This window comes from Parasteatoda tepidariorum, chromosome 9, assembly GCF_982258835.1.
Source record: "Parasteatoda tepidariorum strain Cologne lab strain chromosome 9, Ptep-v5.0, whole genome shotgun sequence".
NCBI lineage: Eukaryota > Metazoa > Arthropoda > Arachnida > Araneae > Theridiidae > Parasteatoda > Parasteatoda tepidariorum.
The window spans coordinates 43,881,197-43,995,107 of NC_141763.1; the positions used below are offsets into that span (position 1 = coordinate 43,881,197).

At 28.7% G+C, this 113,911-nt stretch overlaps 3 protein-coding genes across 4 annotated transcripts; 1 reads left to right on the forward strand and 2 right to left on the reverse strand.

The window, feature by feature from the left end:
• Positions 1-12,124: 12,124 nt before the first annotated feature.
• On the reverse strand, positions 12,125-17,281 carry LOC147804021 (uncharacterized). Its single transcript, XM_087151382.1, has 2 exons — positions 17,043-17,281; positions 12,125-15,500 (listed from the first exon to the last, which is right to left on the reverse strand). Exons 1-2 carry the CDS (start codon positions 17,279-17,281, stop codon positions 12,125-12,127), a joined length of 3,615 nt encoding a protein of 1,204 aa, XP_087007508.1.
• Positions 17,282-65,072: 47,791 nt separating this feature from the next.
• On the reverse strand, positions 65,073-94,946 carry LOC107439566 (mitogen-activated protein kinase kinase kinase 11). Of its 2 annotated transcripts, XM_043056989.3 has the most exons (10): positions 93,889-94,946; positions 88,781-88,961; positions 87,349-87,497; positions 84,838-85,013; positions 82,252-82,495; positions 78,281-78,409; positions 75,203-75,391; positions 71,946-72,206; positions 69,692-69,973; positions 65,073-66,682 (listed from the first exon to the last, which is right to left on the reverse strand). In XM_043056989.3, exons 1-10 carry the CDS (start codon positions 94,574-94,576, stop codon positions 65,769-65,771), a joined length of 3,213 nt encoding a protein of 1,070 aa, XP_042912923.2. In that variant the 5' UTR covers positions 94,577-94,946; the 3' UTR covers positions 65,073-65,768. The 2 variants fall into 2 exon arrangements, with proteins under 2 accessions (XP_042912923.2, XP_042913371.2); XM_043057437.3 differs by lacking the exon at positions 78,281-78,409.
• Positions 94,947-95,202: 256 nt separating this feature from the next.
• On the forward strand, positions 95,203-107,114 carry mRpL49 (mitochondrial ribosomal protein L49). The gene is made up of 4 exons (XM_087151694.1): positions 95,203-95,324; positions 102,325-102,511; positions 105,522-105,649; positions 106,963-107,114. The coding sequence occupies exons 1-4, from the start codon at positions 95,238-95,240 to the stop codon at positions 107,107-107,109; spliced, it is 549 nt and encodes a 182-aa protein (XP_087007820.1). The 5' UTR covers positions 95,203-95,237; the 3' UTR covers positions 107,110-107,114.
• The last annotated feature ends 6,797 nt before the right edge of the window (positions 107,115-113,911 follow it).

The window sequence follows — 113,911 nt, forward strand, 5'->3', positions numbered from 1 at the left end:
CATCACAATATTTCCTCCATTTTCCTCAACGCATGAAGAGTTTCCAGCATCCTGCAATCCCCAATTTGTGACCCTGGGCTATTAGAATACGATACTCTCATCTCATTCACGCATAGATGGCAGCACCATAAAGCTGCTGAACTATATCTATTGTCCGGCAAAATTTCTTTTTATTACGGTTTTGAAACCATGCTAGTTGTAAATGGTTGAAAAACCACAAAGGGGGGAAAATTTCCGTACCGTAAACTTGGTTAATTAAAGGAACGGTCGGTAATTTTAATATGGTGATTTTGGAATGAAAATTCTAACAGTGTATGTGATCATCCGATTATTAGATCAAAAGTTATTCATCGTGTTTCCCTTTTTTTTGCGCACTGTACATCCTGTGAAATCTTTAATTTATAAGCAATTACTTTCCATTTACTTACTATATTAGGTTTTAGTTTAAAAACATTTCAATGCTTCTTGGGATTTACATATGGAACAAATAATTTTTATAGTTTCTCTATTTACACAATTTTAAATTTTAGTATTTGAATCTATGAGCAAGATTTTTTCTTTAGTCTGTTTTGATAAAATGACTCTCTTTTCTGTGCTACTCATTCAATATCGTTGAAACTAAAATATAGCTCTAAATTACTGTGTCACACCCATATACAAGCATAATTTAAACAAAAGCATATAATTTGCTTCTTTACATAAACTATCCACTTTTAACCTTTCATTTTTACCAACTTATAGCTCAGTTTGTTTTAACTTTTCGTAGCCAACGCGAGACATTTCATCAATTTTATGACAATACAACTCATAAGTGTTTTTTATAATAAAGACTTTTGGATAAATATTCTACTTCTATATTTTAATCCCCATGATTCGTTCATCAAAATCACAACAACTCTATAAATCTATCCCTCCTAAAAGATATGTTTCCAAGTTTTCAACGTTCTGTTTGAGAGGCTATAAATTCCATAATCGTGACGCTAAAAGTAAGTTGAACATCTGCATTGTAGAAAAGGGTATGCACTTCCCCTCTAGAGGTGAACGTCTTCAAGGTTCACACCTGGTGCTTTTCTTGGACAAGAAGTCTGTCTATAAGATGTGGTCCATTATGGATCTTATGCAACTAACCCCCGCGTAATTACATAACGATGCGGGAAGTGTTTATATCGCCTCTGTATTAATACGGGATGAATCTGTTTAACTTTAACCGTTATTTCCTTATTTAATAAACTCAGTGGGCGAGGAAGAGGTTCTTGGATTCGTTTTCAAAGACTTATCGTTTGGAATTGAGTTTATTATGAATTTTATGCAGTTAAAGACTTTTTTTCAATTATGACTTAAGTTATCGTTATCGTTTATCTGGAAGACGATTTGCTCTTGAACTACTGTATTTAAATTATGAGAATCTTTTATCATTTTTTTAATACACAGCATGTTGCTATGACTATTAATTTTACAGTTTTATTTTAATGTAAACTGTTCTAAATAAGTATTAAAATAGAGAAAAAAATGAACAGTGTGCAATAAAGAAATCGACAACCACAATTTTTTATTTGTTCCTGTTTTTATCTTATCACAGTGATTGAATCATTTTTACTAATGAACTTCACTTAAAATATATCTTTTTTTTTTCAATATTATTTTGAATTAAAATAATTTAAGACATATCTTTTCTCTAAAAAAGTTATCAAAATGCAACAAAATCTGTCTCTTACTTTTAATAAAAACGCAAAAAAAAAAAATCTAGAAAGAATACAAAGATAATGATATTAGATTTAAATTGCTCATACACTGGTTATCATAAATTAAGGAAAATTCACAAAAATCGCGATAACTCAAGAAATTACACATGGAATTTTATGAAACTTACCCACAATATACAACACATAGTAAGGTATTAAACAACATAAAAAGAAATTATCAGACATTAATAGTAGTATAGAAATTAGCACATGTATAAAATAAACAAATTGGAAGTATCGGTTTGCAATAGAAAAAGTACCTTTAATATGGAATATGATTGCCTCTAGAAGCAATACAGCACAAACAGCGATGTGTGATGCTTTCAATTATGCGGTCTATCAGTTCAATAGGAAGTGAGAGCCATTGCTCTTGTAAAGCAGTTGCAAGCGTGGCAAGGGTCTGAGGGGGCGGATTGATGGCAGATACACGCCTCCCTAGAGCATCCCAAACGTGCTCGATAGGATTCAAGTCCGGGGATCGAGCTGGCCACTCCATGCGAGTAATTGTTTCCTGTTGAAGATAATCATCAACAATGCGAGCTCTGTGTGGTCTTGCATTATCGTCCTGTAACAGGAAGCAATCACCAATTGCCCCGGCATATGGGCGCACATAAGCATCAAGGATGTTGTCTCGATAAACCTGAGCATTCACGGTTCCCCTTGGAAAGACATGGAGGTATGTGCGCCCTCCTAAGGATATGCCTCCCCAAACACAGACACTGCCTCTTCCGTATGCATCTCTTTCACGGATGTTTGATGGATGATAACGGGTCCCAGGTTCTCTCCATATCAAATAACGTCTACTGTCACTTTCTAGACTAAACCTGGACTCATCCGTAAAGAGAACAGGCCTCCATTGATCTGACGTCCAGTGGACATGTTGTCGGGCCCACTGCAAACGGTCTCTCCTATGGCGTGATGTGAGCGGCACGCAAATGGCTGGTCGTCTCGCATACAGACCACCTTCTGCGCACAGTTGACGTTGACACCAACCTTCCGGTGGCTGCAGCAAGAGAGGATCTAAGATGTGTCGGAGTAGCGGTTCTATTCCTGCGTGCACTTAATGTCAAATATCGGTCATCGGCACTGGTCGTAACAGTTGGCCGTCCTTGACTGAACCTCCTAGATGCCGAATCTGTGGTTTGAAATTGCCTCCAAAGTCTATGAACCACAGATGGACTCACATTTAGCCATCTGGCCACTTCTGATTGACTCTGCCCTGCCTCTAGTCTCCCGATGGCTCTCCATCGTAGTTCTTCAGGCAAATGATGCCTAGAGGTCATTATTACGAATTGGCTATCTCAGATTTTCAATGTCGCAATCACAGTAAAATTTGTGTGCTTTCTCTCAAACTTGGACTTTTATGCTCCAGGCAGATGACGTAAGCCGAGTGCAGCGCCACTAATTTGCATATTGCAATTTTACTCAGCTACTCTTAGTGGACAACATATGCAAATTTTGCACGGTTTGGCTTACTTTTGAAAGAGTTATCGCTATTTTTGTGATTTTTCCTTAATTTATGATAACCAGTGTAGTTAGTATTGACTAAACTTATTTTATATTAATACGGTTTTTTTACATAAAAATGAAATAAAATACATTAAACAAGATATATTTTTCGAATCTAAACGCATATATATAGCATTACATATCAGCATATATATAGCTGTATTCACAGTAGTTATATAATATAATAATATATAGTTAAGTTAACTGCAATGTGCACATTTAACTGATAAAACATAGAAGTTTTAATTTCAAACGTACAATTTTTATAAAATTACTCAATACTTAAATTTTGAGTAAAATCAAGTATTGAGTAGTTTTATAAACAAATTTACAGAGTCCCAAATCATGACAAATGGGAAAAGGACCGATATTGATGTTCGTCTTATCGTCTATTAGCAACTAACTTCTGTGGTTGTAGTGCCGTAAAATTATCGCTGGATATAAAGACTTTATATTTTATATATCATTTTAAAAGCCTTAATAAATATCTAAAATATTTTTAATAAAAAAATTTGCATTAATATCGAGTTAAAATTTAAATATATATATATATATATATATATATCGCATTTTAAATGGAAACATAAATAGTCAAAGCCTGACAAAGGCAGGGGCATAAGGGGCAGTTGTCCCGGGCCCCACGTCAGAGGGCCCCCAAATTGAATTAAAAGTTTATTTTATGTTTCCTTCTTTAATGAACTTTTTTTAAAACAAAATATCAGTACAGTGTAAAATCCGTCAGTTTTATGTTAGCTTTTTCATTAATCTGTCGTATGAATGAAATCTTTATTTCGTTAATCCGTGGTTTTCTAGGGCGAAATTCAGCTGAAATTTTGCAACTATGATGGGCAAATTTAGCGACTCAAAAACCTGTATTTTTATATATCGTAAAATGCGATATTTTACGAAGATACAGGCTTGTGATTGGCTTAATTGAGCCATCGTAATTGCGTAAATTTATCTGAATTCCACCCTTTAGTCAGCAAGGATAGGAATTTTTCGCAGCTAGATGACAAAGTTAACAATCAGAAATCTGCATTCGGCTGGTGGACATAGAATTATTAGAAAATCAATAAAATGGACAAAACGATATTTCTACTGACCATTGGAGGGGGAGGGACTTAATAGCTATTTTAGGTTCTAGTCAATTTTCTTGTTATAAATGTATAATGAGGGGAAAAATTTAAATACCTCCATATAGTTCAGAGGGCAGGGGTGCAAAGAAGTTTTTTCCCCGGGCCCCAATTAGGGTAAGTCGGGCCCTGTAAATAGTTCTCATTGACTGTTCACTTGGTGTATGAAATATTATGATTCGAACCTTATATATTAAGTTCAAGTTAAAATATTAATCGTCCCCGGGATAGCCTGGTTGGTAGATCGCTGGGCCCATGTCCAAGAGGTTGTGAATTCGATCCTCACAGGGCCAAACACTCCCCGTGTAGTAAATTCTGTTTACTGCTCGTTAAGTCTGTCGGGTCACAAAGTCCCCCATGCTCCCATAACAAATCAATACCTCTAGGCATACTGAATTGGAGTTTGATCGCTATCTGGTTCGGGTCAAAACTACTATCTATGAATGAATAAATGGATGTATGAATAGCTCCGCCCTATAAACGGGCTGTGATGTGTGTGCGTGCGGCTGAAGTCGTATTATTGGCCATAGATGGAGCCACTGAAAAACAAGAAACTCGTCCTACGTCTTAAATGCGCTTGGTTTCACCAGGCAGGCTTGCTAGTATTGGCAAGTGGCATTAGAAGGAACTTAAAATAAGAATTTAAAAAATTTTATAGCCGATTTTAAAAGTAAGAATAAATTTTAAAAAATGTAAACTAATTTTGTTTTGAAATTGTAAGTAAATTTTTTGTAATATCTCATTTGAAAGATTAAAAAAAAAATCCTTATTTTTTTAAACTTGCTTTATTTTGATTGAACAATAAAATAAAAATTAGAAAATGCAAAACCTGTACTGTAACGCCAATTAATTAACAAGAAATTTTAAAATCGGCCGAAAATCTTAATTTAAATTGAAATTATGACATTTAAGTTTACTGTTGCCAAGTATATTTTATTCACCAAAACATTTTCTGTGAATGAACATGTGCTGCGAATGAAGAGCACAATTTATAGCTACTTGATTTATATTTTGTTATATGTGTGATTCACGTTAAACTTATAATATTTTCAAACAATTTCATTGGATACATTTTCTTTGATTTCAGATAGTAAACCAAATTATTACGAGTCTATAATTATTACTAAACATTCTAGTATACGCAACAAAAGACTTAAAACTTAAAAAAAGCCTAAATTCCGAATAATAAGGTCTTAAAGTAAAAGTAAAAATTTATGAAAACAAATCTGTAAAAGTTGTTATTGTAGACTTATAAATCTATGTTATTCCAAGGAAAAACCAATGTTTAGTTGAAAAAAGAGGTTTATTTGTCACCAATTGCTTTTAACAGATTATAGTGATTTGCCAATTCACCAATACGCTTAGCCAATTATATCGATTTACTTTTTCACCGATTATACCGTAAAAAATAAAAAAAATTAAGAGTTAAGAAATAATATAATTTTTAAACGAGTTACCTAGATATTTTCAAAAGTATAATTAAGTAAATAAAAATAAAAATAAATTTCTGATTTTTTCCAAAATTCATTTATTGCAAAGAACTTGGGGAAAGACTGCTATCAATGACTCAAGAAAGACTAAAATCTTTGGCAATAATTTCAATCGAAAGTAAAACCGCCAAATCAGTCGATTTCGAAGTTTCGATAAAATCGTTTGCGTCAGCTAAACCGCGACAAAATACATTTTGCTGATTATACTTATCATAACAGATTATGCTGATTAAAATTATTAACTGTCATAAATATTTATTTAAGAATAATCAAGGTAATATTCTCATTAATTAAACTAAACTCTTACTTTTTTTTTTACCTTGATTGCGTTAATTGCTATCTTTTTCATATTTTCTTAAATCAACATTAAGGGTTGATATATATTTTATAATTTTCCTGTAGAAATATTGCTAATTAAAATATTAAAAAAAAATTCTGTAGATTTATAGCTACACAAGCAATAAAATTCAAGGAAAAAAGTTATTTTTTAAATTTACATTCCTTTTCAAAATTGAATTAAGGGCGCATTTTCAGTCTCGCCCGGGGCATTTCCTTCTAGGAGGTATTGCCCGGGGCGCGAGAATGTCTTTTGCCTGCACTGGATGAACACTGTACATCATAATTATATGGTCCAATTATAGCAATGATCCTCCAATTATTGAAACTCTTATCTTTGGAAACCTTATATGTTTTTGAATGATTGATTAGTTAACAAAAATTTTAGTTAAAGTGTTGAATACGGGACCCCTCTGATATTTTGCGATTTGAAAGCATGCCTATGTAAATACATATAAAAATAAACCAAAAACCAATCATATAACGGTAAATAAAAATTGTGGTAACCCGATGCTGACGTCATTTAAAGCAGAGACAGCAATAAAAGAATATCGGTAACCAGAAACTGAGTTTCAGCAAATTTTATATTACATCGAAATGCGCCAAAGTTTTTATTATAGTAGTGTATTTGCTTTGTATTTAGCTATATTTAAGTAATAATTTTGAACTTTTTTTTTAAATGTTTATTTAATTGGAAAAAATAAACTTATTTTCGTAATTATTACGAATAAAGTCAGCATCGGGTTATCACAATTTCTATTTACCGTTATGTGGTTGGCTCTTGGTTCATTTTCATATGTATATACATAGGTATGTTTTCAAATCACCAAATATCAGAGGGGCCTCCTATTCTACACTTTTACCACCTCATATTTCTCTATAAGCGTAAGGAGTTGCCAAAAACTTTGTAAACGCCAAAAAGATTAAATTTTAGTGTCATATCATGTTTAAATGTATTAAAGTAATATTTCTGAATTTCTATTTTTAAGTACCTTTGGTTATTTCATGGTTATCAAATAATTCCAAATAATACTTAAAGCACATGGCAATTTTACTACATCATTATAAATGAAAAATATTATCAGGATTTTTTCGATCTTGGAATCAGTACAGCTTAATTAATTGTCTCTTCTTGGATATTTCCTATTTCAATTCCACTAGCACTTGTATCACTGAGAACAGCCAAATGGAACGAAGCTATTATTTAAAAACCGCAATGGCACTGTTTCCGTAATTAGATGCCAAGCGTCCAATGTGCTCCGGCAAACATAAGCGCACAGCGAATTCCAACTGTCTGGTAGTGATGGTTTTGTTGTTGCTTGAACGAGTCAGTCTCTGGAGCTCTGTTTCAATTCTGTCCAAAAAGTGAGCCAGAATGTCGTCGATTTCTTTCAATACCATGAGATTAAGCTGGGATTCAGGAATTAAAGTTTTCTTAACTTGTCTTACATACCTCTGAAATGAGACATATGGAAATTTACGCCATTTCGAATTCTTGCGTTTTATCTTCTGAATGTTTTCATGTTGCTCAGAAGTACTTGCATTTGGTTGAATAAAATTAGTTGTTTGATCCATTTTGTATGGTAAAAAAAGTTGCTTAGATTACTTTAATGGTCACTAATGATTTAATAATATAGTTTTAATCTTTATTTAACGAAATTGATTAAATGATTTTAGTTCAAGTAAACCATATCACGTGAATCGTTTATCTTTGTTCAATGATTCAAATATGATAGAATATATTTATTTCAAGCATGATGTCGTTAGCCCATTATGTTTTTGGTATTTTATATAAATTACTAGTTATAACTACAGATAGGGCCCAAGGGAGCTGACAGGAATATCACAGAATGGAATAAATCTATCAATTGTCATTTGCAAAATTCCTATTGGACGATTCATATTTACATCCCAACATAAACGTATTCCAATTGGTTGCGATCTGTAACTAATGGATTACTTGTGGAGAAGTAAGAGAAGTGGCATTAGCTTAGAATTCTCAAATTAACAACTGGTTTGTTTTCAGGAAAGTAAGATTTGTGTTGATAATACATTATTTAGAGTTCAAAATCGTTATTTGACTAACGCTTCAATTCCAGCGTTCTCTTTATTGATATATTTTCATTTCTTTAGCAGATGGGGTAAGAAAAGGATTGTATGCATGGTAGGGAATGTTCATCGAGGTAGGTTAAACAAACAAAATCCACTTTTGATTTCAGAATAAGGAATTTTTTTTACCCGAACGTGGCAGCAAATTTCACACATCGGATAGACCGGATAATAACACCAGTATAAAAATGACTCATTACCTTAATGAAAGCAATATATAAAATACCGAACAGAGATAAAACTGAGAAAGACCCATAAATTCCTGCCGGGTTACAATCCTGGCTAATCTGCTTATAATTTTATAATAACCACGTCTTTTGGTAAATGTGACATAATTTCACATGAAACACGTTATCTATTAATCCTTACACTGATGTTTTTAATCTTAAGGGACATTATACCCAGTATTCCTTACATTGATTGAAGGAACTTTTTTTAAAGTTAAGAAACTTTGTCCGATAGTTGAGGCAGAAATGCGATCGAAAGTATGGTCCCCTTAATGTTAACAGACTTTTTGCGCATTTATGGAACTACTTAATAAAATTTTAAAAAAAAACTACTCACAATTTTAAATTTTGTGATAATTATAGATTAGCTTTATTAATATAAATTGATATTAATATACTAATTGATAAATTTATAGCTAATATAAATTGATAATTGTATATTAGGTTCATTTTTGCTTTATTTCACATTATATACAAATTTTTACTCCATTTTGAACTATGTAATTTTAAATTGCAAATAGTTCTTTGCCTATAATTTATAAATAAACAAAAAGCGTAAATAAAAAAATAAATAGATTTGAAGAAAAAAAATGGCAAACAGTACTTGAAAAAGCAATAATAAAAGTCGTATTTTAACTTTTTTTTAAAATTTGATTATTTAACCAATTTCTTTCATATTTTGTCATTTAAAATACCACATTTTAAAATAATTTAAAATTTTGTATACCTTACAATTCAGAAAGTTCAGATCATTAGATTAAAAGTTATGAAGCTATTCTATTTATTATTTTACACATTGCAGCAGATAAGAGGAAAAAAAACATGAACATTTCAATAACTTTATATCTACTGATCCAATTTTCATGTACTAAGATGCAATATTATTACGGAGATCTGAACTTGAGTATGCTTATTAATTGAATCGATCGATATTTTAAGGTACAAAAACGAACATTCTTTGAATAAATATACCCTTTTTTTCGACAAAGTTTTATTCTTGATCTTCAAAATATCGGAGGAGGAGCTTCAATCTGGAAAATATGATGCCAATTAGTCAGAAGAGAGAAAAAAAATTTATGGCACTTTTACTTCTTGCGTGTTCCGACATTCTTTGAAAATTTTTTAGCGAATCAATAACTTTTTGCACAGAATTATATAACTTATTTTTAAAAAGAAAATTTTGCGCAAAAAATAATTTTTAATAATGTAATTGCACTCAATTTTTTATTGGCCGAAAAAATACGAATACAAAACAAATATAAAAAATTTTATATCATGTCATATTAAATGACCAAATCCAAAATTTAAGCAATCAGAATAACGTGTTCAGCTTTTAAGATTAAAAAAAGTTTTTTTTTAAATATTTCCGTTTTTTTTATTTATTTATTACTATTCTTTTAAGTTTACTATTCACTATATATGCTATAAAGTAAATGGATAGTCTTCCGTTAGACGTTACATTTTTACAAATTATTTTGCGCATTAACCCAGGTAATTCTGAGCTAAGAATTTTTACCGTTGTAAACAAAACATTTTGTAATTTTAAATTTCTACATCAAGATCAATCTTTTAGAGTTGCGGAACGATTGAATAACTAAGCAACCAAAATTTTAATGGTAGGAAATGTATTTAAACGACATTTTCTTACAATTTAGACGACACATTGCATTTAAATGAAATTTGAAATACTATTCAATTTAGCATGGTCAAATCAGATTCAATACGCAATCTTTAATTATTATAAAAGTGATTCTATTTACAGCAGCTATTATATTTTAAGATTTTAGAGTTGATAAACGGGTGTAATATAAAATGTGTGCATAGAATTTTAACTTTAGAAACCAAGGTCAACTATAATTAAATGCGCGACTAAACACCGAGAGACACCTGAAACCATTGATAATCTGATCATATTTTATCTTTAAAATTGCCACCCAAGTTGAGATTGATTTTCCTATATTAATTTTAAAAATATCATTTAAGCATTTACTTTAAAATTATCAAATTCCAACACGTTAGATGAAAATATGTCTTATGTAACGTTCACTGGTTTTAAGCATGGAAATTAATCACTTTTTAATTCGTGTAAAAATATATTAAATATGCAGACGATTCCTAATTACTCCATCCGTTCGTTTCGAACAATAAATCCCCGAAAATCGAACCACACACGGTGATGGCAAATATTTCTGAAATGACAGCTTTTAGCCAACTAAAAATTATATGTCTATCAACTTACAGCTTAGTAAATTAGACATGGTACGACTCAATTAGTAGCTGAAATAATAATTCTTCCGAACGCTGTAACAACTTAATCACATGACTAATGTCGTTTTATTGTTTCGCTCGATTCCTGAACATTCATAATGCCGAACTTATAACTCTATTTGCCCTTTATCTAGTGATAGAATCATTCATTACAAGTATTCGACCTTGAAATGGTTTTCATGCTTTATTAGTACCATTTTCGAAACCTTAATGAGCTTTTAGAACTTAATATAGATATCGTTTGCGAATCAGTAACTCTCGTAGTTTTGTCACGTATTGAGAAAACAATTTCTTTTTACAATTTTTTAAAATATTTTAAGTAGACAACTGTTTCTGTGGCATCATTTAATTATCTCTATGTTTGAAGTAGGAATCATTAATTATTTAAATGAGGCTCTTGAGTAAATTATGAACAAGTTAATAAACGATATCAGGGCTTTAATTTATTGCATTCTTTTTTTCGGAGCCTAATTTAATATTAATTAAGTATTTATTAAAGATGCAACTGACATCTACATAATAACTCCTTTTAGCTTCATATTATACAGTAAGTCCAATTCCATTCTGTTAACCTTTTTGCAATAGTTTTAACATTTAATCTTTTGCCTAGCACTATGCTTGATGAAGATTTCTTACTTCTTTTTTGCGAATTTAACACAGATGAATATTAATAAAGAAAAGCACATAAGAGCACAAAGTTTAAGTTAAAAACAAACACGAAATTTTGAGACAGGAATGGAACGTGGAATTTTTAATGAACATAAGGGAGAAAAAATGTGACACAGTAAAAAAGAGCACAATAAAATGTTTGAGCTCAAGAAACCATAATGTTCTAAAATATTTTAACTCAAATCACATTAATAATACAACTTCTTACAAATGATAATGCTAGTATCAATTTTTAAGCAAAAACTGAAGAAAACTATTTCTATATTAATTAAGGTAAGTGCTACTTACCCCGTTCTCCAGGACTGCCACATTTTGGAGGGTAATAAATATCAATTGCTCAGTCATAAAAGACTCTAACATGTTTATAGACAATCACTTTAATAACGAAATATAACAAACAAAAAAGGATTAACAATTAAACATCTAATTATCGTACGGAGCTAAACATGCTTGTTCACAGATTGAGATCAAAACATCAACTGGTGGCGCTGTGGGCGCACCAAAACAACATGCGCAGAAGTGGGAATTCTCGACAATCTCCCACCTTTGGATTCGAAGAAATATTTTCGAATCCAAACAGAATTCTTAGTCTATATGGTCCATCTGAAAAAACTAAACAAATAAAATTATTAGCAAAATGGTTACACTTCCAGCGGAAAAAGTCTTTGTATAGGTCTTAATAGTTTCCCAGATTGGGTCTTAAGTTCCACTAAACGGATTCTCCCATCCTTTCCTGGATAAGTCCTTTCAACTTTGGCCAATGGCCAGAGTATTCTTTTATGGTTGGAATCTCCGATTAGCACAAGATCTCCTTCTTTGATAGACGACTCCCTTTTAATTTTAGAATTATCTTTAAGCAAACCTAGATATTCAATTCTGAATCGGTTTCGCAGGTCTTGTCGCAATTTTAACCGATAAGAATATCTTTTGTTCAATTTTTTTGAATCAATTAGGTCAAGTTCAGGAACACCAATTTCTTTAATTTCCTGTAGAAACATGGATGGCGTGAGCGCTGACAGATCTTCGGGATCTTCTGAAAGATACGTTATAGGACGGGAATTAATTAAACTTTCCGCGTCGCATAATACTGTAGCTAACTCTTCTTCATTCAAACAAGCTCGTCCTAGAACCTTTCTCAGGATGCCTTTCAAAACTCCTATTAATCTTTCGAAGAAGCCTCCCCACCAAGGGGCAGAGGGAGGATTAAATTTCCATGAAATTCGTTTCCTTGAAGCAAAGTCTTCAATTTCGTTCCAATTAATGTTCTTCAAAAGATTTGCCGTTCCCACAAGATTTGTCCCATTGTCAGAGTATACAGTGGACGGGTGTCCTCTGCGAGCAATAAATCGGCGAAGGGCCAAGATGAAACAATCTGTTGACAGGGACGATACTACTTCGAGGTGTACCGCTCGGTAGATGGCACAAGTGAAGAGTACCACCCAGCATTTTCTATCTCCTTTTAAAAGCAGAGGCCCGCATAGGTCGACACCTATAATTTCAAAAATAGCTGCGTCTCTGACTCGATCTTCTGGAAGTGGAATGCTTACGGCTTCCAATGGTTTAACCGAGAATCTTTTGCACTTGACGCAATTTCTTACGACGCTTCGAATTGTCTTTCTGGTTTTAATAATCCAAAACGACTCTCTGAGGTGAGACATCAAAGTTTGAACACCGGCATGTTTCAGTTCAATATGTTTGTCCATTATTAATTTTTCCACCAAATCATGCTTGCTAGGCAATAATATAGGGAATCTAAAAGTTTCTAAGTCTTTTCTCGATGTTATTCTTGTCTCAACTCGTAAGAGACCATCGCTGTCTTTCACAGTTCGAAAATTTATCTTTCCATTAAAAGATTCTCTTTGAATTTCTTTCAAAACGAACTTCTCAGATGCTTCGATCTCTTCTACCTCCAATTTCCCCTTCTTTCTATCACTATGATTTCTTAGAGTATTTTTATAAAATCGGATGACGTAAGCCATGATTCTCACAATTTTATTGTAGGAAGACACATTTTGGAAGATTTCAAAGGTATTAGTTGTTAAATTTGTGGCTGAGGATATAGTTCGTTTTCTTTCTGAAAGAACTACTTCAATATCCGGAGAAAGTTCACTAGCTGGCCAATTCTCGAATGGCAGTTTTAACCATTGGGGGCCCTCCCACCAATGGGATTTCAATAAATCTTTAGAATTACATCCCCGCGAGGGCAAATCTGCGGGATTATACTTTCCTTGAATATGTCGCCAAGCCTCCGGATCCGTAAGTTTTCGAATTTCATTGACTCTGTTAGCAACAAAAGTGGCCCAGTTATCTTGCTTTTTAATCCAGTATAAAGCGTTCATTGAGTCAGTGTAGAAAAAGGTTTGCACATTCTTCATATTCAAATCATCTCTTACAGTGTAAGCGAGCCTGGCTCCAATGGTACACGCGAGAATTTCTAATCTAGGAATTGTTATCGATTTTAGGGGTGCTACCTTGGATTTAGCCTGTAAGAGTTGACAGTTAACTATTCCCCCTTTAACATTTCTAATAAAAATTGAAGCCGCGTAAGCCGATTTGCTCGCGTCTACGAAGACATGCAGAGTAGAATTTTCATCTAGATCAGGTGTTTTTCTAGGGATTTCTATTTCTTTCAGATATTTTAATTCATTAGCCCACTTTAGAAATTTATTCCTCAGATTATCCGGAAGTCCTGTATCCCAATTAATTTTCTCCTTCCAACATTCCTGCAAGATTAATTTAGGAACTAGTGTGACAGGACTTGTAAACCCAATAGGGTCAAAAATTCGGCTTAACATACATAATACATTTCGTTTACTCGGAATGGGTTGATTTTCCTCATTTATCTCACAAGATAAAGTATCCCTGTATAAATTCCATTTAAGGCCCAATACTGAAACGATTTCTTTATAGTTATCTCCAGACAAGTTCAAAATTGAGGTTTCCTCATCACTATCTGGCCGATTATGTTTCCAATCCCTTAGGTCAAATTGTGCTGAAGCCATTAATTCTTTAGACACCGTAATGAAAGAATTTAACTCGTCAATAGTGTTCACACTTGCAACACAATTGTCCACATACATGGAATCTTTAAGTTTTAAAGCTATGTCTCTCTTGGTTTCATCTACATTCTCTAAATGATAATTTATAGTCGCGGCGAGTAAAAATGGACTTGCATTTACGCCGAAAACTACACGACAATGTGAATAAACAATTAGTTTCCCTGGATCACCTCCCTCCCACCATAAGAACCGCAAATATTTCTTATCTGAGGGAGCAACGTTTATTTGTTGGAAAGCTCGACGAATGTCCGATATTACCCCAAATTTCCCCTGACGAAATCTGTTAATGAGTTTGGGGATCAGTTCTAAATTATTCGGCCCTTTCTCAACGCAATCGTTCAGCGACACAGAATTTCTTTCCTTAGCAGACGCATCAAAAACCGGTCGGATTTTAGTTGTGGAGTTCTCTTTAAATACTGGTCTATGCGGTAAATAATGACCTTTATCTTTTGTCAGTTCCTCTGAATCAACGGGTTCAATAATTTTTTCGGCTACCCAATCTCTGAAGACGTTTTCATATTCATGTAAACAGTTTCGTTTTTGTAACGCCTTTACGCAAGACTTTAACCGTTTTTCGGCAAGGTTTCGATTGTCCGGTAATTCAGGATGAACCTCTAACCAGGGGAGAGACACTTCATATCTACCTTCTTCATCCCTTCTTAACGACCGAACAAAATGATCTTTCGCGGCTTCCTCAATTTCTGATCTCGTTTGAGAAATATTCGGTTCCGTAATTCCCAGAGAATCAAGTGACCATAAGTCACAAATATTTAAGTCAGTAACATGAAGTGATAAAAGCACTTCATTCGTTATAGGACTTTCTCCAGTTCTTCCCATTAAGGTCCAACCGAAATGCGTATTCATCGCGACAACGCCATTCGTTATATTTTTAATTTCTCCAGTAAATAAATCTCCAGCATAATCCGCACCTATTAATCCGTGAATTTCATTAGCATTCCTATCAAATAAACATAAAGTTTCATTCACGGTTACGTCACTAGGATAAATTCCGTGCCCTTTTAATTCCTTCATAATTTCCCTATTGTCCAATTTTGGAATCGGGGTACAAATTGTCTTTTGTTCCAGTACATTTAATGTATAAGTAAAACTATTGTCCACATTACAAAAATTAATCGTGTAATTTTTATGTGATTCTTTTTTCTTTAACCCCCCGAACAATCCATGCACAACTGTTTCCTGCCCAAGACTCTTTAATTTTAACTTACGCGCTGCAAATTCCGATATATAACTACAAGAAGATCCAGTATCAATAATCACCCTAATCAAATGTTTTTGTTTACCTCCCGAAACACTTACAATGAGAGTTTGCAACATTATTTTTTCTCTACTAGAAGAGTTACTTAAAGCACAGGCAGTATCAGGTTTCATTTGGGAAAGATCAGAATTATTCCCCTTCCCCCCTGTTTCTATCGAATTTATTTTTCTTTTCCCCATACACATTATACTGACGTGTCTGCCGGAACATATCTCACATTTAACGATAGCCTTACAAGAAGAGGAAAGGTGTCTTTTTTTTATTTTATCATTTAAGCATCGGAAACAAGAGCCAGACCGCTTACAAATGTCTATTTTTTCTTCCAAACTCAAATTATTATTCGTGCAATAAGCCGAGTAATGTTTATGAGATTTACAAAATAGACAAGTCTCTTTCTCATTCTTCCGATCTTCAAAACACTCATTAATTAATGCAGAAGCCGATGGCTGGCGCCTACACTCCTTCTCAGTAATGTGAGGATTCATTCTAACATGTGTTTTGATTTCCGAAACAGAAGTACTCAAATTTAAGAAAGTCATTTCTCTGGCTTTTAATTGAGATGATAAAAAATCGATTAGCTCATCAATTTCAGAAACAAGAGGATTTTTTGTTCTTTTGTTGAATTCTAGTAGTAGATCACGGGGCAACAATTTGGTTAAAATGGGAACTAGAATGTTCGAATAGCTATCTTTTTTAACAGATAAACTTTCTAAACTTCTAATGTTCTTTTGTATGTGATTAAAAATGTTCCTGAAGTTTTTTACGTCATTAGAGTTTTTTAATGGGCATGTATGGAGTAGGTTTTCAATGTGTACATTAATCAAAATATTTGTATCGCCAAATTGTTGCTTTAATAAATCAATAGCGTGATCATAATGTTCCGCGGTTAATTCTAAACCATCAATCACATTAAACGCAGGACCTCCTAAAAATGATCTCAAATAAATGAATTTATCAAGTTTACTGAGGTTCTTATTCTCATTAATTGACGAATTGAAACAATTCCAAAAATTTAACCATTCAGAAATTTCTCCGTAGTACTTAGGAATAGTTAATTTAGGTAACTTTATGCGTTCCCTTTCAATGGTTTGAATGTCACTCTGATTGGGACTATTTAGAGAAATATTAGCTTCTTGAAAGGAATTCTTTAAATCAAGTTCTTTGTTTAAATTCTTAATAAATCTTAATGTTCTAAATTTTGTTTTGGTTATTTTTTCTTTGTACTCTTCTATACAGTTAAATTCCTCTTCCATATCCTCGATTTTGATTAAGCCCTCAATCTGAGAATCAATAGTTTTTAATTCCTCGCTTTTTTCACCAAAAAGTTCGAGTGATTCTTCGAGATCTTCCACACTTATGTCCGGTTTTAGAATGTCAGTTTCGATTTTTGTAATTATCTTTGTCACCGAAGCTCTTACAAAGCCGCGTTTCCGTTTCAATTTATTCAATTCTTCTTCAGACATTCTGTAAGTGTGAGTCAATTTATAGTTATTCTTAATTGCTAATCTCAATTTCTTTAAATTGGTGTTTAATGTCTTATTTCAAACATGCAAGATTTCGTTATCAGGTAAAAGTCAATAAATGTCAATAATAGTTTATTACCGTTTAATGGCAGTCCCTGTTCGGGCGCCAAATTTCAATTTTTAAGCAAAAACTGAAGAAAACTATTTCTATATTAATTAAGGTAAGTGCTACTTACCCCGTTCTCCAGGACTGCCACATTTTGGAGGGTAATAAATATCAATTGCTCAGTCATAAAAGACTCTAACATGTTTATAGACAATCACTTTAATAACGAAATATAACAAACAAAAAAGGATTAACAATTAAACATCTAATTATCGTACGGAGCTAAACATGCTTGTTCACAGATTGAGATCAAAACATCAACTGGTGGCGCTGTGGGCGCACCAAAACAACATGCGCAGAAGTGGGAATTCTCGACAGCTAGTATGAATTACTGAATTTTATTTTAAAGAAATCTAATCAAATTGTATAATGTTAAAATATTGGTGTAGAGCTTTGATAAAACTGTTTGAGAGGAAAAAAAAAAGTTGGATAATTATTTATTATCAATATAGAAATCCATATCTTTTAAGTAATTCCGTAAAGCATTTTAATTAACAACTAATCTGCCAAGCAAAGCCGCAAAAAATAAAAAAAGAACATTTTAATAACATTTGGTCCGAAGATGGAAGATAAGTAATGAGATGGGGAAAGAAAGAAAAATTTGGAAGATAGAGAACTACGATGGAATCTTCATTGAGGGGTAGACCTCAGATAATCTTTTTTCTTGCGGATTAATATTTTTGATCCTCAAAACACGAAGTTTTGCTGTAATTTTTGAAATATGGCCCTGATAATTTAGTCGAGAATGTAGTCAAAAGTTAAAACTCCTTAACGTAAATTTGCTTTTTGTGTCTATGCACGCTACGCTTCGGGTCCATGCACGCTACAAGAGATTTTCTCTTCACAAGTATAAAATACATTTATCCAAATTAACTTACAAGCAAAACTATATCATTTAATATACAGGGTTATTCATAATTCCCTCTGTTTACTACAACCTTATATTTACTACAACTGGCTTCAGTGGTACATGTTACTGCCATCTACCGGCAACTGCTTAAATTAAAACTTGAATTCTTTCGGAATAATTTCATATGTTCTTTTTTGCCATATTCATCTTCGTGTTTTTATTATAACGCTTCGAAATCTCGGAGGGAATTATGAATAACCCTGTATAATTAAATTTATTTTATATTATATTATTATTATTTATTATAAATAAATTTTTACTAATTAATTTGATATTGATTGAACAATTTTTGAATGGCAAGCTATACAATTTATTTTATTGAGAAATTTAAACAACGTGATTTAAATTGACGAAATTCAAAAAAGCACATTCAAACAACAACATTCAATCAACCACAGATCGTAACTTGAACCAAAGAATGATCAATCTCCAGTTCAGTATCCCTTGAGGTATTGATTTGCTCTGGGAACTTAAAGAATTTTGTGGCTCTGCAGATTTAACGTGTACTATAGTCACCATTTACAACACGGAAAGTCTTAATCCGGTAGAAATCGAACTCATGACCTCTTGGACATGGTTCCAACACTCTACCAACCAGGATATCCCGACCCTTCGATAATTGTTTTTATTTTTTATGAAACGTAAATTTCACAGTAACGGAGTTCCTTCGTTATTATTAACAATCATTGCGTATTGTTGTAAATTTAAGGTGCATCAGGAAAGACACCAGGCAATGTCGGGTAAATTGCCTTTAACTGAGCAGTTACACTTAATTTTTATTTTATAAAAGCATCAGGGCCGGAAATACTTGACAAGAGTATACAGGAAAATGGAAATTAAGCTTGAAAAAAAGATTAGTATAGAAAATCCCTGGCAATGGTCTGCACATTTCTTCTAGGTAATTAATCCGGTTATTATTGATAACAATTGCGTCTTTTGGTAAATGTGATGCAAAATACATATTATTATATTGCATGAAAAATCGAACATGAATAATCCGAACATAATTTATAAAAAAAACACTTTTTACCAACTATTAGAAAGTAAAGGGATATTTCTATGAAAAATATTATGCTGCATTACATTTGGCGAATAAATTATAATTAACGATAATCCACAACAAGTCCTTTCCCCCCTTCACCTCAAATGGGACAATTTTCGTTTTTCGTCTCAATTTGAAACGTGTGAATTGAGAATTCACCCATTTTTTGAATCTTAAAGGTTAAGATCGAATTTTAAATTCAGTCTCACAATACAATTAAAAAACTTCTATTTATTATGAAAATTAAAGGTCTAACAGCACATCAATAAAATTTTCAATAATATTCCAATATGCGATTACCCGTTATATTCTACACTGATGTTTTTAAGGTTAAATGTCCCTGCTCTGTATGCATTTGCCCGGTATACCTTACACTGATGCCTTTTAAGGGAAAATTTTACTGCCCAGCATACCTTACACTTTTTTTTAATAGTTACTGCAGACAAAGCAACTACATTGGAAAAAAAATTAGTAATCTCACAACACATTAATACATTTTTCAACTGCTTTATTTATTTTTTATCATACTTTAAAACAATACATTTCCTTGAACTTGATATATTTAATAAATCAGAATTTTAAAAAAAAATTATAAAAGAGAAAAGTTGCAGCTACATTTAAAAAATTAGAAAGCAAATTAACACTAGGTTTATGGACGTTTCTTATATACCTATCTCTACGAACACGCGTCAAATTGACGCATGAACGAATACATATAACAGCATATACAGAGATGCCAACTTGCTCCGGACAACAAATATATATTTTAAAGTGGTAGTTTATCAATTGTGATTCTTGGTTTAATAAATTCAATTTAGCAGATTTTTATCCACCACTATTTCTAAACAATTCGGAAGCTTATATAATTCACCACTTTATATTTTCATAAATTATTTAGTAGTTACTTACAGCTTTTATTAATTATTTTGGCGTGTCCGGGACAGTTGGCATCTCTGTACTTAGAAAGCAATGTAATTATATACTATAAGAAAAAAAATGAAAATATGAGACATATATTTATGAAATATTCTAGTATTTTATGTTTCAATACTCGAACTAAGCAACTGAAACCTTCAAAATCTGACACTCTGACATCAACTGACATTCTGCGTTTGTTCTTTTTATTTATTATTGCTTATCGGCAACAGTTGTTTATCGCTTGTTTCATTTGAGATAACGGATCGAAGTATTGTCGGTACATTCCTATTTATTATTGATGTGATGCTTGCATGTTTACTCAACATTTTGTCTAAATTACAATGGCGTCAAATTAACGCATATCCGTAGAGATAGGTATACTACAAAGAGAATTTCAATATTTCAACGCTTTTGAAAAAAATAGACTTCAATATATATTTACCTCGATCAATGGATAAAAGTCATTACAAGAGATAAAAATAAAAATGCAAACAGGTTTTGTAATTTTCCTTATAAAATTCGAAATGCGTCAAAATGACGCGTCCCGTTACCCCAGTGTTAATAATTTTTTTTTCAATTTCATCATTTATTCAATCATAGAGCTGTAAATTATCTATTCATACATTTGAGGTGATAGAATTTTAAAAAAAGCATTTAATTATATTACAACCTAACACTTCAAACATTAAACTTATGTCCCCAACTATTAAAAGTTATTACTTTAACCAGTACACAACAGCTTACATTTTTAGACACATCATCTTTCATCATTATTTTTTAACCAGATCTACGACAATGTTTTCACATAATAGTTGAACTAAGTTTTCTAAGGGGTATTTTAATACAACTTTTTTTTTCTCATTTGTCAAAAGCTGTGATAAATTACCCAATGACTTTCACTTTTTGAATAATGTCAATTATATACAATTATATATTCTCCATTCACCGCCAGCAGCTCCAGAAAAACACACAACTGAAATACCTTAAGTAAAGAAACAACCTTAATTTACACAGACAGCGCATTCGAAGGTGAAAATTCAAACACCAGAACCGATAATTTGCCGACCTTGAAAAAAAAAAATTTCTTTTTTACTTTTTCACATAACATAATTTTTCTATTTCTCTTGATTAACTTTTTTCCTTTTTTTTTTTAGTTCAAATATATATTTAATGGACGGTAAAAGGAAATGACACTATAGCTGTCGGACCGACACGGTTATTCAACACCTCTCCAAGGCAGACGCCGCCTGTCGGAGGTAAAAAATAATTGCTTGATGAGATAGCACTATTATCATCATCAGCAATGATTTATATTTTGATCGATAATGATCTAATTATTTCTAAATTCTTCGATATAAGTTCATAGGCATGCTGAGAAAGTGAAATTGTTGTCCCTTTTTCAAGCAAGTGTTATATTCTTAAATTATAAGTTGGAGAATTTAAATTATTGAGATGGGATTTTAAAGGCTTGCATTAACATTGGCACTATTAATCAATGTTGAAAAAGTGTGAAATTTAACAGCAACTCAAGGTATACGACAGTTTAAATTATAGGATGGTGTACAAAAGGAATAATTTTTAACAGCTTTCGAATCACTTTCAGAATATAAAAAGGGCTCTAATTTCGGTTAAAAATTAAGAACTATGCGTGCCTAATACCATTTGTATGTGTGTTACTATACTACAATACGGCGCAAAATCGCACCATAATTGCTTTTTTTAAATTTGGTTATAAGATACCATTATTCAACTTAAGCTAAACAAGTAATATTTATAAAAAAAAAATTTAAGTCGATTCCTACTTCGGTCAACAAAGAAAATTTTTATTTTAGTTGCTTTTTATTAAATAATTAGTGGGCTGCGCCCCCTGCTCGCTAACGCTCGCCAACCCCCGAAAATTGCTACCCAATCTTATGTAGTTTGCTTCGCAAATCAAGCTCGCTTCGCTCACTACTAACTTAGGTACATTGCAAATACACAAAATTCTAATAATTCAAAACAATCATTCAAATCCATATAACTACTTATCTTTTTAAAAAAAATTACATCTTATTAGTAAATACTAAGTCACTAAAATAAATTTGAATTCAAATAAATGACATGTAATTCGTTAAACCTATTAGAAATGTGCTATAGTATAAAATCTTAAAGCGTAACAGCACGACTGAGACTCATTTTTCAATGAATAACTCATAACAATAATAAAACAAATGAATTCGTGATGTAAATCAAAAATCGTCAAATAAATTCGTAATATATAAATTCATGAAAAAAAGAGCTTTCGACAAAACACTAAAATAGAGATCTATCGACAAAGACTACTCACTTCTGCCTAGCTTAATAGTATGAGATTGCCGCAGCTGATAGTGTGATAGCTGACATTTGGTGAAAATGCTCCCTCTAGTTATTTCAGTTTCCGTTTTTAAAAGCGCTATATGTTGAGCCACCTCAGCTAGAAATGGCATGTGACATTTTGTAGCCGCTTCGAATCCCGGGCAAGGCATGGATGTTTCTTTCCCTCCTGTGTTCTATGTCCTTTCTCCTTTGTGTGTGAATGTGACCCGCCCTATAAACGGGTTGTGGTAGTGTGACGTGGGCGACGCTGTTCCACCGCCGTGGCTTCGCCACAGGTGCCCACTGGGTAACGAAAAGAGAATTAGCAGTTCCGGCACTTTCTGTGGCCAATGGACAATAGCTCCAAGTGCCCGCCATTAAAAAAAAAAAAAAAAAAAAAATTTGTAGCCGCAATCATTGGTCGATTTTCTAGCGTTGCCATTCGGGAATTTGTAATGAGGCTTTTTTTTGTCGCCGTGTAAGAGAAATATCTATATAGATTACAATTAATATAAATATGTATATACAAGAGTCACACATGACAGAATCACAATATGAAGTAGCAAAATAGAAAGCGAATTTCCTTGCGATTAAAACTAAAATTAATTAATTAAATTTAATTAATGAACTAATATTTGAAAAAACTGTATTAACACCAAGTGTCATCCACTAAAAGCTTAAAAAAATGTATTTCAACTTAAGTGGATGAATAAAAAGTATTTTATTACCGATTGAAAATTTGAAACATGATATAGGGAGAGTGAGAACTAATAGTAGGAAGAATTGAAAAAAAAAAAGTTCAATTTAATTCTTTATTAAGATTGTAGCAAATTTGCATGGTTCTATGGTTCAAAGTAAATAAGTTAGGGTTTAATATTTAACTGATTCTCTGAGAGTGCAGAATATCCATTAATTTCTGATAGTTAAATTAATTAGTAACACAGTTTTATTATGTTGTTGTTGCTGGCCCACACGGTTAGTGGAGCTAAACCAAGTCCATGACTCCAGAGACTCTGAGCAAGTCTGGAACAAAAAGTGGATCTGAAAAGAGGTCCACTTTAGAGATATTTAGGCATTGAAGTATATGTTCAGGAGTAGCTTGTTGGTCGTTACACTTAGTGCAAACAGGGAAAACTCTTGAACCATTTCTGAACAACATAGTTCTTAGGTGACCGCTTCGAAATCTTGATATAACCGTCTGATCCCGCCTGCTGCACTGAAGGGTCAGGCTGCCACCTGGGCGGTTGCACTGATACCAATGAGGAACAGGAGGGGCCACAGGATCACGAAGACTGTTAAAACGGGAGTGGAGCTCCGAGAAAGTCAGAGACGCCGAAGAATGCAAGGGCAGATCAGTTCCGCTCTTAGCCAAGGAGTCTGCAATCTCATTACCCTCAACATCGACATGAGATGGGATCCATTGCAGGTGTATATTATGGGAGAAATAAAGGGTCTTCAGCTTGTTTAAAGTTGAAACTCCATCACTGTCACCCACCCCATGTCAATCCGAAAGGTGCTGGATTGCACTCCTACTATCGCTCAAAATCCAGATGTCATTTGATCCAGGAAAAGTAAGCACAGCGCCCAATCCAGCATCTATAGCGATCAGCTCGCTGCGAAAGACAGAGCAGTAATCAGGATTTCTCAACTTGATATGGTAAGAGCTGTGATTGGATCTGACGAAGACACCACTGCCAGAACAAGAATCGGCATTCCTACTGCCATCTGTATAAATAAGAGTTGCCTCACTCGGAATGCTGTTGATCAATTCAAGAGCAATTTGTCTCAGATACTCAGGAACGTCAGAAGATTTGCTGACATGTACAGTTTTATTATAACTTAAATAGATGAAACGAAATACGATATCAGAAGTTAAACTCGTCAAAATAAAGATTAACAATACTCAGAATTATTCCCACAGAAAATGATGTTATTTCTCCCAAACAACTAAAGATAGTTCAAATTTGCCGTAAAATAGCAATTTTCTCCATTAAATGCATAGAGTGACCCGGGATAATTCACGATCAATCTGTTTCTGGGGTAAATAATGATCACCTAAGTTTTATTTTTTAAAAAACTATTTTTTTTAAATTTGAGACATGGACAAGAAAGCTTGTACACTTTACTAAAGTATAACTACATTTACTTAATAATAGTTTTTTGTTAAATCTAACAAAATAAGCATCTTTTAAAATATTTTCTGCATTTTCCATTTCAAAGATGGGTTTCAAAATGTGCACATTTCTGCAAAGATCCCCCTCCTTCTCTTGATAATAAATATTTTGAGTTGCTTTCTTTTTCTTTGATATAAAAATAGTGTAAGCTTTTGTTTAATTGTTTCACATCTACTGTAAACATTATAATTGATTATAAGAAACTATATCAAATGTTGCCCCCTACACATGGGGTAATTATTGATCACTGGGGTAATTCCTGATCATTTTCATTTCTTCTTACAGTATAAAAAATAGCTAATAAATAGTTGTCTTTTCTTATATAACAGTTCTTATTTATTAAGTGGAACAACTATAAAATATATTTTAACTGTAATCACAAAATTTGTTTTTAACTGTATACAAGACAAGACAAATGTGTTCTGATATGCACCATTTCTAGCTTGTCTTACCTTTCTTCTATCTTAATTTTATGTGTGTGCATTGTTAGAATAATTTTTAAATTGATAAATTAACGTAATATAAATATGGTGAGAAGTTATAAGCCTAAAAAGGATACTAAACTTCTAGAAAGCGAAAATAGCACATTTTTTTTAATGATTGAAAAGGAAAATTTCAGTGTGAGAGCTGCTGCCAGAGCTGAAGTGTTAATCTTTATTCCGGCTTTTAAATAAAACGTTTTAATAGTTGCTTAAAAATGTCTTTTTGGTTTATTTGTTTGATCTTAATGTCTTATTTGTTAATTACCATTGTATAATTATTTTCAAACAACCCATTTACTATAAAAACTGGTGATCAGTATGTACCCCAGAAAGGATCAGGAATTACCCCAGAAATGATCAAGAGAAGGAGTAATTCCTGATCACTAAAAATTTAAAATCTTTTAAATTCTAATTAGATTTTCAAACAAAAGAAGGTAGCATAGGACTCGTCTCATATAGCATCAAATTGCCAGTAAATATTAAAATTCTATCTTGAATAGTTTTTTCACAAAATAGATGTTTGCATTTTTTGATCAGGAATTACCCCAGGTCACCCTAACTTAATATTTTTTTTTTCATTTCAATTACTTCATTTTATTAACATGGATTTTCCGATGAAGTTTATAAGCATACCAGAAAAGTAGAAACTTGTGTGCCACTTTCCAGTGACTACTACATTTTTAAATTATAAGTTGAAGAATTCAAATTACTGAATTGATAATTCAAAAATTTGCATTAACATTAATGCTATAGATCACGAAGTGTAAAAATAACTTAATATGGCAGTTTAAATAGTGGTTCCGAAATGGTGTAGGGCTCCCTAGAATTCTATGGAAATTCCACAGAAGTTCCGTGAGTTAAAACTTTTTTTAACCTTTAATGCTTTCTTTTTCTTTTTTTGTGTGTGAGCCGTGATGGCTCAGAGGATAGAGCATTCGCCCAATGAAGTGAACCGGGTTCGAATCCCAGTTATGACAGTCGATACGAATTCCACATCCGACTTGCACCGACCTCAGTGCTGACGTGAAATATCCTCAGTGGTAGACGCATCGTGGTTTAGAGCAGGGGTTGCCAAACTTTTTTGATCATCGACCTCTACATAATTTTTCGAAAATTCCATCGACCCCCATAAAAGTAATTTTCTGTTAATTAAAATAAAACTCTATTAGATACTGTGTTTGTACATTTATTTTATGATTTTGAACATTTATTAAAGTAATAGTACATAGTGTAACAATAGTTTTATGAAAAATATATTAATGTTGAAATATAAATACCTTAATATTTATGAAATAATAAGTAATTATAGGTAAGTAGAAATAATAAGTAAAGTAACTACGGATTTATTGCTTCTTAATCAATGACATGGGTGTGCCTGGTGTTTTTGTTTTTTTTGCAAGGTTCGTTATATTAGGTTCAAAATGGGTCAATTTTAATCTTAAATCCCCTCGAAACTCCACATTTAATTTATTTCTGTTCTTAGTTAAGATTGAATTTACGTGACTGAAACCGGCTTCAACCATATATGAACTTGGAAATGCTATCATAAATGGCTGAGCTATTTCGTAAAGTCTTCATTTTTTGCATTATATTTATATTTGTCCAAAATTTGCTTATTGTTAAATTTTTAAAAAGCGTCTTTGCTTCAAATCCCCATAATAATTCAGCAAGCTCATCTGGCAGGTTGATGTCCACGTTTTCAATTTGAGCAGAAAATGGCACAATAATCCAATCAGGGATGTCAATGTTTTCCAAATCAACAAAACACAATTTAAAATCGTCGCTCAATTTTTGAAGATTACCTGTATATATTTCCTAGTCTTCTTCTTTTATTTCTAATTGTCACATATCTGAAAAATACTGATAATCCTTCGACCAATCGACCCTTCCGGTTCGGATCGACCCCCATTCGACCCCCTGGCTCAGATCGACCCCTGCTTATGTTAAATAGACCCCTGGGGGTCTATATAGACCACTTTGGCGACCTCTGGTTTAGAGTCTCCTTGCCGTCAGGCTAACCGTGAGAGGTTCTCGTGCTCTTCCTCTCCATGTAACGCAAATGCGGGTCAAAAAAGTCCTCCACGAAGGCAATTTTCTCCCAATACTTGATCAAGGAGTTCTCTAGTCTTCTGGATTGGGTACAAAATTACAAGGCTACGTAGTTGAACATTAGTAGTCGTAAACCCAAATATTGGGTCGGCTGTTCAACGACGATTATAAAATAAAATGTTTCCTTCGTAACCTTGTATCCAACCAATAATTCATTATTTATTTCATATTATAGTTATTTTTATGAAATTATTTATGTAAAATTGCAATAGGAAATTTTAAATACTATATTTTTTTTCCAATAACAATGCATTGAATAAATTGCTAAACGATATACATTTACAAATTTCTGAATCAGTATTTCTCATCGAATTTTGAAATTCAGAATAAAATAACCAAATAAAAGAATAGAGAATTATCTTTATCTGATAACCATTCACACAATTTCTAGTAACTGTTTCTCAAAAATTATGACTCAGCTTATTTTCTTCAGTTTCAACTTGAACAGCAAAAACTATTAGACTTAACTTGCAGTAAAACTGAAAAACATGGTCTCTACACGCTTGCGAATTCATTACATAATTTAAAACTTAACTTTAGAACTTATTGATGAAATAAATTTCATTCACATTAAATCAGTTAATCAATTAATTTGAAGTTTATTTTCGTTTGAATATTTACTCCTGCTAATTAACAATTTTTAAAAATCGGGGTTCCTTCAAAAGAAGCTCAATCGCTTAGGGTTCCGTTGCCAAAAAAAAATTGGGAACCTCTGGTTTAAATTACAGCATCATAGAAAAAGGTATATTTTTTACAACTTCTGTTACTTACTGAACATAAAAAAAGAATTCAATTATAAGCAGTTAAAGAGTTTGGACCTAGTTGAACCATAATATCTTTTAAGTTGCTGCAACCTTAATATGGTTCCAAGATGAACTATATTAGCAAGCATATTTATCCGTCTTAAAACTTGATTACACGATTTCATAATTTAGCTTGAAAGGAAATAATATTCAGTTAGTTATGTTTACTTAAACAGCCTCAAATTTGCATTGTATTAGGGTTTGAAGTACCAATATTTAGCTTTAACGCTATAACTATTTTTTCTGATAGTGTACTAAACCAATTTATGCCTTACAGTCCTTTTTCAGAGACATTTCTAACAAGAGCTGTCCTATGGAATCGCCACATCATAAACCTACAAAAGTTGATTTTAAAAGGAGTTTTTTGCAATGTTTAGAAGAAAAGGTTTAATTGATTAAATCATTCACCCATTAGTTTGCTTACATTCAAGTAATATTTGAATTAAGAAATTAAAAGCTTCTTTTTTCAATAATTTTTTCAGGTTTATATAATTTTTCTACATTTTAAGAGAAAAATATGCATGAGAAATTTTTAGAAGGATAAAATTCCCAGCTGCTGTCATTACGTAAGCATAATTCTAATTTATTTGAATTAAAATTGAATATGTTTATTAATCGAAGGTTTCATACAGTGTATTATGAAACATATTTTTAGAACTTTATTTTAAAAAAGAAAGGAAATTCAAAAAAAGAGTACCAGCTTTCGTACCAAGTTAGACAAAATACATAAGTATCCAATGAACGACTGTAGCGTACTCGAATTGCAGAACAATCCGAAGAGAGCTACGAAAGCAGTTCTGGGGATTGGTGGGCGCAGCGATCAGGGAATAGAGTCTTATGTTCCCCCCCCCCTTCATAAAAACATACAAAACAGTGATAATGTATATTTAATATTTCTACTAATAAAAGGTCAAAAAAATTAATAACCTTCAAATATTTGAGCTTACGAATAAAAAAAAAGTAATGACAATAAAATGTATCAAACCTTTCAGTTTAGTTCAAAGACACTGTGATATTACCTATGCAAAAATATATGGAGAAAAAAATCTGGATAAAAGAAATAAAAGAAAAATCCCCTCATTAGAACAACTTGCAACAAAATTACAGACGATTTTGTTGATTCGTTCTGTCGTCGTTTTTTTCAACATGTGCATGCATATAGAAGCCTCCCAAAATTAAGGAGATGAATTTATTTATTTTTTTTGACTTGTTCACCTGTTCAAATGTAATATTTTTTCGTTTGTCGAATGCTTAGTTGAACGTAATTATCCCTTCGATATACCTTTTCTTTATTAGTCCTTTCTATCGATTTTTGTTTTACCTAAAATCACTTTCATTAAGAAAAAGATTCAAGGTCAAAAGAGAGAGAAAAAATGTCGGTGTCTCCCAACTTGATTGCATTTGTGAAACTCGGGGTTTGGGCGCCTTTGAAGATAAGAAAATCCTCTAAAAACGAGCTATAATGTTTACCTTATCAACACTGATAAGAAATCCATGAATAATTTTATATATGTTTTAGCAAGTTGCATTGTTAAAGTTGATTATCGGCATTGTTAATTACACACCACCAGGGAAGAACGATCAATTAGACATTGCAGAGGAAAAAATATGGTGCAATAATTCTTGCTCAGGGTGCTGGTAAATTATAGCAATTTAGTATCGCCCACCGTAATCGAATTTTACTCAAAAGTATTAAAGCTGCTTAGATCAAATATTTTATTTGTAATTTAATTTAATTTAATTTGATTCAGTGCCTTTCTGAATTTTTTTTTCCTTTTAGAAATTAAGCCTGTCATATAATTTTTAGCAAGTGTGCTAAAATTGGTGAACAATCATACAAAAAAAAAAGTAAAACCATGCGATCGTTCTTCCAAAACATAATTACTGGTTCAATGTGAAAGGAAACATGGTTCATTTAAACATTGAAATTTAGGTTGAAGCAAAATTTGAACCATATTTATGATTTAAGCTAAAAATAATATAGTTGAATCGACTTTTCTAAGAGTATATTAATATATCATTTACTTAAATCTATTTAACTCAAAAATATCAAAGCAAAAATTGCATCGATTAAAAATTTAATTTAATTTAATTTAATTTAATTTAATTTAATTTAATTTAATTTAATTTAATTTAATTTAATTTAATTTAATTTAATTTAATTTAATTTAATTTAATTTAATTTAATTTAATTTAATTTAATTTAATTTAATTTAATTTAATTTATGGATATTTCTATTACATTGAAGATTTTTAAAAGGATTTCGTTCAAATTTTAGCAAGTTTGTTGTTAAGCTGATTGTTTTTTTTTTTTTTTTTATGTTGATTTTCTGATTTGAAAACTGGATCTTCTCATATTTTACGGAAGGTATGGTATTGAAATTGTGGAGATATGACATCGAAAATCCAATGTTATTCATCAAAATTTCAAATTTTCGACATCTGAAAAAAAAAAATTCCAAATTTTTTTAATTAAAACTTTCACTATTTCTGAATTTGCTTATCGTGCACATTTTGTGCAGAGTACTAACCTAAACACGTATACCCCAAAACACACTTTTCATAGCAACGTGTCGATTTTCATACGTCGCAATTTTATATTTTACTGAACAAATCAGCTTAAATCAGCATTGTGAAAAAAATAATAATAAATAAATATTTAAAAATCTACGTTTTTCAAGCATATTAAAATATAAAAATAATTTTATTTTTGTCAAGCCGAAAATGGAATACGACGGGAGTATCAGTTTCAGACGATGTGGAGGAAATTTTCGCTAGTGATTTATGTTAATTGCGAATATGACGTGCCTTTCGTTTTTCGTTTTTATTAAGATAGAAATTAAATTATTAAGGTAAAAATTAATTTTTAGTGCTCTTGAAAAACTTAGTTCTTAAAATTTTAATTTCATTTTATTGTTACATGCTTGTAGTTGTGTGTCGATGATGTAAAGTTGGAAAGTGGGCGAAACTTAATTTTGCTTGCACCGTTTTGGATTTCACTGTAACAAGCATAAACATTAAACATTCACTTTTGTTGAACTTATGTAAACATATGTTAAAGAAACATATGAGTCCCCTTGCCATCAGGCGAACCATGGGAAATTCTCGTGATCTTCCTCTCCATGTAACGCAAATGCGGGTTAGTTCCATCAAAAAGTCCTCAACGGAGGCAAATTTCTCCAATACTCTATCCAGGAATTCCCTTGTCTTCTGTATTGGGTTCAAAATTACAGGGCTACGGAATTGAACATTAGAAGTAGTAAATCCAAAAAATTGGGTCGGCTGTTCAACGACGTTCATAAAACAAAATATAGTATAAAATAAAAACATATGCCAAACATTCATAAAGTTGTGATATATCACAGCGCCGTTCTCCATTAACATTTAAGCTCTCTAGCTAATCGGAAAGTGTACGCAATGTTCAGTGTGCCGCGATGACTCAATTGACACTTTACGATGCGAGCGCAATTGACATTTTTCAATCCCAGGGATAATTAGCAGATACGAATGCATAGTGTTGGCGGAAATATCCTCAATGGTAAATGGAACATGAGTTAGAATCCCCTTGTCGTCGTGCTGGCCACGGGAGGTTTTCATGATTTTTCTCTCCTTTTAGCTCAAATGCGGGTTTATTCTATCAAACAATCCTCCTCGAAGGCTAATTTCTCCCAATTCCTAGAGTTCTCTTTAATTTTAACCCAACCCAAAAAACAAGGGAACTCCTAGATCAAGTAATGGGACAAACTAACCTTCGTGAAGGACTTTTTTCATTGAACTAGCTCTCATTTGCTTTAATGGAGAGGAAAACCACGAAAACCTCCCACGGTAAGCCTGACCGGAAAGGGATTCTAACCCATGATCCGTCTATCACTGAAGATATTTTACGTCAACACTGTGGTCGGTTCAAGCCAAATGTGGATTTCGTCATGGAAACTTATTTAGTCATTCAGTACACATATCCAGTTACAATTTGCAGACTTGTCGGAAAGTGATCAACATTTTGACTGACGATAAATTATCTTGAGAGATATGATGATAAGCTCTGTCTGTAGCTATCAGGTGAAACTGAATCCTGCATTGTGATCAAGTATGGAAGTGCAGTTTCAATTTCTACCCTGTAGCTAATCAGAAAGTGACTGAATTTGGTTGACCATAAAATTTAGATGGCGAAAAATTATGTTTGTCACGGTTAGAAAACAATTAAAACTTGAATTGTCCTCAGATATGAATATTCAGTTGAAATTTGATCAGTTTAGTATTCGAAAAGTGATTGAAATTTTTATCTACGATAATTTTCATTATTGCATGACGATAAATTCTGCTTGTTCTAGTTAGAAAACGATTGTAGCTTTTGATCCAGCCTACAGTTTCAGTTACAATTTTAATGCTTAAATTAGTTACAAAGTTATCAGAATTTTAATTGACTATAAATTTCCTTTGGTGATTATATTGTCATAAAACTTCCTTGTGGAGGTTAGAAAACTATTGAAACTTGAAATTGAACAAAGATCTGAAGTTGAAATTTCAATTCTCAGTTTTAAAGTGACTGAAATTTCGATTGACGATAGTTTTCGAATATGCGATAATTATCGCGATGAATTTTGTTTGTAGCCATCAAGATACGAATGAAACTTGCATTGTCATCGAACAAAGAGCTTTAAGTGTGTTCTAAATACTCTAGCTAGTCGGAAAGTGGTCGAAATCATGACTGCAAAATTTAATCGTTTCAAATATGAAAGCTAGTTGCTGATAACGTAATTATGAAAAAAATAATAAATTTAAAAACTAAAGTGGATTAAAAAGGAAAAATTAATTTTATTTCTTTATAATCAAGACAAAAGACATACGCGGAAAAGAATTCTGGTAAAATTACTGTATGGTAATGACAAAAAATATAATTATGGTTAATAAAACCAAATTATACGGCATTTAAACCATTCATTTGGTAATTTTAACGGTAACGGTTTATCGAAAATTTAGGATTTAAAAAATATAGTTCCTATTACCACGCATTTTGTAAAATAATATGAAATTAAAAAGCATATTTTGCCAAATGAATGGTATTTATGCCATGGTTCAAGGTGATGAAATAACCAATTTTTACCACATATACCACATTTTTCTACAGATTATAATACCATATTTTATTACTAATTTTACCAAAATCATTATGGTAATTCAGTAAAAATTACTGAGCTTTTTGGTGTTCCCATAGATCCAGAAACACGATAAATTTTACCATATTCTAATATTTGAGACCATACTTTTCTTCTCATGTGATACGCATCGCTTACAAAAGAAGTGGCCTATTTTCGGTGATAATAGAAGTTTATTACGAAAGTAATGTTTTTCGATTTTGTGAAAAAATTAAAATTATTATCTTCCTTTTTATTTACTTTCACATTTAAGAATGTATTAAAGATTTACTGTTGAAAGTTTATTGCTCAAAGTTGCTGCAACCTTAATATATTTCAAAGTTGAACCATATTATTAGTACTTAAACCTGGTTAAACGATGCTGTGATTCAACTTAATATCTTATTAAATAGGCTGTATTATGCACCGTATTATGGTTCAAGATACTAATATTGTGATTTAGCTTTGAACTGATTTTTCAGAAAGGGTAGCTTTTATTGTAAATTACAGTTTGATATTATTTGTTGAAGAGGAAAAATTAAACTATTTTTTGGGTTAATGATTCTAAAATAGAGGATTTTTATTCTCTGAATTTCAGTTTAAAACTTGGGTTTTCAATAACAATAGCTTTTCTCTTGTGTAATAACCTTTTGTATATTTGTAAGAAATAGTTTTAGCATACTTGTAACAAAATTTAAATACATGGTGCACATACAAACATAGCCAACAAAAAATTCGACCGTTTTAAATGACGCTGAACATAAAATCAGCTATGAAAAACTTCGATTACCTGTAGTTTTTAAACATTTGCTGCATATAAAGCACCAATTTAATTCACTAGAGTCACTTTCAATGTTATTGAAAAATTAACTTTGTGAAATTTACTATGACTTCATTATGTCCTAGTGTAAATCAGCAAATGTTCAAAAATAAATAATTTTTAGATAAATTTTATTAATGATAATAATTATTGATATTTTTTTCTCACAAACATGATATGTTCATCATTATAGAAATAATGAATTTGTTTCTAGCCATTTTGGCAAAACCTTTTTACGGGAATGACCAGTAATAATTAGTGAATTTCGCTAACATTGACTGTTCGTGATATTTCATTGTTTTCAATTTTCACAATCTTCATTGCTATCTTTCACTGTTCTTGATAAATTTTCATTGTTAACTGCTAATGCTTCATTGTTCTTGATATGTTTCCATTGTTAACTGTTGTTGTTGCACTTATTCTCGATATATTTTCATTATTAACTGTCACTGTATCAAAATTCTTGATATATATTTTTTTTCTCCATTAGCTTGCATTGTTTCACTGTTCTAGATATACGTAATTTCTTTGTTAGCTTTTTGCAGTTTAACTATTCTTGATATATTTCCTGTTGGCTAGTTTAATTTAATGTCATAGTAGAATAATCATCTTAAGTCTAGCGCAGAAAATATTGCTTTCTGGTGGTAGGCACAGACTTTCCAATGTCTTCGCTCATACGATACTTCGATGATATATGTGAGAGAATGATTATATATTCGATTAAATTCTATCGCAAAATAACACCCTGTCACCGAAATAAATTTGGGAAAGACAGATGAAATAGTATTTTCTATAGTACATAAAATAAAAGAGTCACTTTTGTGTGCCGAATGATAACTTAATGACTAAAGATCGCCAGAAAAACACTGCACATAAAAAAAAATGTTTGATTTATACTCTTTTTTCCTCTAACGATCTTATAGGCCCTTGAGGAATGATTAAATTGGACAAATTGCTTACTCTCCAAATGATATTTTTCTGAGTAATTGCAGAAAAATGGACTAAGTTACCATTAAGTAAAAATGTGTACTAATGCTTAATCATGTTTAAGCCGTGTCACTTTCAGCTCCTGTGTGGCAAAAACCAGACGGAGATTTGTAAATCTAATATTCAGCACTATTTAGAACTATCGTAGTTCAATATTACAAAGCGGTAAGAGTACTAACAGGTTACCAGAAGAAAAAAAAATTCAATAGAAGTATTACTTTTTTAATCCATTTTAAGTAGTATTGCATACTGATAATAATCAATTTTGTGGAGTTTATTTATTTAATGTAAAAACTCGTAATGTGTATTTAATTATTCTGAGAGCGCAGTTATATATAATTTTAGTTGGACCTTAAAATTATGTGAATGTAAATAAAATGTGTAATTCGCAATTAAATAAATCTAAAAAAGAAAAGCGCAATCGTTTCTTACAATGAGATGATATGGAATTTAACAAAAATGAATTAATGCTTAATAATACAAGAAACGAATGAAATAAAAATAAAAATATGACCACCGAAGCAGACGTCTTCAGGGGGTACCGGCCTCGGTAGCCATTAAAAACAAAACCATTTCTAATTGAGGGAGAAGCAAATGCTTAAAATATCTCCCTCAGTACCCCGATGGTTTTGTATAGAGGTCCAGGAAAAACAAGATACTTTCAAAATAATTAACAAATTAAGAAAAGAAAATCAATCAAAATCATCAGAAAAATAAAAACTCACTAAGTCACAGGTCAAGCATCAACTTCAAAAGCAAGTACAGGAAAAGAAAACACTAAAAACTGAAAAATCAACGCCCCCTATTATAATGCGCAGAAGAAGTTTAAAATGAAATGGAAAAGGTCAGGAGAAAGAAATACGTAGACAAATTAATAGAATGCTTAACTGGGGCTGCTCAGTTAAGACTAGAATTGCGCCCTGTTAAAAGAAAAAATTATATAAAAACTTAGAAACCATCAATCATTTTTTTAATTAAAAAATTAACATTACAAAAATTAAAAGGAAAATCATTTTTACTCAAATTATTTAAAAATTATCCACAGCTTCCCGAAAACTTTCAACATTATTGCAAATTTTTTTGATCCTAACTAATTGTGAAAAAACAAGATTTTTGAATATTTTACTACACAAATTAGTTTTAAAGTTGCAGAAAAAAATAACATTAAAATTAAAAGCTTTTCTTTTATCAAACACACCAATTTTAATAAAACTGTTAACAATATCAATTTTAAAATCTAAATATTCAATATTAAAACAAGTGAGTGGAAAGCTAAAATTAAGTGGAAAGCTAAATTGAGTGGCTAAATTGAAATTGAGTAAAAATTGTGTGGAAAGCTAAAATTATTGAAAGGGTTAAATTTAATTTATTTAATACCAGTTTTAGTTTATTTCCTAAAGGTACTTATATTGATTATGATTTATCTAGAAAAATTAAAAATCTTAAGGATAAATTCATTGTTACTGTTGTAGATAAGGCTTCAAATAATTTCTGTATTATGTGTAAATATTTTTTTAAAAAATTGATTATTGGGGAATATAATGAAAATAATACTTATTTAAAATTAAAAGAAGATAAAAATGTCATTGAAAAAGGAATTATTGCATTTAGTAAAAAATTAAAATTTAAGTTAAATAGGATTACATTTCCATATTTATTTCCAATTGCTAAATTTCATAAAAATCCGATTAAATTTAGGTTTATAGCATGTGGTACTAATAGTTATAATTCTGATATTAGTAAAAGGTTTTTTAGTTTTCTAAAAATTATTTTGCTTAAAATTAAAAAAGAGAAAAATATTGTTATTGATAGTATTGTTGATGTTTTGGATTTTATTAAAAATAATGATATTTCCAGCATTAACACTTTTGCTTTTGAAAATTTGTTTACAAGTATACCACATGGAAAAATTATTGAGATTTGTGAAGGTATTTATGACAGGTATTTATTTGATGAAAAAATTGATAAGTTTAACTGGTTAGATTTATGCAAGTTTAATCTTTTTGAGAATGTTCTTTTCAATGGTTTAGATTTTTATAAACAAATTATTGGAATTCCACAAGGTAATTCTTTTTCTGGGGCTTTTGACAACATTTTTTTGCATTTTTTTGAAGCTAAATTTATTGAACATAAAGAACTTAATGCTTTCCGATACATTGATGATTTGATTTTGTTTAATTGTGATGATTATAATTTTATTTATAGTATTTATCCTGGTGATTTGGTCCTGAAAAAAACTAATGAATATTGTTTTAATATTGAATATTTAGATTTTAAAATTGATATTGTTAACAGTTTTATTAAAATTGGTGTGTTTGATAAAAGAAAAGCTTTTAATTTTAATGTTATTTTTTTCTGCAACTTTAAAACTAATTTGTGTAGTAATATATTCAAAAATCTTGCTTTTTCGCAATTAGTTAGGATCAAAAAAATTTGCAATAATGTTGAAAGTTTTCGGGAAGCTGTGGATAATTTTTTAAGTAATTTGAGTAAAAATGATTTTCCTTTTAATTTTTGTAATGTTAATTTTTTAATTAAAAAAATAATTGATGGTTTCTAAGTTTTTATATAATTTTTTCTTTTAACAGGGCGCAATTCTAGTCTTAACTGAGCAGCCCCAGTTAAGCATTCTATTAATTTGTCTGCGTATTTCTTTCTCCTGACCTTTTCTATTTCATTTTAAACTTCTTCTGCGCATTATAATAGGGGGCGTTGGCTTTTCAGTTTTTAGTGTTTTCTTTTCCTCTACTTGCTTTCGAAGTTGATGCTTGACCTGTGACTTAGTGAGTTTTTATTTCCCTGATGATTTTGGTTGATTTTCTTTTCTTAATTTGTTAGTTATTTTGAATGTATCTTGTTTTTCCTGGACCTCTATACAAAACCATCGGGGTACTGAGTAAGATATTTTAAGCATTTGCTTCTCCCTCAATTAGAAATGGTTTTGTTTTTAATGGCTACCGAGGCCGGTACCCCCTGAAGACGTCGGCTTCGGTGGTCATATTTTTATTTTTATTTCATTCGTTTCTTGTATTGATACTTTTTTCTGAAATTTCTGCTGCTTCTTAGCGCGTTTTTTTCAAAGAAGTTTTATCCTTTTCGAATTAAATTATTTGTGTTTTCTTTCAGTATTAATGCTTAATAATGAATAAAAATAAATATTTCTTAAAAGAAGAAAAAAAGACAATTCGTTTCGAGCAACCAGAAGATATAGATTATAGAATGTAACAAAAATGAATACATTCTATTAAACTGTTACCGTCAAGTTCTTACTTAAAATAAGTCTTGCTAATATGCTTTATTTATAAAATAAAATTAAAGAGAGAAAAGCAATATAATATTTTGTTCAGACGACTTTTAAATGGCAGGATTTTCAGAATCGTTTGCAAATTTTAAATTTTAAAGCAATATATTTTTTTTAAGTTTCAGCATTAATAAGGTAATAATAAAGTAATAATAAGGTAAGCAAAATAGGTTTTTGTAACAAACTATTCCTAAGTGATGGCTTTTAAATAATTCAATAATTTTTTTCATAGAGAATGTGAATGTAGCGTTTCTTTGTATTTAAACATTAGAATACAACTACACTCAAACATTCACTTGTTCTGAAGCAAACGTTTTTATTGCATAACAGCTGATAATTATATCTTCACGTATAAACACAAAGCTATAAATTAGGCCTCCAGCTTTCTGATAGACTTGTACGTAACTTATATAATGTTTAATGCACACTCAAAAAAATTGTTCAAATGTTAAACCATGATGCGGAACAAATCTGCTACATTAATTAAGAGTTGAATTGAACCACATATTCCCATTTAAGTTGAACCATAATATCATTAGGAAGTACGATAATATGGTTCAATTTAGAACAATAATATTGTTCAAATTTGCTGCAAATTAGAAGAATATCATGGTTTGGTCTAAAATTTCTTATACTTTTTGGCAAAATCATATTTCTGCATGCAAGTCAAATGAGAAAACGTTGAAAATGGTACCTTTCTGCGAAAAGCTTTCATTATAAACGTAAGATCAAGTAACCAATTTGTCTTGACCACCCCTAGTCTGTTTCTTAAGGTACCGTCATTTTTTTTTATAAAATAATAACAATCTTCAACATTTAAATAAATAAAGATTAAACCACACGTTGTCTTCACTATTTGTACACGAAATGAAAATTACAGTGTTTAAATATGTAAATTTGTTAATACATATTCTACTTTAGCAATTCATCAAACTTCAATTGACAGCTTTCTATAGAATCCTCTAATGGTTTTCTTATCGGGTTTTAAAGTGTTAAAATATTTATAAAAAAATGATTGATATTCCTTATACGCTGTCATTAACATTATAATCAAATAAAGTATTTTGAAACACCTGTTTTTTTAACTGCCCATCACTGGAAACGTAAGTCGAAAACGATTATTTTTATTTTAATTTCGATTTTATCTGTTCGGTCAAGCATAGTTTAGATGAATTTTCATTCGTATTCAAAACTTTAATTATAAATAATTTGAAATTTTTCAATTGTTATTAAGAATGTTTTTTTTTCTCAATGATTTGATTTTTTACGAATTGTCATTTATCTTTTTTCAGTGAAAATGTAGATACAGCCACCTGCTCTTTACTGTACAATTTCTTCATTTGTTTTATTAACTATTCATTGTTTTGTTTTAATTTATTATTTTCGTTGATGAATGATGATAGTTTGTTAGTATTAGATAGTTTGTTTGTTTGTTATAAATTTGTTGTAGCTAAATTTTTAGTATTTAGGTAAGGAAAGACCATAATTAAAATTTCAAACATTCCTTGCTTATATTCAATTTTTTTTTAATTATTATTTTGCAAAGTCTAACAGTATGCCCATTTCAGAATATTTTCTTAAAAATATGAACTGAAATTCATTGAAATGATAAACGTAACATTTAGCTTAAAAGTGCATACAGTTGACATGCACATTCGCTTATTGCTTCAAAACTTAATTCAATTTACGTAACAGTTTATAAAATGTACGTTAAAAAAATTATTTCTTGAAATCCGATTTATTTAAAAGTTAACTGCATATGAGTAAAATATTTTCTTGTAGTCCGATATATTTAAAAGTTCATAAAATAATTTCCGTTGAATGTAAAGATTTTGTGATTTCGCTGATAGATTTTCATTAGTTATAGGACTAGGGAGAGTATAATGATAAGTAAAATTTTCAAATTGTCCGGGGCAACCAATCAATAGAAAATTCCAACAAACATGCAGAAATATGCAAACTATTTATCTATTGACAATATTAAAGAATAGTTTGTAGCAAAAGTATTTCCTTTTGAAAAATTCGCCTTTTAACTATATATAGCGAAGCCTTTCAACTTGAGAGTATGTACATTTCAGAACATTTACCTAAAAGAGTAAGCTGAAACGATTAATATACACCACATTTATGTTTTAAAGTGTATATAAATAGAATAATCATTTGCAATCTTTTCTACTGCCTCAATAACTTTAAATTTTATTCTTATTTATTAAAAAAAATTAACAAAATTTAGTATAGCTATTTTCGTTGTATAGGACTTCTGTGATGGCGTTGATATGTTTTGATAAATTAAACTGAAAAAAATAACGGAATTAAGGGTTATTTTTAGTTCACTATGCCGCCATTAGGCTAGATCTTCAAAAATTCCTATATGCAACAATAGATAGATCATTCACATGATTTCTGTTAATTTTTCTTTAAATTAAATAAAAATGACGAAGTTATCGAAAAGGAGTTTCGTTCAATTCAAAAAGTTTTAATTTAAAAAAATCATACAAAGTTTTATTAAGTTTTATTAATGTAATTATTAAGTTTTAAGTTATTAAGTTTTATTAATGTAATTAAAATATATTAGACAATGTAAAAATATGTGTTATTGCATTTAATTTTTTATAAAATTAATAGATTTAAAACTTTTTTTAACTATCACATTGATATGCCATTCCAAACATTTTAGTTACTTTTAAAGTTCTAACCTTTTATCTACTCAGCACTTCTGAATTTTTTATGAAATTCAATTCAAATTGCGCTTAAAAATATATCTTTTAATCAAAAAATTAATTTTAAATTAAAACTTACCATAGCTGTATAAAAATTTACGTATAAGTTCATTTAATTTTTTAAAAAACATCAAACGTTTCTAATAAAACAGATATTCCTAGCATTTATAATAAACAAAATTAACTCTGAACTAATTTCATAAAATAAATGAAAAATAAATAAATAGTATAATTCTAAGCAAAGAAAAAAGAAGAAATAAATCTTTTTTTTTAATAGCAAAAAAATCGGCTTTTAATTAATTTATGAACATTCATTTTGAAGGGGTGATAGTCGGCATACATTGTATCATACAAAAGAAATAATAAGATCAGCCATCCGCTAAATCGTGCTCATGGAGGAAATTATATAAAAATAGCCTCGTTATAATAAGGTTCGACCTCTCCTAAACACGTTACATTTTGTGCCCCATTTGTAATCCCCGACCTTTCAAAACAGTTTAGCCTGGCTTTTTACTTATTGATGAAAACAATCTACCTGTCACGTCATCTGCCAATATGCCACGTAAGGGATCATCAACAAATTAATAATAATAAGTTTTTAGGTTTATTCGAACTTTACGTGGAACGTTAACAAAATATATGCAAACGGATCGTATTATGATGTTTCTAATAAATATCTGATATTAAGATGGAAGTTAAAAACTTCATACGCTGAGTTACATTTTTCCTAAAACTAAAGAACGTTTTAAGTAACATATATATTTCTCCTAATACTAGAATGGAAGTTAAGAACTCCGTGAAGAACGTATTGCATTAAATTTTTACTAATATTGGAAAAGTTGTTAAGTAAAATATTTTTCTTGACACTAAAATAAAAATTAAGAGTTACGTTATGAACATTTTAAGTTTCATTTTACTAATACTGAAGAACATAAATTCCTATAGAAGTTGAAGAAATAGAAGTTGAAAATTCCGTTTACGAAGATGTTACGTTACACTTTCTCTTTTTACTAATGTATTAAAGAATATCGTAAGTTTTAAAAATATTTTTCCTTACACCAAAATGAAAGTTAAAAACTTCATGAACATGATAGATTAAATTTTTGCTAATATTAAAAAATTTGTTACGTAGCATAAATATTTTTCCCAACACTAAAATTAACAGTTATGTAAAAAACATTTTACGTTACGTTTTTCCTAATACTACTAAAGACATAGAAATAAAAAATAAAAGAAAAAAATTTGAATGTTAAAATAGAAGTTGAAATTTCTGTTTAAGAAGATGTTACGTTACACTTTCTCTTTCCGAATGTATTAAAGAATACCGTAAGTTTTAAAAATGTGTTTTCTATTTCTGAAGTATTTTATTTTATTTTATTTCATGCCATTGGTCGTTTATCAGGCAACTCAATTTTGGGTTTACAATTACCTATGTTCAACTCCTAAGCCTTGTAATTTTGAACCTAATCCAGAAAACAAGGAAACTCTTGTATCAAGAATCAGGAGAAATTTTACTTTGTGGAAGACTTTTTGTTGGAACTAACCCGCATTTGCATCACTAAGAGAGGAAAACCACGAAAATCTCCCACGGTTAACCTGACAGCAAGGGGACTTTAACCTATGATCCGTCTACCACTAAGGATATTTTATGTGGTCGGACCCAGTGTGGTCGGTTCAAGCCGGGTGCAGAATTCGTATCGACCAGCAATCGCTGGGTTTCGAACCCGGTTCACTTTATTAGAGGGCGAACGCTCTATCCCCTGAGTCACCGGTTCTGATATCGAAGTATTTTATTTTATTTTATAACCGTTGTTGAGCAGCAGACCCAATTTTTATGTGTTTACGACTACTAATGTTCAACTCCGTAGCCTTGTAATTTTGAACCTAATCCAGATGACAAGTGTACTCCTGGATCGAGTATTGGTAGAAATTTGTCTTCGTGGAGGATTTTTTGATGGAGCAAACCCGCATTTGCGTTAAATGGAGAGGATGACCACGAGAACCTCCCATGGTTAGCCTGACGGCAAGTGGACTCTAACCCATGATTCGTCTACCACTGAGGATGCGGAATTCATATCGACGGGGATTCGAACCCGGTTCGCCTCATTGGAAGGCGAATGCTTTATCCCCTGAGCCATTACGGCTCTGATATCGAAGTATGTCGTATCACTAAAGAGAAACCTGGAAGAAAAACATTAAAACTAGTTTGATTACCTGATTAAATTTCCAGGTGTTTCCAATAATCGCCATTCAACTTACCGCTGTTTCCTCGGAAATTATTTATTTTCATATATCTGTCTTCCTAACTAGTGATTTGTAAATTTAATAACGCCCTAACTTAAGTCTTAATTTGAAAACCCTCATATGAAAGCTTTTTTCTCGTTTTTCAAGAGGATTTAAAAACTCATATTAAGGCCGGTCATTACGGAACACCCTGCATATTAAAATTTAAAGTTCAAAACTGAAATAACTAGTAAAAAAAAGAATTATAACTATGAATATAATATAAAAGTAGAAATCATGCTATAAATTCAGCTTAATATCATTACTATCAATTACTTTAATATCATTATTAATTTATATTTCAATGAAAAGTCCAAAAATAATCTCTCTCTTATATAACGATTACAGTTATTTGAAAAAGTAGCGTTAACCCTTTACTCCACCCCTTTGAAGATCCGTAAAGCTAAATTAGAATTTGATTTTCTCGTTTGTCCTCCAAAATTTAACTGCTTTGTAGTACATATGCTGAGGTGATTGTCTTAATGAGGGAAAAGAAATGACCAAGATTCTGTGCTAGTTTTAACGTTAAAAAACATACTGTTTCCCCGCTTGTAGCTTCGTTAATTTGCCGCCAACTGTTCTAAATGAAATGGTTTATCATTGAAATTTGAAGCAGCAGTCAGTTTATTTCTTATATTTCAATTTTATCTGATTGTTGATGATTTTTTGTTTATTATTGCAAAGATTCCGTATTTTACATTTACGTTTTGAGTATCAGACTTATAACATTGAGCACGCAGTTTAGCAAATATACAAAGGTAATGAAAAATGTCCCCCTCCCCTTCCAAAAAATTGTAATTGATATTTTACGGTATTTTTCTGTATTCCTCAACCAATCCTTCATATGAAAATAATTATTATTATTCACTTTTAAGAAATGTGGGGTGAAGAATTAAGCATAATCATTTGTCATAGCTTTAAAATAAAATTATAATATTCCAAAAAAAAAAAAATATTTAAGAAGTTCAAAAAAGTACAAGTGCAAGTTAAAATAAAAGAACAAAAAATTTTTGAAAAAGCATTAAAATACTTCGAATGAAGTTAGAATAAAAAAACTTTTTTTTTATTCTTAAATTATAAACTAATAAATTTCAAAATTGAAACATTATTTCAGTTGAAAAAAATCAGTTTCTGCCTTTGATCTATTGATAAAATCGTGTGCATTGCCTATGATCCATCTATCGATACTCAATAAGCAAAAGAAATAGAAAATGTGAAACTAATTGCCTAAAATTTATTTTAACAGTCATAACAGATATATCAAAGGATTAATTAAATATACATTATTGATCGCATGAATATTTCGCCAAGCTCTGTACATATCCTGCTATTCCAGCCAAACGATATCGAAAATCTACTCTCTCCCTTTCACCACCCCTTAATAGCTCAATTCAAACTGTAGGCAGGTGGAAAAGAAAATCCTTTTTTTTAATCTTTTTTTTATTTCTCATCCAAGCAATGAAATCATTGGATCATCACGATATACAATAGCTACCCTTGTTGCTCTGTAAATTATATTAATACTTTTTATTATTTTTTAAAAATAAGGAATTATACTAGCTCCTATATGTTAATATTATAGTATCTAACTATGAATAAATGACTATAAAAGATTGCATAGTTTTTAGGAAAACGTCATTAAAAAATATTGAAAGATAAATTTATTATAATTTTTTTTTTCGTTAATTCTTCCTAATTGTTTCAATCTAAGTTAAAATGCTACTGATAAATATGAAATGGAATACGACGAAAAGTCATTTTCATAGAAAAAATAGCATGTTGTTCAAAATATAAAAATGATTTAATACCTTTTGAGCATACTATTTATTTCAAGCGGTAAAGGTGAAAAAGGCTTTGGTTTGTCCCGTTTTAGGTAGGTGCCTTAAGATTACTATATTTATCATACAAGCACGCATTCTTTTCCTTGAAGAAAAAATGTTTCGTAATTCTCGATCAAGGGCTGAATATGTTAGGAAAAACATCACGTGCAAAAAATAGAACTTTTTTTTATATTTTTCAATATAATTCTAAAATTTGCTTAATTTTAAATGAACTAGTTTTTCAATTGTGCGCAAAAAGCTTATAATTCATGGAAAGCATTCTAAAGATATGGTGAAATACACAAATAGTGAAATAAGCATTAAGGGGTCCAAAGTTTTCGACCACCTTTTTTAACAAAACTGTCGGGACGTACATTTTGAGGGTGAAAAATAAGTTTGTTCAGAGAAAGTGCATTTTTGTGCATTGTTGATTTTGTCGCTTTATTGTTTGCTCTAATTAATTAGCATATTTGAGGTTGGGTCCTTGAACCATCTTAAAACATCAAAATTAAATTATCAGATCAAAAGTTATTAACGTGTTTTCTTTTTTATTTTGTGCCCTGTAGAAAGCAAAAAAAAGTTAGACCTTGAATTTTTTTTGTCCAAATAATCGATTTTTCAAATACTAACGATGCAATCTTTGTGGTTTAAGGGAAACTTAAAAAAATTTCTCATACAAGGGCTTCATTTTTCTTAATTGTTCTTAATAGTGTGCTGTTTGACATGCAGCTAGAATATTGAGTGTAAAACAAGAAAAGTTGTAAAAAAAAAATTTGATGTTTTATCAATGAAGCAAGATGAAACTATTGATTTAAATTTGAAATCGATATTTGTTAAAAGAAAATCCAAAAGGAACTTAATTTTTTGATCAAATGATTTTATAAATTTATTTTCAGAATATTTTGCAACTTTTTTTTAAAAACATTTTTTGGATGAAATAAGGCATATCAAAATTAGGTTAAGTAATAGACCATTCTACAGTAATAATTTGTAAATTGTACTCAGATAACTAAATTAAATAAATTTCTAACAGAAAATCTGATTATAGGTGAAACGGGAATTATTTTAATAAGCAATAAATATTTCTAATAAAGAAAATTATAAAAAACAACAACACGCAATTTGTTTCTAGCAATGAGATATTAAATGAAGTGTTACAAATATGAAATACATTCTATTAAAGTATTTCAGTCAAGTGAGTTCTTACTTGAAACGAATCTTACTAATGTACCCTAATTCCTAAAAAAAAAAAAAAAAAAAAAAAAAAAAAAAAAGGAAAACAATATTTTGTTCAAACGATTTTTTAAATGGCAGCCTTTTTACAATCGTTTGCGAAGTTTTCAATTTTAAAGCATTTCTTAAAGGCATATGAAGAGTCACGATTGGTTTATGCAACAAATTATTCCACAGCGATAGTTTTTAAATAATTCGAAAAAAATTTCTGTGGAAAATGTGAATAAAGCGTTTTCTTACATTTCAACATTAGAATGCAACTCCACTCAAGCATTCATCATTTTGAAGACAAAATTCTTATGGTATAACAACTGATGATTATATCTACCAAATCTATGATGAAGATCGAATATACATAACTATATTGTTTCGTAAGTAAATATTAGTTTTATTCCGTACTTTAATCATTTGATGAATGTATGCTTTTATAGAATTAATTTGAGATGTTTTGCGGTAGATGGATATCTACTTCAGAGCAACCAGCTTAGTGAGGTTGTTTTTGAGATGTACGGATTATTTTTCTACAATACTTCAAGTAAATACGTATAATTAAGGTGGGAATAATTTCACCCGATCCAAACTTGAAGTATTTTTCAGTTATATATGAGGTTGATTTTGTGAGGTGTAAATGAGGTTGAAATTGAGGTTTATTAATGAGGTTATTTTTGGTGCAAAACATAAAGCTATTTTCTATCTCAGGTGTATTTTTTTTTGTCAACCTCCAACACACCTTATTTTTTTGAAAGGAATCTTTCTGATAATTTTTATACAATTTAAGTTAATTATACAATTTTAAATAGCCAATTTAATGAATTATAATTAGCACCTCATTCATTTGATGAATCTGTGACTCCTTTTTAAATGAAATAACTTGCGGTTCAATTGGTTTATTTAAGTTTGGTTTATTACCTAATTTGGTTTATTTAAGTTTGGTGTGACATTTTCAGCAAAACTAAGAACAAATGGAATTATGAATTACTTTTCAACATAAACATTTTTTTTCGAATTTTTATTCATTGTTTACCATGCAACAATAAATTTTAACACTTGATCGGAAGTTTAGTTCAAAATACTCATGTAGTTGTTGATTACATGCTGCAAAAATTAAAGAAAAGTGAAAAAATAAAGGACAAAGATCGGAAGAGCACTAGGGTCGCTTTGAATAATGGACATTTTTTTAAGCATAAATTTTCTTAAAGCTTTAATTAATAATTATTAAAATTTGTTTTTTTATTTACATGTTTTAAAATAACCATAAATCAACAACCATTATTATTTAAATCAGAATTTTTAATTTTTTTTCAAAAAAAGGAAAAATCTTGTCAAACCTAGACGACGATTAGAAACGTCCACTCATTCTGAAAGGAGAATTTTCATTATATACCAGCTAACAGTTTAGTATAATAATTATACAAAATCTGTAACGTATAGATCAAATATATAATTATATAGTTTCGAAAGTAAATATATAATTTTATTTCGCACCTCATTCATTTGATGAATGTATCCCCTTTAACAAATGGAATGAATTGCGGATTGGTTGTTACCTAGTTTGGTTTCTTTTAGTTTGGTGTGACATCTTCAGCAAAACTAGGACAAATGGAGTCATGAATTACTTTCTAATGCAAATATCTTTCTTCAAATACTAATTATCGGAGACATTTTTTGAACAGTATGCAATACATAATTGGTACTCTCAATTCTAATCATTCGAAAATCCCTAAGTAAACGAAGTAGTGTGCTTGCATGTATTAATATTTAGATCTCATAATAAATTATTTTTGGCACCTATAGAAAGATTTTTTTTTCTTAGAATTCCAATAAAGACATTATATGTCGCTTAAGCCCAAATGATGAGAAAGTAATGTTAAAATTAAACATTTGCAAGCATAAATGTACAAAAGTACACGGTTTCTCCGCGGGCTGCGGCACTCTAAAGTGCAAACAATTTATTTAAATATGTTTAATGAAGAAAATTTATGGTAGTAAAAGTTACATGTAAAGGTGTGTAAATGCCCGTGGCAAACTAATTGACTGTTCCTAAAAACAAGAGTGTAATCATTGGAGGTGGCATAATAACCCTATTTAATTGAATACAAAAAATTGGAAACATATGCATTTTTTAAATATTTTATTCCATATTTTATATCTATCCTTCTACATATTCAAACTGTGTTAATCATTTGATTTTTTTTTTTCAATTCTTTGCAGGGGTACGCATCTCGCTAAGGCTAATGGCGACAATCTTTCCCCTAAATTTGAAAATCACCTCTACCCCCCCTTTCCGAAAGAAACAAAGAATAAATTTTTTTTTTATTTAAACAACGCTTTTTAGCTATATCTGTAATATTTTGTAAAACATGATTTTTAGAAGACGAAATTAACAGAAAAACAAAATTTGCTATGTAAAACTGACACACAAGTTGATGCGTTGTTCTCTTAAAAACTTATATCACTTGAAATATAATTAGCTATTTTTTAAAAAAATAATTTATATACAAAGATTTATCTGAAGTGGTCAGAAAGAAATTTTAAAAAATTTATATTTTTTTAATTATATACCTAAAAAGATAGTATACTTTCTCCGGGTGGTAATATAGATAGTAAAAAAAAAAAATTAAAGCTCATATAAGAGTATTATATAAAAGTATTAAATAAAAATATTAAAAAGTATAAAATGTTTCATCAAACTTAAAACTAAACCTTGTATCTCTTTTCTCTATATATAAAATATAAAAAGGCAAGACTGTATGTATGCTTGCTAATAACTCAAGAGCGAGACAACCGATTTGAATCTTGTTTTTTTCTGCAATAAGCAAATTTTCATGGGGTGGTTTGTAAGCAGTTGCTACTTTCAGGCGTCATATAATTCAAACGTAGTATCAAAATTTCATTGTTGAAACCCGTTGTTACATATTCCTTAATTTCTTTTGAACATCTTCGCCGATTGCCACAACGTTTTTTGTTCCAAATTTCTAATATTTTTTTTGGAGAATTAAGTACTTGCAATTCAAAAAGAAAAAGACCTCCCATGTGACCTATGACGTCAGCGCCAGCTGATCTTTATCAGCAAAATGGCGCATTAAAGTAGAGCTAAATTTCTCTACATAAGTTAGAATTTTAATTAAGGATAAGTTAGTTAAATACAGAGCAGTATCGCGCATACATCAAATTAGTTGAAATATAATTCTTTCTCGTCTAAGTCTTTTACTTAACTTAAATTCATTAATTGTTTATGTAGTTTATCGTGACCGGGATATATTTTTGTTTGTGTACCTGGCAACTTCGATACATAATAAGTTTGTGTGAAAGAATTTAGAAAGCGTCAGTTAAGAAAATTTACACTTGACGAGCTTGGTGTACTCGAAGTAGAATGAAAGAACATTGGCTAACGTAAACAAATGCCACTTTTCAACAACCACTCAGGATCGAGATATCCACAATTCGTCACTTGCAGGTATCGCATTTTTAGTTGTTCATGTGCAATATTTAAAAACGAGTTTTTCATTGTTTCATCGTTGCGTAGTCATAGAAACCACGATGTTACAAAATTTTTTTTACAAAAGTTAGAAGAATGATGAAATACCAAATTAAAGCTTGCCAAACTTATAGTTTAAATTATTAAGCAAAAAAGGCATGCTGGAAACATATATATCAACTAACAATCAAAAAAATATGTGAAGTATTAAAGAAATTAAAAATTAAAGAAATACTATATTTAGTCACAGGTAATTTAAAAAAAAACATAAATATAGCGTAACATGCTTATTCTCATTTGTAAAAGCAGCAATTTAATTTCAAGACATTTAAATTCATTAAACTCTAATACTAAAACTTTTTTGTTGCCAAATATTAATAATAATTATTTTTCTTACATCTTTGTTTTAAACACAAATGTTTACTTTTCTGAGTGTGTATTAGTATACTTTTAATAAATTATAAGAATAATCGAAATTTGTCGAGAGGTTACGCACTAATGATGGTTCGATACATTAAATGTTCGTAAATTATATGTTTGTAAGTCCCAAATCCTGGATCTGAACATTTTTAAGGAAATTTTTTTAACGAAACAGAATATTTCGTCAAAAAAGTTAAATAAAACTGATTGGCTATCAAAAGTATATGTAATTTGCCAAAATCAATTAAACATGACATGTGAATATCAAGTCTAATTTTAACTTTTCAGCAAAAAACTAATTTATTTGGTTGTGCTGCTTTTTAGTTTTTCAAAAGTGTGTGAACAGTGTGTCTAACTCTCCGTCTTCATTATAATCAGGCGACGTAAATGAACAACAAACAAACAAACATTATAATCAGGAAAATCTTTTTCTTCTTCCCCTATTGAGATCCTTTAAGTTATCAATGTTGGCATTACTTTTCAATTCTTCATAAACTGCTACCAAGAAAATTATTCTTTTACCAAAATTGAAAAATATTACTCTTAAATGAGGCTCTATATCTTTGAAATGAGACTTTTTAACACTGCAGTCACAGAAAATAAGCAATTATTGCGTAAAAGCTTCGAATGTAATAAAAATGAAATAAAAATGAACAAAATAATAACCCCTCTAAAAAAGGTTTTAGAAAGTACCCCCCCCACACACACTAAAAAAATAAAACTAATGTTTTAGTTCAATAAATGCATTAGTTATAAAAGTGCTTTCTTTATTATGCAAATTCTGAGTTCAAAATATAATGAACATAGCTGAAAAGAATAAACCTAGCTAAAAACAAAAATCCAAAGAGTAAAGAAAGGAAAAAATTATATATATTATTGTTAAACAATGTTTAACATTACACATTGTTTAACAATTATGAAATCTAATCCGCCACCAAAAAAAGAAGAAAAAAAACTCCGACTTTTTTAAATTAAACTACAAGTTGTAAATGCGTGTCTATTATTTTTTTATGATTATAAAGTAGAACATTGATGATATAATAAATTTGATTGGAAATATCCCGCACTAAAAAGATTCGAAAAAATCATCCCCATCCCAAATATTAAAAATATATAATCAGAAATATTCCATAAATATTTAATTTACTGTTTAAAAAACTACAAAGATGTATAAAATATTTTTTAAAGAAAGAATCTTCCCTCCAAAATGGCTATGGAGACTTGCCCCCCTTGGTACCTCCTATGGATACCACTAATTCTTTGGAAAATTAATTAATTCCAACAAAATGTTCTTGATATTTTTCTTAAATACTTCATTATTTTATTTATTTATTTTTATAAAAATCATATATATTTCATAAAATAATTTTTTTGAGTCACACATTTACAAGTTAAAATTTTTTAATTTAATAAGATAATAATAAAGAAGATAATCATAAGATAATAATAAAAAAGATAATAATGAGAAGATAATAATAATAAGATAATAATAAGAAATATATATATTATAAGCAGATTTATGTATATTTTTCACAGAGTTGTAAAAACAATAGAAGTCCAAAATAAATCATTAGCATAGTAATCACGTTTTATTTAAAAATCTCTCAATTTAAAAAGTAAGTAAAAAACTGAATAAAAGATGCTGAAATTCTCCATCTCGAGTAAAATAAAAGAAATGCTGCAAAATTTTTAAATATGCTACTGAAATGCGTGAAACTGAGGACAGCAGTTCACGTTGTATTGCTAAATTAAAACATGTTACAATTCCCTGCAATAAAACTAATAAGATAAATTCATAGTATCACGGCTGAGTTCCTGAGAAAATTTAAAGATGAAACGGAAGGTCATGATTTTTAAATAAAGTTACTCACGAATTGAAGGTAAATTTTAGTCACGATTTCAATCAAAAAAAAGCAAACTGGTCTTGTCATATTTTGTGAAAAAAGACCGAGGGGCCTTTCCGGAAATAAGGGGTAGACGTTGCATGGGAAATATGGATGCTAATATGGTATTAAAAAACAAAAGTGCTTTTTAAGAAAAAGGCAATTTATCAATTTTTGTGGGAAACTCGATTAAAAATGTTACTGATTGAGTTGATGTGATCGATAAGTTAAAATTATTCGTTGAATGAGGCATTAAGTCGAAACTTTTATCGTTTAAGTTATGTAAAGAATGCTTTGAACAATATTCGGATACATTTTCTGAGAATATATATGCGCTCGGAAAGTACTATAAATATTATCATGATAAAATTAGTTAGGAGCATTTTTGAGCGGAAATTGTAACTAAGTTTTCAAAAGTAATACCACTCTAGCTAAAATCGGAAACAAAAATGTACTTTCTATGAAGAAACATGCCTTTTTTTCAACAGATTCAGATTTCTGACACTTCAAAATACCATAATCTGGAAAATATGGGCCCCATAGTTTGGTCAGCAGAGCTATTTAAAATTAAGACCCGTTAATGTTAATTTTATTTTTTGCTTAATTTGCCATATCTCGAGAACTTCTTAAGCGAATTAAAAAAATTTTGAACACGATTATAAAATTCGTTTACCCAAAGATAATTCAATGTAAAAATTGACATTTTGGTGAATATTTTTTTTAATTATTTTATTTATTAATAGTAGAAAAAATTTAATTGTAATGTATGAAACTTTTAATATCATTTTAAAATAAGTAAATTAACATAGCAAAATACAAAATTTGCGTGAAATAGGTTGAAAAGTTGCTGATAAATCGAATTTTAAAAAAGTCGTATTTATAAAATTTATTTTCTCAGGAATTATTTAACCGATTTAGCTCAAATTTTTTGTTTTGCCATGTAAAATTAAAAATTTTAAAATTATGTAAAAAATTGTGCATCTTATAGTTCAAAATTTTTTCGATTATAAATAATTTTAAAAAAATAGTACATATTTATTAAAAGTTATTTTTTGCATTCAATTATCTTCGAGGAAACGAATTTTATAATTGTGAGCAAAAATTTTTTAATTGGCTTAAATAGTTCTCGAGATATGGCGAAATACGCAAAAAGTAAAATTAACGTTGAGGGGTCAAATTTTCGGATCGCTCTTTTGGCCAAACTAAGGGGACCATATTTCCTAGATTGCGGCTAACCCCTATATTTTGGGTGGCAGAAGCCCGAATCCGTTGGAAAAAAGGCACGTTTCTTCAGAGAAAGTACGTTTTTGTGTCTGGTTTTGTAATTTAAAATATCGTCTGCCCTAATTAACTGGCATATTTCAGGTCACCTCCTCGAACCATTAAGAATGAGTCCTAGAACTTGAAGATCCGATCATTAGATCATAAGTTATTCAGGGTGGTCCGTTTTTTATTTTGCGCACTGTACATTGCACAAAATAAGAATAAAAAATGCTACATTTTAAATAACTTTTGTCCTAATGGTCAACTTTCATATATTAAAATACAATTTTCCGGGATTGAGAAGTATACCTTAAATGGGTTAATTAGCACAGGCAGTAATTTTATCTTAATTTACAACCGGCATTGATCCATTTTTGGCCCTACGCAGACTGATCAAAGTTGTCACCCACCCGCTTACTGGCAGCAAGCCAGCGATGTTTGACTTCTGTGTTCTATTGGGAACCGTGTCTTTACGATCAGTCTACTGCGGGACACTAATTGAAATAAATATATAAGCTTAAAAGCTCCAAATTAATGGAGAAAATGTAGTTATTTATTATGGAGAACCGTAAAAAGTCACATACTATTATTGACACCAATGATTCTTAAATTTGGTAAAAGGCACGCATGCATCATAGTAATTCGTGTAGTTTTAATAGGTACGAAATAAACTCTTATATAGGTACCAAGTATTTTACGAGTAAATTTGGTGCCGGTTACAGCTACGCCAATACTGTACACCTTTATGATAAATTTTTAACGGCCCCGATATTAAGTATGCACAGGAATAAATTGCTTCATGGAGGTAACTTTCAAACATCACGAGTTGCCTCTACCGACTGCATTCTGCCGGATCATACTGAATATAGTTAATTTTAATGGGATGAACTACTTAAAACGTGCTTTACTTAATCTAATAATGCAAAGCCACAGAGAAAGGCAACAAATAAATAAAAAAACATGGGAATAATTTTAGTTTTATTATTTGTGTCGGTTTTGTGCCCAATTCCGTAGTGTTGTTCAGTACTGATTGATTGGCGCTTATTTTTTTCCCGTATGAAGAACGGGTATTCAGATAGTATAAAATATTTAAAAACTACAGAATTCTGATTTTTTTAATGCAAATTTTAAAAGTACTAGATATATAAATTTAGTTTATGGTATGATCAAAATGCTTGACTATATGCGATCGCGGATGATTACTTAAATCTTATACCGCAATGGTCTTTTCGTTACTTGCAACGGAATATATGGGTCATTCTCACAAAAACAGTCATTTTCATGGTCCCAGTATATTTTGTTTGTTTTACAGCTTACGAAGAAAAAAAATTCAGGGAAAGTGTCCTTCAGAATGCAAGCTAACAAAAGAATAAAAATAAAATTATCAATTTTTATTTTTTATTTATTTTAGGTAATTAAAATATACCAATATGTCATTCCCTCACTTGTCCCCACTGCTGATTTAAAAAAAAGAAAAAAATTGTTTCTGAAATAATTTTTTTTTTTTTTTTTTTTTACAAATTCGTGTTTTTTATTTCAGAATACTAAAATATAGAATTCAGAAAATCAATTTTAAATTTAATTTCTGATAAAAATATTAACACAGCACTATTTTAAACTTTGTCCCCAGTGTTTCGCGTCATTCCCTCACAACAATGTTCTTATCACCTGCAATCTTCTTAGAATAAAAATATTTTAATAAAAACTTCAGAAGTTAACAACTGGCATCATAGAACAAAATTGCAGTATGTTTCCATCTTCAACTTAAAGAAGCTTTGCTGTGGAATAAATTTGAATGAATCAAACCAGGTAAAATTGTTTACATTTTTCATTCCCTCATGTCATTTTTTAAGAGTAAAATAAAATACAACTTCATCGAGAAAGTGGATAATTATATGTTGCTTTCTTGTATGAATATAATTGTATGTGATTGACTTCAGAAATTAATTAGGCCTAACTGTTATTTTTAAATTTTATTGAATTCGTCATTCCCTCATTTGTGTATAAAGTGAGAGAATGACGCTGAAGTGAGGGAATGATTCAAGATGAGTATATTATTAAATTTTTTTTTGTTCAATCGTGCCAGCCAATTTTATTTTCCAAACCTGTAAAAACTATTAAATATATAAGAGTAAATTATAATAAATATTAGATATACTTAGTATGTTATCATTTTCAAACTTTAGGTAGATGTAACTTAGATAAAAACATGTATTAAAATAAAATATCATTCCCTCACTATTAGTGTCATTCCCTCACTTTTTAAATAGGGAAAATAATTAATTTACTTATTCATTAATTTGAAAAATAAATTAAAAAATTAATAAATTTATTAAATTAATTAATTTATTGAATTAATTAATTAATTATTATAAATTAATTATTAAAAAAATTAATTAATTTAAATATTAAGTATAATTTATAGGATATATACTTTCTTTATAATGTCATTACATATTTCTATTAATATAAAAAGTTTCAGAGCTTTTTATTCACTTTAATTTTTTGGGATTTTATGAACTGAAAAATGACAGTTTTCGTGAGAATGACACAATATATAACCTTGGAAGCGCTTTCCAAGTTTTCATGCAAAATAGAACAAAATAATGCGCACGGGTACAGTGCCCGCAGAAATTTTCTCAGGGAGTTTCAGCAAGAAAAAAAGTTCAAAATAATATTCCAAAAAATCGTGGATAAATATTTTTACATGCGCGCATTAAAAGTTTTTACAATCAATTCCAATAAATTAGTTTATACTTTAGAACCAACAAAGATTGACCATAAATTTAAATTTTCAACAATATTTAAAATTTAGAGCACAAGAAATTAATAAATATAGAGCTTCATTTAAATTAAATTAAATGAAAGCAAAAGATTTCATGACTTTTTCTAAAATTTTTAATATTATCTTTTTCTATTCATTTTCTAATTAGCAAAATACTGAAGTAGTTAGTTATGGTTTTAAATTGAAAATTGCTTGAAAATAATTGCAACTTTAGCGCTCCAAGTATAAATCGGAAAAGTTTCGGTAAATAATTTCTTCATTTATTCGTAATATTTTTAATTACTAAAAATACATTTTAAAAGCAAAATATATTCTTTAATGTATTAGATTCTCTATAGGCGCCCGTGCGCATGGTCAAAATAAGTCCATCATTCCTGCATTCGAACACTAAGTTTGAACTAAACCTCACAACCTTTTTTCAAACAGCTCAATAATAAGATATAAAATTACCTACATTTAATGTTAGCTACGTTTGCAACTAGTTCCCACAATCGATAAAATTAAAGTTATGCAATGAGCAAGAAAAAAATAAAGTTGACCAAGATATAAAAGGAACAGTAACTTTTTTGTGATATCAGAATGGACTGAGGCTTCGTTTAGAACCCCTGTTGTAAACTGTATAAATCGAAATAAAGAGACAAAAAACAGAAATAAAACCTTTAATAAAATACCAGAAAGTATAGGGCTTAGCAGTAGGCATCGCAACCACAAGATGAAAAGATAGATTTTTTTTTTTACCCTCTATTTATAAATAATACAGATCCTATAGCAGACAAGATAATTTTTTGTTATCTAAATAGTACAACTCAAATCTATTTACAAATTTATGCAAATGACATAATGTTACACAGTAGGAGTCCTTGAAAAGGCACCAATAAGCCGATACAAAGCCTCTCGAAGTGAAGAAGTGCATTATCAAATTTGAAATGTACAAATTTCTTTTTTTCTTTCTTTCTATATTTACAACCAATATGAGCTATATAAACATGAGGAGAGCACTGATTCCAAGAAACTGCTTTATCAAGTGAATAGAGATACTAATTATTATACTATAGATACTAAGATATAGTTATTAAGAATAAAGAGAATTGTTTTGTAATATATCAATACAGAACCATTAGTAAACTGTGGGAAAGTAAGCCAGAATTTGAACATGCCATGCACATGCATGCACAGATACTATCCACTGTTGCAAGTGAAGAAAAAACCATTATCCCTATAGAGAAAGCCTGTTTGCATCTATGTGCACGCCAAATAGAGCGAAGCTCCTAGCGCGAGAGTATATCAATATCGCCAATTCTAAAAATGACGTTACACAATCGCCTTTTCTTTCTTTCTTATTAACAACAATAATCAATATACAAGTAATAAGAATTATTAAAAAAATATCTTAAATACAGAACAAATATACGTCTTTCTATTCACATTTAAAGAAACTGATGAAAGAATAATAATAATTGTTTCTTGCAGACGATTTTTTTCTACAGCGAAACAAAAGTAAAAATTCTTTATCTCACATTTGATTTAAGAGCATGTCAGCATAAGACGCGCCATTTTTTGTGATCCAATCAAGTCCAATGTTCTTGCAAAGTCATATAGTTTGCAATGTTCTCCTTATTTATCGGAATATATCGCCAAGTCTACGAAATTATAACCTTTTTAATAATTCTATTATATATATATCGTAAAAGATAGTACTAGTTATATTTCTGTCGGACGTTTTTAACTTTTAAAAACTCTTATAAGAGTTTTGAGAACATATTTGTATAAACTGATAGCAAAATAAAACGGAACTATACGCAGTCGCGAATGATTACTTATAACCTCTACCGCAATGGTTTCTTCTTAACTTGCAATGGAGTGTAATGAGTTTTGAAAAATATTCCTTTTTTGTATAATAACAGTAAAAAAAACATTCAATTCTGCAATATTTAAAAAAAAAAATAGTTCAATGAAGTTCAATAAAGAGCAAAGTCAAGGTGAAAGTTGAGCCCAGAAATAAGTTTGGAACTTTCAATGTGTTAGTGCCTAAAACATTTTACTGTTCCTACTTTCCATATTATTATACTTTTACTACTTTCATAAATTTACAAAAAGGCCAACGTAACTATTATATTTACCCTATTCAAGTAATATGTAGTAAACCTGGGAAAACATAGGTTTTCATTCATTTTATTGTATCTATATATGGTCTGAGATTGATTTGTTAAGTGGTTCTTTAGATATGAAAAGATTAAAAATATAGTCTATATGATTCTAGAAATAATTACTTAGAAAGCATTTAAAATTTGATTTGATTTTTTATTTGCTTTAAAATTGTTTAAATAAAAAAAAACTTTATATAATAAAAACTGATGATTTATCTGGTAATATTAATGTTCTAGAAATATGAAATGCAGCATTAACCTATTTTATTTTAAGCACGATAAATACTTATTAAAGTAATAACATTTTAAAAAAAATGTGGAAGAAAATCCAGGTCTGAATGCCAGGTATCATACAACATAAAAGCACACAGTTCATTGGAAGTTAAAAACCTGCATACAGTAATATGCTAAATACCTGTATGCATAATGACCATAGATCTTGATGCTTAAATCCGCGCTTAAAAATAAATTTGAATTTCTGTTTAATTTAATCTTACATTTTAGTAAAAAATAAAATTATATTTTTATACTTAAAATACTAACATCAGATTCTTATAAAAAATTGTTTTTATAGCAAATATATTTTTTTCTTATCAAATTTTGGGATCATTTCAACAATCCATATAAATTCTGCAATAGCAGTGATCGTTGAAAATTCTAAATTTATTTTCACCTCAAAAGAAACTAATTATAATTATATAAAAAAGCAATGTAATGCCATTAGAGACTTTTTCAAAATTTCTTTTAAAGATTGTCTAATATACAAAAAATTAAAATTTTTATCTAACAGTAAAACTAAAAATAAAATTTTCCAGCAAGTAATATTTAAAAAAAAATTTCATTATTTTTTTGGTATTCCTAGAATTTTTTAAACTACATATAAACAGCATGCTTCGCAAAACAAAAGAAATCAACTGTATAACCAAACAAAAATTATGAAGAAAATATAGCAAAAGTAGTTAATTGGAAATAAGTGCTCTCTAACAGACCATTTAAGTACAGAGTATTATAAGGTTTATAAATACCTCATTTGTCAAAATAATCATCACAGATGACACAATAATGATGACTGTTTAAATATTAAATTACAATGATTTGATACAGTTTTAAAAAAATCACAAATACATATGGAATGTTTTAGTTCTAATGTCAGTTTCACATCATACATACAAATTAATGCATACATGCTAAATATACAGTACAAAAAACAATACTGTTGCTATTGTTACAAAGGGGATTTAAACTGCAGAAAACAATAAATTATATAATTAAAAAAACGGGAATGTTTATCAGCATCAGAGCTTAAAAATACATTCAAAGAAATATTTTTAAAAAAAATACTTTTTTTGTATTTAATATAAATTGAGTAAACATGAGATTGTAGTAAATTTTCAATTCGTACATAGACAATTAACAATATCCAACAAATTGCAATTTCAGGCTTGTTAAAATATACAGACATTCACAAGCTAAAGTTATACCAATGCAGGGATGTCAACTTGTAGTGATGTTTTCCTATAGTCAAAAAGCTGGTTCTCTATAGCTTTCCATATTAATGCAGTTAACATTTAGCAGCAATGTAAAAAGAAACATTCAAATAAAACCTCATAAGTCATAATTTTTTAAACAATAAAATAAGCCCAAAATATTTAATCACATAAAGATTAAGGTACAGAATCTAAAAAGAAGGTTGCTTCGAATAAAATTTTATAAATGAAAAAATAAGCACATTCATATGCGAAAAAATAAGCGTCCAAACCACAAAATTTTCCCCAAATTTTTAATAATAATAACAAAATACCCATCCAGAAAAATATCGGAAATTTATTATTTTTTTTAAAATTAAATATTAGACTGTTGTATTTTAATTTTATTGTTTTTGAAATTTTATCAAAAAATTTTATCATATAAAAAGTAACAAAGTAATTTTTTAAAAAAATGAATAGACTGAATAGATTAGATGAATAGACAAATTACAAAAGTGTTCCCAAATTTTTAGTACTGTAAAAAATTTTTTACTAGCTTTCTAAACTAAAAATTGGCTTTTTATAATTCCGAAAAGCTTCATGTAATTGATCAATGGTCCCTAAATTATGGAAAATAAATAGTAGTTCACATCCCTGCAAATGAAATCCCCTTTCAACAGTTCAGTTTGGTAACTAAATTTGTCAGAAGCTAGTTTTAGTTTTTTTTTTTTTTTAAAAAAAAGAATCGACACAAAATACAAAGTACAGAAGGAAAAAAAAAACAATCAGAAATATAAGAAAATTAGTAACAACAAAATTAAAACTTCACAGAAGCAATGACTAGTTTTAGTTTTGACTGAGTCAAGTACAAAAAGATGTGTAGAATTTTTGAGAAAGCTCCCCACTAAGTTCATGTAAAACACAATGCAAAAAGAAAAAGTTTCACAGCAAGTGAAATACATATAAAAAAAATAATAGATAGTGTTAGTTCAGTTAGTAAAAAATTGTAAAAATGCATACTAAATTTACAGTGATAAAATATTACATATCACCTTTCATTAATTAAAATTTAGTAATAATTTATAGGTAAAGAAGTGGCAGCAAAGTTTTATCATAGAATCAAAAAAATAAACTATTTACTGAATTTAAATATTGAATTTAACATTAATGTAAAATATGTTTGTTGATTTGTTTATACTAATTAACTGAAATAATTTCTTCTAATAACTTAAATTAATAATTTGTTTCCAATAGCAAATGGATAAGTATTAATTTAGCACATTTTGAGTTGTAGTTAGGAGACTGATGTTAATTAGGAATTAATAGTCATAAACCAAATGTTGCAATATTTTTGTTAACATTTTTAAAATTAAAAAAAAAAAAGAATATTAAAAATTTTCTTTAAAAAATTAGTTTTTCAGAATAAAAAATTTTATTAAAACAATTTTGTTTTTAAATTTATTCAATGTTTTCAATACAGCAAAATTCTAATTATCCAAATTAGGACAAAAATCAGATGTGGAATATTGAATAATCAGTCAGATGGCAATTTATTAAATTGTAAAAAAATATGTTAAAAACTTAAATGACTTATAATGTATTAATTTATGAAACACAAAACCAAATTGCTTGTATATTAAAGGTTTCAACAAAAATTTTTGAATGCTGAAGTTAACCTTGAATTATGGTTGCTCTCTTTTATTGTCTTTTTACACTATTTCTAAGTTATCTGGAATTATCTAAGTTTTCTAAGTTAAATGGTAGTGAGATAACTGGTGGTCCAGGTAACAGGATAAGGCCAGGTAACAGGATAAATTAACCTTCAATTGCAGATCTTTAACTTAGTTTCAAGGTGGAACTTGCATGCTTTTGTGTAGCACAAAAGGTTAAATTATTTAATGGGATACAAATGGAAGATATATCCCTTCATTTCCGTTTTATAATCCTTATATTATTCTGAGATATACAATAAAATAAGCAGTACGTGTTTATCCTGTGTATAATATATTTACATTACAGTTATAGATTAAATTAAAAAATATCACGTCTAAAAAAAAGAAAAAACAACTTTTGTTACCGAGTAAATTAAAAAAAAAAAATCTTTGTAAATGGAAATTCATAGACTTAAAAATTAAATACAGTTTAAGTACAACATTATGAATCAAGCTCCTATAATACATATCATCTTAATAAAATACTTTCTGAGGAATATTACATTTGGAATATATAATAAATGGAAAAATTCTCTAGAGTAATAAAATTGAGCTTATTTATACATAGTGGGAAAAAAATATTGTCAACCTGCCAATTAGGAATAAAACAATTTCAATGTTAAAATAAACATGCAGCACAACTTTACATGAACAGCTTCAGTTAAAATAAATAAATAAATAAAAGTTTTAAAAAATCAACTTTCTACCAGTTTCAATTTTCAAAAAAATATTCACCACAACACATTATACATAGTTAAATCACAAACCAGACTTTTTCTTTTGTTATCAGAAGGTAACTCCCAAAGATTGATATATATAAATTTTTATATATATAAATCAGTATCCTTCTCAGTAATCAAGACAAATCTTATACATTGTTATTTTTTAACTTGATAAACTATAAATAATTTCGAAAATAAGCAAAAAATGATGTTTCAACAAAGAAAAAATATTGAAAGTTAAAAATTATAATAATTAATTTTTTTTTTTAAATTGCTTTGGGTGATGTCTAAATGTTTCAATAATTATACTATATATACTTGTACAATCAGCATTTTTTCCTTAAAAACATTAGGAATAATAGGCCATAATAATAAGAAAATAACTCTTAAAAGAAAAAATAAACACTGAAATTTATTAATTATGATAATTTTATTTATAGTTTTACATTTAAAAAAAAACATTGCTTTCCATAATATCTAAATAAAACAACCATGAGGTCCATAGTAATTTTATTAATTATACTATGAGAAACAAGTTTCTTTATTTAATAATTATAAATTTTTAATTTTTATAGCACATTCAGTAGCTATTCCTTAAACATGATGTTCTCATTTTAGAAGGAGGGGAAAAAAGTAAACAAATTCTATTAAAAAAAAAAAGGCAATTTAGATTCAAAGCATTATTCAATAAATGACATATAAGGAATGGTCACTATTAAAGAAAACGCTTAATCACCTGACCTTTCATACAGAAAAAAAAAATATAAAAAATTGCAATAATTTTTTACATGCAAGCAATTTGACAATGTTTTATATTATTAGTTGCAATAACATTGAAATACAGAATTAAACAGGACATTTAAGTTTAGAGTAATACAGTTATTTAATTATAGCAAAACTAATCTGTTTACATAATTAAGACTAACACTATAAACATTAATAATTAATTTAATCTTAGAATAATGAATCTGATTTTCTAGGATTGAATTATAACATCAACTGGGTTGAAATAGCGATAAAATTAGACCTCAAAGCACATTCGAGTATAATTCAGAATGGTAATAAACAAAATAGTTTAATTATTGATGCCAATCGAAAAAAAAAAGAAATATCAAATAATAATTGCAAAAATAGTTAAAATTTTAATTGTTATAAATAAGATGAGATTCGAGCATTTCACAATAACTGAACTAATTTCTTTTAATTGATCTGGATTTATGTCAAAAAACAACATAGTAATACAACTAAAAAATAAAAAAAGATTTAACAATGTTAATCATATTAATTGCATATCTAAGTATTTTAACTTTTGCTTATGCACAATTCAACTCCAGATTCATTTATAAGATTTAATTTTAAAATGAATTTACTCTTACAAAGTTTTATTTTAATGTATTAAAACTACATTAAACAAAAAAACAAAACAAAAATACTTTTCTTAACCTATTAATAGTATATTTAACACAGATTTTATAAATTAATGAAAATTATTAATTTACATATAGTAAATTTAATAAAAGGTTAGATAGAAACAAAAGTCCAAGTTGGCTTTTCTTTTTATCAAAGCCTTTTAAAGAATTTTTTTCAAAGGAAGGAAAGAAATATGTATATATTTTCTCTATCATTATAGGGGGAAAATATTGTTCTAAGATTTAAATATTATTATCATTAAGTATGCAGCTTTGCTGCATAAAAGCTTACGTTTGAAAAAGCCAAATATATAACTTAAGGGCATACTAAAATCATATCAGACATCTTTTGTATTGCATGTTGATTTATGGAAAATTATATAGATACAAATCTCAATTTATTAAGCCACTGATTAATATTTTGGAATAAGTTTTGTTTCCTTTTAGTCATTAAAATATAATTTATAGAACATGGTAAACTTTCAAAATATTTACTTAAAACTTTAAGTAAATATTTTCAAAGTTAATATAGTATCTTTGGTTAAGTTTGACATGGTTTAAAAAATACTTCAACTTTAAAAATTCAAATTTGTTTACTAAGTTTCATAAAGTATATTTTAATAAATAAAATTAAAAAAATTTCTAAAATATTGACTAGTGACTAAATAAATGGGGATTGGAATGTATATAATTCTCCAGACGTTGTTAACTAAAACTAAAAAATTGTTCCCTAAATAAAAAAAAAACAATTTTTTTTAAATTGTGAGGCACTGTGTAAATCATGAGTATGAGTTTCAATACCGATATATATGCTTACTGAGATGATGTTTCATGTAAGTGATAGTAAAGTTATATTTGTACTATATAATTAATAAAATACTGCAAAAGTTATGAGAACTACAATGAATGCTTGTAACCTAATTCTATTTATGAATACCAGCTTGATATTTTAATTAATCAAGACTGATAATGAGCAACATACTTAACATGCTACATTTTCAAATTAGTTGCAGTTTTCATATTAGACCAACTTACAGTTTTAATTAAGGGTGACAATTGAATTGTCAGCAATTTGAGAAAGAGAAATAATTAAGCTCATATTTTATATCAATTACAGCTAAATATGTATCTTACTTGCAAAACTGTATTATGATTGTAGTCAACAAAAAATAATATTATTTACTGATTCATAAGTTACTAAATAGCGTTTTATGTATTAGAACTGGTTACATTTTTTTAAAAAAAAGCTATCTCAATTGATTTTTCTTAAAATTGAGTGATAAATAAATCAAAATATATACCCAAGAATGTCCAAGTTAGTTAATTACCATACAATTATTAAATGATGTTAATTATTCAATATTAATAATTTATATTGAATAAAGTAACATAAGTTGATATCTAAGCCTTTTTTTAAACAAAATATTATTGTATCAAAAAAGTTTATACAAAAAGTTCATTTCAAAAATAAATAGTAGAAAACAAAGTGGAAAAAAAAAATAGGAATGTATGGGTCAAATAAGAGATCATTATTTGAATCAAAAATAAAGGTTTAAAAAGAGAATTTTAAAATAAAATTTAAAATTGTGGTCCTGGAAACAAAACATTGATTTTTAGTTTAAAATAGTCTGTATTCAATAAATAGATATAGATAACATAATATCACTAAAAAAAGTTATAAGGAAAAGATCATTTAATTATTTTCTTTAGGGAATTAAGAAAATTTATTAAAATACAGCTCCTAAAATTTTTTAATTTTTATAATTATATCTTAACAAGCTCAGCATAAATTTTCAAATGAAGAAAAATTCAGGTGTAAACAATTAAAAAATAAATAAAATATATTACTAAAAAAAAACTTCTCATTAATTTATTTCTTTTGTCCTAAATTTTGATATTGCAATGACTACCATTTCTGTGAAAATTCAAAAATCACCATACTGGTGTAAAATGGTTAGTGATTCACTATCTTACTGAGGATTGCCGTTGATCACCGAGTTTCATAATACCTGGCAGGGGAAGCGATTCATCTCGAGATTTCTTCTCGGCTGGAATGTCTAAGTGATTAGAGAGATCATCAGTTCCTGAAGCTTTATTTACAGTTTTAATCACTGGAGTGTCGCCTTCGTCTATGCTAAAACGAACTCTAGAAGAACTTCCATTTTCCTCATTTGATGAGCTCCTAGAGCTGTTGATGGGCGTCCCGTTTGTAGGCGTTCCATCCACATTAGGAGATGCGATGGATAAACCCTTCGAAGGGGAGGAAGAGGCCCCTTCGATGCGCGCCTTCATTTTCGCATAAGCTAATGAACGATAGCTGCCACTGGCTTCACAATTGGAACTTTCCTGACTGTTTCGTCTTCTTGGTGTATTAGGCAGAGAAGTGATAACAGTAACGTAAGGTGGGTGATAAGCCTCTGCACTGATAGGGGGCAATGAGTGCGAAACATTCAAAGATTCGTGTTCATTTTCTTCAGATCGATAAGCAGGATTAACACTAGAGGAAGAATTAGAAGTATCAGACAGATTAGAAGAAGTTCTTCGATGGGTGTAGATTATTCGTTGTGGCGTGCGAGGCTGAACTAGACAGGTTGTTGAAGGAGTAGGAGAGTTGGGGTTGTCGTGCAAGTGAAAACTTTCCCTATTGTAGTTTTCTGGATAAACTCGTTCCACTAGATAGACATCGGGTCGCGTTTCATCAGTATAAACTTTTTCAATGTAGCATACTGATTCTGCGCCTGCACCACGATATTCCTGATAATAGTGGTAGGAAACCTCTGGATGTCGAGAGTGATCTGAGAAGTGCGGTGGGGGTGTATGATGACTATCTTGTCGGTTGAAGTCCATGTAAGACATTCTATCGAACACAGAAGAAATGCCTGAAAGAAAAAGAAAAAACTCTGCACATTCGATGAAAGTATATTCATTTTAAACAAGTGCTAAAATCTATGGCTTAATGCACAATTCATCAAGATTACAAAACTTGTGGTCATAGGGCCAAAAGTGTCCCTTGTGAGTAATTTGACCTCATCTCTGAACAGCCATAAATATTAATAAAAAATATCTATAATCAATGGAAAATATACTTATAAAATGATGAAAAAAACATTGAAACATATAAAAAAAGATTCACAAGTTCAACTACAACAGTCACTTTAATCTGATACTGCATTAGAAAGTTTAGTAATAAAATTTGTTTTGTAAATAATAAAGTTAAATCTTTGTTGAAAAGGAAAATTTTTAATTACCTAGATTTCTTCTTTTTTTTTTATATATATGCCTTGAAATATATACTTCCTTAAATTGCTTGGTAAACTTGTTTTCTATATTTTTTATTTACTTCTATTAAATTTTATTTCTTATTTAACTTATTAATAAATATTATTATGTTTATTTCCCTTATCTACACTTGAGTAAAGAAATAAGTTATGCATGAGTTTGTCAAATGGTTTAAATAAAATTATATTAATAAAAAAAAATGCATACCAATGCTTAAAATATAAATATAACACAGTAATAGATTATTACATGTATTATGATATAAATGATAAAAAATACAATTATAGTTTTACAAAAGTTGAACAGCAAACACAGAAAATACTGTAAATTATCAGAAATCAATATTAAACATCTCTTGAACAGTTTTTATTTACAACAGACTGCACACATACAAAATATGTACAGTCATTTTTTATAATTACGAATTTGAAATAATTTTTTCACAAAAATTTCTTAAATTGTCTTTGATAATTCTCATTTCTAAAAAGTTAAAATTTTAACAGATCAACAATATTGCAGAGTCCTAATTTTGAGAGGAAAATGTGACCTCATCAAGGAAAAAAATACAGAGTATTTACTCACAAAAAAGAATCTCATGCGGCCATGGTGCTAAAATATTTCACTTGCAATATTCCACAAAATACAAACAATAATTAAAAAATATTACAATGATAATATTTCCAGAAACAGAATCTCATGATAGTAAAATATTGAACTGACAATATCTCCAGAAACAGAATCTCATTAGGAAAAAATATAAAACTAATAATATCTCTAGAAATAGAAACTTATGATAGAAAAGTATTAACTGACAACCTCCAGATATAAAATACCATGAAGGAAAAATATTTAATGGACAATATCTCATTAAAAAAATAATAAAGTTAAAATATTGTGTGCAGATGGAAAAAAAAAATTTTCTGAAACATTTATCCACTGCAAGATTTTGTACAAGCTAGGTATTGTTTACTGGTCCTTAAATGCATAATTTTTATTATTATTGTGAATTATTGTTAGCTGTTATGGCTTTAATAAATAAAAACAATGATTAAAATAAAAATAATGATTATTAATAAAGAAAAATAATGAATATTATAATAAAAAAATTATAATGATTATTTAAAAATAGAGAGCTACACATAATTCCCAGAACAAATAAAATACTTGCAGACAAAAGAAAGTGTAATGAATAAAAATACTTAAAATCATGAGAAATCTTTCTATCAGGGTTGGCAGGTTTTTGACATGTGACAGTTTTTGACAGTTTAAACCATGGTTTAAACCGTCACGTCAAAAACCTCGCTGTCAAAAATGTCGAAAATGTCAAAAACCTATATTCATATGTGAAATTTAATTAATACATAAAATTTATATATTTTTTATAAAGGATAATGTTTCTAAATATGTTCTAGAAAAAATAAATTTAAAATTTTGAAGAAGCACTTATATTTTGAATAGTAACCAAAAGCTTGTACTTTTGAAAGCTCACATCTTTTGTAATATTATGTATTCATTTTCATGTGTTATTGAAAATCTGCAGTGATATTATTAAGAAATTTATTTATAACCAAATTTAGTGTATAGTATATATTATACTAAAAATTAGACATTTTTAAAGATAAACATTAGCAGTTTTGTACATTAGACATCTTTTAAAGAAAAATCTTTTTAATATTCTTTTAAATCTTCTTAATAATCTTTTTAACATAAAACAATACAAATTTAAGTGCTTTCTGTTAAATACACAGAGTAGTTAGTGTCGATTTACAGTATATTCAGCCTATTCATTTACTATGCTGAAAATTTAGTTTATCCAAATACTTGTGAATTTCATTTTGCTGAATACTATATACATAGTTTTGTTGAATATCTAAATATTCAGCTGTTGAATAATTACTTCTTGCTTTCAAGATATGCATTATTTGTATTCTTAATACAAGTGGGGGAAAAAATTAAGAGGTAAAAATTGTTTTAAAATGATAAGTGTAATAATTATAAATAAATATAATAAACAATATGAATTATATTTATCATTATTCACAAATATAACTACTTTTAAATTCAAATTAACATACTGGATAATAAAGATATTCGGTATAACATTAAATTTTTTTTTCATACACTTGTATCAAGTTTGTATTTATACAACATAACTTGTAAGTTCCTTATAAATATTAGTTATATGTTCCTTATATGTCAAAAATGCATAGCAATAAACTTTTAATTTTTCTTAAGTATCAAAAAAAATTTTTTTTTTCAAAATATAAATATTTAAAAAAATTTTTCTGCACATGCATTTGAATATAAATTTCTGAGATTTTAAATCTGTTATTTTACCTTAATTTTAATTAAAAAATATTTTAAAACCTGCTGATTACCTATAGTATAGTTAAATTTCAATATAATGCATGGCAACTGTTGGTAGTTTTGAAGTTTATATATTTTTTTGGCAAACTTTAGTTTTTGACATTTTTGACGGGTTTTTGACGGTTTAAACCAGTATTATACCCTTGTCATGTCAAAAACCACTTTTTGACGTCAAAAACCCAACCCTGCTTTCTATAATGCAACATACGTGTAATTTAGTACTTAAGAAGAAAAAAATGTACCTAAAGGAGAAGGACCCAACCCAGAGCTGGAACTAGTTGCTGCATGTTCACTTTCATTGCTAGCAGAAGATGATTTGCGACAAGGACTTTGAGCATGAGGTGTATAAGATCCTCCTGAACTTATGCTAGGATTGTGTTGAGGTGAATCAGTAAACCTTAAAGGAATGCCAAAGTCAAAATTTAAACCAGGGCGGTAATGTCTAGTTTGGCCATGATAGGTATTATGAGCATAGCCAGAAGTTGAAGAAAACTCATATTCTGAACTAAGACGAACTGGGGAACCTGTAAGAGTTAAAAAGTTAACAATTATTAGAGTATGCAATATATATATATATATATATATATATATATATATAGTTTAAAGTAAAAACCAATGGAAACTAAATTAGTATTTTCCTATCCAATAAACTAATTTTTAAATAATAGTTTTAATCAAAAAGAAAAAAAAAATATATATGTATGTCACGGCGAAAGACCGAAATCGGTGGTTGTTGACTTTCACCGGTGAATGTCGACAAACACCGAATACGTCGGTGAAAGATCGATTATTTCATTACATTCTTGTACATTCGGACCCTCACCGGTGTATGTTGACAATCACAGGTATGCTTTGGTGAATGTCCGAAATATTTATTACATTCGATTTGATATGAATTTATTCGTTGATATAATTACATTACTCGATATTTTAACCCTACACTGATGTTTTTTTAAGGTTAAGCGCCACTGCCCGGTATACCCGACACTGATGTTTTTTAAGGTCAAGTGCCGTTGCCCGGTATATATTTGCCCGATACTCCAAAACACTGATGTTTCTTCTAATCTATCATCAGTAAGTATTAAAATATAGACTAAATATAAATATATCAAATAAATATAATATTAACGAATAAATTAATATAAAATTGGATATAACAAATATTTCGGACATTCACCAAAGCGACTATGTGATTGTTGACATTCGCCGGTGAGTCAGAAATAAGGGTATTTAGCAAATATTTCGGACATACACCAAGCAACTATGTGAATGTTGACATTCACCAGTAAATGTTGACATTCTCCAGATTTCGGGGTTTCACCGTAACATATATATAAGAAAACAATAACATGTCACATCACTATTCAAATGAGTGCACCAATGAAAAATAGTAAAATTTAAAAGAAATAAGTGATGAGTAGAATTGAAAATTACCAAAAATTATCGCAATTTAATTAAAATACAAAAAATATGTTACATGAGGAGCATTTAATATGTTCATAAAGAAAATCAGGGACCCATACAATTTATAAAAATCTTAACTATTTCAATAGCTACTGAATCATTATTTGACATTATTAGTACAATAATGAATTAAAAAGTTTTAAAATTAATGAGTAAAATAATTTAAAATATTTCTGGAGACAATAATACAATTTTCATCCAAGCATGTTTACTTCAATCAAAGAAATCTAGGCAGCCAAATTTACTATGAAATTTATATGCATTTATACATAAAAATGAAGCAAAAAATAAAATGTAATTTGGATTTGTTGACTGGTCATCAATTTCATTTATAGACATTCCTACTATGAAATTAATATGCATTCATACATAAAAATGCAGTAAAAAATAAAATATAATTTAGATTTGTTGACTGGTCATCAATTACATTCCTACTATGAAATTAATATGCATTCATACATAAAAATGCAGTAAAAAATAAAATGTAATTTGGATTTGTTGACTGGTCATCAATTACATTTATAGACATTCCTACAATTAAACTGTCTTAACATTCACTAGGGTACAAACTTTCTAAACCAGAATCATAACTACAATAATGCATATAATGTTAAAAAAATTAAATTAGCTTAATTAAGGTGTTTTCACTACTTTATTCATATATATACCTAATATTAATGAATTTTGTATTAAATAAAAAATTTAAAAAAAAAGAGTACTGTTTAAGAGTTACTTTTTTTCAAATATTTGCTACAAACATTAAAATTGTATATTTCTCGTTAGTTAGGAGGAGGGGGGAACTAATTTTTAACATATTATGAAAATTCCTGAAAACCATAAGTGTTATTACTCAACCGTATGACTGTGGTATAATCTTGTCTACGAAATCGTAATATTTACGAACAAGGCATACTAGTTGACACCTCTGCATTAATCAATGTTTAAAAAATTTATGAATAGATAAAATCATAAAATAAATTTTTAAAAAAGAATTAAAGAAATAGAAAATAAAATTAAAATTCTCAGAAATACCTTGATCCGGATACCACCAACGTTTATCTTCTTCACCATCTTCTTCGGACCAGACTGGTGTTAATTTTGGGTGAATGGTAGTTTGAGTAGCAAGCCTAATATCAAATCCAGCAGCAATACTAGCAGCTATTGCAGCTATGTTATAAAGAGAAAAATTTACAACATGACTGGTTCTTTTGAGACTGTTGCCATCACCAGATGCACCATTGTAGAGGGTGTGCCTAGGTAGTGGTAAACTTTCTAACTGCCACTCCTCAGAACCTAAAATAGATAAAGAAAAAGACGTAAGAGATTTATTTATGCACAAAAACAGCTAATAAACAAAGCAATCTTCTGATGATTTTGGAAAGTCTATCTACCATATAAACATCATTGTTTATATGATAGATTCTCAATTATTTGTAGTACAGAGTGAATAACCCACAAATTATACCCTATAAATATTTAATTTTATTAAAGCTAAAAGATAAAGTGTCATTGATAGAAATATATGTATAAAAAAGGACCCTGGGAAAAAATTATCATTGTTCAGGAACTCGACCAGACAAAATATCATAGGATCAGAATCTTACCTAGGACACATATTGTGGTACTGAATTTAACACAAACAAATATTGTTAAACAGAATGACAAAATATGTGACGAAAGGGTAAAAAGTGTATCTCGTTCAGACGAAATATTGTGGCATAAAATCTCAAGCAGACAATATATTGCAAGACAAAATTTAATATGAAGTGTCATAAAAATATCTATTATGGACAAAATATTAGTAAAAAAAAAAAAAAAAAAAAAAAAAAACAATAAAAATCCCTTTTTTTAAATTTAAGCATTTTATAGATTTTTTGAAAACATCTAACTCCAAATAAATGTAAAACCCCAGGTTCTGGACAAAGAAAATTTGGAACATGTTCAAGTGAAATACTTTTTCAATGCTACTTATAACTTTCAAGTGTTTATTTAGCAAAATTTGGATATACAACTACTCAAATAATCATAAATATCGAGAAAAAAAATAGCCATTGGAGATACATAAAATTTGAACAAACAATCCAAAACAAATTTCTATTCAGTTTTTAAATATGACTAAAAATTATATATATATATATATAATTTCAAAACAAAATAGAAACACACAGCAATGAGAAAATTACATTGATATATTAATATTATTGATAATTTTATACATTTTTATTCTTAGCATTTCCTAGAGATCAGATTTCAGATTTGACATCACAGCAATAATTAGGTAACATCATAACAAGCTGTAATAATGATGAAGCATTTGCCAGAGTATCAATGTGTATCATATAATCTAAGTGTCATATGATATAAACATCATTGTTTAATTAGGGTTCGATTGTATATTGCATTATAATGTGCAAAGAAAGTAACATATTAAACAGGTCATAATGAATCTCAATTTTGATGCATAACTAGACACTAAAGTCAGAAATTATTGCTAGGTCATATTCGTCGTATTATTATTATTATATTTGGATATACGAAGAAAATCATGTAAAGAGGAGTATAGTAACAAGAAATATCTAAACTGGCAGTAGTAAGTAACAATAAAAGGATAAAATTTTGTTTATTTTCAAAGCATTCTACAAGCAATACCAATAAACACTAAATCTAAATGCGAACATAAGTTTTTAATTTAAAATCATAGCTGCCAACATAAAATGGAAAAAAATTTAAGCAGATTTTACGATGGAATAGAAAATGTATTCTAACTATAGAGCACCATGTAATATTACTCAAATAGGGTATTACAGGACATGTAATAAAAGTAATTAAAATATAAAAGCTATATTACATTAATAACACAAATTTAAATTGACTGCAACATTTTCTACCTGTGATGAACAAAATGGGCTTGAATATAAATTTATTCTAAGTTTATTATATTCTTAAATGTTTAATTTGGAACAACATTTGGAATAACATAAGATTAAAAAATAAAAAACTCCACTGACAAAATTTTTTTAAAAACTGATTTAAAAATAAGATTTCAGTTAAAATAACAAAAATAAATAAAAATAATTCTTAATTTTTTAAATACTTATTATTTTAGACTTATTAGTAGTAAATAAACAAACTTATAAGCTTACTTTCTTAATAACATAAGTTAAAGAATATAATAAATTACAATTGAAGTGCATGTTCTTAATTTTTAATTTTGGGTAACAAAAGATATAAAATAAATTTTAAGATTGCTCTGACAAACTCTTGTATAACCTAAGTTTAAAAAAAAATTTAAAATAAAACTCCACCAACAACAAATTGATTTTTTAATTAACTGATTTAAAAATAAGGAGGTAACTGATTTAAAAATAAGGTTTCAGTTTAAAGAAAAAAAAATTCTTAATTTTTCATTACTTATTATTTCAGACTTACATTATTATTAATATAACAAACTTATAAATTTACTTTCTTAATAACATAATAAACTTAAATATTAAGTTCTTGAATTTTTAATTTTGGGTAACAAAAGTTATGAAATAAATTTTAAGATAGCTTTGACAAACTCTTGACTTCACTAACAGCAATTTTTTTTTCTGAACTGATTTAAAAATAAAGAGGTTTTAGTAAAAATAACAAAAATAAATAAAAACTCTTGAAAAAAAATTTTTTTTTAATTTCTCACTATTTTAGGCTTACAAGTCACTTATTTAGTCTTGTTATTTAATCTTCATGGCTAAACCATCTGACTTTTACCAGTTTTGTAAACTTGAAATGTTATTGTAACACTTTAACATCGTCAAAAATCACACACATTAAATTTTATCACTTTTCTATATTTTAATAAATATTCAAAAGCTTTTCTCTTGAGCTGTGCATAATTCGTTTGACATAAATAATATAAATATAAAATATAATAAAATAAAAAAATTAGCATATTTTTAATTCATAATGAGTCAAATGATTAGCTACAGAATAACACAGATTTAAGTTTAGTTATCAAGGGCTAAATAAAGCAAGAGGCTAAGTTAATAAGGAATGTTGGTCAGGAATCTATGTAGATATGGATTCTATCTAGAAACTTTAACAATTAAAGAGAATTTCCTATAGAATAGAAGGATGTTTTTTTGTATTAAATCAGACCAAGGAAAATTGCTAAAATCTAGTACAGTTGACAGCTATGTAATATACATAAACATTTTACAGTGACACAACAACCAATATTTAACACCACATTTATGGGAAGATGCAACTTATTCTAGCTATATTAGTCATATCTGATTCTAAGTACTAACCACATTCAGGCAAGGCTCCAAAATTAGACAATACACTAGAATAAGCACCTCTCTGAGATTTCTCCAAATTCGGGGCGCTTTTTGACCACTTTTTATTACCGTCGATTAACAATCGTCGAGAATGACCACGTTCTTTCTGATGAACAGTACTTGGACCCCATGTTTTACCTTTTACTCCATCAACTGGTACTAGAAAAAAAAATACAATTATAAATCTCTATTTTTATAAAAAGATAACTGTTCTCTTACCATTCATGCATTCTGATTGAACAGAAAAATCACACGATACAATCATTAATAAACAAAAAATATCCAGATATCTTTAGCTGTCTCCAGCATGCAATAATGGTTATGCTGTTGAAATTATTAATTTATTTCTCATTGAATGGTATTTACAAGTAATATTTGTTATTATACCTTTTTAATTTTAATAACTTTCTATTTTTCATTTTTTTTTACTTTTATTATAATTCTGATAATGCAACATTTTAATTAAACATTTTATGATAAAGATATTTCAGTTTCTGTTTTACAATTATTAAATTGTAATTAAGTCACATTTACTTTTATAATTTGTAAAACAGTGTTCACACAACATATGCAAGTAAAATAATAAATACAAAATATTTCTGATTCTACGACTACATTAAGAATAGAATTAACTTTTCGAACTACTGCTAAATAATTGCTATGGCAAAAAAATATTCAATAAGTTTAATTCAAACCAAAAATTAAATAATAACTTAAAAAACGTGTTTGTTGATGAAGGAATATATTTGGGAGGAATACAACTAAATCGAGGAGTCAAATCTGTGCAAATACAATAAAAAAACTTTTCGGATTCTTGTAATGAATAATTTTTAATTTTAATATAATAAACTGTTAAACATCAAGAAATAAAAACAATTAAAAAAACAACTGTGGAGATTAGACAACAAAAAAAAAAAAATACTTATCCTTTCTAACATTAGAATAGCCTAATGCCTAGTCTTTAATTTTTGATTCATTCAAAAGCAACAAACGCAAAATGCACTTGGTAACAAAAAGAGGTAAGTGATTAAAGACAAGATCAAATTTCGATTACTCAAACATCTAAATCTTGATGTTTGGATTATTCAAGGTATTTTAAAATACCCTGGTAAAATACCTACTATAACATTGAAATATTTTTTAACACTGAAGCTCCATAAATCACTTTCTCGATATTTTGAAGCAATTTTTTTTCCCCAAACAATCAATAATTAACTATTCAATAATTTGAACATTTCAATTTATTATTTTTTTAAATTAACAATTACATTCTCAGTAGTTCCAAAATGATATTCAGCTTTAAGTACCGTGGTAGAAATAAACGAATAACTTTAAAAATTTAAATACATTTCTCCTAATTTTATTGCTGTGATAACTCATCTAAAAAGTAGTTGAATAAATACATGGCTATTCATATTGTTGAAAATGTTTTAATAATAATAATAATAAAGATTTTTTTAATTTCTGGTACAGTTGCACTGTAGTTTTGACTGATTAATTCCATTTCTTACTTACAATACCACCCCAAATGGTACCATGACGACACAATAATATTTCTTTCAGAGTGCTAAGTTAAAAAATTTGAAGTTTATCCAAACTCTTTTGTTTTGGAAGTGAGGGAATAATAAAAGATTGCAATAAAAAACACTTGAAAATGTGCAGCTGTAACTCATGAAGATGTATTTAGCTTTGCTAGAGGTTTCTGTGTGAACCTCCTAGCTCTTTACTATTTTTTTATGGGACTTTTTATGTAGATGTGCGGATTTAACACTAGACAATTTCAAACTTTCTGCATTAACTACATGGAGTAAATAGAATCCCTGAAAGTTTAAGCATCCATTAATAAATCTAAACTCATTGAGAAAGTGAAAAAAGGCAACAGAAAGAAGAATGATATCACCACCAAAGTTAGTATTCCACAAAAGTTGATAATAATTTTGTCTGCTTCCATGTTTAATTATCACTTTTAATTTATTTTTTGGTAGATCAAATTTTCGATAAACAAAAGTATTTTCTCACCATGTTTCAAGTTATTGAAGCAGGGGTCTGTCCAGACATTTTATGGAAGGTCCTGTTTTTGTAAAATTGCGAAAAAACTACTCATAATTTGTGAATATAAAATAAGCATTAAGTCACACTCTTTCAACCAGGGTCCTGCTTTTGTGAATTTGTGCAAATAGGGTCTTGTTACTGCAAAAATTGCTAAAAACATTTTCAAGAAGTTTTTAAATTGTAGATGGATACAAGATTCTGCTCAACAATTGCTGCTACTATACTTGGTATTTAGCCTATATTGCTCAACACAGAATATTCATTTTGGATGAATAATGGAAACAAAACACTCACATTTTTAATAATTTCAATTGACATATTTTAAATAACACAACACATTAAAAGTATCAGTTTTAATGTGTTACAAATTATGTAAATTTAAACATTTCTTAAAATTATAATATTTTGTTTAAAAAATTGCCATTATTTGCACAATACACTTATTAATTAATTTTATGAATAAATATAAATTGACAAATTATTTATTTATAAAAAAAAATTATCATTTAATATCAATAAGAATGTGCATACGATGCTTGTTAAAGTAGAAATATTTCCTTAGAATACTACATTTGGAATTTAAACTTAAGGAAACTTGGAAAACTAAGAGCCGTCTTTCTCTCCCCCCCCCCCTTCGAGCAGGGTTTATTCGATTAACTGGACAATAATGAAGATAAACTAATTTGTGAAGGGTCCATTTTTATGAAAAGATATTTTGTGAAGGGTCCGTTAACGGTCCCAAATTTCTTCTAAACAGACCCCTGTAAAGTTTCACTGTATTTCAAATATTAAAACACTGAATTTCAATCTATACATAGTTCATACTAAATATTTCAAAATATTACATAAAACAATCTCATAGCACCATGTAAATCAATGGGTCAAAAATTTGGTATCGCTTATGTATAACAAATTACGTCTCAGATTTTTGCTTAGAATAAAATTGCCAAAATTTCTCATAAAAAATTAATTAAAAATTTTGAAAAAGAAACTTACATGCATAAGCTCTTAGTCGAGGTAGATTTGGAGATGCTGGAGGACTTTCTGGACTAGTAGGCATGCGCAATCCTGCAATTTCAGGGCGCATAGTAGGAGAGGGCTGAACAGTTATATTGTGTCGAAAATCTAAGAAATGAAACAAAACTTTAACAAGCAATGAAGGGTAGTTCAGCTAAATTATTACATCAAATAACAGTTAAGAAATCTGTTATGTAATAAAATGAATGAGCATATGTTTTACATAAAAAGGTCTGCACAACTGAATAAATTCAAAACTTAAACAAGGACCAGGTCAATTAACAGAAAAAATTAACTTTTCATTTAGAGTATTTTTTGAAGAAACTAAAAAGACAAGGGCTGTTTTGAAATTAATGATCAATGACATTCTTTCTACATAACAATTTTTGCAAAATTGAAATAATTCAAATTCTAATGCTATACTAAGTTTGAAGTCTATGTTAGTAGATCTTATTCAAACAAATCTGAACTATAATTTTGAAAATTAGAAACTCTTATCTTTCAAAGTGAGTAGAATTTTTGCAGTTGTCAAAAACCACATTTTAGGTTAAATTTGTAAAAATTCTACATTGGGTAAAGGTCAATCCAAAACTAAAAAAACATCACAATGGGTCTATGAGATCTAAAAGTTTGAGACCTCTACTTTATCCCAATAATCATACTAGTTTACAAAGATAAAAAATAAAATTCTATATCAGTAGTGCTACAGAACTATATTTTTGATTTTTATTAGGACAAAATGTAACTAAAAGAGTAACGAAAAATTACTCAACCAAATATTTTGGAAGTCATCCAGAATCTCCAAATACTACATTTTTGAATTAATCAATATAAATAAAAATGAATATGTGTGTACTCACATACTTACCTAAATTTAATTGAAATGGAACATATTTGATAAAAGATATTAAATAATAATTCTATGTTAGCGGATCTTATTCAAGCAAAGCCTGACCATAATTTTGAAAGTTAGAAACCCTAATTTTTCAAAGTGAGTAGCATTTTAGCAACTGTCAAAAACCACATTTTAAAGTTGAAATTGCAAAATTCTACGTTAAGTAAAGGTCTATCCAAAACTAAAAAACATCACACTGGGTCTATGAGATCTAAACTTTTGAGACCTCTACTTTATTTCAATAATCATACTAGTTCATACTACTTTTACAAAGATAAAAAAAATTCTATATCAGTAGTCCTATAGAACTATATTTTTTGATTTTTATTAGACAAAATGCAACTAAAAGGGTAGTGAAAAAATTACTCAACCGAATATTTTGGAATAGGCATCCAGAATCTCCAAATGCTACATTTTTGAATCAATCAATTTAAATGAAAATGAATATGTGTGTACTCACATACTTACCTAAATTTAGTTGAAATGGAATGTATTTGATAAAAGATATGAAATAATAAAGTTAACTTCATTATTTATATTTTATTATTATTAACTTTATTATAACCCTAGCAACAATTTTACTTTGCCCCCCAGTTGGGCTCAAGATGGGTCCTATAAGAGCATGCACTGAGGGACCAACATTGGGATGTCTAGATTTTTTAATATTGTTCTTAGAATGATCTATATAGGGCCTACAATGGACAATATAGAACCTATAATGGCTAAATAATGGATATAAAATATTGGGTGAATCTGAAACTTCTATACAGTACTGGTATTAGTTGTAAAGTGGCTGTAAAATATCGGGTGAGTCGGAAAATTCTATATAGGGCCAATATCGGAAAAATTATGTATCTTTGAACTCTTATTGAGCCAAAATTTATGAATATTGGCCCATTGAGAGCTCCAGCTATTTTGCTACTATTTTGCTATTGCATTTGTAAAATAAGAACTAAGCAAGGAAGATTGTAACAGGGTTTTCATATTTTAATATTCCATACATAAAGTATTTATGTATGGGAGAGCTCAGAAAAATGAATCTTTACTTTCCAACAAAAGTAACTAATAAGGTTTAAGCTTTAATTTTGTCAGCCGAGACGACCAGGGCAAGACATGAAATATATCAGTAAAAGATAAATACTAGTATAAGATATACAATCATTAGGCAGGGATGAGATTAGTCAGGAAGTAAAAAAGAGGAAATCCAAGATATATATAAATCACACTTTTTTTGTCAAATTTTTGTTTAAACTTGTAATCCATGTGATTATAAATCCCGATATGAGGCTTTAAAATCACGTGCATATAAAACTCTACATCGAATTTAAAAAATGCGAAAATACAAATCATGATGCGTAATTTTTAGATCAAGGTGCATAATTTTAAAATCGCGCGATATTACAACCGCAAAAACGAATCACGACATTGGATTTTAAGCTCAGGTAGCTACATTGGGTTTTAAAAGCTCGTAAATACAAATGGCGAAATTGTTTTTTTAAATCTCGTAAATAAGAATCGCAATGTTCAATATTTAAATGGCCTGAATAAGAATCGCTACGCTCAACTTTTAAATCAGGTAAATACGAAAATCGATGTTTGATAATAAAATCGCGACTTTAAAAATGCAAAACACAATATTATATTTTTAAATCTCGTAAATACGAGTCATAATGTACGATATTTAAAAAGCGTAAATAAGAATTGCAATGCGTAACTTTTAAATCAGGTAAATACGAAAATCGATGATTGATATTAAAATCGCGTGAATAAAAATCGAGATATTTGCAGAGTCGGGGCTTCGGACTTCTAAAAGGATTGTTTTTTGTTTACACAATAAATAAAAATTTACAAGATTAATTGAATGAGCAAATAAATATTTTCACCACAAATCCACCTCTATTTTTTTTGCTTTTTTTTGTTTGCTTTCTCTCCAGAATACAAGAAGCAGCGACGTCTAAATTACGAAAATACGAGCTATCCCGCCGACGAATAAATATTACAGAAAATCTTATTTTCTGTGCGTGAAATCGGAGAAAATAGCTAATATATGTAAACATGCGGAAGGATTAGCAGCTAGGATGTAGTTTGAATTTTCTGTTTTTCTTTGAAAGTCGTAAATAAATATAATAATTTGACTTCAACGACTGAATTTTTCTTTAAAAAAAACGGGATATTCATAAATAAATAAATAAAAAAAGCGAAACTTTTACAGAATCTGAGTTTTTGATAAAAAGGCTGAAATTCGAGAGAAAAAAGCGAAAAAAATCTCATCCCTGTATAAAGGTCAACCAGTTTTATCCCAAGGAAATGATTTTTAGAGAAACTTCAGAGGGAGGAATGAGGACTTCAACAATTTCACTCCGCGGAAAATTAAATTCCTCATAAAATATTTTAACTTGTGCAAAAAAAAAAAATTCGGCGGAAATTAGCGGGAAAAATCTGAGAAAAAGCAGAAATCCCCGAATCCGCGGAAGAATCTCATCCCTGATTAGGAGTTCTTATGAGGTCTCACTAGCCACAATAAATTTTTGTCATTTTTAACTTCAATCAGAGTTTGTAATATTCAAACAGTTCTCTGAAGAAATTTGAAATGTAACCCATAGCTTATTTTGTCTCTTTAGTTGAGTTTAAAATTAAAAAATAACAGAGTTTAATTACAGAGAATAATTTAAGTGTTGCAAGTCCCTTATATAAATGAGAAATTTGTTCCAACTGATTAAAGAATAGCATTATGCTTTAATGTTAACTTTAATTGAATACTCATTTCATTTTATTAGTAAGTAAAAATAGCATAAACAGGTGTCCTTTTCAGAGAAACTTAGATTCCTTAACAAACCTGTTACAAAAAATTTTTATCAGTATAACATACCTTTCAAAAAATAGATATAAAATAGTTTCAAAAAATAGTAATAGTAAAACAATAGTTGTTAAAATATATACTTCGCAAAATATTTTATCATAAAAAGATACTGTTCACTATCTATTCGCTTACTGTTTGTAAGCTTTAAATGAAAATTATTAATCACACACATTAAATTTCAGAATGAAAACTTACCACTAGGCATGCTGATTTGGCCACCAGATTTAAGCAATTTCAATCGGCTTTTCTTAAATTTCCCTTTTCGTTTCTTCGGAGTTGGTCGTCCTTGTTGCTGCTGCAGAATCATAATGTTTAATTCTCTCTCGAGAAGATCAATTTCACGCTCAGCAAGTTCCTGTTCACGCTTTCTTAAGAATTCTTCTTGTATTTTTTGTTGTAACAATGCTTTTGTGAGTTCTTCTTCACGGCACCTTAATTCCTATTAAAAAAATTATAAAATTTCTCAATAAATCAAGCATAATTAGTAATAAAGTGCACAATTAATATTACATGCATTCTTAATTAATTGTATGCATCCCCTAGTATTTAAGAAATTTATTTTAAAATTTAAACGGTAAGACTTTTAAGAAAAAGTAAGAAAATGAAAGTACATTTGGAACTTTAATATGCTTACTGACGTTTTATTTCCTTTTTAAGGAAAAGATATGATTCATGGTGCCAGAGTAGATGTGAACCATATGTGGTTTTACCAGTCAGTTGTTGTACTCATTATAGCGCCTCTAGTTGTGCATATGTTTGTCTTTGAATGTTTAATTAAAATATTTTTCAAATTAACCATTCAGTCATTTTGACTACTCGATATTGTTACACATGTTGCCTTTCAGAATAAGTTGTTTCTCCCACTGAACGACCCTGAAGGAAGAAAAGCAATAAGCCTTTTGCTTATTATTTAGATACTGAAATTTAACATTTGGTTTATTTTTAAATTTTCAAGGCTTTTAACACAAATCATTAAGTTAAAATTTTTACTCAGAGCGTCAATAATTTAAATCAAGGGTTCAAATCATGATTTTTTAAAATCTTAAAAATTTTTTAACTTGACTTAAGAAAAAAACAATTTAAATTATTAAAGCAAAAAGAAAAACTATGATTAAGATAATTTGTTATGATTTTAAAGAGGTTTTAAATAGAGTACAGCAATTAAAAAGTTTCTCAAAGCACTAAAATAATTTTATAAAATTTTAAACAAGCTTTTATATAATTTTTTTATATAAACTTGCAAGCGTTTGTGGTATTGGATGTCCGACCAACCTAAATTTGTAAAATAGTCAAAATATGTCATGTATATATGGGTGATTCTCACAAAATATGACAATTCACTGTCCCTTGCTCCAAGATCTAATACTATTATACTGAGAGAATTTTTTTTTTTTAATAATAAATAAATAGCATTGCTGTTAGCATTTTAAAATGACTCTGTACTAGAAATGACTGTTTTGCATATTTAAAAAATTTAATTGAACTTCAAAATGTCATTTTCCTGGCATGTCCTAAACAATGTTTCTAATAATAACTAGCCTCAAAACTTCCCATAAATTTTTTAATATCTAATTTCTTTTATCTCAACTGGTGTAAGCATTTCTAGAATATATGCAGAGGGTATTATTTACAAAAACTTCATTTAAAATAATTTTTTCTGTCAATAATTTGTTTGTCCTAAGAAAATCTGTCATTTTCCTGGCTACTTTTATTTAGTGGTTTATAACCAAAATAGATAGAGCCAGCAATCAATATTTAATGTTAATAGATTGATTAGATACCCTCCTATATGAACACGTCTTGTTGCATGAATAAAGAACCAATTTTCTGGTTCAAAATCTATTTCAAAAAATTTTTCTAGGTGATTAGGTTTTTGTGTTGTCATTTTTCTGGCTTCTTGAAATCATAAATAACATAAACTACATAGATTTATTTATCTGAGTTATTTTAAGAAATCCTGTTGCTTTCTACAGAATATAAGCGTCTTAGGCCAAAACATTAAAGTAAAGTCATATGCTATAAAATGGCGAATTTGCCATTATCTTGGCTTATGAATGCCAGGACATTGAAGTGCTACCAGAATTTTTTTTAACTGCTAATACTGTAAGGAGTGAAAAGAAATAGTAACCTTATACCAAGTTTATGCATGATTGTAATATGCTTGGATGTAATCGAAGTTATTTATTTATTTAATGATTGATTATTATACAAAATTTTATTCTGTACAGATCAGCAACAAAATTTTTTGATTCTTTCTACAATGGATAAAAAGAATTAATTTAAGCGATTTATGGTCCATCTAACATAAAGGCTTAAGTTGAGTTACTTACTATTAACTTAAAATGACTGTTTTTTAAACTTCTAAGCTAATATGTCATTTTCCTGGCATTCAACATTTGGTGAATTTCTATTTTATTTTTTTTTCTCGAGCAAAAGTCAATAAACTACACTGCTGTCTGTAAGATATTAATAAGTGTTACTAAAGAAGTATACAAAAAAAAATTTAAATTATTTTGAAGACTTTAAATTTGAAGAAATTTTTCGGTTCGAATTGTCATGTTTAAAAAGAATCACCCGTATGTTTACTTGTAGCAAATCATCTCTTTATTTGTAAACGGCATTTTTTCTCATTGTTTTATCAATACAAACAAAGAATTGCCAAAAAAAGAAAATTTTAAAAAAAATACCACAAAAGAGTTGGTTGACAAGAGAAAATTTCTTAGCGTAAGAACCTATTTTATGCTTTATTAATAATATTCTTTTAGAATAAGTTAAAAGTACCTTTTCCTTGCAGCGCAACTCATGAAACATTTCTGCAATTTCATGCTTCCAATCTTCTTGAAGAGTGTGAAAAGACTCTTGTGGGGTGTTCATAAAAGGAGACTGGGCAATTTCAATTAATACATGAAGTATGTGTATAAAAGACGGCCTTTCATGGGGATCAGAACTCCAACAAGCTGGAAAAAAATTATATCTTACACAAAAATAATATTTATGGACAATTCAAGAACACTGTAGATTAAAAATGAACTTTTTTACTTAAGAAAAGAAAAACATTGCTTTATAATATGCATACGTTGCATACAAATTTAACAATCCTACTTTTTTGATTGTTGCAGCTGTAGTTTATTTACGTAGTAGAGCTGCACAGTGAGTTATTGGCGGTGGTCTGGGAAACAGCCCTGAGGATGATCCGAAGACATGCCATCACAATTTTCATCCTCTGCAAAGGGGATGGCACCTCCGCCTTGGTAGCCCGACAACCTGCGTGCACAGTTGAGCACTTTACAATAGAACGGTTTAACGAGGACCAATACCACACACCCTCTGGCCCTTTGTAGACTAATCCAAGTGGTCACCCACCCGCACACCGACAGCAGCCAGTGATGTTTGACTTCAGTGTTCAACTAGGAACCATGCCTTAACAATCAGTCCACTGAGGGACCCACTTTTTTGGAAACAGTCACTGTCATTTAGCAACATGCCACCCTAACTGGAAAAGTTTCTGATATTTTCAAACCAGCCTAACACTTTATAAACTGTTAACCCACATACCTAATCAACCTACATCATACGTATAGGCAAATTAGAAAATACATAATTCATTAATTAATTATCCTAATATATTTCAGGCAGTTTGCAAACAGCTAAAAATAGTGAAGACTTATCCTAAATAGCCTTGTATAAATTTTATTTAGGCATGTACAGGGCACCTTCATTACATACATAGTTTATATAATGAAATTAGCAATGATTTGTTACCCAAATGCACCTGTTTTACAAGATTTTTTTTTTCCCTCACCAACATTGGTGATAATAACTGCCAACGTGGAAAAATTACCACAGGGGTAGAAGTGACCAATGAGAAAAAAATAGGATTGTTTTGAAAAAAATATAGGATTTTCTAGAAAAAAAATATAGGATTTTCTGGAATAAAAAATAGGGCAAAAAAGATCTAAATTAAATTGAAAATAGTTTTTAGATTCATTTATCATTCTGCAAAGTCTTTAACTTTTTGTTGCCAGCATCAATAAGTGCTTGCCCAGCCTCAATATCAGCCATAGATTTCCGTTTGAGTCCTTGTTTTAGCCTCTGGTTTCCTTCTTCAATCATAGCCTGAGCTGAAGAAACATTTTCCTTAAAACCTTTCAATTTCTCCTCTGTTGATTTTTTTATGGAAGTACTGGGCTTAGGCTCTAAACTTTTTTCCTTGAGGTTTTTGAGTTTTTCCTTTCCTTTTTCTGCCTTATATTTGCTGCAGGCTTCTTTGTAGAACTGGATCATCTCTTTTGTTATTTCCACACAAGAAGCATTTTTCCTAACTGAATCTTTTAAGCCTACTAGCGTGTTTAAATTCATTCTTGACCTTTCATTTGTCATCATTCGTTTGCTAATTGAAAAGCCACGTTCCACAGAGGCTTGCCCATGAGAAATAGAGAGGACTGCCTTCACAAGTTTAGTTAAAAAGGGATATTTCAAATAACCATCTTTAAGAACAAACACATTGTTCCAATACTTGTCAATGGGAATATTTTCAGTTTCCTCGGGAACATCTTCATTTGCATACAAATGCCACTCGTCAGTCAGTTTATCAACACAGTTCTGTGGTACGATGTGGGGTAGCATGTTACACAATCTTCTGATTGTAGGCAAAATATTCACTACTGGTTCTTTCTTCACAATAGGGTGTAAAATTTGTAAGGATTGTAACAGTTTATTTCAGTTACTGAGTCCATACTTTGTTGTTCCACAAATCTACCCACAGGCCCTAACAATAGGAGTCCACACACTAACTTAGTCATTGTACCTTGAAACTTTTATTAAACTATAAGAGATAGGGAAGGGGGGAGAACACTATTTATGTGTTCACTTACTCATTGTCATTAAGCAGTATTGAGGACAAGTGAATTTCAAAATGATCATGACTATCTGAGGAAAGAAAAATCTAGAAAATTGTCTTCTATAGTAAAACAAAATATTAGAGGGAAAAAAATACAGGCCAATTTTGAAAAATATAGGAAATAAAGGAAAAATAGGAGGCTTCCTTAGCTTTTTAAAAAAATATAGGAAAAATAGGAAATATAGGAGGACTTCTACCCCTGTTACCACAATACAAATAAACTTTGAATTCATTAGGGCTGCAATATTTGATTTGCGCTAACAAAATTGTACTAAAAGTGGTTGATAAGGAAAAAAATCACCAAACACCAGGTACAGATGCATTTCAAATCAGTTCTATGAATATTAATAAAAAAAATTTATTTAAGTGAATTAATTAAACAAAACACATACCTTCCATTAAATTAGAAAAAGGTGATGGGCACGTTGATGGTATTGGCAAAGTGAGTTTATTGACTGCAACACCATAAGCTACAGCTAGAGCATCAATACCTTTGTATGGAGTTTCTCCAGTTAGCAATTCCCAAAGTAAAACACCATAACTGAAAAAAAAAAAGAGAAGTTCATAAAATGATGATCTTGGATCTTAGCAGTTATAGAGAGAATTTTTTAGAAGACACGTGGACTTACATCTTTATCTACAATGCTTACAGCATAAAACAAAATTCCTTATCTGTTAAAGTAATCCTTATTATCTTTATCATCTTGAGTACAAAGAAACTTTATTATCTTGAAGCTCTTAATTTAATTGAAATTCACAAATTTTGAAACTTTCTAAAATCATCTTTGAACATAACAAATATAAAATAAATAAATATAAAAATTTCTAATTGCACTAAAACAACTAACTACTGTTGATAAATTTTTGAATAATTTTATATTTAACAAAGATTTAAAATTATTATTTAATGTAATAACTATCATAACAATATTCAGGCAAAATATTGCAACACAAAATAGACAACATCCCAAACTAATGACTGCAATTTCAACACCTTGAAATTACACTCTAAAAACACAGATAAGTAGAAATTAACGTTTTCAGTGTTATACTCATTATTTGAAAATGAACTGAAAGTGTTTCTTATTTTAACCCAGCGCTTTCAGTCAAGATTATGGATAGTGAAAATCATCAGTGATGCACTTTTGCACCAAGATTATGCGACTAGACATACTCTGTAAGGTTGAATCTGTCAAAGATTGTGATTGCCTGACTGAGAATTCATCTATAACAATGCAGTCATACATCACCCTATAACAAACTATAAGCATAATAACTATTTTAAAAAAATTATTTGCAGGTTAAGTTGAAATTTAAAGCAATATCCAAAATTTTCAATTTTTTTTTGGTTATACAAGTCTGTTTTGGGGAAGAAAGTGGATCTTTTTTAATTGTTTATTAATAATACTAATTAATAATTAAAAAAATTTTCACAATTAATAGTTTAATACTTTTAATTTAAAAATTTTAATTATAATACCCAATTAAAATATTTATTATTACAATTAGATAATTAATTATTTATTAATTTAATCATAATTTAATACTTTTAATTACAATAATAGTTTAATTACTTTTAATTTAGATTATAAAGCAGTATTTAACGCTTTGTTTTAAATAAACCAAAAAATCAAATTTGTTTTTCATTTTAAAAAAAATTCTTTTTTTCTTAAAAAAATATATGCTTACTGTGGGGACGGTATTTATCGACAATGTCAACCTTCAACAATGAAAAGATACCCCACCATAGAATCGAGTTAGCATGTCTTATATACTAGTAAATTGGAATTATATTTTTTGTAGTGGTAGATACCCTACACTTACCTCCAAACATCACTGCCTTTAGAAAAAGTAGATGATTTGATTACTTCTGGAGCCATCCACGCATAAGTTCCAGCAGCTGACATTCTTGTAGTTTTATAAACTTCTCTAGCCAATCCAAAATCAGTGATCTTCAATGTCTTATTTCTCAAATTATTATTCTCTAAAGCTTCACTCAGCAACACTGAAATAAAATAAATTATGCATAACTGAATCGACAAATTCAAAAACAGGACATCTACAATGAATTTGCTAAAGAGATAACCCTATTTGAGACTTATTTCAAACTCCTTGAACTTAATACAGTGAAACCTCCAAGAAAGACCACCTCTATTTACGACCACTTTTGAGCAGCATGGAATTTTTTTTTTATAGACTTTGCATTGAAGAAAACCTTTAGGAGAGACCATTAAAACCTCTCCCAAACAGGGCAAACATCTAAAAAGGCAAAACACCGTATGCGAAAAAGTTCAAATAAGGAAACATGAAGAAATATCAAAACAAATAAGTAGATTAAACTGTATTCAAGATATTTGAATGAGATACTTATTTAGAGAGCTCTTTTTGACTATAGAACCTCATGTTGCACACTAAAGACGATGCTATTAATGATTTACATCTAGAGTTGAAAGTTAAATTAGGACCAGAAAAAAATTATTTTAGTAAAAACAAGCATTTCAAACAAATAATCCCATCTTTTAAACCAAACTATTTTTTATGATATAAAATTAAATGCAATTTTAAACAAAAAAATATACTTGTTTATTTATTTAAAATAGCTTTATCATTCATAATTGGTAAATTTATTTTTACACATAATTATATCAGGTGGTCCTGACTGCGAACCCAATGGCTGCGGGTTCGAATCCCGCTCTGGGCATGGATGTTTCTCTCTCTTGTGTTGTCCTTTGGTGTGTTTGATGTGTGAATGTGGCCCACCCTATGAACAGGTTTGTGGCAGTGTGGTGTGGGCAACGTTACTCGCCTCCATGACTTTGATTCACGGGTGCCCACTGGGTAACGCGAAATGAGTAACAAATCTGGCATCTTGTAGGCGAAACGAATAAAGTTCAGTGTCTGCCATTGGAAAAAAAATATATCAGTTGGGATTATCTTTATAGATGCTAGATTTTATTCATCAATCCGTCTTTTCATGATACCAACAAAAGTGACATTTCTGCACCAAGAAAATGACACAGACTAAAATCAAAATCATGTACCTTCGATAACAATTTTGAAGTCAATGGAGGTAACCTCTCAGAACAACCAACCTCCATCAACAACTATTTTACTGTGAAACAGAGATTGGTCTCTCCCAAGAGGTTTTACTGAAATATGAATTCAATTACTGCAAATATAATCAATTAAAAATATATACTGAGCATCATAAATTGTTCTAGACTTGGAGGCAGGGTCTTCTAAAGTGGGCCTAACTCGAAAAACACGTCCAGGGTTTTTATACAGGTAAGACCACTTTAAAAAAAGTTTAAATCACCAAAATTAACTGTATTAAATCAATAGATTTTACTTAAAACTAAAAGTAAAATAATTGTGAATTATTATCAGCTAACATATTAAGCTATGTTCAGGGCCACTAAAACCCTTGATTGCATGATTTTACTTCTCTGGTAACCTGGTTAACTGCTGTAAACAACAGTTGATGAAGTTTCAAAGGTTGATATAAAAAAATTTAGATTTTTCATGAATTTAAATTAGAAACCCTTAAAATAGAGGTACACAACCTTTTTGAGTGAAGAGCCATTTGCACTAAAGGTTGAATAACAGATAGCTGCATGCGTATTTAGACATGCTAAAGGCAAATCTGATAATTTTATTATAAACATTAGTGTTCTAAGCACTAAATTTTTTTTTATTAGTATGATTGGTAATATGATTACAGAAAATTAAATACTTTTATTTATTAGAATTCATTCAAAAATGAAAAAACTAATATTTTTTGAATAAATTTTTTCCAGTTTTATTAAAAATTGATACGTTAAAAAAATATGTATAAATATTGGGGAAAAGGAATTGTTTTGTTTTTTTTTAACATTTCACGTAATAGGAAAGTTCATTTTAAAATAAATTCTAACAAAAGAGAAAAAAAAAATTAATGATCACAGAATAAAAGTATGAAAAAAATAAATAAACACATATTCACGTGTGTCAGTGTGCAGAGTGGTTACAATTGTTGTCCTGGCGATACAGAGAAACCGAGTTCAGTCCTCACAGCTCGAAGAAAATGTAAAAATGTAATACAAGCTTTTATTTATTATTTCTGTGTCTTCTAGATGCTTCTAGAATGTTCCAATTTGTCATTTCCTGTTCAGTTATTTAGTTCTATAAAAGATAAGGTGCTTCAAGTCGAAACACCAGTCATTTTGTTCTCTGTACGTTTGAAAGTTCTTAATAAATCTCTTTAACTTTTTGAGCTGCTTTAGATTCATTCTACATGATAATAATATTTTAATCAGTAATATAAATTCATATTAAATAATTCAATTAACAAAATTTATAAAAATTGATGTTTTCCTCCTCTTTTTAAATTTTTAGTGACGAAATGACTTGTATTAAAATAACTGGAGTCTAAAAACCATGTGGAAATGCTATGAGCGAACTGACGAAAAAAAGATGGAAAAATAATTTGGATTTACGATGAAATGAACACATAATTATATAAAAAAGTGATTATTTAAATGCACTATTAAAAACTCGTGTGTCGCAATAACATTGAAGTTTAACGAAAATGAGACCGTCAAAACTATGTGGAGAGGTATCACAATGATTACCAGGGCTCTGTCCAGGCTGAATTTACTACCATTTAGTGGTACCTTCACAAATTCAACTTTAGGAAAAATGGTAATTTCACAAATTCAATTTTAGGAAAAACGGTAGTTTCACAAATATTTTTTCTTAAAATTTCATTTATGTATCCCTTAAGAAACGATAAATCCATATTTTTGTGTTGATTTTTAAATATAAATTTTAATTTTTTAAAAATTATCTCCAAATTTTCACAAAATAGGTACCTTTCAGAAAAACCTAGACAGACCCCTGGTTACAACAACAGAAAAACAACACAGTTAAATTTAAGATATTAAAACGAATAAAGCTCATTAATAAGACATTATTTAAATGCTTAATTTAAAATTCGCATGTTGTAATAAAAATCAGAATTTTTAAAGCCACGTGGGAATGTAGAGCAATAACTGCCTAAAAAATAGAAAAATTATTGGGATCAACAATTACAATAAAACAGCACAAATAAAGCACGTCAAAAAGTGACAAGATAAATCTGCGATTTAGAACTCTTATTCGTGTACGGAAATAATGTCTCAATAAAAAGGGATTTTAAAAATGACATTGAAAAGCATAGCAATGACTGCCTTCAAAAAAAATATAAAAAATTTAGATTTACGATGAAATGGGACCAAATAAAGCTCATCAAAACGTGATCAATCAGATGAGCAATTTATAACTCGCAAATAATATCACACTAACTGTACTGGGATTTTAAAAACTACAGGGAAATTAGTAGTTATGGCTGCCAAAAAAAAAAAAAAAAAACTATCAAAAAATTATTGAATTTATGATAAATTCGGCAAAAATAAAACAAGTCATATGTAAACTTAAATTTGAAGTTCAAGTATCATAATATCCATTAAAAATATTGGATTTTTTTAAAAATCATGTGTAATTCCAAAGCAATTACCGTTTAAAAAGTGAAAAAGAAAAATAGATTTACAGTAGAATCTCTGCAAATTGAGCGTGTCAAAGAGTGATGACTTAAATGTGCCATTCAAAATTTTTAACAATTTTTTTTTACACTGTGTTTTAACCAACAACAGGTTGGGCACTCCTATCTTAAAACATCAGAGCAACTCAAATTTGAAAAATGCAGCCTCAATAATTTAGCCAAGAAAATAATTGGAAGTTTAGAACTTTTAAATGAAATTTTTACTTCTCAAATATCAAGCATAATTTCACTTACTATATTAAAAATATACAAATCAAATCATGAATTACATTACTTAATAAAAAATTCAAATAAATGTAAAAAGTAACTTTTAATTAACTATTTTTTGGACAAAATTTTTAAAATTTACAAAATAATTTGCTTAGATTCTGAAAAAAAAAAAACTTTTCAAGTTTTTAAAAAAAAGAACTTTTAAGGCTTCTTCTTCAAATTGTGGAGATTTACCCCGTATTTTGTTGGATAGAAATTAAAATAAATTTTAAAAAAAATATGTTTAAATTAAAAAAAGAAGTTTTATAGCTAATCATTAAAATATAAATTTAAATATTATAATTCGATAAAATTGCTTATGCTTCACTATTAAAAATTCTTTTACAAATCTATGTAAAAATTGGATCTTTCACTCCATATTTTCTTATAATTTATTAAAACCACTAAAACTATTTAAATTATATATTTTTTTTTTAACCATTTTTACAGCATAAATCATTATTGTTTGGATAAATGACTAAGTTACTTAGACTATCTTTAAAGCACCTGAAATTTAAATAAATTTATTATTTACTCACAAAAAAAATCATTTTTCTGACAAATATTTCCATTTATGATGTATTTAAATCTTAATAGACTGATAATATATGGTTGGAGAGCTTAAGTACAATCTCCCTTACTTTGACATCTCATCAAAATGTCCAACTCAGGTGAAAACAATATAGGAATTATAAGCAACATTGGTTAACTGTCAGATTTTACACTTAAAAATAATTACTCTATATTTTAGACAAAGTTTTTAGATATGTCAGCATTACAATGCTTAGGAAAATTTCCGCATCACTGCCTATGACAAAGAAATAGAAAAGTTATGGTAATAACGAAGCATTGTCATGCGAGAATCTAAAACAATTTCATAAAAAAGATCTAACTCGAAGGGTACCTATAACTCGAACCGTTTCCAGGCAAATCACTATAAATCTTTTTATTTTTAAATTTTGGCAATTACAAAGCTCCTTAGAACCTTGAAGATGGTAAGTTAATTCAAATAAGTACTAATATAAGTACTAAACAATGTACCAACTAAATAATAGCCTTTTAATATACTAGATTTTAAATTATCACGGCATATTCCATAACTTACCATTACTAGATTTTAAATCACGGTGGATTAACGATACTGGAGCTTCATAATGCAGATAGTTCATGCCTCTAGCAATCTGTATTGCCCAATCAACAAGAACATCAGGAGGAATTTTCTTTCCGCTCAACACTCTATTCAAAGGGCCACCACGGGCGTATTCCATCACTAAACATAGATTTGGCTCTTCAAGGCAGACACCTTTTAGAGTAACAATATTAGGATGATTGAGCAACCAGAATAATTTGGCTTCTTGTCGAACATTTTCGGTGGTGACACTGATATCTTCATCCGGATCTTGCCTAGCTGCCTTGACTGCAACTTCATTCCCACGCCAAAATCCTCTGTACACCTTGCCAAATCCACCAACTCCGATCACTTCTTCCAACTCCAGCTCACTAAATGGAATTTCAAAAGGTCTACTGCTGTTCCCTACCTCTTCTAAGTGATTCACGTCTTTTTGGGTGACAAAATTGCTAGGAAAAATACCAACTTTGTCACCAATTTTACCCGTCCACCAACCTTCATCACCGGATATCTTGGAATCTTTGGATAAAACTTCAACTTCTTCCCCTCGACGGAGCGACAGCTCGTCATCTCCAGCAGCTTCGTAGTCATAAACAGCTGTCCAAAATCTATTGTGATCATCTCGGACAGTGTCACCCTCAGCATTCCCCTGGCTAGTTTCCATGGAATAATATGGTATATACAAATGATTCAAGTTACGTAGTACAGATGAGCTGATTTCCCCCCATATCCATCGAGAAAATTTGAGGGGAAAGTTTTCCTATAGGAATGGAATCTTGCGGCTTAGATATAGTATAAACTGAAGCTTCGTCGTCAACCTTGCACATTTACTCAGCTTTCAAAAAAATTTCAGACGAAAAACACATAAAGGAAATGAGAATTGGTCATAGTATGCTTGTGGGACTTTGAATTTGCACTCAGTAGTGCTTCTAAGCTGAATTATCTCCCTTAGGAGAGACATATCAGCCTAATAATTTTTCACAACAAACAAATTTACATCGCCATGTTAGTGGATGAAGAATAGACGATCTCTCAAGTAAACAAAGCAATAAACAAAAACCAAATTTGTAGTTCTTACAAATACCGCTAAGAGCGCTAGCCATTCCTAAATTTCAAAAATATTTTTACGCTGAATTTTATTTTAAAAATGAAAAGAAGTCAAATTTAGTAATATTTAAAAACAATTTAAATCACTCTTATACTCTTATAATTTTAATTGATAGTCTAATACATATATAAATATCGTGTATTATTGTTTCATCGTAATTGTTTGCTAAAGCGACTCTAGACTCCATGTTATTTGTAAACAAACATTTTCAATAAACATGAGTTTAACGTTTTCACGAATTCGTTATTTAAAAATTTATAATTTTGTACGATTCTGCAGTGTTAAAAGACCGGTCTACGATAGCGTAAGTAATAGCTTTAAAAAAGGTTTAAAAACTAGCAAAAAAGTTTTTATTTATTTTTTCGCTATTAGTGCATACAATGCATGCAACAGTTATCACGTAAAATTTGATTTTTCAAAAGATATTTAAAGTTCTAAAATAAGACATAATAAACAACTAGTACTTAATAACTTATCGTATGTATTAAAAATTAAACAACCTGCTCTGAACTATGCTTCGAAAGAGAACAAAACTGTATAAAGCCATAAAATTTTATTATGATGTTTAAATATTTCCCAATTAAACACTATTGTAGCCACAGGCAATGAAGATACTATTTTCTGAAGTTAATAATTATAAGTGACCAGACTATTTAATTTTAAACTCGTACTTTTTTATAGTTGTATTATAATCTACAACAGAATAATGGCAACTTCATGCAAGAAAATCGGAAAACAGAAACATCGGAGAGATTTACGTATCCTGATCTGTGATAGAATAATCATCAAGTCTTGACAACTTCCGGGCAGCGGAACCAACACCTTGAGAAACTTTTAAAAAAAAAAACATTGCAGAAAGGGACCAACTCGAAATGTGTATCTCGTACTTTTTTATAGTTGTTTTATAATCTACAACAGAATAATGGCAACTTCATGCTAGAAAATCAGAAAACAGAAACATCGGAGAGATTTACGTATCCTGATCTGTGATAGAATAGTCGTCAAGTCTTGACAACTTCCGGGCAGCGGAACCAACACCTTGAGAAACTTTTTTAAAAAAAACATTGCAGAAAGGGACCAACTCGAAATGTGTAACTCGTAGCCACCCTCCTGCAAACATCTACCTGTGTTTTTAAAAAATTTGCAAGTTTAAAATCTATTTGGCACCTTGGCGATTGTAGTTGGCGCATCAGATCAGGATACAGAAATATCCCCGAAACCAGGGTTGGCATGGGTAAGAAGACAAGGGTATAATACTGGTTTAAACCGTCAAAAACCCGTCAAAAATGTCAAAAACTGAAGTTTGCCAAGAAAATATATAAACTTCAAAACTAGCAACAGTTGCCATGAATTAGATTGAAATTAAATTATACTATAGGTAATCAGCAGGTTTTAAAATATTTTTTAATTAAAATTAAGGTAAAATAACAGATTTAAAATCTCAGAAATTTATATTCAAATGCATGTGCAGAAAAATTTTGCACAAAAATTGTTTAAATATTTATATTTAAAAAAAAAAATTTTTTTTTTTTTGATACTTAAGAAAATTAAAAGTTTATTACTATGCATTTTTGACATATAAGGAACATATAACTAATATTTATAAGGAACTTACAAGTTATGTTGTATAAATACAAACTTGATACAAGTGTATAAAAAAAAATTTTTAATGTTATACCGAATATCTTTATTATCCAGTATGTTAATTTTAATTTAAAAGTAGTTATATTTATGAATAATGATAAATGTAATTCATATTGTTTATTATATTTATTTATAATTATTACACTTATCATTTTAAAACAATTTTTATCTCTTAATTTTTTTTTCTCCACTTGTATTAAGAATACAAATAATGCATATCTTGAAAGCAAGAAGTAATTATTCAACAGCTGAATATTTAGATATTCAACAAAACTCTATCGCAGTGATTCTCAACCACTGTGCCGCGGCACTTTTGTGTGCCGCCAAATTCTTAAAATGTGCCGCCAAATATTAGAAATGATACAATAAAAATTAATGCTCTTTTCATTACAAGTAAAGTTTAAACTAAAGAAAAGTGTGTAGATATATAATATTATATATATACTTTTTATAATTTTTTCACGCTTTAACCGCGTGAACATGTCTTTGTGGGCGATTGTCTTGTCTCTGACAATCTTAAAATAAGAAGGAAGTGTTTAAATTGTCTTTGACACACAATTTTAAATAATGTTGAAATTAGTAGGAAATTTAATGACTATTAAAATTATTAATTAACAAAGGCTAAAAAAAGCTAAATACTAACTTCCAAGCGAAAATAAAAGCTAATCAATAAAGTAAGCTATGCAATTAATAGTTATAAAAACAAATCAACAAAGGATAACTTAACTAGCAAAAAAAATAAGCTAACATAATTAGCAAAAAACTAACTAACAAGAAATCACAAATAATAGTAATGAATGTAAAAAAACTAACAGTTAATATCTATGGAAAACAAGCTAAGAATTAATAACTAGCAAAAAAAACTGTTACTAACTAATAAAAAATTAGTCGAAAGAAATAATTAATCCCTCAATAAATGTGCTTTTGTAGTACATATTATTTTATTTCACATTCAAAATTATTATCACAAACTATTTAACACAATGTATTATAGGTAATTAAACAACTTTTAAACTAATTTTTTTCATTGTGTGCCGTCAAATTTCGAAATCTTTAAAAGTGTGCCGCCACAAAAAAAAGGTTGAGAATCACTGCTCTATCGTATTCAGCAAAATGAAATTCACAAGTATTTGGATAAACTAAATTTTCAGCATAGTAAAAAGTAAATGAATAGGCTGAATATACTGTAAATTGACACTAACTACTCTGTGTATTTAACAGAAAGCACTTAAATTTATATTGTCTTATGTTAAAAAGATTATTAAAAGATTTTTCTTTAAAAGAAGATGTCTAATGTACAAAACTGCTAATGTTTATCTTTAAAAGTGTCTCATTTTTAGTATAATCTATACTATACGCTAAATTTGGTTATAAATAAATTTCTTAATAATATCACTGCAGATTTTCAATAACACATGAAAATGAATACATAATATTACAAAAGATGTGAGTTTTAAGTACAAGATTTTGGTTACTATTCAAAATATAAGTGTTTCTTCAAAATTTAAAATTTATTTTTTCTAGAACATATTTAGAAACACTATCCTTTATAAAAAATATATAAATTTTATGTATTAATTAAATTTCACATATGAATATAGGTTTTAGACATTTTTGACAGTGAGGTTTTTGACGTGACGGTTTAAACTGTCAAAAACTGTCACATGTCAAAAACCTGCCAACCCTGCCCGAAACATCATAGAAGAGGACATGGGGATATTTCTGTATCGTGATCTGTGACAGAATAATCGACAAGTCTTGGCATGTTCCGGGCAGCGGCCCTTAAGAAGCTATAAAAAAAAATATCACAGAAAGGGACCCATTCGAAATGTATAACTCGTAGCCACCCTCGTGCAAACATCTACCTGTGTTTTTAAAAAATTTGCAAGTTTAAAATCTATTTGGCACCTTGGCAATAGTTGACTTGACAGATCACGATACGGAAATAACACTGTGAACCACCTTGAAGGGCATAACTCGTAACACCCCTACGCAGACCTCTACATGTATTTTTTAATAAATTTGAAACTTTGAAATCCATTTGGCTCTTGGAGTTGGGTCGACTGATCATGATACGGAAATTTCCCTGTATTTATATGGTGTTAGTAATGCCTAAAAGCCTGTATTTATCCACCCAATCGATTCTCAATTTTTCATACAGGATTTTATTTTATTTGTCTGTTTATTCAGTTTCATTATTTGATAATAAGATATATTTGAATTTCATACAAAAGTTCATGGTTGTTTCTAGACTTTTAAGGAGCTGTAAACTGAAAATGTGCACTATATCATCAAAGAAAGGACACCCTTTAGCAAAAAAGGATTATATATATCACAAAATATAAAGATGTTTGTTAAGAGACCCATAATATTCAAGGTTTTAAATTTTTTCTTTAATTCTTATAAAGATCACCCTGCAATAAGAAAAAATTGTGGATTTACCTGAAACTCAGGGCTAAAAGTGAAATTTCTCATTTTAAAAATAAATTGTTTCGCATGGGATTCTATTTTTTAAACTTATTTCAATAAATTCATTGTTTTCCATGTATTTTGAGACAATTTTCTTCTCATCTGATTGTAAAATTTTGACTGTCAAATATCACTAACAAGAATTCTTATCAAACACAAAATGAGAAAATGTAATTTCCCATGTTTTACTTGAGAAAATATAACGGTGATCAAATGAATTATAAAATGTACTAGAAGAATTTCTGTGACTTAAAAAGCTCTATGTTTTTTGTTTAGACATTTAAGAACTTATATTAGAATTTCGCCATTTAAATTGATACCGTCTTGTAACTTAAATCAAAAAAGGAGAAAAATATACTAGGTCAATGAAAGTAAAATCCTGAACTTCAAAAATAAAAGTTACTAATGTTTAAAAAAAATTATATTTTCATAATGTATCTTTTAATGTCCTTTATTCAAAATATTTATGTGTTTTAACTATAGTGCCTTAATTTTAAATGCTTTTGAGCAGGTGTAGTATTTTCATTATTATATGCTCAAAGATTTTTTTTTTGTCAATTAACATTAAAGGTTTTTGTTTATTAGCGATAATCTATAAAAAAAATAATTGCCATTATTTATGTGAAAATATATTAAAATTAGACTTTCCAATTAATATTTAAACTATTGCTATAAAAAAAATTTGTAACTATAAAAGAGCCTTTATATGCTTTCTTTTCTCAGCAAAAGTTAAGAACTAAAATTCGAAAATGATAATGAAACAATAACGATAACCATTGCGAAGTGCTTCTAACTTTAAAATGTTATATTTTTTAAACTATAAATAAAAGTATGAATACTACATTTTTGAACTGAAATAATTTGTTACCAGTGTAAAGTTTGACAGCTATTATCAGAAAAGTGTCGGAACATTCAACTCATTTCTTACAGAAAGAACAAACAACAAAATTAGTTGTGATTTTCGAGATTTATGTGCAGGGTGACGTCATGAGGTGGGAAACCATAGCTTTAGCTTGAAGGAATGAACCACTCCTTCTCTACCCTCTCTTTAGTCCTGTATAAAACTAATGCTTTAATTTAAAATTCGATTGTTGTAATCAAATTGCATTTAAGATATCTTGATTTTAAAAACAGTGTGGAAATAACCAGAAAAACAGTAACTGCTAAAAAAATTATCTGAAAAAGACATGGAATAAAAAAAGCAGTCTCTCCAATTCCAAATTTACTGTTATGACTATTTGTAAAAAGTTAAATACCAAGTAAAATGTTCTAAAAAACACAGCTATTAAACTACAAAAATTATTAAAACAAAGCAGATTCATTAGGAACACTATGAAAATAGACCATTTTTTCATTACTCTTGGTGCTTAATTAGTATCAAAAGACATGTAGGGTTCAAATTTTTTGTGTGCATAAGTCAAAGTGGTGCATTCCACTAAAAAACACTGTAAATGACAAAAGCACGAAGTATATTCCAGTATTATAAAGTTTGAAAGAATAAACCTTTGCAGATTACCATGAATTATGTTTTCTGCCTTTTTTTTGTTTGTTTATATTTAATCTTAAGTATGTAGATTATTTATCAATTTGATTTTGAAGTAATTTATTTTTGCATGAGAATAACAATAATTATCAGTTTTCTTTTTAGTATATTTTGATCGATCTTTACAATGAGCTGATTTTTTTTATTCAGAGTCAAGAGAATTCAGATTCTAAAATTTTTTACTGTATTTACTAATGTGCAAAATCACAGTATTTTTATTTATTTATTATTTTTTTCCAAAATCATTTCTGCTCAACACTTCCTATTTCAATTATTTGTTTGAAAAAGTTGAGTGTTGCCCATCTTTTTTTTAATGTTATGGATAATTAAATAAATATGCTGCCCAAAATGCAATTTTCAAGGCAGTGCATTACACTATTTTTTAGCCCTATTTTTCAACTTCATAAAAATAGTCTAGTATGTATATTGCACCAAAAAAATATCCTGATTTTTTTTGAAAAATGTTGTTCTAATTTTTACTTTGAACCACTATGAAACCTGATTAATATTAATGCAATCCTCTATAGCACTGTTACCCAACCTTTTTATCACCGCGAACCTGTCAACGTTTGATAATTTTACTGCGGCCCGCTGGGAGGGACGTTGATTGTTTATATTTTAGATTATTTTGTATTATTAATTTAATTTAATTGTATTTAAACATACCTTCAAAATAAAATACAGTTATCCCAAAAAATAAGTAGAAAGTGATTTAACATTTTAACTTACTAGAACGTTAAATCAATGAGAACCCTGAGCTTTTTTCTTTGCAATGAGACGGTTCCATCTGGGGGTAATCGGAGATAATGATACATTACAAACATTAAAAAATTTATGTCACTACCTTCGGAGGCCACTTTTTTTAAATAAATAAAATTTTAATGGAACACAAATATTTTTAATTTGAGGTATAAACCTAGGAATTTAAATTCAGTTTCAATGAAATGGGTGGCCTGGTATCATTTGATCTATGGACCAGTACCGGTCCGCGGGGAACACTGCTCTATAGTATCAGAGCATTACAAATCATTGTATTAACAATACTTAAAGACTAGGTTTGCTGTTTGTAAAAATAAAATTTTACCTTATTAAAAACTATGCTACTGTCTATAGTCCCCTAGAAATATAGTTCTAATTCTTATAGTTACTATATTTACTAATATCTATAGTTACTGTATTTACTAATGTGCAAAATCACAGTATTTTTATTTATTTATTATTTTTTTCCAAAATCATTTCTGCTCAACACTTCCTATTTCAATTATTTGTTTGAAAAAGTTGAGTGTTGCCCATCTTTTTTTTAATGTTATGGATAATTAAATAAATATGCTGCCCAAAATGCAATTTTCAAGGCAGTGCATTACACTATTTTTTAGCCCTATTTTTCAACTTCATAAAAATAGTCTAGTATGTATATTGCACCAAAAAAATATCCTGATTTTTAGCCTGATATAATAGTCATAACAAATCATTGTATTAACAATACTTAAAGACTAGGTTTGCTGTTTGTAAAAATAAAATTTTACCTTATTAAAAACTATGCTACTGTCTATAGTCCCCTAGAAATATAGTTCTTCTGAATAATATTAGCATGTTTTACACTAATTTATGTTCGTATATATGCTATATTCATGTTAATATTTTACAGAGTAAACATTTTCGTGCTAAAGAACATGAAATACCCAAAGATATATGGGATGATAACAAGGATCCAAAATATACTGGATATGAAGAAGTTAAGGGACACTGGCAATATGTTGAGCAATTATTTCCCAAATTAAGAATACCAACTCCTCCTAAAAAAGTGTCAAGCACAGGTTGGAAAGCACCCTCAGGTATCTTATTTTGCTTTATTAGTATTGCTATTATTTGTTACACTAGTGTTGTAAATTCTTTTGATCTAAAATTTGGAAAGAAAATGTTTGGGTTTTAATTTTTGTATCTGAATAAAGTTACCTTATTTTCATTTTGTTATTGCTGGATCTCGAAAATCTCTCTTCATTCGTTTAAAAAAATTTATAAATATTTTTGTTTATTTATTTACTTTTGAATTCTCAAAATATCAAATCAATTTATATTGCACAAAGTGCAAATAATACAGGATAATTGTTTAATAATACTAATTATTTAATAATACTACTTCAAAAGGAACTATATTAAACTATTGTGTTTGTAAAAAAAGTCATATCAACAGATTTGCCAATAATCAGGTTTATGTGTCTAATTAGGCCACCAAAATATTTTCTTAGACATTTTTTTTTGTCCTAATATATGCATGAGTGGATCTTTTTACATTTTGTATGCAACTCTCAAAACTTTTTTCTTTGTCTGTAATTTTGTATAGTTTATCATTTTATTTCATTTTTAAACCTTTTTTTAATTATTCTGAAATGTCAAATTAAACCTAAAGTGTAGCAATGTTTTAAACAATGCATTGCATCAACAAAGCATGTGATATCTTAAGTTTTCAAAAACAGCGAATTTGAATAATATTTCAATTCAAAGCAGAAGTTTTTTGTTCTCATTGATAAGTATTGATACAAAACGGCATAAAATTAGATCCTGGAAAAGTAATACTTACAGTGTGTTATTCAAGTTAAAGCAGGCCGTATTAACTGTTCCTTACCGAGATGCGACCTATGGTAGAAAACTCAACCACATAATAAAAATCTATATTTAATTCTGTTCTATTCAGAACAAACTTGTAAAATGTGTTGACTGGGAAGACAAACCCAAAAGTGTTTTAGAAAATTTCTTGCACATAACTTTTTAAAAAAAATGCTAAATCAGTCAGTCAGTGTGTTCTAAAAAAATATTAGTTTATTATTTTATTTTTGGGTGTAAAATGTTACTTAATTTAAAGGATATGTGAATTTATTTATTTATTAATTTTTTACTATTACGCTATGCCGCAATTACCAAAAGTCCTAGGCTTTTTGAATTTCTAAGGTCAGCTGTATCACCAATTTTACTTGCACAATCTGCTTAAACTAACAAAAATTGATGCTAGGGTATTCAACTTACACATTCATGATCTTTCAATCGTATTTGAAATGTTTTGTGAAACTCCTTTTTGTTGTCTGAAAAAGCTGCCATGTATAGCACTAAATGAAATGCTGATAATGTCAAACTTAACAAGACCACAATAGAAACTTTTTCTATGATAAAAATATCCTTTGGTTATGATTTATTTCAGAACACAAAGTTACAGATGACATAATGTAGTTTTTGAAGACCATGAATAGAGTAGCAATAAAGACCTGACTAGAAAGCCATTAAAAATCACTACCGTTAAAAATGTGACGTAATTTAACTCTTGACTCTTGTTTGATGGACTGTCTGATTAAATCGATTAATAGTTAATGTTTCAACATTTTTATTAAAAAATCACATTAATGTAACATCACATTAAAACATTAAAAAAATTTTTAGCATTATTATTATTCCAAAAATCACAGATGGGGAGAAAAAATTTTAAAGCCAAAAATAAGAAAAAAAAATTTAAACTGCATACATATATGAGTAAAATTCTGCTAATTGTCCTTTTGCAGTAAGAAAGTTCCTGGTCTATAAACATTTAAAGCTCTTGTTGTTATATTTATAATTAAAAAAAAAAGATAATCTTATATAAGTGATAGAAAAGAAGTTCACGAAACTTGGATAAATACAGTAGAAATTCATTATAGTTACAATTCACAATAGCAGATGGAATTGTTGCTATATAAGCAAAAGCACATATTTAATGTTATAATAGTAAGTCGGTATTCCAATTACTCAGTTGGTTAATGCATCTCTCCTACCACTAGTTGGAGAGCTGGGGGTGCTGGGTTCAATTCTGAAAACCGACAAAACAACCGAAGTGTATATGCAACGTGGTGGACTTGAAATTTGTCTTGGCTAAAAATTATCTGTTAGTTGTGGTGTGAAAGTTTGGATAGAGGAGTACCAGCTCAGGTGCTGTCCACGTCGTCTGACCAGGATTAAAATTATGTGGTATTCCTACCATGGCTATTAAATAATAGAGCTCTTAAAATGGGGTTAGGTGCTTGGACATGGTTGGGTCATGTATATTATTATATAGTTTGTCTAAAGTAAGAACTCCCCAAGCCATTCGTCTGGAACCCTGGCCGTGACTATGGTAACGAGGTATAAGTATTTCAAGTAAGAGTGTGGGGTCACTGTTTAGGACAGGTTTTGGCTCAGGTTGGCGATAGAAAGATAATCTTTTTCATCGGTCTATTGTGTTAGCCCTTGGGTGACGAGAAATTAGCATTCACGTCTGAAATATCATTTAGAGCGCGAAATTTTTTTTTATCATTTAATTTTTTCTATTTCAAAAAATTAATTTTTTTAGTAAATTCTTTTTCTATTTTATATCTTTTGAATTTTAAAGATCCCTTTTAAATTTAAAAAAGGTGAAGCTTTGAAATCACAAGCTCGTAAAATTATGCACAATGTGTTTGAATTTTTTGCTGATGAAGCTAAGGGAAAAGCCTTTAAATTATCTCTTTTGCAGATAAAGCCCTTAAATTATCTCTCCATAAACCGTTTCAAAGAGCATGTCTGGCAACTGGAATGTCAAACTTCACACTTAAAAAGATAAATATCCTGTTTAGAAGGTGTATTGCACACACCTGGAAAAAGCAATCTGGCCAAATTGATGATGACATAATAGTAGCCTTTTAATATTTGTTGCATCGAGCTTTTAATGTATTGAGAAAAACACTATCAATCTTTCAAAACTTATTAGTACATAATTTAATTCTAGATAAGTTTTAGCTGAATTATTTTCATATTCAACTACAACATTTATGCTTTTTCTTACCTCATTTATTCATTTTTCAGAAACTCTACCTAATGTTCCATATAATGTTGGAAGGACTAGAAATCATATGTTACCAGTTTATGAAGATCTTGAAACTAAACATCGATTTTTTACAACTAGAGTTAAAAATGTAAATGGTGACATATATGTAAGTGTTTTGTCAGATCATTTATTTTATTTTTAAGCACCTGAGAAAATATGTTTAATTAATCTGTTACTGTTGCTCCGTGGACTTGTTATGTCCACGGAGGAGACAAAAACTAGTTCTTGAATTTTACTGATTTTTAATTTTAAAGTTACAAAAATGGGACAGTTCTTTTTATTAAATATACTATTTTTGGAATCTAAAATTCATCTATCGAAAATAAAATAATTTTCTCTTACCTTCTTTATGATGTCCACGGAGTATACGGTGAAAACTTTGCAAAACCCCAGTTGAACACAACAAACCAAAACCGACACCAAAGAGAACAAAAACAACTGATAGTTAACATTAGAAAATGGAATGGTTACCTTTCCCAGCAGCTGTCTTAGAGGGATTTCGCATATGTTGCCCTTTATTGCATATTTACCGAACTATATTAATTGTCCATGGAAGGAGATTTCATTTTTGATGAACAAAGTTTACTAGTCATTTATTTTATAAAAATAATTTTTTTTTTTTAAATATTAAATAAAAAGTTACTATAAACATTTAACTAGGTAAAACTACAAAAATCATTAAAATAACATTTGAATTGTTTAACAGCCATTAAAAATTATTTTGTGTCACAGACGTAGGGACGTCCACGGAGGGGATTTTGAAGTTATGTTTATTAAAAATAAGAATGAAATATTAAATACATTTAGCAGAAATGCATATGATTTGTTAATTAGAACTTTACAAAAAATGATGAAGAAAAATATTAAGAAATCTGCTGTATTTCCTAATATTTATTACTAAGAAACTTAAAAAATCACCTTTTTGTGAGAATGACCCATATAAAATATTTTTATAACCCTTTTGTACTTAAAGTTAATATTCATGTTGCAAAAGTATACAATTTTTTCAAATCCATCTACTTACCAAGGATATGATTATTTGGTACGTATTGATTAGCCAGGTGGAAGTAATTTCAATTTTTTTTATATTATTTATTTTTATTTAAGCACAAAACTAAAAGACCTGCATCCAAAAAAATTACTTTAAAAAAAAAATTTTTTTGATTGGTGACGACTTGGAAATTTGTCATAATTGCAGACTTCTTGTAATATGCTGTACTCGTTATATCAAGCGTTTAATGCATATATATTTACCACAGGAATTAAAGCAATGAGTTATACATTATTTTCATATTAAGAAACTGCATGTGCCTAACATCTGAATCCCATAACTGGAAGCCCTGTAATAATTGACTGCATTAAAAATGTGAAATGAAGAAAACCAAATTTTGATGGATACATTTCTGCTTCTATTTATAGGTGTTCGAACATGATTTGAAAACTCATCTAGAAGAAAAGTTTGGAACTAAGATTGAATCACATGTTAATGAAATTGGATGTTGGGTTAGTTTTGAAGGTGATAGAGTAGAAGAAATTAAAGAATGGTTATTTAATAAAGGTTTTTAAATAGAGTACAGTTTAACTGTTCTGATTTATTCAATTTAAATTCCCTTTTTGTCCAGTGTTTCTTATTTATTACTTAAATTTCCAATTTGTTAATTTGAGTTGTAATTGGGTGTGTCCTCACATTTTTTGCTTTTATATAAAATGTACAGTACAGAACCCATTATCCGGAACGAAATTCGATAAATTTTCTCGCCATTTTAAAAATAAAATAAAAAATTTCCCTCATAAGATTTTTCTTTCTTTTTTGAAAGATGTTTACCTTACCATCATTTTGAAAATAATCATTAGTGTATTACTTCATAGTTTTTTCTTCTTTTCACAATTATTTCCAAATATTTTTTTTTTCAGTTGGGTTTAACAATAAAAAAACTGCTTTTTGTAGCGATTCAGAAAACCGGAAAAATCAGTTATCCGGAATAGCAATGGTCCCGATCGTTCCGGATAATCGGTTCCCTACTGTATAAATCATTGTTTTGAACAAGTAAGCTTCAGCAAAATACTGTGCGGCGCCATAAAGTTTGATAATATAAATCTAGTTTTTTTTTCTTTTATGATGCATAACCAGGATAGTTTATTCCTATACATTAGAGATGCCAATGATCTATGAATAAGATATGCAAAGTCTTTAGAAACCATCGAAAATGAACTTAAAATGAAAAATGCCCTTAAAAATTTTTTGGAAACATGTTTTACATTATTTTTTAAAAAAGTACAAATCATAATATATAATTTATGAATATAATAAATACCTGATAGAGATAAATAAGAATTTATTAATTTTTTGTCACTATTTTCAAGAACTTCAAAAGTCTATTGTATTATAATTTTCTTTTTTTTTGTTGATGAAATTGAAAGATCGCCAAATGTCTAGAAGCAAATTTTTATATTTTGAAAAGGTTTGTTCAGCATCAACATTTGTTAATGAAAGATATTTAAAATGACAGAATTTAATACAAAATTTATGTTAATTTATAAAGAAAAAAATAAGTAATTCAAAAGTAATGTAAGACACTGAAATGAAAAAATACACTTGACAAAAATTATATTTGTGGAAAGGAAAAGCTGGGGAAATATTTCTTCAAGGACTTTAATAGATCAAGAGTTTTGAATACAGAAGGAAAACAAATATTTTCTAAAAGAACATTTTATAAATTAAAATGTTAATTTTTTCTTATGCTAAGTTACATCTTTCAACTTAATCCTAATGTAGTCTACTCTGTTTAATATGATCACCCATTACTATGACCGATACATGATGTGCCATTTACTATTCCATATACGCAATGTTTTTTTAACACCAATTACAGTGGCTGAACTGAACCGTTCATTTCAATATAGCAAAGAGCACCCATTTTTATTCTAGGTAGTCCATGGCATTATCTACAGTCAAAAAGATAGCAAAATATCAATATCAATTGTTTTTAATATTGAGAATTAAAGGCGTGTATTGAATTTTGGCAGGAAACCAGAGTCTCTTGTATGCATTCATAGATCTTTGTAAATGTGTTTTTTTAATGTTTCAATTGATTCATCAGTCACATTTTTCTTGTCTGAAAACTATCTTTACTCTTTTTGTGAAATTTTGAAATAAATTAGTTATTTTGGAGATTAAAAAAAAAAAAATTACATTCTTCTTGATTTTGTTTTGGCATTGACGTTTCAGTTCACTGGACATGCTATTTTACTAAAATGGCTGTTTCTTCTTAAAATAGTGCCATATGCTTAGAACACATTTTAAAGGAAGTAAATTGATTGGATTTGTAGTGAGTTTTTTTAAATCATGTCCAGCATTGAGCAAATATACTGATGTTACAGCAATCTCACATTACAACGTTAATTTTCTTTAGACCACTAGTTAAATGGAACGTCGACTGGATTAAATTACTACAGTAAAAGTTCCAGAAAAAAAGGGGGGAAGAAGAGGTGCTGCAACATTTTTATAAGTAGGGTTTGTGATCTGAATATTTTGCTACCTGAGGGTTGAAGATTGCCAAAATTTTATGCAATAGTTCAACGTAACCATGGATCAGTTTCAGCTAGTTTGTGCCATTTGAAGTGAGAATAATATTACAGGAAACACAAGAAAACCAAAAGAATGCATTTATTTAAAAATTGCATTTAACATAAAAGTAGTTACAAAAATTTTGAGCATTTTCCAACTCATTTTTTCTATAGATATTTACCATTTTATACTAAAGCTTTAGATTGAAACAAGAGTGAGAATGTAAATGTATTAAACCTTACTTAGTCCCAGAGGCGTGCTGAGAGGTGGATAAAGGGAGCAATGGCCCCAGTAAATTAGACAAAAGGACATCCAATTGACAACTAACTAAAGGTTACAAAACCATACAGATTATTATAATGATTTTAAATTTTTTACTAAGTAAATAGTTGACTCAAGCAAAATCAAATGCATGGGAAGATTTAGGAATTATTTGTTGGAAATAAATTATTATCGTAAATATGTAACTATTTTATGTAAAAATTTATTTATATAATTTACATAAAATTGAGTATAAAATAGGGATTTACATTTTTATGATTATCCATAATTGCTATACTGTTTGTTATTTCATTTAGTTTAAATTGGCACTTTTTGCCCCTTCCACTCCTTTTCTAGGGTGTTTAATCAAACAGTTTACCCTGAGCATCCACACATTTCTGCACGCCTCTAATTATTCCATGCTAATAAGTTCAAAGATTATTATACGAAGCATGTATGAGCAGTGACATTTTCTCTATGAATTTTAAAACTACATAATTTTTTTATGACTCTATTGTTTAGGACATAAACAGAAAACATATTAAGAATACACTTTTAACCACAACTCTTTTTTTTTTTTTTTTTTTTTGGATTTATGCACTGTCTGCCAAACAAAAGAATTCTTCTCGCTAGTTAAAGCACTGTCATTGACTATGATAAATGGTTAAATTTTTTCACTTATGGGGTAAATATTCGGGATAGATTGGTCAGTTACAGGGCTGGATTACCCATTAGGCCATGGCCTGGGGCCCCTAATGTTTAGGGGCCCCCTTAAAAAAAATTTTTTGAAAATAAATTTTAAAAAATTAAGAAAAACAATGATTTTTTTTTAAAAAATCAATTTCAAATATACATTAATTAAATATGATAATTTTTTTAGTTCTAATTCAACAGAATAAAGTAAAATTTAATTTTTTATTATTTATTTTAATTTTAAATATGCTTTCTTAAATGAAAAGATAAATAAATTGTTTTATATTTGAATGGCCTTAGTATTGAAGGCTCCCTTCTTTAAAATGTGCTTTTCTCCTCATAGCCACAAAGCCCTGGACTCAGAAGTTCACTTTTTAGAGAGACAGACTTCTTATTTTGTTACTCTTATTAACATCAGGAAAAGGAGCTAGAATTTTTTAAAAATTTTCATTATTTACTTTATTTTGTTCTAATTTCAAAATCATTTTCTATATTTTGCAGCAAATATTAAGTTTAAAGTAAAAAAATACTAAATTACTTTTAATAAATAGTTCTTGTATGTGTGATGTTATATTTGATAAAAATTGCCTTAGTCACTAAGAAAAAACTATCAAGAATGAATTTTTAGTTTTCATTTGTATATTTATGTATAAAAGATTGGCACAGCATACTAATTCAATCCAAAGCCTTAGTAAATAATTATATCAAACCAACAAAATGTCATTGAACACTATTTATGATTTAAATTGTTTTATAAAAAAAATTGCTTGAAGTTATAATTTAACATTTTAGCTATCCAGCTATTTTGGGCAAGTTTGTAAAAATTTGCTTTGGTAGTATATTCATGCCAAACACTGCTTCAGCATTTATAAGAGAAACAAACTGCTTTCTTTTTGTGAAGCAAAGCAATCTGTCTATACCCTAAATTGAATTCAGAGTTGGCAGTTAAAAAATTAGTTTAAAAATCATCAAAAATATTTTTAAACATTTTAAATCAATAACAGTAATTTTGTCAAATTAAATAATACTGTACGAATATTTATAACATGTAAAAATTTTAAATCAATTCATTGTTCATTATGAAAATTCAAATAATGTCAATGTTAAAAAATTAAACAAAAAATTTACAATTTTCAAATAACAAATAAATTTTTATAAATATTCATACTTTATTATATATTATTCTGAATAATAAATAATACTGTACAAATACTTATAATGTGTCGAAATACGAATTCAATTCAATGCTTATTATAAAAATTCAAATTGCCTCGATACAAAGGAAATTAGATAAAAAATTTACAATTTTCATGATTTTCAAATAATAAATAAAATAAATGTGATTTTTTTACAAAATGAAATTTAAAAAGTATAAAATACTTAATACATAATCAGTAAATAATGTCTAAAATCTAAATATATATAAAATATTAATACATTAATAAATGTATAATTATTCACAAAAATTGTGCATCGTTTACAGAAGTGAAAAAAAAAGGGAGAAAAAAAAAACAATTTGGTCAAGTTTAAACTAAAAAGTAGTCAGGTGGATTAAAAAAAAAAAAATGCATTTTTTTTTCCTGATAAAAGTAAAAAAGCATACTTTTTATAAATCAAAATCTAAATATTACATTAACTTGAAAGACACAGAAAATATTTAAGATAACAAATTATTCACAAACAAGAATAACAAATCAAATTTTAAACAAAATACAACAAAAATAAGTACTTGTGTCAGAATATTTTTTTTAAAAAAAGAAAAACATATTACTGCAAAACTTAATTTAAGACAAACATAACAAATAACAAGTGCATTTTTTATACATCAATACATAAAGAAATTATCCACTTTAATTGTAAAGTTCTGTAATAATAAAACTTTAATTTTATTTTTGTTTAATAATAAACTTGATCAAGTTATTGAATTCAAAACAATTGATATATATATACTAAATGTTGATATTTTTAAGTTGAAGAGTAAATTTTTGATTCTGAAGTGATGCTTTCATGTAGCAATGTTTACAAAGTGTTCGTTAACAACTTGCATAATGTTTTGTATATTTTCCGTAGTAATTTTAAAATTCCAAATTAAACATTAAATGGATATTCTATGAACGATATTTTTCAAGAAATAAATTTAATTGTTAAAACATTAACCATTGGAGTTAATGAAAATATGACTTGTTAACCATATAAAACTAAACACAGGGCCACATTTATGGTCAAAACAAAAACGCTTCAGTTAAAAATTTTAAAATATCAGTTGACATTGTTGAATTTAAAAAGAAACTTATTCAAAACCTAATTTTAAATAAATGTGGTAACATTAGGTAAACTAGTATTAACAAGTGGAAATTAAAAGATAAATAATAATCCCATGTTCTTGGTACTAGAAACTAATGATAGTCTATAATGTGGGTTTTTGAATCAATCAAAATTTGTGTGCTACATATATATATATATATATATATTAAAAAAAAAAGAGTATTTACTTTTAATAATGTGAATACTGTCGCTTTACATGATGTCATATTTACTTATGAAACTGCAGTATATAATAGTGAATTTTATAAACATTCTGAAATAGTTAATGTAGCAGTGTTTTAAATTTTTTTTTGTTGACACTCACATATAGAATATCATTTATGGAACTCAACTTTTATGGATCTTCTAAAAAAAAAATAATAAATTTTTCAACTAGTTATTCAAAAAATCTATAAACTCAAATTATTCTAATAATTTTATTAGAACAAAGAGTGTAGGCAGAATATTAAAAATTTTATCAGGAAGACTTGTGTGAATAGGAAGCTTTTACATATAAAACATATGGTACATAAATATGTATGAACAGTAGAACCCTCACTTAAAGAGAAACTCGGAAAACAGAGAAAATGCTCATTAAATATGGGTACAGTCAAGACCAGAATCCAAGGTTAGTACTAATATTTTAGAAGAAAAAAAACCTACATGAGCTGCTTCTAGATAATCTTTATTGAGAAACGAAAATTTATTCATCTTGGATTGATTGTGTATTATGTATATGTGTGTCACATAAAAAGCTTTAAATAATCTTTTTACATTGTTTCTTTATCTAAATTCTCCTTCTTAATTTATTCAAAATTAAATGCTTTCTCACGCTTAATCATTCACATCCTGTCTTAAGCATAGAGAGAATAACCAAAACATAGTTCTAGAATTCAGTGCTCTTGATACTTCTAGGGGCCTCGCGGATAAAAACTATTTATTGAAATCAAAACCACGGATATAAAAAATTAAGATGTATTTAAACTGGTTTTAGTTTAAAGTGAACCGTTAAATGCATAATTTCTAAATTAGGAGTCTTGTGCCTAAGAAAAAAAAAAGACTCAATTTTACTGGTTAAATACAAAATCTAAATAAATGCTGGATATTATTAGTGGGTCCTACAGTGCATACATATTAATTGAGGTAATTAAATAATGCTTTAAAAAAATAAACAATTAAGCTCAGACATTAAAACTTCCAATGTAAAAAAAGTAAGAGAAATTCAATGAAAAAAATATGATTTTCAATCCTGGTTATTAAAAAATTAAAATTTCATCAGGGAAAATTAATGATGTCTAATCAACAAAAATTATATAATTTTTAAATTTACTCAAAATATTATAGTATACAGTACAACCTAATTTGGTGCGATAAAATATAATACTCTTCAAATTCTATTAAAAGGAATATAGATATTTTGTTACAGTATTGTTTATAAATTAAAGCAAATTTTACATAAATAGAAATATAAAAAATTATAAAATACAAAAATATATATCTAAAATTTAATTATATTAATCCTTAATGATCAAAAGTATTTTT

What these genes read in the sequence shown, in the direction of transcription:
- LOC147804021 (XM_087151382.1), bottom strand. Translation starts at nt 17,281, where the DNA reads ATGTCTGAAGAAGAATTGAATAAATTGAAACGGAAACGCGGCTTTGTA. An exon ending in GAATTTAACTGTATAGAAGA is followed by an intron (nt 15,501 to 17,042) that starts GTACAAAGAAAA and finishes TTTATTTGATAG; the next exon opens with GAATGCTAATGAAATTCACG.
- LOC107439566 (XM_043056989.3), bottom strand. Translation starts at nt 94,576, where the DNA reads ATGGAAACTAGCCAGGGGAATGCTGAGGGTGACACTGTCCGAGATGAT. An exon ending in TGATTTAAAATCTAGTAATG is followed by an intron (nt 88,962 to 93,888) that starts GTAAGTTATGGA and finishes ATTTTATTTCAG; the next exon opens with TGTTGCTGAGTGAAGCTTTA. An exon ending in GTTGGGTCCTTCTCCTTTAG is followed by an intron (nt 66,683 to 69,691) that starts GTACATTTTTTT and finishes TTTTTCTTTCAG; the next exon opens with GCATTTCTTCTGTGTTCGAT.
- mRpL49 (XM_087151694.1), top strand. Translation starts at nt 95,238, where the DNA reads ATGAGTTTAACGTTTTCACGAATTCGTTATTTAAAAATTTATAATTTT. An exon ending in AAAGACCGGTCTACGATAGC is followed by an intron (nt 95,325 to 102,324) that starts GTAAGTAATAGC and finishes AATATTTTACAG; the next exon opens with AGTAAACATTTTCGTGCTAA. An exon ending in AGGTTGGAAAGCACCCTCAG is followed by an intron (nt 102,512 to 105,521) that starts GTATCTTATTTT and finishes TTCATTTTTCAG; the next exon opens with AAACTCTACCTAATGTTCCA.